The sequence below is a fragment of the Protobothrops mucrosquamatus genome, unplaced genomic scaffold (genome assembly GCF_001527695.2).
Source record: "Protobothrops mucrosquamatus isolate PMUCROS unplaced genomic scaffold, P.Mucros_1.0 scaffold10, whole genome shotgun sequence".
NCBI lineage: Eukaryota > Metazoa > Chordata > Lepidosauria > Squamata > Viperidae > Protobothrops > Protobothrops mucrosquamatus.
The window spans coordinates 3,515,613-3,625,416 of NW_015386397.1; the positions used below are offsets into that span (position 1 = coordinate 3,515,613).

Genomic DNA, 109,804 nt, shown 5'->3' on the forward strand with positions numbered 1-109,804 from the left:
GACCATTTGCAACAACTTTTGCATGCAAGTTTACCATTATCTTGGGGCATGCAATATATACTATACTATAATATTTTATTTTATCTGCATATTACTTTACATTTTTGCAATTAACCTTCACTTGCCATTACTATGCATTCCTCCAATTTTTTTTCTTGCAAACCTCATATATTTAAGTAAAGCATGGTTCAGGAGATGGGATGCATACAATCAATATATTTTCTTGCTGTGGAAACTTTGATTAAAGAGATTTTTTGTTAATTCATAACCTGGTGCACTGTGAGCTTAGCTTTGTATGCTGGCTCATAGAACTTAGGTACTGACCAGCTTTGATGAAGCCAAGATTGATACTAATTATTGGCATTCTCTGTAGCTTATTTTTCAGAGAAAGCAAAATATTATCTGCAATGTTTATAACTGTAAAAAAATAGACATCCATGTAATACACAATCCATAAATATCAACATGAATTGCAAAACATAGATGCTTTGGAAGTATTCCAAATTAAATTATTGGTATATGCTTCAGAAAGTGAACACATATAATTAAGATTCTAATAGCCAGAAAACTATACATAATTACAATATATAGATATATGTCTTTTAAATAATAGTGTAATACAGCTTCACCAGATAATAAACTTTTCAATTCTCTCTGCTAAAATAAACTTTTGAAAGCTGTGTGCTTTGGAGATACATGGAACAGTTTCAACAAGGATCAAGGCCTAATTTAAAAACGGATAGCTACTGTTTCTATTAAAAAGCAAGTTTAATTTGGGGATTTGCAGTGATAAAAGAATGTTAGTTTTTTAAAATTTACCTCTGTATTTTTCCTCCAACCTGACCCTCCTCCTGCCACTTCTATCTTACTCAAAATTTGGGTTATGTGTTGTGAAATGTTTTGTGTGGAAGGAATGCAGAAAACATCCAGTTATAAAAATTCTTATAGTTTGGAAAAAAGTCTCCTTAGTTTGATTTCAGTCAGGAAATTTATAGAGACCTGGTGGATCTTTAGGTTTAACTGATCATCCTAGAGATTAATTAAATCTAGAAATTCATTCTTGATCTTACATTCAAAATTAGAACTCAGTCCTAAAACTTAAAAGAGTAATAATAATAGTTCTCCTGACTTGTCCAAAAACCATCTGAGATGGTTTCAATGTGTTCTTTCATTTCCCACTAAAATATTTCAATGTGGATTAAACATACAATAGGCATTTCCTATTTCCATGTTTGGAGGCATATCGTAGGCCAAACTCTTTGAATGCCAAAATAGATGGTATCATTCTTATTTTTTAGTTATCATTTTAAATAGTTTTCTTTCCCTACAGTGTAATGCAAAATTTATTTGTTGACTGGAAGGTTGGCAGTTTGAGACCCAGGCATCACACAAAGGGGTAAGCTCTCACTCTTGCCAACCTAGCCAACCTAGCAGTTTCAAAGCATGTAAAGGAAAGTAAATAAATAGGTATCACTTTGGTGAGAAGGTTACAGCATTCCGTGCACCTTGGCGTATAATCATGCTGGTCATATACTGGTTCCCTTGGCTAGGAAACAAAGATGAGCACCATCCCCTAGAGTCAGACTCGACTGGAAAGCAAAAATCTTGACTTTGACCTTTTTATATGCATATTCTTTGTATGTGCAGGTAGTCCTCAACTTATGACCACAATTGAGCCCAAAATTTCAGTTGTTAAGAGATATTTGTTAAATGAGTTTTGCCCCATTTTACGACCTTTCTTGCCAAAGTTGTTAAGTGAATCACTGCAGTTGATAAATTAATGAATCTGGCTTCCCCATTGACTTTGCTTGTCAGAACGTTTTCTCATCTCATCCATTCCCCAGACTGCATTTTGGTACTTTTGGCGTAGGATATGAACCTTGAATTTTTAAATATAGTAAAAAAAAGTAATAGATCTGTCCACAGAAGGGATCTCAGTTCTCATACTGGCAAACCTGTATAAAGTTTATCCACAACACTCCAAATCAAATTCTAGATAGAAGATGAAACATCATTATTATAATTTTAAACAAAGTTGAATTCAATGCACATGGTATTTAGTACTTTTGTAGATCTACTTAGGCATTGAAGAGTGCACACAATATTCTTTTTATGACATAAGTACAGGAGTTGAAGTGTGTTCATGCTTCTTAATTGTAAATATAGTTGAACACAATTTTAATTTTATATCTTTTAAGGACCAATTGTCTTTACCTATCTAATTAAAAAATACTTGGGAGGTGGGTGCGGAATATATACATTAGAATAAACTTTTCAAAGTAATGCTGACTTCAATTGCTTTTATGACTGTGACTGTATTTTGCAATGCAGCTGTCCCAAGGTGCACTGGGGCATCTGTTGAGCAGTTAAGTATTGTTTAACAGAGAAATTTAGAGATCTTTAAGCAGCTGCACTGTATATGCTTAAGAAAGCAGAGACAAAGTAAATGTTACCAGGGGGGCAAGATGAGAGGCAATGGAAATAAACCATGATGAGAAGGAGGTGGAAGAGACAGTGGTGAGATTTGATTCCTGTAGTTCCAGAAGTACTGTAGCAATAGAGGCATTCCTGTGAGCTTTTTTTTTGCTAAATATGAGCAACTTTTTCTAAATAAGAAACTATAAATATATACAACTGGCAATTGTTAAATGTTGGAAATGCTTTTTATTCTTTTGCGCGCGTGCGCGCGCGCGCGCACACACACACACACACACATACTATATTTCCTGAATAGGAAACACAGACCAGATGAAGTCACCAGCCTTACCAGCATATGGTTTGTTATTATGGGAAAGAGGATCATTTAATCAAACTGCTTTTACTGCTGCAATCCAGAAATATAAAATGTGCATCTGTGCAGTACTATAGTTAGGAACAAGAAAACTAACAGGTGACTATCTAGGGAGTAGTTATTATTGGGAAGAGTGTCAAGCTAATCCAAACTATGCTCTTTGCCTGTTATAGACATAGCAGAAGCCATTGCTAACTTAGAAATATAACTAATTGGTTAGGTGAGAAATATACAGGTAGTCCTCAACTTACAACTACAATTGAGCCCCAAATTTATGTTGCTAAGTGAGATATTTGTTAAGTGAATTTTGCCCCATTTTACGACCTTTCTTGCCACAGTTGTTAAGTGAATCACTGCACTTGTTAAATTAATAACAGAGTTGTTAAGTGAATCTGTATTCCTCATTGACTTTGCTTGTCAGAAGGTTTCAAAAGATAATCACATGACTCCTGGACACTGCAACTGTCATAAATATGAGTTAGTTGCCAAGCATCTGAATTTTGATCACATGACCATCAGGATGCTGTAATGGTTGTAAGTATGAAAAATGATCAGTGATGTTGTAACTTCGAACAGTCACTAAATGAACTGTTGTAAGTCAAGGACTACTTGTACCATTATTTTATCTTGAAATATATTACTTTCTATAAGTTCTGTATTCATAAGTAAAATGTTTTATTCAAAAACACACTCACTTAGGATTGAGAACCCTTTGTTATGGAAAAATATATATTTAAAGTTAAACATGTATTTAGAATTTTACAGTACTGTAAAAACCAATTTGATTTTGGTACTATGAATAAACTGCATTTCAATTGAAAAATATTATGATTAACATACACACTCATACACACATACACACACACAATCTACACATATCTAATTTGGAAAGCAACTTGTATAATTTCTATTTAAATGTCTATTCTGTTAGGAAGTAGAAGAAAGAATGTAAGAGTGGATGGGGAAAAACATGTGCTTACAACCAAGAAATGTATGTGATATATAGAAAGGGAAGTCTGAATTGAGGGATAAGACTAGGATCTAGAAATGACAAAACACAGTCTGAATACTGGAAAAATCATAAGAGAAGCATGGGATTTTTACTTAAGGGTTCTTTGAATAACTAATCCCTTACTCTATGTCAATATAAGAGTAATATGCTGTCCTGATTCTATATGTTCTCCTGAAATATGTTGTCTTCCATAGTGAAGGGAATATTTTGAAGATTATTGGTAAATAAGTAACCCACTCCCCTGCATGATATACAGGCATCTCCCAAGAATCTGATGAACTAGATTGGTCTGGTCCTATGAATACATCTTTTTGTAAAGCAGGGTGGAGTGGAAGTATAATAAAATTTGCAGCCATGGTTCAATTAAGAGGAACAAATAGTTATTTTTATGCACCAAAAAGGACTGAGATAGGGGATAGACATGGAATAAAGCCAGTGCAACACAATCAGGTTTGCTAGTAGTTCTGGTATCAGTATCAAGTATGTTAAAGGAACGTGAAATAACATGCACTCGCCCTCTTTCTGAAATGTCATCAAGTTGGAAAATTGTCTAATTTAGCAGCTAGCATGCTCATAAATTTCATGTAAAAATTATACCTTTTTTAAAACCTTGAGGGGAAAATAGTCTTTGCTGATAATCTTTTTTTAAAAAAGTTTTTATTGATTTTTTAATACAATTCAAAAGTACTTATTCAACAAACATGTTGTCTGAGTTTATCATTCACTAATACAAATTGAATTCCTAATTCCTTATTCTTTTCTCCAGCCATTAATAAAATAAGTCCCAAGTTTGACAGTATTCTGATTCTTCTTTTTCTTTCAACCTCAGCGTAAGTCTGTATATTTCCGCACAGTCTGGTATTTTTTTTAATTATTTCTTGCTCTAGTGGTATTTCTTCATTTTTCCAATATTGTGCGAATATGATTCTTGCTGCTATTATCACATGTAAAATCAAGTATATACTTTGTCAAGCTTTTCTGGCATTATACCTAATAAAAAAAGTTTAGGTTTAAAATCTACATGTTTTCTCAACATCTTTTTTAGCCAAGTATGTATGTATTTTTGTCCAATATCGCTTTACTTTAACATATGTCCACCATACATGCTAATAAGTACCTGACTTGTGATTACATTTCCATCATCTATCTGATATATTTTTAAACATTTTTGCTAGCCTTGCTGGTGGCAAGTGCCATCTATAAAACATTTTATATAAGTTTTCTTTGCAAGAGGTTGACATTATCAATTTATAATTTCTTTCCCACAAGTTTTGCCATTTCTCTAAATCTATATTGTATCCAAAATTCTTTGCCCATCTTATCACTGTTTCTTTTTCCATTTTCAAATTCAATAAAAAGTTATACATTTTCTTAATTAGCTTCTCATCAGAGGTTAATAATATGTGATCAAACAAGGTCTGCTCTTTATAAAATCCATACAGTTTAACATCTTTGTCATATCACACTTGGTTTTGTAAATATGCCCACCATGATAGATCAATACCCTGATTTTCCATCTGTTGTTTAGATTTCAAATTCCCTTCAGAGTTTAGAATATCTTTATATGTCCATATTTTCTCAAGACTGACTAAATTTGGATGTACAAATGCTTCCACTGTTGAGAGCCATCCTGGAATTTTCAAGTATATTTTACATTTTATTTTTTCCCATGTTAGTAATAATGCATTTCTAATATAGTGGTTTTGAAAATATTTATGAATTTTATTTTACCATAAGAAAACGTGCCAACCGAATTGTAAGTCATGTCCCTCCAAATAAAACAGCCTTTTATTTCTAAGAGTTATCCATTCTTTTACCCATGTTAATACTCTGGCAGGCCAAAACCTCTATTTTCCTTAGCTTCTTGTAAAATTTTCAATTTAATTCTAGCTTTCTTTCCTTGCCAAATAAAATTTAAAATTAGAGAATTTTTTCTCCAGTTTTATAGGTATTGTTTGAAATAAAAACAATATTTTGGGTAATATATTCATTTTCACCGTAGCAATTCTTCCTAACGTTGACAGTTGCAAGTTTTTCCATCTTTCCAAGTCAAGTTTTATTTGATTCGGTAGTTTTATATCGTTATCTTCCTTTATCGTTGAACATCTTGCTGTCAGGTATATTCCCAAGTATTTAACCTTTTTGACTATTTGTAATTCTGTTTTTTCTGACATTTGTTTTTTGTTTTTTTGTTTATCTGTAAGATTTTTAACTATCACTTTGGGTTTTTTTCTGTTTATCTTCAGTCCTGCTATCTCTCCAAACTGTTCTATCGTTTCTAATAATTTAGGAATCATCTCTAAAGATTCCTCTAGGATGAATACAAGTCATCTGCAAATGCTTGCAATTTATAAGTTTCACCTTTTATTTCTAGTCCTTTAATTACTGGGTCTTGTCTAATATTTCTATTTAAAACTTCCAGAGTTAAAATAAATAACAATGGGGATAGTGGACATCCTTATCTTGTGCCTTTTCTTGAGATTCTCTGTATAATCTCCATTTACAATCACTTTTGCTGTTTATTTGTGATATATTGTTGTAATTATATTTATAAAATTTTGTCCAAAGTCCATTGTTTTTAACTGTTGAGTTATAAATTGCCAGGAAACATTATCAAATGCCTTTTGAGCATCTAGAAATACCAATGCCAATTGTTTCCCTAGATGCATTTCATAATATTCCAATATGTCCATTATAACTCTTAAATTATTTTTTATTTGTCTCTTTGGTAGAAATCCATTTTGATCCGGATGTATAATTCAGTTAGAAATCTTTTCAGTCTCTCCGCTATTATTGAAGTAAAGATTTTATAGTCCACATTTAGTAATGATATCGGTCTGTAATTTTTTATCTGTGTCATCTGAGTCCTCTTTTAGTATCAAAGTAATATTTGCTACTGTCCATGTGTTTGGGAGTTTAGCCTCCAATAAAAGTTCATTACACACATCTTTCAATGATACACTTAATGTATCTTGTAGACATTTGTACAACTCTTCCGGGAGCCCATCTGGTCCCGGTGTTTTTTCGTTTTCTTGTCTTCTTATAGTCTTTGTCAGTTCCATCATTGTTATTTTCTCATATAACATAGTTTTAAAGTTTTCTGGATTTTTTAGTAAATTATTTTTTTCCATATATTGAATCATTTCCTCCCATGAAATTTCTTCTATAGCATATAGTTTCTCATAATATTCTTTAATTATCTTTTTTATTGCTTCATTTTTAAATTGTAAACAGCCTTTTTCATCTACTAAGTTATTTATGAATTTTTTCTCCTGTTTTTTGAGTTTGTAAGCTAGCCATCTTCCTGGTTTATTTGCATTTTCAAAAAAGTTTCGTTTTGCTCTTTTAATTTGCTGTGCCAATTTTCCTGATTTTATTAAATTAAATTAAATATTTAATTTAATTTAAATTCTTCCCTTAACAGTATATATTGTTGTCTTTTTTCTTTGTTTTTTTCACCATGTATGTTATAGCTATACCTCTAAAGTATGCTTTGGCTATGTCCCATACATTTTGTAATGCTGTATCTTCTTTTTTATTTTCTTTTTTAAAAAAAGCTCCATTTCTTTTGTTGCTAATTCCATAAATTCTTTCTCTTTTAATATGGATTGGTTCAAGGTCCATCTTAGGGGTTTTTTTGTATTCCTTTCCACATCATTTTTAAAGGATTATGGTCTGCCCAAGTGCCTAATTTTATCTCAATCTCCTGCATATTGGTTATTAATACAGGCGTCATCCAAATCATGTCAATTCTGGACCAAGATTTATGGCTATTTGAGTAAAATGTATATTGTAGTTTTTCTGGATTAGTTTCTCTCCAAGTATCTTGTACACAAATTTCATCTATCGTTAAAAAAAGTCTTAGGTAATCTTTTTCTTTGTTTTCCTGTTTTGCTACTTTTATAGTCTAATGACCCATCTACTATTGCATTAAAATCCCCTACTAGGCAAAAGTTTTGATATTCCATTTCTGCTATTTTTCTATGAAGATTTTGATAGATTTCTTCTTGTTTATTACTATCATATATTACTACTGTTTTGATGTAAAAATATTTCTACCATCACAATTCTTCCTTCTTCATCTGAATAAATCATTCTAGAATCTATTGTCTCTTTAACATATACAGCTACTCCTCTTTTTTTTTGTGCTGATGTATAATAAGAGTTTTCTAATTCTTGGGTATTCCAAAAGTTTATAATATTGTTTTTTATATGTATCTCTTGCAGACAAATTATATCAATATTTATTCTGTAATTTTTTTAAAGATTCTGTTCCTTTTTGATGGGGAATTCGATCCATTTATATTCACTGAAAAAAATCCGTTTTCCTTCTCCATTTTATTTACTTATATTTGCTGATAATCTTGACAGGATACAACCAGAGGGTGCTAAATATTCTAAACAAAATTGAGAAAGAGAGAGAAAGAGAGAGAGAGAGAGAGAGAGAAAAGGAGAGAGAGAGAGAGAAGAAAGAAAGAAAGAAAGATGAATCTTTCACTCACCCATATAGGGGGGGGGGGAAGTAGATAGGAGTGGAACACTTAATTGAATACCCAGATGGCCAGATTGCAGTGGGACCCCAAGCCCATTGTGCTATGCTGGGTTTAGGCAACTAATTGTGTGAAATTGTTATCAGGAATGCAATTAGAGTATAGTGCATGTTCCTTGGCAGGTCTCAACCAAATGGAAGGCTCTTAATTGGTAATTTAATTGCTTCCAAGCAGGTGAAGTTTTCTTCTCCTCTGGGGCTAGCACTGTGTATAGCAGCCTATCTTACTGAGCAAAGCAAAGCATATCCCATTCTTGTTAGCACAGAAAGGAAGAAAAAGCAACTTACCATTTTTTTAAAAAAGGAATTTCAAAAGCCTTCCTATTCCTTATTGCCTGTCCAAGGATAAAGACAATCGTAAAATGTTAAAAGAAGTGGAGTTGATTTGATTGTGCTTCTGGTGTTCTGTAGACAAACATATGTTTTTCTCTCATGGGGAGAATTCTGTCAAAATTAGTTATGTGGGTTTTCACAATAGTTCAGCCGGAATGGGAAAGTAAGTGCAGCAGGGGAAAGCACCTATTGGCTGCTACTTGTGTATCATCAACACAGATATGTGTAAATCCGTAAAGGAGTTTTACAACTGTGTTATCAGTGCTTACTTTTTCTTAACTGAAAGTCAAAGAAAGAATATATAATGACTGTATGTACAGTGCATTTTTTTTTATAAAAAGCAGCCTGTTTAATGCATAATACCGGTAAGTACAAGGCTGGCAAGATTATGCATAATACCGGTAAGTACAAGGCTGGCAAGATTATACACAAATACATTATGTTTCTTTTGTTTCAGCAGTTTATTGCTGAAACTGTCTTTGCTTTGAGCAAGAAGGATGGCAAAGAATGAGGGAGGAGACACTTAAATTATCTTCCTTGTACTATTACAACCCTTCCCCCAAACAATACAATGGATAATGAGGTGATAGTTACATCATTATTTGTCAGAATGAAAATAATCTACTGTGCCACATATGCCCCAATCTCTGATATGACCTCAACATAAACAGTTGGTTAGATCCAAAGTTAGATATAAACTAAACAACTAAACTACAGCTTACAGCCTTTCAAAATTTTAGTTTTTAAAAACTTGTTATAACATTATTACAATTATAATTAAAAATTCATATATGAATATCTCCATAAAGTAAGCCCTCCTATTTTCCATTAGCTTTTAACAAATGGAGCCTCTACTGCTTCTCATAATTTAGGGTCTCACCATGTCTAAATCCAGCCCTGTGGCTGCTACTATGACTGTCTAGTACTGGATATCTAAAGTTGGCTAGTGACAATTTGATGTTAAATTACTATTTTAAAATTATGTATTATTATGCTTATATATAAGGTAACCTTTGAAAAATGGTTACAAAGCTTCAATTTATGCTGCAATGGCATCTGGAATTCTCAGCAGTTTATTTAGAGAAGCCAAATGACATAATTTTTTTTAGAAAGTATGTTGGTGTCCTCGACAAGGATGAATTCAAGAGGTGCTGATATTTTTTAAAAATTATATTACATTAAATTTAAATAAAAAGTAGTTCCATCTACCATATTCATTGTCATATAATTAACTCTGTCATGGAAGCCCAAAGTTAAATCTAACAATAGTCTGTGTTAATTTGATGCTTAAGAAATCACATTTGTAACAGTAATTACATTGATGATATTGAAGAGCAGCTATTCCAAAACAAAAACTCAGATTTAACCAATCAACAGAGGGTGAGTCCACCTTCAATAGCAAGATTTGAAAGTCTTGTATTGGCACTTCAGTAATACCTGCTTTATATGCACGATATTCTAATATGAATACCTGAGAAGATGCTGGGAGTCAGCGTAGATAATACTGAGCCAGAAAGACCAATAATCTGATTTAGAATAAGAAAGCTCCAAATGTTTTTGTATTGACTGCTTGAAGAAATGGCAAATATGCACTTCTTTTATCATAGATTTTTAAAATTTAAATTTGGTAACAATTATGGAGGGCTTTCATTTAGCTGTTGTTCAGTGCAAGGAACATGTTATTATTGTACATTCTATTTATAAAAGAGTATCAATATTTAAAGAATAGCTTAAGCAACAAATACGTAAAATGAGTGGGCAACCTTTTGCATCTCCAGAAAAATGCATTTCTAAAGTTGGCAATAAATGGAGAAAAACACATTCGTGACATTTTTGGGGGGAAAAAATAGAAAGAAGGATTTTAAAACTATGTGATTTCTAGCAGCCAAAAAATTCTCCATCTCAAATCCAACATATTTTGTAGAATTCATGATTAAATTCTTTCATCTTTAAATCTGTTCTATATAATCAGACCCTCTGTATAAATGGTGAGAAAATCTTTCCATATATTCACAGGCACTTCTTGTCTTTATTATATTATAGGTCTGAAGCCCAGCAACTTCTTTTAGAAACAAGTTCCAGAGCTGAAACATGAATCATGTTACACTAATATCTATGCATATGCAATGATCTGCCCACCTGTCCAAATTGGGACAGGGAATGACAATTTCCCAGCTACTATCAGCTGACTGACCTCTTTCAACCTTCTCATGCAGGACATTCTTCCCATCCATCATCTGTCATTCAGAACTGGATGTCCCAGAATCGATCAACCATTTGTCCCTGCTGCCTTTTAACAAGATTTTGTTCAAGAGGGTGGGTATTTTATTTTGGTTTATCAGAAAGTCACAGCAGTGCCTAGCTGATAACAGGCTGTTGTATACAACCACACAATTCAGCTTCTCTGTGACAAATAGAACAAGAAGCAGAAAAAGCAGACAATCTTGGAATGATGGAAGGAGAAAGAGCAGAGTACTTCTGTGTTGTATAGATCCTGTTCTGGGCTTATACAGAAGAAGTTGGTGGTTTGACATATGGACTCAGCTCTCTTATTCTATTGTTCCTTAATGGTACCCCAAATCCATTGCATTTTGCTTCTTAGAAAGAACATTCCTGCACAAATAGAATAATTAAATAATAGCTAAAGGGTGGGTTATCCAGTTATGATGTTAATAACAAGTCAAAGAGAATAAAAGGAATAAAATGTAAGTATTCTTGGGGCTATTTTATTTCCAATTGTCTATGAAATGGAAATGTGTTTTCTAGCCATTACAGCAGTTATGTAATTTTATTGCATTTATTATATATAAAATCTATTCCCTAATCCTGGTCAAGGAGATGATCAACAATTCTGACCTGAACAAAATTAAAATAATTTAGAAATAAAAATAATTACAAGAAAATATTATTTAGTGAAAACAAATAGACACCGAAAATAGGACATTACATCTGATGAAATTTACATTACATTCAAATTAAATGCTTTAACCAGATGGTAAAAAATACTGGAAAGATCAGCTATGGTTGCCATCATTCTGTTTCCGGAAACTGAACCCAGAAAAGAGTCTTTCCTTTAGAGCTGAATAATTTTATGCTGTCTCACTCTTATATAATTCAATATATCAACAGTTAGCCTGACTGTTTTGGGAAGTTTGTTCTTAATTCTGTTTAATGGTACCCTTATTTAATAGTATTTCATAGAACTGCTCCAAAGATCTGCTATGATATTACTTCTGCTTCAGGTATAGCTTAATACAGGTAGTCCTCAACTTACGAGCACCACTGAGCCCAAAATTTATGTTGCTAGGTGAGAAATTTGTTAAGTGAGTTTTGCCTCATTTTACAACTTTTCTTGCCACATTTGTTAAGTGAATCACTGCAGTTGTTAAATTAGTAATACGGTTGATAAGTGAATCTGATTTCCCCATTGACTTTGCTTGGCAAAAGGTTCCAAAAGGTGATCACATGACCCCAGGACACTGCAACTGTCATAAATGTGAGTCAGTTGTCAAGCATTCAAATATAAATTACGTGACCATGAGGATGCTGCAACGGTCATAAGTGTGAAAAATGGTCATAAGTCACTTTCTTCAGTGCAGTTGTAACTTCAAAAGGGTCATTAAGTGAACTGTTGTAAGTCAAGGACCACCTGTACTGTACAACTGTTAAAACTATGGTTTAGGCCAAGAGCAAATATCTCTTGGCCTGGAGTGGCAAGTTTTAGTCTCCAGTTTCATGAAATTGTGCTGCCAACATTTTGTAGGAAAATGCCCAATTTTGGGCAGCACATCTTTTTTTCAAAGGTGAAAACAAGAGCTGGAGACACAGGATTTAAACCAATTTAGGGATATGTTAAAGATAGAAATATGAATGATTTTCATATTTCAGAAACATCTGTTCCACTCTCACTTTAAAGACACTCAAAAATGCTAACATGGAGTTAGTTTCACAAATGGATCCAAAGAGCACTGTGTTCCCATCTTTGTCCTCACTCAGAGAATGTGTGTTGTATACAAAAAAGAGGGTAATAAATAAGTAAATAAATGATAATAAAACAATGGCTAATGTATAGAAGTGTTGGATGAATACATCATATGATGTATCTGATGTATGTTGATATTTCAGAGGGAAAAAACAGTTTATCTGAGGCCTTCCTTAGTTGTCATACTTTCTAACAATATTATTATTGGCAATACAAAGGTTTTATTATGAATTCAAGTGCTCCTGGCTGGGAAAGGGCTGCAGACAAAAACCTAATCAAGATGCTGACCAAGAGTGATTATCTTTCCAAAATAAGTGCTGGTCCTGAGTTCATGAAGTAGCTGATTTTGATGTTATTGAAGAGAAAAATTAAACCTATTTATTTAAGGTATTGTAATTATTACTGTAATTGTGATATTTGTGCTGATGTTTTGAGCATCAGCATGCCTTCTGCTGCTAAAAAAATGTTGCAAGGATAATATTGTAGTATTTTTCTTGGAACTGTAAAGCAGGCAGTTTCCCATGGCAGTAACCAGAGCTACCTGAAAGATATGATCAAAACAATCAAAATAGTGGCCACAATGATGCAATCTTGACTTTTATGTGCAATACACATAACAAACAGAGCTTCAATCAACAGTTTGAGCCACCATCTTAATTTTTTTTTTAACAATACCTATGGACATCCCTAGAAACAAGTCTCACTTCACAATGCCTCCGATGATACTTCAAGTCCAAGGTAAGGTGGATCATCAGCTAGAGTGGTGATTTTCATGCTCACACAGTGGCCAGCTGGAAGAATTAATGAGGTTCCTTGGCAGCCAATAGTGAGGATAACATAGGGTTGCACGAATTGATTCTGAGCATTGGGGATCCCACTGGAAATATAGTATCTTCCAGAAGTGCTTGGAATTCTGATGAAACAATTTCTAATTCACATTAGCCATAAATAACATATTTTGAGACATACTAATACTTTCCCAGCACTTGTAGTTAAAGGAAGATTCCTTTTAAAATGGTTTCATTATTGCCTCCTTTAGGCAAACTTGAGCTTTTTGAATAGAGAATGTCTTTAAACAGAGGACTGTTTTATCTGAAGACAGACAGATGGCTAGCCTAGAATAGAAATACAAAAAATACATAATTTCAAAGACAACATGATTCCTTAGATGCAGGAAGTAGGAAGGAAAGGGGCATAACTGTTTTTCCTGAAAGTATTTTGGCAAGATATTGAATTAAATTCTAGCATATGAAACATCCTGAATTCTAGCACATGAAACAGAAAGACTAAGAGTGTTCATGGTACCCTTTCAAGAGCATCAATGCAGAGTAAACCGTAGCAGTGTAAAATACAACCATCTGGCAAGTTGTGCTGAAGGCCCATGTTGCAGGAGGATTTGAATTGTTCATCATTCTGCTCTCAGGCATCAAGGGACCAAAACCCAACTCCCAGTTGGGGAAGGGGAGAGGGGAGACTACTCTCCTGAGGAAATACAAACAGCTCAACTTCTCCCAGGTCTTCTGAGGGGAGTTTTTGCTTTGCTGGGTGGCGATCTTCTCCATTAGCTCCTCAATCTTGCGAAGATAATGCATTGCCGGCATGAAGCTGTTCTGTTCATTTGGGGAAAGAAAGGGGGAGGGGTTGGAAGGAGCTGAAAAATGAGGATGGAATGCTAGGTGCTTAGGCAAATGCAAATTAGCACCAAGCCTGTAACAGTCATAGCTATAGGAAGTGAGTGACTTGGACCTGTTCACTCCAGGCACTCAGAGGTCTACTAAGGAAATCTGAGTGGAAAGGAGGCAGAACCAAAAAGCTCACTCCATACGGACCATTGAATCCCTCTCCCTTTAAATCCACAGCTTAAATACTGCACCTTAACCAGTTCTTGAATTCCTTTCTTTAAAAAACACACATGTACCTTCAGTCACGGAATGAACAGAACGGGGGCAAGTGGGAAATTAATGACGCCAATTTGTAAATTGGAAGGAAAAGAACAGACATATACAAGGGGAAAAATTGATTAGAAAGAGAATCTTCTGGGCATTTAGAGATCTGTTGGAAATATTGAAAAGAATATGGAAATAAATAGAAATGGAAAGCAGACGATTGAGATAATGTATTTACTCTCTGGTTTTCTCTGTTAATTGTTCTAACAGTATTTTCCTTAAGGGGATGAGTATACAGATGAAAAAAATGTCTAAATTGAGAAGGACCTTGAATCTGATTCTCCTTATGTATCACCAGGGCTTTTTTTCTCATAGAACGCCCAGAACAGAGTTCCGGCACCTTTTTTGGATGGAACATTGTAGGGTAGGCAAAGCGGGTTGTATGACGTGTGTGAGTTCCAGCACCTTTTTTTTTTTTTTTTACAAAAAAAGCACTGTGTATCATTCTCCTGGATCTACACTGTTCCATATCATTCTCTGTGCTTGTTCCATGAATTGTTAATCACATATATTTTTAGTTTGAAAGTAGCCATTGTCAGACTTATTTCCTGAAAGAATAATCCATTCCTTTTTTCTTTCTTTTAAAGTAAGCTATAACAAAAGAGTTTATTGATTGAGTAAATCCTGTACATAGGACCTGCTATACTATTTTCTTTTCTTTGCTATGAACAGTACACATCTCTGATGATGGCAAGTTTAATAATCATGATGATGATGATGATGATGATGATGATGATGATGATGATGATGATGATGCTGGAAGGGACCTTGGAGGTCTTCTAGTCCAACCCCCTGTTCAGGAAGGAAACCCTATACTATTTCAGACAAATGGTTGTTCAGTTTCTTCTTAAAAACTTCCAATGTTGGAGCATTCACCACTTCTGGAGACAGGTTGTTCCACTGATTAATTGTTCTAACTGTCAGGAAATTTCTCCTTAATTCCTGACAGTTAGAACAATTAATCAGTGGAACAATTTGCCTCCAGAAGTTATGAATGCTCCAACACTGGAAGTTTTATTATTTCTCATTAACAGCCAATACAATAGCATATTGATTGGCACTAGAGATCAATAGGTAAGAAATCTTCTGCAGGGAATTCATACATTTATATTAATAAAAGAACAAGATAGCTTTCTAATAAAAATACTGCTGGTTTTCTTTCACAAAAAAGAGTCTCTCCCTTTCCCAGTGACAGATTTGAATTAAAAAAGGATGCATAAATTATTAGAGGATTCTCTCTACTGTATATAATATATACACTGAGTAGCTGCTAATTGTCATTAACAATAATAAAGTGAGTTGGAGAGAAACAAAAATTTACCATCTCTATGGATGGAAACACACACAAACACACAGACATACAGACACACAGACATAGAGATAAGAAGATTTAGACAGAGAGGGGACAGAAAGAAAAACTACAGGCCAAAAATGAAGTGGATGGATGAAAAGTATAAGGAACTGACAAATCAGAAGGAAAATGAAGATGGTAGAGATTATATAGAAACATATTTAAGAAGAATAAGAATAAATAAGTAATTACTAATAGTAACTAGTAATTTCAGCATCACATCTCAGATAAGATAAGCACTTAAAATGAAGAAAGAATAATAAGAGGAAGGAAGGAAGGAAGGAAGGAAGGAAGGAAGGAAGGATTTTGCAAAATACAAGGAGAGAGAGAGAGAATAAGAGAATGAAGTGAATAGAACATAAGGCAAGATAAAAGGTCAGGCAGAAGCCCACAGCTTTTCAGCAACCTACACCGATGTACAAAGACTCTTTTATTTACCCATTACCACAACACACATCACTCTACCACCCCCTTCCTTTTGGACTCATTTTTCTCCTTGTCAGTCCCAGGGCTGACTGATCCTTGTCAGGGAAGTTCTGACCCTTGCTCCCCTGCTTCTCCGAGGTCACTGCTTGACCTCCTGACTCAAGGAAGAGGCCCAGGTGGAGCAGCTGCAGCACCTCAGGGGCCAGCAATGGTGGCGCTGGGTCACAGGAGGTGGCAAAAGGGGCTGTGTGAAACCTTCTTCTTTACTGTCCCTTTCACAAGCCCTGCAGCTGGGGTTACATTAGTTCCACTGCATGTGAGGAGAAAGGCCTATTATAGATAGGAATAAAATAGTCTTCAGGATTCAAATTTCTTGGGGTTGCTATGGAAACCAGGAGGCTCTCTGGCTCTGTGTGGGGATGAAGTCTGTCTTTTGCTATTTCCAGTGCCACCAACACAACCCAAATGAAACAAATACATTGGCTTTCTGGCACTTGACAAAGTATATCAGTTTCAAATTGAAGCAGGCAGGGATCCATAACACAGGCATCCATGAGGATCTTGCTATAAAATGGTTTTCTGTTGATTACACCAATTCATTCTTGCCACTACTTTTGGTGGTTAGATCATAATCAGTTATGTTTTATGATTAGAATACTATTTTTATGTGTATTTCCCAGGAAGGTTTAGAAGAGTCATATAGCCATTTTCTGGCTTTCTAGGAAAAAAATTCGAGCCAACTGTATCTTTGGGGCATGGTAACAAACTGCAAATATTGACGGAAAGCCTATGTGAAATAGTCACTGAATTAGATGACCAGCTTGGCACCAAGTAATCTAAAAGATGCTGCTTGATTGTCAATATTACCTGAAAAGCTTCTGCATGCAAAAGTGGAGCATCTTGTCCTTTATGTGAGAAAAGAAAAACTTTTTAGTCGCTCTACCAGAATTATCTACTCTTGTTCTTTTTATGGAACATAGAAAAGTGTAACATGGTTCTTTCCTTTTCCACTACTGCTTTACTCTTACATCATCTCTCTGAAGTAAGCAATAACCAGCCTCATGGTTGATTGTGGTCTGTGGTTCAAATCTCCCAGGTCCTTGATCTATCTTAATTTTAGCAATCCAGTGTTTGTCTCATTTTGCACAGAATAGTATATCTAATGTCTTTTCTGAAAGGAGGGTTGAAATAGAATTGAAGTATGGTCATTAATGCTTTGTTAATATATTGAGGTTAGTAATTTAAGAAGATTAGTGGGAGTGCAACTTGAATGTAGTACAAGTACAGCTATTCATTTTTATTATTCTCCCCCAGTACTAACATGTAAGACAATCTTATGCCTGCTAGCCGAAACAGTTTTAGTTGAAAAAGCAAAAGCTGGTAAATTTAAGAAATATTTTTCAAATATTATTTTAAAAATGAGAAAAAAAGACAACATTCAAATTATCTCATAATTACAGCACATCGTTTATTCCAGCCTAATAATATGAACTTTCTCCACTAAGGTTTTCTGAACTCTAAAGAAAGTATAGTGCAATATTATAAATAGCATACCTTACTCTGTTTATACAAATTTGCATAATTTATTTTATTAAATTATAAATTATTTTGTCAGAATTTATTATCTTTTTACTAATTGTGGAGAGGTAAACAAAGACCTTTTGCAAATGCAAGTACAATGTTAACTGATTCTCACCCTCATATCTCTATATTTCCAAGGTGCTACAGAATTTTTGTGGATCCCTGGAAGCTGTGTGAATTAACTAAATGTTCAGCCCCTGCTCCTGAAGAAACACTGTGAAGACAATTTTGCAATGTGTGATACAAACTTCCACCTTTCCACCATTACCTTCTGCCTGATGGCTGCTTGCCATCAAACTCCTATCCTCTGCAATTGTTCTGATGAACAACTTTGCCATTCCTCTCACAGCATCCAGCTGAGAGAGACCTTCATGTGGTGTGTGTGTGTGTGTGTGTGTGTGTGTGTGTGTGTGTGTGTGTGTGTGCAAAAAGCAAATAAAATAGTAGGGGAATGTGGGCCACCAGCTGATTGCCATATTTGATGACCTTCTTTGACCAATTTATGAATGAGCACTGGAAGCATGGGAAGACCAAGAAAAAATGTATCATATTAATATTATATTATGTGGCAGTTTGGACTTCAGACCCTTTCCACACTATTCAGTGCTATAAATTGCTATCCACCCAATTGCTAATCCCTAATTGCTTCTACTGTGGCTGTTCTGCCTCACTGCTAATTTGTGTGGGTGCTACTTGTTAAAGACAAACTGAATAGTTTTTGGCTCTGACTTTGCTGTTACCCTGTTTCAGCACATTACCAAACAGCAGGAAGGATACACATTAATCAAGGGACTATAGTAGTGAAGAGGAAGACCTAAATTCAGGATTCTGATTGAGCTTTCCTAAGTGGCTTTGTCTGTCCCTTTTGTCATGCCTAATTTGGACAACACGAAATAATGAGCAGAAATAACCTCAGAGAAGAAGGAGGCAAACCTTATCATGATTATCCTACTAGTTAGATTTAATAGAGTTGGAGAACTGGTCAGCTGCTGGGCAACTACATCTCCTGCTTCAGATAAAGAAAGAGGAACATGATTGCAGGGACAAATACAAAGAAATTGGCAAAGCATCAGTACGCACTACTCTTCCTCCTCAAATGATATAAGCCTGCTCCTCTCCCATTTATCTTGCCAGAAGTTTGTCAAAAGTAGGGAAGTGGGTATAAAACAAGTTTAGAAACAGAAGTGCTAATGAAGTAGGCAAACAGTGGGAAAGAAAGGGCTCAATGACCAAGGTTAACAGATTTGCATACCTTGAGGCTATTGTTGGGCAGGATTGGAATAAGAGAGAATAACTTGATGATGATGATGATGATGATGATGATGATGATGATGATGATGATGATGATGATGATGATGATAGTGTTATCCATTAAATTGTGTCTGACTCTTGGCAGTTTTATGGGCCAGGTATCTTGACATCTTCTGATCTTCCACTATTTCTTTGAGTTTTTCTATATTCTGGCTGGTGTCAGCTTTTATGGTGTCCAACCACCATGTTCTTTGATGGCTTGGTTTTCTTTTACTACTAACTCTTCCAAATATAATTGCTTTCTCCAGTGAATTCCCCTGCATGGCATGGTCAAAGTAAGTGAGACACAGTTTCGTGATTTTGCCTTGTAATGACATGTCTGGTGTTATGTGCTCCAGTACTTGCTTGTTAGTCACCTTTGCTAACCAAGGAATACATAGGAGCCTTCTCGAGCAATGTAGCTCAGATGAGCGGATTTTCTTTCTGTCTTGCTTTTTTAAGGTCCAGCTTTCACAATTATGGGTAGGTAGCAAAAACACAATAGAGTGGACTAACCTACATTTGTTTGCCAGGCTGATGTCCTTGCCTTTCCATATTTGGGTCAGGTTCATCATTGCTGTGTGACCCAGTGCAATCCCACATTTTATTTTTGGGCTGCATTCACCACTTTAGTAATCTGAGATCCTATTAATTTTCCCATACATTCTATCTGTTCACAGTCAATTTCAATGTTGATGTTTCCCTTCCTTGCAGTGGTCATGAGCTTAGTATTTTTGATGTTCAGAAAAAGACCAACATTCTCACTTTCTTCTTTGATTTTCTTGATCAGATGTTCCAGACCTTCTTTGGTTTATACCTGTTCAGATAATGATGCATTAGGGCTCTCTTACTCATGGGATGAAGGCAAGATAAGGGGAAAATCATGGAGCATAAAAACCATGTTGCAGTGTTAAGTACCAGTGGAAATAAGTCCCATGCTCACCCCCATTGCCAATTTTCTCTAAAAGAAAATAAGGACAATAGGGATATCACTATGTTCTATTCCATTTTTCTTGTTTAGTTTCTGTTACTCCCGATTGCTATGAAATGTAGTAGGATTGAGAAAATATAGGCTATGCATACTCAGAAATATTTCATTTATAACTACATCATAGTTCTGCTCACAGTGAATTAGAGCGCTGCTGATCTCTTGAATTTTGCATCTTATCTACCCTGAAAATTTTTAAAGGACAAGTAAAGCACTTACATGCATAATATACAGTCTCATTAAAGACTAATTACTGTACACTTTTAGCATACTTCATGGCAGTCCAACCTAGCCCTCAGAGAAGAAGACAGAAGCACCAAACCACTGTTCAAACCTGCCAACTGGGCATCAATACAAGTTTCTGTCATCAGGCAGAGATTGGCCAAGGCACCTGCAGCCCCACTCCCTCCCTCTGCTAAATCCAGTCAGCACCCAGTAGGTATTTATGATTGCTTTAAAGAGGAGTGACAAGGTCTTTTAATAACCCTGACAGGCCTCTATGTTTTAATAGATTGGGGAGATGGAGGAGAGCGAGTCAAGCTGAATTGTCAAAGCCCGCTTTTCTTTACAGTTCCCCCCATCGACAATATGACACAATAAAAGATGGGACACGATCCTTTCTTTTCTCCTTCACTTTAATGGACAGCCTGTCATCTTTCACTGCTAAACAAGCTCCTTGACCACTAAGTGTTACTTACCTCTTCTGGCTAAATGACAGATGCCCAAGGCTTAGACTGGGGAAATTCCTTCTGCATGCAAATGCATTTCCATCATATGGATTTTTCAAACTTTTGTCTAAACCTTGTAGGTAAGAGTTGGGTTGTACAACAAACAAATAGGACATTTGAGATAAATAGTTCTACCTGTATCTTTCATGTGTTTTACATAATGCTGTAGCAGTTCATTTCTGTCTTAGTGAAGCTATAATAGATTTTTCCAGTGGTTTTTCACTCCTGTTAGCAGTTTTGGCTTGTTTTAAAAGACCCACCAACCATTTCATAATGATATGGCTACACTCCCTAGCAATGTACAGTATTGGTTCTGACATGTAGCATATGTCAATAGACTGATAGAATTTGTGGAAGGAACACATGTTCCTTAGGAAAGTTTTCCTATACATACTCTACAAAAACAAAGGAAACATAGAAAAGTGGGGACCTTGAGGCAATTTCCTTGAATAAGAAAGACAATTTGTTCACAATGTGCTTATTTCTCATACAATTTAATAAACTTGTATCTGATTGACTATATCCCTTTATATTGCAAGCAGAACTTGTAGCTTTCTCCACTTAAAAAGAGCTTGTCAGAATTCTTATATGCTATTTTTTTGTTAAATCAGTGTTTTTCAAACTTGGCAATTGTGAAATGTATGGACTTCAACTCCCAGAATTCCCTAGCCTGTTAGAAGTTAAAGTCCACACATCTTAAAGTTGTCAAGTCTAAAAAACACTCCATTAAAACCATCCATGCTGTTGTGTGCTTCGGTTGCGAGCGAGTAATGAAGACACATGGCGATGTTAAACAAACGCTTTATTCTCTTCCACAACAACCGAGCAAAAGCAAAAGGCACGCAGGCCTTTTTATATGGCCAGAAACCCGTACAGTGTCAACCAATAGGAACAGAGCGTTTCGCGCCTTGTGCATGCGCACAAGGCCGGCGCCGCTCTGTCTGATCCTGGGCAGCTTTTGGAATGCCTGGGACCAATGCAACGTCCCGAGCCTGCTTTTGCAGGCTCAGGACACAACACCCCTCCCCCCTAGATGGAGCATATTTCACGTACACACGTGTATGTCATGCAATGGGAAGAGTGGCATACAGTTGCATTATTCAAATGCAAAGGGTGTGGAATACACGAGGCTGCCCACAGGCGAACCCCTTTCACTATTTATTATTGGGAATAAATGTATCCGAAATCAATAAACTAATACAGATAACCCACTCACGAGTTATTCCCTTTAATCAGAGGTCTCCTGAGCCTGGCCTCATGATTTGACAGCAACCTCACAAAATCTCTCAGATGTTTGGGCGGACACTTTGCCCGCTGCGACCTCCAAAAGGCCATAGAGATTGCCTGGCTCGCCTGCTCGCCCACCAGGCTAGGCAGGCCAGGATGTTGCTGCACTAAGTTCCCAGGTGACCCTGGTGAGGGTGCCTGGCCTACCTGCTTGCCTACCAGGCTAGGCAGGCCAGGACTTTGCTGCCCCAAATACCCGGTTGACCCTCCCAGCTGCTGACTGGCTGGACCCTCTAAGTCCAAGCCAGCATACCTTGGAGGGGTGAAAATCCCCGGGTCCACAATGGACCCCTCTTGGGAACACTGTCCCTCGAGCCCAAGGCCAGCAGATGGAGAATCCTGGGTAGCGGAAGTGCCCCAGTACTCAGTGGCCCTCAAGCACGCGTCAAAGGTGCCAGAGTCAGGAGTCACCTCCATAGCAACCCCCTTTGCTAGTGCCTTCCTTTTGGGAGCAATTGCGGAATTAGGCAAGTGCCCCTGATGGAATTCCTTTTCTCTTGCTGCTTGTGATTTGGGTGGATACCCCCGGTCAGTCTCCCCGTCTGGAGCACTATCTGTCAAATGTGAATACTGTGGATACCCCCAGTGTGACTCCCTGTCTGGAGTAATTATGGATGTGTGAGATGATTCCCTATCCAATGAATTCCTATTTGGAGCACTTGCAGAACCTTGGGATGAATCCCAAACAGCCTCTGTAGCAGCTAGTGAGGGCCTGTTAGGCCTGGAAAACTGCGACCCAGAATGCATATTATGGTCCTCCTCCCCCCCCCCAAAGCAGAGCCAGGAGCGGAAGGGTGAGAGTCCAGTCTCCAACGCAATTGGTCTATGTGCCTGCGAAGAACGCGGCCATCACCCAAGGCAACTTCATAGGACAACGGTCCAGAGACTTTGCAGACCATAGCCGTAACCCAAAGATGTCCAGGCCCATAGTTTCTTGCCCAAACCGGATCGCCCACCTGTAGTCTCCTAGGTGCCCGCAGCTGTGACACCTGTGAAGCCACCCGGTCAGGGTGCAGCCTGTCCAGTTTAGTAATGAGGCGGCGACCCCAGCGGAGTTCAGCAGGGCTCTTCCCTGTAGCTGTGCATGGTGTGGTGTGGTATGCAAGAAGGAAATCTACTAACCTGTGATGCCAGTTACTATAAGTCAGTTTCTTGAGAGCATCTTTGGTGGTGTGCACCATTCTCTCTGCCAGTCCGTTGAAGGATGGATGGAAGGGAGCCGATGTGGCATGCCAGATCAGATTGGCTTGAAGAAAAGCCTGGAACTCAGAAGATGTAAATTGAGGGCCATTATCAAAAACCAGAACATCTGGAAGACGGTGAAATGCAAAAATTCCTCTTAACACCTGGGTGGTCCTGGCAGTAGTGTTGGAGGAAACAGGAACAACCTCTAGCCACTTGGAATGGCTATCAACAACAACCAGGAAGAATTGCCCCTGAAAGGGCCCAGCATAATCTATATGCACTCTAGACCATGGGATTTGAATTTCCTCCCACCTATGTACTGGGGCCTGAGGCATGTCAGGCCGTGTCTGTTGGCACACTTGGCACCCTTGCACCTGGGCCTCGATGGCTTTATCAATCCCAGGCTACCAAAGATGGCTGCGCGCAAGCGCTTTCATCCTGACTATACCAGGATGTCCCTCATGCAGAAAGATCAAGATTCTAGATCTCAATGAGGCTGAGATCACTACCCTGCTACCCTGCTACCCCATAACAGGCAACCCTTGAAAGTGGAAAACTCATGCTTCTTGTGCCAGAAGCTTTGGAACTCAGTATCTGGGCACTTGTCAGGCCATCCTGACAACACCCATGTCAATACGGGTGTAAGCGTGTGACCAGTGGCAGTTTCTGCAGCCACATCTCTTGCATTGAGGGGGGACTCAGGCAACTCCTGAATGGAAAGAATATTAATGGCTGGAGCAGGATCTGGCTCTAATTGATTCAGGGGTAATCTGCTCAGGCCATCTGCATGACCCATTTCTTTTCCAGGTTTGTGAACTAATGTGTAGTCATATGCTGACAGGAAAATGGACCATCTCAACATACGAGGAGAAATGATATGTGGGGTCTGTTTGTTTGTGGTAAACAACCCTAGCAAAGGCTTATGGTCAGTATAGACCGTGAAATGGCGGCCATATAAGAAATCATGAAATTTCTTTATGCCAGCCACTATGGCCAAGGCTTCCCTGTCAATTTGAGCGTAATTTCACTCTGCAGAAGACAGAGTCCTTGAGTAATAGGCTACAGGGACCTGTGTCCCATCAGCCTTCAAATGGCTAAGTACAGCCCCCACCCCATAAGGAGATGCATCACATGCGATGCAAATAGGCATTTGCTCATTGAAATGCGCTAACACATCATTAGAAGTGAGCAAGGCCTTAACCTCATTGAAACTCTGTTCATGGACTTTAGTCCACTGCCACAGAGCCTGCTTGTCTAAGAGCCTATGTAATGGCTCTGCCACTGCAGCTTTATGTGGGAGAAATGCATGGTAAAATTTAATAGTCCCAAGAAGGCTTTCAGCTCACTCTTGGACTTGGGGCTTGGGGCCTATTGAATAGCTTGTAGTTTAGCTTTAGCAGGGTGAATGCCTTGGGCATCAATCCTGAAACCTAAGAAGTCAGTGGAAGTGACTCCTTAAGGCCTGCTTTTCGAAAACAAAGCAAGACAGCCCTTAACCTTTCTGCTAAATTTTGAAATGACTCCCCAGCAATGAGGACGTCATCAAAGTAGGGACAGACCCCAGGAATACCTTGAAGTGTGCTCTCCATGACACTTTGGAATATGCCAGGGGCTACATTTACCCCACATTGCAGTCTCTTGACCTTGAATGCCCCCCTGTGAGTTACAATAGTCTGGGCCTCTGCAGCTGCCTCATCAACAGGTAGCTGTTGATAGGCCTGTGCCAGGTCAAGCTTTGCAAAAATGCGCCCCCCCCCCTTGAGGGAGGCCAGGATGTGACTTACCACAAGCACTGGATAAGCGTGCTGTTGCAGCGCCTTATTCAGTGTGCACTTATAGTCTGCACAAATACGTATTTCCCCATTAGCCTTTAGAGGCGTTACTATGGGGGTTTCCCATGGACTAGAATCCACAGGTTCTAGAATGCCCCGCTGGAGCAATTTGTCCAGCTCAGCATCAATCTTACCCTTGAGGGCAAAAGGTACCCTCCTTGGCTTGACCCTGATAGGCGTGATGGTTGGGTCTAAGCTTAGCGAAATGGGAGGCCCCTTGTAGGATCCTAGCTCTGAACTAAACATATCTGCAAACTCTTTGCAGACTTCTGCAAGGCCCAGCATTTGCAGGCTGTGCAGCCCAGTTACCTGGATTCCCAGAGCCTTGAACCAATCGAGTCTAATAAGACTCGTACGTTCACCCCCAACAACCACCACATCTAGGGACCCTTCAAAATCCTTATACTGTACCTTAAGAGTGGCCTCCCCCTTAACACACATCATAGAATTTTGAAAATCAGTGAGTATTATATTTGATGGCCTGAGTTTAACTCGAAGGCCACTACAGCTACAAATCTTTTTAAAAGTAGTAATTGAAATAATGGAAAGAGCGGACCCTGTGTCCAACTCCATCTGTAAGGGAACCCCTTGCAACCTTACGTTAATGGAAAGTTTCTTCTTAAGGGGCTTGTGTGTCTCTGTTCTTAAAATGCTCCTGCGCGATGCGCAGAAACCCACCCTGTTTTGGCTGGGGACCCTGGTACCTTTTTGAAGCAATTCTTCCCGAGGTTGAACCTTCTGGCGACCCAAACAGATGGATGCAATGTGGCCTTGCCTGCCACACGCCCTGCAAATGGCAGAGCGAAACCTGCAGTCAGCTCGCTTGTGGCGTCCTCCGCACCCGAAGCATTGAAGCGATGCTGGGGTCTTGACCGGACATCCCTTCTGCCTTCTCTCCGCTGGCTGATGGAGTCTATCGACCTCCTCTTCAGGATCCTCCTCTGATCCTTCTTGATGGACGGTAGCTGTGTCAGGAGGATTCTTGGCGAGGCGCAAGGCCTTCACAGCCCTGCCTGCTGCTTCCTCAGCTGCCACCTCTCGCAACGCATCTTGGAATGAGACATCTTCTCTTGCAAAAATCTTTTGCTGTAAGTCTCTGCTCCTTAAGCCACAGACAAATCTATCTCGCAGCCTCTCTTCCAGATCCTTGAACTCACACGGTCTGGCTGCTTGCCTTAAGGCTGCAATAAAGTCCGCAGCAGATTCACCCGGACTCTGGTCTCTCTGCTCGAACGCGTGCCTCCAAGCAATGATGGATAACTTCGTCTGGAAATGCTCCCTCAACATTTTCTTCAAGTCAGCATACGTTACTGACTCCAGAGGTGCAGGGGCCACCAGATTTTCTGCGATGTCAAAAGCTTCTTGTCCACAGGCACACAAAAGAGTTGCTGCCTTCAGGCCGTCTTCTCTAATCTGATTTACTCTGAAGTAGTTCTCCACCCATGCTACGTAGGAATTCCATCTCTCTGGGTGGGAGACATCGAAATCAGTCAAACGGGCAATCTTCGACATCGTAATCTTTACGACCTTCACCACTCGCTTCCTCTTCAGGCTGTGAATTGGGGAAAGGGTTCTTTAGCCGAGCTCAACCTCCAGCGACGCTGTACTGGCAGGCTGGGACACTAATTCAAATGCCGTCTTCCCCTCTTCAGACTTCCTGGGTAAGTCTTAAATCTTTTCTTTAGCTTGCAAAGGGATCCCACCTTCGTCGCCAGTGTTGTGTGCTTCAGTCGCGAGTGAGTAATGAAGACACATGGCGATGTTAAACAAACGCTTTATTCTCTTCCACAACAACCGAGCAAAAGCAAAAGGCACGCAGGCCTTTTTATATGGCCAGAAACCCGTACAGTGTCAACCAATAGGAACAGAGCGTTTCGCGCCTTGCGCATGCGCACAAGGCCGGCGCCGCTCTGTCTGATCCTGGGCAGCTTTTGGAATGCCTGGGACCAATACAACGTCCTAAGCCTGCTTTTGCAGGCTCCGGACACAACACATGCAAAGTCAGAATTGGAGGAAAGCTCTCCATGTGGGTGCTAAGCAGCTGGATTAGAGGCACCACATGTTGTCTTTGTTGCCAGGACATGAACAATCCAGACTTCTCCTTTCCCAGTCAGTTGATTCTCCTTTTGTGTCAGCAGGAGATAATATACAATGGTTGGAGATACAGTTTTGTGGGACCATTTTTACAGTAAGCTGGCACTTCTTGGAGGACTTCTCTTTTTCTCTCTCTCTCTCCCCTAAAGGTACTTTTCAAAAGGCAACTGGACTCTCTTAGTTTTTTCTTGTAAATGTTTTGCTTCTCATTCTCATCGCTTCTTTAGTAGGATGAGAAGCAAAACATTTTCAGGAAAGCACCTTTGGGATAACCATGACCTGGATGATTGAGAATCTCCATAGACTGACTTTCTCTCTCCTTCTCTTTCTCCTTCTTCCTCTCCCTCTCTTTCCATTCTACAGTGAAAAGTAAACTCACAGAGACAGCATTATTGGGATCTACCCTGGGTAAGTACAAGGAAGAATGCCCCACCCGATCCTTTCTGATTTTCCCCACTACTCCCTCACGCGGCCATCAGAAGTGTACTGAAGAATGATGAAAAGGACTACACTCCTTAGTCTCCCTGATCCTCTCTAGGATGTTTTCTCAATCTCAGACAACAGTTAATTAATTCTCTGGGCAGCTGTTTGCCCAACATGGCTGATGGGGGAGTTATTTTAAAATTAAAGACCATATCTATTTGAAGATAAATTTAACTTCTACAGCAGCGGTTCTCAACCTATGGGTTGCGACCCCATTTGGGGTCGATCGACCATTTCACGGGGGTCGCCAAGCAAGGCTGTCCGCCATTTTTTTCCCTTTTCCGGCGGGTGCCTTACCTCCCTTGAGCTGGGCCAGCTGGTGGTCGGCCTGCTCCGTCTCTGCCGCTTGCCAGCTACGCCTCAGCCGGCGCAGGGGGCGGAACCACGCATGCGTGGCGCTCCCGGGCAGGGAAAGTCCTCAACTTACGACCGGTTGGGTAGTCCTCGACTTACGACCGGTTTAGTCCTCAACTTACGACCGGTTTAGTCCTCGATTTATGACCGGTTGGGGGTCGCGGCATTAAAAAGGTTGAGAACCACTGTTCTACAGGATTAAAAAGCTGGGTCAGTGAACTCTTGCTTTCCTATTTATATGATACATTAGCCATCTTTCCATGACCCAGTCAAACACTTTGATCTTACAGCACTTTTTTTGCACATTCATGCTTTTTCTTGATGCTTGATTTAAAAATGATCACTGAGTAGTTGAAAACACACATGCACGCACATCTTGCCCATAGGGTTTCCTAGCTTCTGAAATAACTTGCAGAAATATGCCATCAAATAACAGGTTACAGGTGGCAGAACTCAGGGACTGAACTGTACTTTGGATGATGTTGCTCTGCCCCAAAGGATCAAGATTGTAATCAAAGAATATTCCTTATTTATTCAGCTATCACTGGGTAGCTGTGACAAGAAGCACTTTTGCACAGTTATGTTTTTTATTTTATTTTATTTATTTTATTCAATTTTTATCCCGCCCTTCTCCTTACCGGACTCAGGGCGGCTGACAGCCTCATAAAACAGATACTACAATAAATACCTAATTTAAAACCAAATTAAAAAGAAATATTTACTATGGCCTATATAATTAAAATTTCTCTTAAAACCCCACTAAAAATTCCCTAGGCCAATCCCGCTTGTTGGAAGAGCCATGTCTTTAGGGCGCGGCGGAAGGAGGGGAGATCCGGGATCACCCGGATCTCTGGGGGTAGTTNTGGAGGTCGCCAGCCGGCACTGTCTGGCTGACGGCACCCTGAGGAGACCCACTCTGTGGGAGCGTACCGGCCGATGGGAGGTAATCTGCGGCAGAAGGCGGTCTCGGAGATATCCAGGTCCGATGCCATGGAGCGCTTTGAAGATGATGACCAACACCTTGAAGCGCACCCAGAAGGCTACCGGCAACCAGTGCAGCTCACGCAGCAGCGGTGTTACATGGGAGCGACGAGTCCCTCCCAACACCGCCCGCGCGGCCGCATTCTGGACCAGTTGGAGCCTCCGGGTGCTCCTCAAGGGAAGCCCCATGTAGAGAGCATTACAGTAGTCCAGGCGGGAGGTGACGAGGGCATGGGTGACTGTGCGCAAGGCGTCCCGGTCCAGAAAAGGTCGCAACTGGTGTATCAGGCGTACCTGATAAAACGCCCCCCTGGTCACGGCCGACAACTGTTCAGTATGCTAACCGAGGTTCTTTCAGAGATGGTCAAATTTTGTGACAATTCTCCAAATCCTGGTTATGTCCCATGAGAACCACTGCAACATGCTTAGTATGGACTACTTTTGAAAAATGTATGGGAGTTGCACATGCTGCAAAATGCAGGGGTTAGATTGCTACCAGGATCCAGTATAATACTGCACTGGATCCTTTATTGACTGCAGTGTAAGATCTGCTCTGATTGCCATTTCCTTGCCAGAGATATTTTAAGGGTTTGTACAGATCATTAAAGTCCTACATGGTTTAGGGTCAGGCTACCTAAGAGATTACTTCTTCCAGTTTAAACTTACCTCTCTGCTTGATAAAATCTGTAGGAGATTGGACATGCCTCCAGTATCAGATGCCATCTTTCTAAGCACAGTGATGGTTAGAAAGCCATTGATACCATGACATTTTGAGCAAGATGCCAGGATTCACCAACACCTGACAACTGTTATCAAAGGAACATCCTGTTCTTGCACAATTTTTGGACACTGTGGAGGTTGTATGAGAATAGAGTGTGCTCTCATGTGGCCTCCATAGCCTTCGCAAATTAGGCAAGAAAGGGTCATGCTTTCCTATAATTTTCAGAGGCTGCAGAGGCTGCAGAAGACCATTCTCTGAAACTACTTCAAGAATAAAGGCCTTATGTGACTTGGAGCTGCCTCAGTAAGCTTCATGGGCCTATCAACAGAAAGAGAACACCAGCTGAAGGTAAGTGGCATCTACAAGATTCAGGAATCACAAACATGGTTGGACTGTATTCTTTAAAATTAATTACTATGCAAATAATTGTCTGTCTTTTGTTCTCTAAGGAGAACATGCAACTGAGTCTAGTTAGGCATTTTCTGAGTTTTTGACATGCCAAGCTCCAAAGGTTTGCTATCATTGTTCTAGCATTTCTTATGTTGCTCCCAGTTTATAGAACATATGCTCTTAGTTATTTTAAAAATAATTTTATCATTTACTGTTCACTTTAAGTTGCTTTTTTTAACATGTCATGTTCCAATTTTGCTTTTTCATAGCTGCTTTGAACATCTGCCAATAAAATTTCAGCAATTACTTAGTGTCTTATTTTTCTTATACTTAAGCTTTAGCCATCATAGACTGTACTTTTTTTAAAAAAATTGGCCATTTTATTTCATTGTTCTTCTTTAAATTGTGTTTATAATTATATTCATGTATATCAAACATCTCCAAACTATTGTCTCAAGGACTCTGAATTTCAGCTCCAGTAATTCCCATCCAGAACATTAAGGCTGATTTATACTTGTATTTGTGAAATCTGAGATACACATCTTGCATCTAATGAAATTGGTCTACAAAAGGTTATTTGTAACAGACTTTAAGACTTCTTGTTATGGGTATGCATGATGTGACAATAAAAATGTGTGCTTTGCTATGCAGCCTTTAGCATGAATGCTAAACATTCATGATCATAAATTTTCCTCTCTGGCATGGTATCAACAAACAAAAACTGCCGCATCTAGCTACTGAATGAATTAATCTAGGTTCCCCCTTATTTAAATAGAAATAATTTTTCTGTTATTTCCAGGTTAGCATAAGGATTATGGAAATGGAATCAAACATTTCATGAGATCATCACATGGGAGAAAACTTGCATTCACCACCACAAAGGGGAAGTGAAGATTTTGGGGAAGAACTGAAACATGACAAGAAATATATATTTTAATTTTAACTGTTTTATTATGGCACTGATTTCTACAGTAGCTTTAAATGGATAAATGATTCTCTGAGAGATTGTAGCTAGCAAGCAATCTAGATACTAAATACTAGATATAATACTAGATAATAAATAGAGAAGAAAGAAAGAAAGAAGAAAGAAAGAAAAAAGATAGATGATTGGTAGGTAGATGAGATAGATAATGGCACATCATACAAGTCATACGGACTAGTACTATATAAACATTTCATCTAGATTAGTAAAATGATAGATAAACTAGATAATAGAACAGATGGATGATAGATGATAGATGATAGATAGATAGATAGATAGATAGATAGATAGATAGATAGATAGATAGATAGATAGATAGAAATGAGAGATAGATAGATAGAGAGAAATGAGAGATAGAGAGAAAGAAAACATTAAAGGAAAGAATAGGTGAAAATGTAAACTAAATGAAATTTGAAAAGCAAAGAGAAATTAGCAGTCACATAGCAGACATAAGTTATGGCACATTTCATAGTGTTTAATATGCCTAAAAACTGAACTTTTGTCTTCATGCTGCTAATGGAGATTTCACATAAGCACACCATGTATCTTACCTACAGACAATCATCTAGTTAAAGGCATTCTTTGAAAGTTGAAGTCTAAGTTCAAAGATGAACCATAAAAAAACAGAGCAGAGGTCTTTGAGTTGGCCATGAGTGTTTACTTGGACAACAAATTCAACAGCTAGATGCCCAGTTAGTCACTGATGAGGAAAAAATTGAATTTCTAATTAAATTATAACTGATTTTTGTATTAATATTTGTTCAGGTAGCCCTTGACTTACAAACACAATTGAGCCCAAAATTTCCATTGCAAAGCAAGACAGTTGTTAAGTGAGTTTTGTCCCATTTTACAACTTTCCTTTCTACAGTTTTTAAGTAAATCACTGCAGTTGTTAAGTTAATTTCATGTTAAGTTAATAACATGGTTATTAAGTGAATCTGGCTTCCCCATTGACTTTGCTTGTCAAAAGGTCGCAAAAGTGATCATATAACCCTGGGACATTGCAACCATCATAAATGCATGCCAGTTGCCAAGCATCTGAATTTTGATCACATGACCATGAGAATGCTACCACATCATAAGTATGAAAAACAATCATGTCACTTTTTTCAGTGCTGTTGTAACTTTAATCACTAAATGAATAGTTATAAGTTGAGGACTACCTGTACTTATTAATTAGATACAGGTAGTCCTTGATTTACAAATATTTGTTTAATGACACTGGGGAAACCAGATTCTCTTAAAATCATATTACTAACTTAACAATTGCAGTGATTCTCTTAATAATGTGGGAAGAAAGGTCATAAAATGGGTCAAAGCTCACTTAATAATTATCTTGCTTAGGAATTGAAATTTTGGACTCAGTTTTGACTGTAACTTGAGGACTATCTGTATGCATATTTTGTATACATATGTACCTTCCATCATTCCTTTCCCTCCATCATTCATGGATGGAAAGCCAGAGTGGCTAATCAGAGAGGGAACAGAAGCTTCTTTCTGAGCCCAATAAAAATTTCTTTACTGAAGTTAAAAAGGCAACGTTTTCCCCAATTTAGCTCCACAAGCAAACTGGCTTGAGCTTCTTCAGATTCTATTCTGAGGAGGTTTATGCCTATTCATAGCACAATTTTTAATTATTCAGTTGTCACTACATACTTGAGTGTTGTCACTGAACACTGAACGCTGGACCGGTGGGTATATTTTGGAATGTTGAGAAGATTTCATGGGCATTCTCACAAAATGACCAGTCACAAAACACACATTGACCAGGAGGCAAATTAGGAAGGTTGCTCCCTGCCACCCTTTTTAGCTTCTCTGAAAGTTTTCTTCCACCCATGCTTACTTTGGCCTTTTTGTTTTTTGCTCTGGTGGACACATTCCCAAACAAAGCACTGCAGCCACCCACCATTTTTATTTTTCAAGAATGCCTATGAGGCCTATGTGAATTGCAGAAGCATTGTTGTAAATAAAGATGATGCTTCAGCTTGGTGCTTTGCTTTGCACATACCAGCTTCCCATTGTTTTTTAAATTGAAATAATCTAAAAATAACTAAAGTCTGGCAGGGAGGCTGCAGGTACCAGAGAAGAAGGCTGTGGAATGTTAGTACTGGCTCCTCTTCTCAGTCAGGCACATCTTATCCTTAAAGGCATCGTGAATATAGAAAAGTTGGGCTTTTAACTCCATTCCTGAATTTGTATATATGTTCCTAGTTTCTCACATTTGTAGAAGTCACTTCTGCAATGGGAAAAGTTTTACATTTTTGGATACCCCTGCGTGATTAAATATGAAGGAAATTAGACTTTGTAAATTGCACAAGTAGAAAAAATCTTGCAGGGGCAAAGTTAGATGTTTAGCCATGTTACATCAGAGCTGACATTAAAGATAGCACCCCAACATATATCCATAATGTGGCATATCCTTACTTGAAGAGTAAGCCTATAATGTCCATTCATGCATATATAAAATCCATCATCTCCTCCTTTTTCAGTGGTTGGATCTAGATAACATGCTAAACCTTAAGCCACTAGTTCATGTAACATGCTGTTCTGAAATGAACTAACTGTATAATAGGACTTAACATGACAATCTAGGTCACATAACATGTCCCACAGCACACTGAAGCATAATCTGTCTAATTGAAACTAATCTTGTGCAGTGTATAAACCCTTGACAGACTTGATAAAAGCCGAATCCTCCTCGCAGACTGGAAAAAATGGTGCAACTCTTGCTTCATGTAGAATATTAAGCCTTCTCTAAATAGTTCTGGTGTCCAAGAGTTGTTAGAACAGGCCTTTCGTAAAGGATGCATAGTTCTATGTGGTGCATCTTTTTGCAAGTGAAGAAAGTGTTAAAGGTGCTGCTTAATTCATCCGTTAATCACAGTTAAGAGGAGTGATGAGTAGCTCTCTGGAGCCTGGGTGTTTCTCCACAGATTAAGCACCAATTTACATAGTGCTTTTATTCATGTTCACCTTCCCCTGCAGTGGCACAGTGTCCTTTCAGACACAGCCAAGCAGAGCTCACGGGAATGTTTGACAAATGGCTTTGCAGTGCTAAAGCATTTTCCTCCCTTTCTTTGCTTCTTTCCTCTTTTTTTTCAGTAAGCAGGGGGAAGTACTGAAGTGTAGATGGTGCATTTGCAAGAAATGGGATATTTCAGAGGTACTGGATATTAATGAATGACTGAGGGTGGTAAATTGGAATACCTTCTCATCTTTTTTTTAATGGCTAAATTTCCATCTCACAGTACAATATAAAGAATGGAGAGGAGAAAACCCATTGCCTTGTTTGTTAGTATGAATGTAGCAATGCTACACAACCACAGTGGGACTTAAAAGGAAGAATATGAAGAGAGAGAAAAGTATTTGAATAACGTTTTCTTGAGTTCAAATGACTTTAATATTGCATTATCTAGTTACAACAATCTTATGTCAGAGATGGTACCAATAAGCCATATGGACACACAAGGCACATTAATTTTTGTATGTTTTGTCTTGTTTTTTTTAAAAAAAGTATGAATTAAAACAAAAGGGCCCTAAATGGCAAATTTCTTCAATCTTCAATCTTTAAACTTCCCTCCAGAAACCTTGAAAAAGTTTGACATTATATCACCCAATTTGGAGATGGTTTAGAAATAAAAATGGGAACCAACATACTATTCCTCCTGGAGGATTTCCATACATATTCCCATACTTCCCATCCCATTTGTCTGAAGTTATGTAAAATTTGGCTCAGCTTCTTCAGATTACGCCACCACGTCACCAGAAAGATTCTAGTGGTCTCTGGAAAGTTAGAAGCTTCTAATTCTTTGCACATTTTCCTTCCTGCTTTTGGGGCAAAGGGATTGTTACAGATGCAAAGCCTGCAAAAATTGATCAGACACGTTTCATAAACAGGCAGAGTGACATTGGCATGCATTCACAGCTACTTGAAAAAAAAACCCTGAACTTTATTATTTTAGAATAGAATAGAGCTGGAAGGACCATGGAGGTCGTCTAGTCCAGCCCCCTGCTCAAGCAGGAGAACCTATACCATCTAAGACAAGTGACTGTCTAGTCTCTTCTTAAAAATCTCCAGTGATGGAGTGCCCACGATTTCTGGAGGCAAGCTGTTCCACTGGTTAATTGTCCTCACTGTCAGGAAGTTTCTCCTTAATTCTAGGTTGCTTCTCTCTTTGGTCAGGTTCCAACCATTGTTTCTCATCTTCCGTCTGGTGCTCTGGTGAACAATGTGACCCCCGCTTTTTTGTGGCAGCCTCTCAATTACCAGAATACTGCTATCATGTCTCCCCTATTTCTTCTTTTCTTTAGACTAGCCAAACCCAAGTCCCGCAGCCGTTCTTTGTATGTTTTAGTCTCCAGGCATTTGATCATTTTAGTTGCTCTTCTCTGAATTTTTTCCAAATTCTCAACATCTTTTTTGTGATATGGTGATCAAAATTGGCTGTGGTATTCCAGGTGTGGTATTACTAGGGTTTTATAAAGCGGTACTAATACTTCGTGTGATCTTGATTCTATGCCTCTGTTTATACAACCCACGATTGTATTAGCTTTTTTGGTTGCTGCTGCACACTGCTGGCTCATAGTCAAGTGACCGCCCACTAGGACTCCAAGGTCCATTATCATCTCAAACCCATATTTATCCTTCACATTTTAGGTCTCCATTTCAAATATATTAGAAGTCCATGTATGCTTACTTATAAGTCATTGTATGATATATTTTTTTAATTAAGAGCAATCAAAATAACACAAGAAAGCTGGTTCAGTGGAAGTTCTTGCTGCGCATTCTGGATTCTTCTGAGTTAAACAGTTATGTAAATAACAGAACTGCCCTTGGTCCTCCGACTAGTCTGCTGTCTTCAGATATCATACAGAATGTTACTTGACTGTCAAAGCAAAGCCAACGCTACATACAGATTGGGTACTACGTTGATGTTTGCTTGTGCTTGCAAGCTGATCATGATGTTATTGCCAAGTCTGGAGTTTATAATAGTTTGAAGTGCTAGAGAAGTTATAAAGACCTCACACATCCTCCAACTTTTCATCTTGTCAGAAAGCAACATGTCCAACGTGCCCTGTAAGATTTTATTTTATTTTAACAGTCCATTTCTTTTACTCCCTTCTCTATTTCTTCTGCCTTTTCCTGGTTTTCACTTGACATCCACTTTGATGACAAGTATTAGTGAAATCAAGCCCTTGCATATTGCTTTGGAATAGTAAATTGTATGTATTTTATCCTTTAAAGAAACTTTTTAAATTAAAGAAACTGCAAGAGCAATTTTGGGTGAAGATTGTATTGCTAAGGTGTGTCAAGATAATAAATAAGGCTATAATCCTGTATTCATTTACCTCAGAATAAGCCTCATTAAACTCAGTGGTTTTGCTGTATATAGAACTGCACTGCATATGGATAATAAGAAATATAACTCCATGGGAGACTTCTCATGCACAACCTCATTGAAATTAATGAATTAATAAAGTTAATAAGGGTGTATAAAATATAAGATGGGGCTAATATAGGTGAATGATAACTAATAATTGTCAGTTGTACAACAAAATAAAATATTAGAATATATAATTAATCTGGAAACAAATTGCTTTGAATGTACCTCAGGAAGAGTTTGCCAGTTTGAATTATACAAAGTATGAATTTTTTAAAATAAACTTTGTCTTTTTATTTTTGGTATTCTCTTCATCTCGAGTCATCAATGTGATAAGCCAATGAATGTTTTTTTTTAAATCATGCATGTTCTGTGCTTCCAGACAGCTTTTTTCAAGGCTGTTTTTAGCATTATTTTTAATTTCCAAAATGCCTATGGACTCTATAAACATTGTTAGAAAAATGAAGATTAATTTCAGTTCAGGCTTTTGTATGACATTATCCATTAAAAGAAAGAAAAAAGAAAAGAATGGTATGATGTGGTATGGTTGTGGTGATCATATGTTTGCCTTCTAGTAAAATGAATGCTTTTATGACTGAGTCTCTCATGGCAGCCATTTTGTGAAAGTGCCAGCAATATGCTCTTGAAGTTCTATCTGTGTCTATTTGCCAAGAAAGATCAGGTGACATCTTGGCATATGCTAATATAAAATAATAGAGCATGGTAACTTTGCCAGATAATGCGTTTCATAGAATAATTACTGTGGTGGATTTAACTAATTTTAAAATATCCTATCATTGAAACAGCACTGCTGAATTGTTGTGTACAATCTCCTCTCAACTCCCAGGACATTTTTTTTTACTTTCTGAACTTACCTTTATCTTTTTTTTTCTTTTTTTCAGGTGGGCAGAAAATTAAACCAAGCAACAGAGTGCAACCACATCACAATACTTTTTGAAATGCCTCTAAGTCTAAGAGAGATATTGGAAATATTATTATGTTTAAAGCGACCCTTATTTTTCAAATATATTTATTGTCCATTAAACAAACTAAAAGTATTGTTTACAAAAATCAGTGAAGGCAGAGTACCTATTCGACATCTGTAAAAATGGCTGTGGGGATATGAGTGCTCAAAGGTATCATCTGAAAACCCAACTGTGAATACACATATAGCTTTTGCAAAACATTGTTTGATTTAAAAAAAAAACAGTGGAAGAAAGTGCCTCTATCTTCTCTATATCAAAACACAGGAACATGTTTCTCCCACAAAACTTTTAAGAGCAAGGGAAAAAGAAACAAAATTACCATTACTAAAATGAAATGATACTTTCTAGGTTAAAAAAGTTAGATTAATTTACAGAAGATAAATTATATTTTATGCATATCTATATACAATTTGGCTAATCAGCATATGTGATTAGGAAGAAAATCTAGCGCAGTGATAGTCCAGATATTCTTATATGCAAAAATATTTTTTCAGCTCTTGACATTTTTGGTTAAAGCTTTGGCAAAGTAGATTATAATTTATCCTGGAATAATAAAATTATCTAATTGTGAGAACACTCTTCCTCACAAAAGTGTTTTGAGCTTAAATTGGGTGATGTCTGTGTTCTGTGGTTAATCTGTGATAATTCTTTCACACAAACATAGAAAATGGGACAATCTTACTATCTTTCTGAACGGTTGCACTTAGTTCAGTTCCCACATTTCCAATCAACAAGGCTACCAAGTTAATAGAGAAAGATGGAAGATACAGTTCAATGTATGTAGAGAGAACCAGGATTCAGAATGCTGAACTAGAGCATTGAAAGTTTTCAAATATTTTATCTGTAAAAATAAAAACACCTCATGTGTTATTTTATTTGAGATATAAAGTGAACGAATTCATGCTTTTGAAGTGAAAAACTAATAACACAGAAAATTCCTTATTTTGTATTTTTATTTCATTTTTGTTTTGTAATTAAAAGAATTTTTAAAATATACTTGGATGAATTTCCTATCATGCTTTATTAACAATTCTGGTATTAGTCCAGCGAGTGCTAATTAGTCTAGATTAATTAATTCTGAATAAAGGTATGGTAATTAATACATTTCCTCAGGTCACTGCTTTTGTTCAAGCAGGGCAATAGATGTCTCTCGAACATATGAATGTAAGAAAAAGGATAGATGTGTAACTGTGCTAGGTAAATGTTGACAGCTCCTGCTCATTTTTAGCACTTTCCATTTAGTAATATCAGGCCATGTGAAATCCTGCCAATAATTCTGTATAAAAGTATATTCACTTAATGCTCTATTTTGGGAAATACCCTTCCTATGAACACCTTAATGCAAAATAGTGTAGGGAAATCTTCCCAAAATTGTACTAGGCATATGCACAATCAATCAATCAATCAATCAAGGCACCATATGTCATGAAGAACAACTTCTAAAATGCAGCTATCATATGTCATTAAAAGAAGATCCTGAGAAAAAGTAAGTATAATATGTAACAATGAAACAAACAAAGCAAAATATAAAATATTTTTTGAATATTTGGACTATTTACAGTAGAATCTGTAAAAATAACTGCACTTTTTGATATCTAAAGTAAAATAAAACACTAAAATATTCATGAATGTTTCTTGGTAATAATATGATGTATAGTATAATGTATATTGTAGTTTAGTATAATAATAATATATTAAAATAATAAGAGGCTTTCTATTGTCTTTTTCAAAAATGTTTTCAGATTCACAGATTTGCTTGATACTCTGTCAATCTCCCATTCAACTATCAACCAGGCCTGGCAAGGCTTTTATTCTGAAGTTTAGAGAAAAATCAACCAGGTTTTGTCACTTGAATCAGGGAGAATATCTATATATGTGGTTGCTTAAAAAATGACATTGAATTGATGGCATGTAATCAATCAATGAATCAATCAATAAATCAATCAATCAATCAAAATACCTAAAATAAGGAAAAACAAATAGGCAAATTACAAACCTTTATGTACAAATGGGAGGAAGTGACAAAAATGTGGCATAGGTGTGGGATCTTTTTCAACCCATTCACTTGATTGGGCTTTCTGTTGATTCTGTAGTTTCTATTATTTGCATCAAATTATTCCCCACTTTTTTGTATGAAACATTCTCAAGTGGCACTTTAAGGAAAATAACCAAATGAAATCAAGTCAAGATTGAAATGGGATCCCACTCTGACATAATAGGTGAACTAAGAAATTAATTTAGAAACTTCAATGTTTTGCAGTAACAGCAAAAAACCTTGTTATTGGCACCTTTGTGGCATTTATTCTTGTTTATTAGAAACTTAGACATAGGTTTCCATGGATTAGGGAGGGAGGGAGGGAGGGAGGAAGGAAGGAAGGAAGGAAGGACCAAAATTTACTTTTATTGTAAGTCAACAGAAACTGTTAAGCTCTGTACAGAAATGTGGAAATTATAAATGCTAAATAGGCACTTAGCTCTTACTTTCTCCCACTAGTGTACTAGCTATTGCTCTAACTACCCACTTCATTCACCTCCAGTATCTCAGTAGATGTTAATGGTGACCCGGACAGATTCTATTCAGTGAAAAAGCATGCACATCTTTTCCATTTAGGATTCTGAAATATGAAAAGAGCCTTAGATAATGGCACCATCCATGCCACAAAAAAACCTTTCCATTTTTAGAAATCTAACAGGATTTTGGAGTCACTACTGTATGTGATCGACTATTTTAAATTGCTTTACTCCCTCTGCAGACGGACAAGTTACTCTAGAGCCCAGTAATTATGTCCTAATTTAAAAGTTATCAAAACAAATGTAAAACATTGAATGTGAAATAACCTGAAAGTGTGGTATAAAAATATACAAAACATTAAGCAATTATCACACTTTATCTGGTTTTTCAGCACAACCATTTATCAAAGTTTTCCCTTGACTTTTCTTTTCTTTCAGATCACTTTGCATTTGATTAGCAATATTAGCAATATTGGTTTATAGAATTACTGCTAATGTACTTCAGTGTCTGGGTTTACAGTTTAGTCAAAAGAAGGAGCAGCTAATGGTCCCTGATTATAGAAATATGTACAAAATATAGTAAGAGGATAAAAACCAGAGTATTATTATTTCCACATCCACTTAGATTTAAGCTCTAAGTAAGTTAACATTAGCTGGATCCATACAAGCTTGGATATTTGATGGCACAGCAAACATTTTTAGATTTACATTTATAAAACCTTCTTAAAACCGATAGTTATGCTGTTTTCTCAATGGTGGGAAAGCTTATCTCTTGCCATCTTCTGGCTCTATTTCACAAAACCTTTTTAATGCAGCATGGTCCTGGTGGATCATTAGTTCTGCTCTTGTAACTGCTCAGATATAACCAGGGAAATGCATAGGATATAAACAAAATGAGGAGAAAACAATGTACTATCTTTCACTTTTGTGTGAAACGTGCACAAGAGAAATTTCTTTACTTTGGAACTGGCAGTAGTTCATTAGCAAAGGACTAAGTGAAAGCTGTTTTTTGCATTTTCCTATTGATCAGCTGGAGGGAGCAGTGATTATCTCTTGAGGTTCTCAACATTTCAAGACTGGCACACATGAAGATGAACACAGATAAGTTTTTGAGAGATTTGGGCAATCCCATGGATTGCAACACAAAAGAAATTTTAATGATATAAATCCAACAATGTGCAATTGTACACTGTTGTTGCTATAGATTAGTTTTTTTTTCTATTACATTCCAGTTAATTTCAATGTACTCCACCAAATCTGTAATTATTGAATGATGCAATTTTAGTGTCTCTTCTTAATCTAATATTTTTGAGTGATGTATTTAATGTTATGTTAGGCTGTCTATATTATTAACCACTACCTTTTAAACAATTTTTACACTTTATATTATTCCTTGCATCTCTGCATCAAGACATCAAACCAATGACATATCTGACAAAATCTCAAAATATAGTCAAATCTCAAAATATTTCCAATAGCATAAAGTAAAACTATGGCAAGTTTTCTGCAGGAATGTAGGTAAAATAAGAACACCAGGCCTAGCCAACGCAAGCCAGCAAATCACATTGGGTTCAACTGTATTTCATCTTAAATACAGTATATACTCATAGCTTGATATAGGAATCATTCCACTTTATGCAAGAAATCCATTTGTAACTGGAAATTTTGGAACTTCTGCTAAACATATTTGAAAGTCACTAGATTGGGCACAGCTGAAATGCATCAACCAGGAAGTGAGCCATAAATGATCCTTACAATCATACAAGAGTTAGAATGTGTTTGCAGTGGGCAATGAATTTAGAGAGCTATGTCAACAAACAGAGGGCTTGGGGGTGGAAAATTAGATAGCAAAACAGAAACCTTTCCTTTTTGGTAGCCAGAGCAATGGCGATCCAATTACAAGGATTGGCTCTAAACAACCCAGAAGGCTACTGTACCGAGCTTTGATGAAAAAAGGTCATTGCTCAGTTTCCAGCTGATGGTCCAAAAGGGTAGAGCCCGTTTGTTTTTCTCCTCTCGCTCCTCCCCACCCCACCCGAAGACAACCACCTCTATAGCCACAAGAGGGTGAAAGCAAAGAATGAAGGAGGGGCCAGAGTCCCATTTGACGTTAATGGATTGTAGCGGCTGTTGGTGCCTTATCTCTCTCTCCTTCTCTGCCGGGTAGCGTGTGTCCACCAGAGTCCGCAGGGTCGGTGATTAATAGGGCCCATCACTCACTGTCCAGGATGGCTGAAAGGCTGCGTGGGGGGAGGGGGTAGCCCTCCCCCCACTGCTGAGATAACAAGCAGCAGGAATAATGAACGCTGTCATTCCACTTTTCATTTTGATGGGAAGTCATTACGAGAGTCAACACCACCGACAAAGAGCAATGAATCAACTGCTCTCCTATGAAATTAAAATCGAATCACCTCCCCCCACACCCCAAAATGATCTCACTCTCTTCACCCCCACCCCCAACAAATTAGAGGGAAAAAGGGGTGGTACTAGTATTCTTCTCTTATCATCTGCCAGGGGAAAAGACAATGGGCACAGACTTGAGGCCACTCACACAGTGACTTGCTGGCATCACTGTCTATCCACAGCTTAGGGATGACTTGATTTAGCCTCTTCCAAGGTGCCAACTTTGAACGGAAAGAAGGGAAGAGCTGATTCACTATGTGACTGGCTACTGTACCATTTAGTTATCATTCAAAAATGAATCACAGATGGACAACATGGACTTAACAAGAAAAACATCTGTTGATCTTACCTGATGCAAACATTTCAGAGAAACAGCAGGAATAGAAGGCATATACCTAGGGCTTTGTTTCACACATATAGGGCACACTCTATATTCCAGATGCATTGTGCATATGAACCGAAGCTATTTGGAGTTAGGTGTGCACCTGGAAACATGAAGTATAAATGTAGCAACACAAAATGCATTTGCTTCTCTTGAAAAGTGGAAGTAGCTTATATAACAGCTGGAATCTTTTCTACAATCAAAACTGGAACCGTAAAATTAGAATTTATAGTTGAAAGTAGTTGAATGCAAGTTCCTTCGTAATCCCTAAGGTGCTTTTTCAAAAAGACAATTGGATCTTCTTGGGCTTTGTTTATATAATGTTTTATCTCATCCAAGAAGCTTCTTCAGTTCTTAATAAGAACTGAGGAAGCTTCTTAGATGAGAAAGGAAATGGTTTAAAAAAAAAAAACCAAAAAAAAAAAACCAAGAAGATACAATTGTTTGAAAAAAGCACCTGTGAGAAAACCATGATCTGGATGATTGAGAATTTCCATAATTACAAGCTACTTCATACTTTATGTGAAGCCACTGAAATAAATGGCAGTTTAAAAGTGTAGAAGACAATGACAATGATATTACTCGTAGAAGTTTCTTCCTTAGGATAACTGAAAGTTGAATAAATATCACACAAATGGAGACAGGCAAACTTATTTGTTAAAGATATTAAGAGAAATAGCAGATGACTCAATAACCATGGGTACAGTATTTTCCTGGAATTCTTTGATCAAGCAAAAAACTAATCACTCACTGGCATTCACAGAATATTCCTGCTATCAAGTAGTGGGTACAGAGAATTTCCCCAGAAAGCAAGGAAAAATTAAAAATGCAATTAGTACTCCAGAGAAACAATAACAGTGAGATAGTTTTTACCTTCCTCAACCAGACGAACATAAGACAAACAAGAAATTTAATATGGAAACATCAGCTTTATTGACTCATTAAAAATTATTAAGAAGTGCTTATAGCTGATACAAAATGGGATCAGAGCATCTTTTCCACTACAGATCCCAAACTCCTGGAGCTTGGTCAGTGGCAACCCTTGTCCTCGATTCTTACACTTTTTTGATACTTGTCCTTTCCCCCAATTTTTCTTCTTCTGTTTGAGATGTTTAACACTTTGCTGCTTGAAAGGCTGTGTCTGGCATGTTTGAGGAGGAATAATCAAAGAGTGGTACCCATCAAGTTCACAGGTCGACCATTATACCGCTTAGAGATGTCAGCTTTTATCTGAAACACAGAATGTTTACCGTCAGGTGAATTCTGAGTCCAAACAACAAGGCTTTTATCAAGTATAAAATATCCTGGATTTTTAAAAATACAATTGTATACCTATTGTTCCTGAATTAAAAAGGCACAATTTTTCATAAAATTATGGCAGCCATAATGTGAAGTTTTCTTTAACCAATTACCACATCTCAGTCTCTAATTTGTATATCCCACCCCTCCTTTCAATCATGCAGCATTGTTCTAAATCAGAGTTCTCAAACTCAAATCATCATGAGGGACATATGAGGTTAGGTTTGGCAAGCAGAACTATGCATCACTTTGGATTCACTTTGGAAGATGAGCTTCTGAATTGGAACAACGCTTCTTGCAGTTGCACAAGCCTGGAAAATGACATGGTGTTTTTTTTTAATATATTTTATTGATTTTCTAATTTTTCAATTAAACATTTAAAAAGCAACGTGGTGACTGGGTAATCAATGATTCCATAACATATATAAATCTTTAGCAAAAATCTCAAGTTACAACATCAGATATTTCCTCTCTTTATCCCTTAATATCTACTATCTCATATTGAATTAATATAATTCTTATTGTTATCAACTAAGTAAAACCATCTTTGTTACATTTATCAATAATTTTGAACTTATACATATCTTAATTGTGTTTACATTCAATCTTATATACATCAGCGTCCTGCTGTAACTTTTCCCCCAGGCTTTAATTTCCCCTCAATATTCAACTTAACATTTGGTATGTTATAATTTCTAAGCTTTAGGTAACTAGAGTTTCCCTTATCTCAACTTCTACATTTTCTTTTTATAACAAAATCTAATATTCGAAATATACATCTTATCTATTTGCATATAATCTTATTCTATTTTAAAAATTCTTTCCCCCCACCATATTAAACCAAAAATCTATTAATCTTATTACACATCTTATCTATTCAGTTATAATATTACCGGTACTTTATTTTCTAAAAGGTTTTCTATATTTGACCATCTTCAACCTTCTAATCAATAGTATAAAATCCCCCCTAATAAATCAAAACCCCAGTTTCTTTCAGCCTTACTCTGGCTTTTTTTCCTTTGCCAACTAACCATCCATGTCAGTACTTTTAATTCATCAAACAGTTCTCCCTCTACTATTGTGTGTATTATTTGAGTTAAGAAAAACCATTTAATTACAATTTTTTGGAAGAACTAGCCCCATTATATTTCTTTGATCACCTCCCCATTATTTCAGTTTCCCACAGTTGTCCTAATAAGTTTATCTTCCATTCAGTCTGTTCTTCTTCCTTTTCCTCAAGTTTCTTCTGATTTATGAAAAAAATCTTTTTCATTTTCAGTGTTGTCACTCTCTTTTCTAATTTCCCCATTGGCTGGATCTGTTGGTCAGTTGGATCCTCTGTCTTAATATTTAGTTGTTCCATTTCTCCTGTTGCTTTCTGCATTGCTGGGTCTTTGATTGTAGTCAAAATCTGGGTCTGTATATTTAAGCTGGCATCTTGTTCCTTTATGATGCCTCTCATTTTGTTACATGCTAAAAGAATGGTTTCATGTATTGATTTCAACATAGAAAGGATTTTTTTTCCTGATCTTCATCCATATTCTCTTGATAATATATTAAATTAAGGATTTTAAAATCAAATGTTAGAAGTAGTTTTTGTAGCTAGATGTGTGACATCTATTTCACGTGTTGCGAATAATCTTATAGTGAAAACTGTTTGGCAAGTAAGAATTTATAATCCAAAATATTCCATCATCTCGTGTAGTAACAAAGACTTCTCATGTAAAGAAATAGGAAAACAGTTTCCCACATATAATTCTGAAAGTCAGTAAAGGTTTATCTTCACTGTTCAAACAGGCCAGATAAACCACCTTGCAGTTCCTTCTTTACAGCTGTGTTTCTCACAGGTGGTATGTCAAGGTTGAGAGGATTTTTTCTAATTTCTGGGCCTCCAGCCAAGTCTCTTTTAATCAATAACAAATTGTAATAGCATATTTCGCCACAAGATGTCACCAATGCCATTTAAAACTTTTTAAATCCCAAATTTTAATAATAATTTTTCAAGGTTTGTTTCTTTTCTTTTTAAATAAAAGTCAATATTTCCAGTAAGAATAGGAAAACTTTTAGTTTCCAAATTTCAAAGGTATATGCATCCAATTATATTAGAATTGTTCTTATAATTGCTCTTTTCCCCTAGGTAGTCAATTGCCGCTGTTCTTAGAGGGTGGTGTAAGAATTCTCTTCCCTCTCTCCTCACAGTTGGAGAAATATTTTGGGCAGCTTTTGCAGGAAAAATATTTAAAGTCTTAAAGAGAAGATCAGATCTCACCCAGTTTCATCCGCATTGCTTTAAAGGTGCTTGGTTGTAGTTTTGACTTCGGCTGTCAGCAGCTTAATGACGAGCCATATTGCTATGTCCGGTCTTTTCCTCGCCGGCTTGGAGAGCTGCCCTGGATCAAGCGGAAGGACTACCGCCCTTCCGCAATCAAGCAGGGGTCCTCTCCTTGGTTGTCGCCCCTACAGGTCGACTTTCAACCCTTTCCAGGGTCCCCCAGCGGGATAAAACCGGACGCTGAAGGCAGAGCTCGCCTCCATGCATTCGCCAGCATCGCGATGGCAAACCAGAAGCCCCCGACATGGTTATTTTTAATGGGTCTCAAAATGGTACTGCCTTAACATTCCCACATATTTTGATTCACCTCTTATGAATCAAATCCAAACACTACACAGCCCTAATGAGCAGCATACCATGAGCCTACATAAACAGGTAGTCCTCAACTTCTGACCACAATTGAGCCCAAAGTTTATTTTGCTAAGTGGAAAATTCATTAAGTCTTGCCCCATTTTAGAGCTTTTGTTGCCATATTTGTTAAGTGAATTACTGCAGTTGTTAAATTAGTAACCCGGTTGTTAAGTGAATCTGGTTTCCCCATTGATTTTGTTTGTCAGAAGGTTGCAAAAGGGGATCATATGACCCCAGGACATTGCAACTTTCATAAATATGAACCAGTTGTTAAGCATCTGAGTGTAAATCACATGATCATAGGGATGCTGCAATGGTTATGTGTGAAGTTCCTTTTTTTCAATGCCGCTGTAATTTTGAACGGTCCCTAAGTGAACTCTTGTAAGTTGATTATTAATGTATTAATAATGACCTTCAGCAATAACAGATGTTTATATTAGCAAAACCTATACAGAGAAGGAAAATACTAGCAGTCTTAGTAGAGTCTTGAGTATCACTATAATTAAAATTACTTACAAATTCAATAAAACTCAGGAAGGGGAAAAAAGCAACATAAGAATGAATATCCAAATTATAACTTACATACATTCTTATTTTTGTGGAAAATGGATTAGCACAAGTATGCATCAATAACTCTAAGACATGCTATTAATATGAACTTGTATCACATCAGGTTTCTATATTTAACAGGCTCAGAAGAAGCTGGACAGGTTAATGGTCTAAATTGTTCACTGCAGTACAAGCATTTAATTGTAGTTTCCAAAAAAGGTAATTCAGTTGGAGAACTGAATTCAAGCTAAGAATTTCCCCCCAAAATTTGTTCTTCCCCTTCTGAGAACTCTGCCAAATGGAAAACAAATATTTGTTACAAGCAAGGTTCATGAAAATATCTGGCAGAACTTGTGTGTGAAAGGACAGATCAAAGCAGTAAAGGAACATGTGGTCTTGCAGCCTGCCATCAATTCATTAATCATGATTAAATATATTTTCTCCAGAGGCAACAGCAGTTGCTCAGAGAGGACCAATTTTCAATAATAAACAAGTACATAAATAAACAAATAAATGATGAGGCAGGATTAATTGAAATTCTAATTCAAACTAACCCAATTATTTATTCAGAAAAAATAAACGAATTTTCATTTTTTTAAAAACTGTCATTTCAGTCCAAGTATTTCTTCTTTCATATTGAAGACAAAACTGCTCTCAGACTGGTATTTTATTTCCCATTCTCAACTTCCCATTTATACATTCATATTTAGTCACATACTAACATACTCACTTACTGCATTCCAAATTTCTGTTCTTCATGACCTAATAGAATGCCTTCTGTTTGCAAAGCTTTCCTGAAAATGTCAGGTGATGTTGATTTATATTTTCTTTCACATTTTTCAGGATATCATGGCACAGGAGGAAGATGCAATTTACGGCAGAAATGTAAGCTATACTGAATCAAGAAATAAGCTGTATGCTGAACTGCACAAAAACAGAAATGATCCAAAGACCTTATCACATGGAAAACTGTGCAAATGACTTCCTGGGTACTCACCAGTTTCTGCAAATCTCTGGTTTTCTCTACAAGTAAGTCAAGTTTTGGCTCCAGGTTAGCTTGCTCTTCCAGTGCCTCCTTCTGCTTCTTCACCATTAGCTCCTTCTTCAGGAGCAATAGATTTGCTTGTTTCAATTTTTGGTGGAGGAGCTCAGTCACCCGGTCTACATATCTGAATCATAATGGCATCCATGTAATACCTACAAACCAATTCTTATCTGCTATTTCTCTAACCAGTTAGGGAATGAAATCTCAATTTAATGGACTTTTATTTAGCAGACTTTGGATTCAATGAGCCAAATGTCTGTTCTGATGTCATCAAAATTACAGACAATTTTTTATTCAAAATAGCTTGAAGCAGTTATATTTGCATTAATTTTATTTTAACACACTATACACTTAATGACATTATATACATAATATAAAATAACGCATTGACCCAATGTGCAATTAAAGGACATCCTCTGCTGTGGCTCTTGCCTTATGGAACATTCTCCCCACCTCCCCAAAGTTCCATCCCCTTTAATGTTTCGGAAGTCCCTCAAGACCTGATTATGTCATCAGGCTTGGGAGCCCCAGGGAACCAACAACATTTTGAAGTGACTCCCCTATTGAAGATGATGTAGTTGATATACTTATTCTCTCCATTTATGATTTACATATTTTATTTTTAAATAATATGTTAATGTTCAGTAACAATTGTTCATATGTTTATATTGTTTTTACTTAATTATCTTATTGCACTTTTGTATGCTGCCCAGAGTCTTGTCTGTTTAGATATCTGATTATATACCTTTGATAAATAAGTAAATTCAGTGGCAGACAATTCCCACCCAATAAATCAAAGTTCCATTGTATCATTGTGATATCTCAGAATCAGAGTATTTGACAAGTCTGGCTGATCAATCTCACCATAAGACTATCAGTAGACATTAGAGCATTCAATTTAAGTGTGGGATCCATGTCATGTTTTTGTTTTGTTTCATAGAAGTGATAAAATAGCTGAAAAAAAGGCAGGGAATGATCTTAAAAGTAACCTATTCTGGAATAATTTCTTTTAAAGTAGCTATGAGAGCAAAGGAGAAGGAGAGGAAATGCATAAAATGTTGACTTTGTATTTGGAATGGAGTCACTCACACATTTTAGTCTATTGATTGAAATAATCCAATAAACTAATAACCTGACCTTAAAAATGTTTACACCAAGGTAAGATCTACTTGGTTCACCAGAATGAATTTCTAGCCAAGTATATTTTAATGCTGAATAATTAGCAGCACAGGTTGTTTCCAGTTCATGACTTGGCAGAAACTCAAGATGCTAGCAGCTCTTCCAAGAAAGCAGAGAGTACATATGATGAATGGATTGTTGCGCATGCATTGCGGTTTGTTATCCAAACAAAACAGACAGCAATCCACACAAATAAAAGATTGTGGCAGTATGTTTACCAATGCTTTATTTGCCTGAGGAGCATTTTGGTGTACAGGTAGTCTTTGACTTACAACTATTTGTTTAGCTACTGTTCAGTGTTATAACAGCACTGAAAAAAGTTACTTATTTATGATGACCTTAGCATCCTCATGGTCGCATGATCAAAATCCAGGTACTAGCAACTTGCATGTATTTATGAGTGTTGCCGCATCCTGGATCACATGATCTCCATTTACGACCTAAGCTTCTGGCAAGCAAAGCCAATGGAGAAGCCAGATTCACCTAATGACCATCTGATTCAGTTAATAACTGAGTGGTTTACTTAATAAGCATGGCAAAAAGGTCATTAAAATGACTGTGATTCGCTTAACAACTGCCTCACTTGGAAGTTCTAGTTCCTGTACCACTTCCGTCAGAAAAAAATCCCCTTGCCATAAAGAGGACTTTAAAAAATTTTTGAGTCTGAAACACAAAGCCATGTAAATCACAATTCAATTTCAGAACACAGGACTCTCCTAAGTAACCTTGTATTTTTTCCCAACAATATCAATGGATACAAGAAAGTTGTTTCCCCCCCCCCCCCATGGCACCAAAACATCTACAGAAATCTAAATTCCAGATTCTAGAAATATTTAATCTGCATTTGCTACTATCTCAACCAAACTTTAACTGTGAGAACATTAAGCACAGTTAATTTTACTAAAATTATTATCAGGATTGGAGTGAAAACAGTAGTTTATCTACCTTGGAGAAGCAAGGATCATAAAAAGATGTTGCATTCGCAGATTCGTTAGCTGTCCTATTAGATTCTGGATGACTGCCATCATGGTTGCTAACCTCTCTTTGGTCTGGTCTTGCAAGATAGGTGGTGCTCGCTGGAACTGACTTACAGATAGGATATCTGCCTCTTCACTCATCTCAGCAATGCGCTGGGAAAGGAAGATCTCCAGCTGGGAAAGCAAAAGAGAAGTAAAAAGACACTGCCATTATAAGAAGCTTTTTACATTTGATTCAATTCTTAGAAATAAAGCATACAATGTGACTGAGATGGATGGATGTGGAAGATGACACACTCTTTCGCTGCTGTACACATTTTTTTCTCTATGGTGGAGGGGAAAATGCTCTTTCTGGACATTTGAACAATGTCTGCATCTGATATTAAGAAAGCACATTGCTTGCCTTAAGTTGCCATTCCCAAATCTTGTTCTATGATCTTGAAAGTAGGCACTGAACTGAAACAGTGCATAAAACCTCACGAAGACTGATGGAAAAGGGGAAAGGTAACTTTTTATTAACCTATTAACCTTTAATTTTGACATTCCGCCTACCACCAGAAAACTGGAAATTCAACTAGAGATGTCAAGTACCTGACTGTTTTGGCATAAACCACAGTTGATCCAAAAACAAATGATCTAGATGAAACATAGGTTTTCATTTGAGTGAGAACTATGCTATGAGAACATTAAAATAAGAAAAAAAAGGGGGGGAGGGTTCAGAGGTTGATACAGGAGGAATTGAGAAGCAAGATGCCTGAATTTCCTTCAGAATAATGAACAGAAATGGACCTTTATGCTCCTTGCTTTACCCAAAGATTAACATTTTCAGATATCTTCAGCCATCGTGCAACATCACACAGTGCATCAAAATTTTTCGGTGGGTGAAATCCTACAAGAAAACAATAATCTAACTTTTCATAACTTTTTTTTAAAGAAATCATTATGTGATTTCTTTTTTAAAAATCCAGTGAGATATTGTATGAATACTATAGATTTCACAGGATTTGGCAATACTGTGAGATTGCAACTATTTTAAAAAAATAAATTTGAAACCCAGATATATTTATCTTAGGGCATCTTGGACATCACTTATCTTGAAAGGTAAGAAAATCTAAGAAACTAGGAAAATGAGACACAGATGACAAAGATAGACCCAGGATGGCTTTACAACACTAAAAGAATGGAGGCAAAAGGAATAAACTAAAAGTATCAACCATTACCTCCATGAGTTCATCAATGAACTGATTACGAGTCTCTGGTGTTTCCAGAAGGGTGAAAGCGTCAGGACCTCGTGCAACTCCCTCAAGGTCTGGATAGGAATAACAAGGGACATAGGTAAAAGAGAAAAATACCATTTATTGTTTTAGTTTCCTTCTCTTTCCATTTCCCACAATCAAACAAATTCAGAACGAATTCATTCTAAAAGATCCTGAGTAATTTCAGTATTCTACACAGCTCCATGCCCGGCTATATCGCCAGTGGAAGTTGCAGACAGCAAGTGCTGTACAAAGATGGGACTTAATATGAACACAGAATTATTCTATTTGAGCTTAATGTCTAATTCTCATGAGAATCACATACATCTGTTTCGAGGCTCTATTGAATATTAGAAACCAAATGAAGTGAATTATGGAGCTTTTTCCTTTCACATTAGCAAAAACAAATGCACAATACATAACATTTGCTTAATTCTGTATCATAAGGATTGTGGATTCCAGCTTTCTTGGTGTGGGGCCTGAATTAACAATTCCCAAATATAATATTATGTACTGTATAAGAACACAATTTCTTATTATCATAAAAAGAATGCATAAGAAATCCAATTTCTACGTAGTAACTGGGAAGGATTTTGTATAGATTTTAGATTTTTCTCTGCAAGCATTGTATGAAAGCTGGCTGGGTGACTTTGGGCCAATCACTCCCTCTCAATCCAACCCATCTCACAGGGTTGTTATTATAAAGAAAGAATATTATGCATGTTCGCCACCTTGACTTACTTATAAAGTAATAAAGGTGGGATAAAATTCTAATAAAATAAATAAAACCTGCTATTAATTCAGATAGAAACTTGTATAAATGCATGATGGATATCAGAGGTGAATACTAGCAAAAGAGAGTTGGTAGGGACCTTGGAGGTCTTCTAGTCCAACCCCCTAGACCAGCGGTAGTCAACCTTGGCTCTTTTATGACTCGTGGATTTCAACTCCCAGAATTCCTGAGCCAGCTTAGCTGGCTCAGGAATTCTGGGAGTTGAAATCCACGAGTCATAAAAGAGCCAAGGTTGACTACCCCTGCCCTAGACCATTCTAGTCCAAACCCTATACCATTTCAGATAAGTGGCTGTCCAGTTTTTTCTTAAAAGCCTCCAGTTTTGAGCACCCACAACCTCTGGACACAAGTCATTCCAGTGATTAATTGTTCTAAATGTCAGAAAATTTTTCCTTAGTTCTAGGTTGCTTCTCTCCTTGATTAGTTTTCATCTATTATTTCTTATCCTGACTTCAGGTGCTTTGGAGAATAGCTTGACCCCCTTTTCTTTGTGGCAATTCCTTAGATATTGGAATACTGCTATCATGTCACCCGTAGTCCTTCTTTTCATTAAACTAGACATATTCCATTCTTGCAATCGTTCTTCATATTTTTAGCCTTCAGTCCCCTAAATGATACCAGTAAGTTATCTGTGGTCATTTCCAACCTACAAAGCTTTTTTCCCTCCTTCCAACGTTGCTTATGTCAGCGGTCCATCTGCAAAATTCTGACCTAGAAAAGGTGTTCTATACTAAGATTGTGAGAAAACACAGATACCAAATGAACTCCGTTTCAAATAGTAGATTCAGGCCTATCTCCCACATTTATTTATTTGTTTGAGAAAACCAGTATCTCAGTATAAAGATTTGCATTTTTGGCAAGTCTTCTGTGATTGCAAAGTAGCTAGTATTAGGAACTTTGACCCCTATTTGATCTTGGTTTCAAATAATATTTTGAATTCATTTGAATTCAGATTTATTTCCCAGGCTGTTGTATGACTGGGAACCTACCCTGTTCTTAACCAATCAGCTACTGTATCTCCACCTGATGGCCTCCAGATGTGTTTGAATCTACCACCCCCAACCACCATAGTCAAAGACAAGTGGAACTATATCATAGCCTCATACTATGAATGATGGCTTCATGTAATAAATCCAGCACTGAAACAAGCAGCCTCCAAACAACTCAATTAGATGTTTCTAGTTCATATACTGGCAAGAGAAAACCCACTTTTGATGAGTCAAGATGCTAGCTAGCACCTGCAATTTCAAAACCACCAGCAAGAATCCTACATCCGTGTATCACCAATGGATAAAGCAAGGAACAACTGGCACAACTTGAAAACAAATAGAAGAAATCCAAAAAGGGATGAGTATGAACTAAAGCCTGATCTTTGGATAAGAATCCCACAACAGGAACAAGAATCACATATCCAATACTGCCCTCTTGTGTCTAGCCTCTCTACCTCTCTTTCACATCAGGCCCTCTTAAATTAGATCTGGGATAAAATTTTATGATATATTTGCAGGAACAGTTTTTCTATGAAAGCTGAAGTATCCCAAGAAAGAATAAATTGCTCAAGACAGTGGTTCTTAATCCCTCCATGTTTGTCTGTTCTCACCTTCAAATGGCCCTGGTGTTGAAGTAGTTTCCTCGTTTAGGCCAGTTTTGGAGGAGGAAGACTTTTTCAACTTATTCCCTGATGAGTTTTACTTTAGCTCATATAAATGCATATCACTCTGCTCCTAGCAGTGGCAAAACAGACACTTACCCTCACTTAAAATTTGAGCCATATCATCTTTCATATCTCCCCAGTCAATGCCTGAAAAGCTGCTCCCCTATGGGAAGGAAGGCATAGGCTATTTCAGTGGACCAGGTTCTGCAAAGATGGCACAAGCAGGTGATGGTGATGTGTGGCAACAATACACAAGGCTAACAGATCCAAAACGTTAGTTTGCATTTCTAACCCATTACTGTATGGATGAATATTATGTCTGCATGAAATATGGGCTGGTTCATATGTAGCATCAAGATCTCTATCAGAAATCATTTAACTAACTAAACAAAAAATGTGAATTCAGTTCAACAAAAAAAATTAAGCCTTCCATGACTGCAATTTAAATCTACTGTCCTTTAGCAGTTTACAAATCTTGATCCAATTTTAAGCATGGCTTATGTATATCACATTCTGGCTTGTTTTGTATTTTCACCGATAAATAACTTGATAATCACAATCCCTTGACTGTCCCAAAAGATATTTGCAGCTTGTTTTTATAAACATGGTTAAAATAAATCCCAGTCTAATGCTGTATCTGAATACATTTCCTCTCAATATTGTGTGGCTATGCACCAACAGCATCCACATATAATGGACAGTCAACATGTTTTGACACGGTACGTTTGAAACTCGCACGAATACAGACTTAATATACAAGCAGGCAAATATGGAAGACCACCCACTTGAGCTTCTGGTTCCAAAGAAATTCCCCAATCTATCTCCTCACTTGCTCCTTCAACTGAGATACCATAATCTGTTGCTTCAGAGACAGATACTGTTTCTTCTGTTCCAAAATCACCCCAGTCAACCTGCAATGAGAAAACAAAGCACAGGCTCTATCACTAAATAATTCTGGAGATATCTCATGATTTCAAGGTCTTTTTCCCCCCTTTCAAATCAACACCTATGCTTTAAATTCTTAGGTGTCTTCTTTTTGAACTCCTAAACACACTTACATGGTCATGAATTTCACGCTTCTTACCCTTGTTTATAGAACATGAAGGTACAAAATAAATTCCCTAACATTTGAAAGCCTGGGACTTTCTGTGCTGGCCACTTAGAATGAGGATTTTTTGGGTACCCATCTGGCCAATAAAATGAGACAAATTTCAGATATATGAGGACAACGTGGGACTATTTTGGATAATTATTTCTACAGATGCTGCATTTCTGTTACAGTAAGGATTCTTCTTTGTGAAATACCCTCCCTTTACAGATTAAACCCTGTACCATTTTTATTACAATTCTGGCACATATTTTTATTCATTTCCGCATCTGATACCTCGGATGGTATCAGATGGTAATCCTCTGTTAGTCATAACTACTGATTTATATTGTTTGCATATTTTAATATATTTTAATCTCTCTAATGCTGCATCAGTTTTATGACATTTTAAATTATGTAACAGTTAGTATAAATACCTTTTTCGTGCAAAATATATTTTAATATTTAATAGTTCCTGGAGTTGTATGGTTGGCCATAGCATATGTAAGCATAGCTTGCCGGAGGTCCTGCGTTCTGCTTCTTTTTTCTCATTAGCAGATGTATATAAATCAATAAAAACATGCAAAAGTTTCCGCTCACATTTCATGTAAGCACAGAGCTGAAACATGTAGTCATTGAAGGATGGGGAGACCAGGCAAAAGGGCAGGTCAATAGAGATGGCAGCTAAAGAGACAGAGGGAGAACTGGAAGATGAGGGTTGGGGTAGCCAATGGCGTATGCAACGTCCAACAGCAGCATGGTGAGTGCAGAAACAAGGGTCACGTGAAGGAGGGCTTGAGGGGCAAGATGTTTAAGCCTTCTTCTACTCACCTCTGGATTTATTATCACAAATGCCCAGAAAAACAAAGATGTTTCAGGTTTTAGTTTGACCAGACTGCAATCCCCCCTCAGAATGCTCTGGCCAAACTTCTGAGCCCTAATAAATTTATTTTGTCCATGGAACAAAACACATTTTGTATTGCAGGCACACCCCATCAAATCATACACTGTATTTAGTGAAAAGGAAGAAAATTCTGAATTTAAGACAGAACCTCAAAATGGACAGAAAAGAATTGTACAGTTCCATTACCATATTCTCAAAGAAGTTAAATAAAGCTTTTATATTAAAAATGTAATATTTGGAGGAGAGAAAAAAAAAGTCCTTTTTTCAGATAGATTCAGTACATTTTATCATGTCCCTTTGGCCCCCTTTAGACATACCGCCTCCTCCTCAGCCATTTCCTTCACTTCCTCTGTCTTTGGCCGTTCCACCAATGTTGGCTTGACTCCTCGCCTCCATTCGTACACGGTGGTGTTGCCTTGAGCCTGCACATGTCTCAGTAATGGGACTACTTGTTCTGTAGAACTAGAATGCACAAAAGAAGCCTCAATTTGTACTTTGTTACAGTTTGTGGAAACAAAGATGATCTGCACTCTTTTGGAAATACCTCTGACTTCACAAACTGAAAGTAACTGTAAAAAAGAACTGCTATGTGTGGGTTGTGGGGTGCTTGCAAACTTCATCCCAGGCTCAAATAAATGGAGCAGCTCCAACACTTTAAAGGAAAAAAACATTTCTAACTAATCCATATTTATCCGTATAGTTAGTAATACATCAACCATATCAACATTTCTCAGTGTTTCTGACAAAAGCTTTTCTAGCTCAGCTTGAAGATGCGTATATTCTTCTTCTGAAGTACAGCCTCTCTCTTCAACCATCTACATCACATCATACAACCTGATCTATCTGAATTGGACCACTGGGTTACCTAAATCCATGCAGTTTTTTCTTGCCAGCCTCTTCAAGCCTGAGATCTCTTGCAATCCTCTTAATTCAGATTTTTTTTTTTTAACATGGGAGACCCTAAAAGCAGTACTTCACACTTTTGGCACCTCGTGTTTTAGCATAGAGCAACTGTTCCTTTCCAGTTACATCAGCAGATTTTAAATAGTGAGGAAGATTGTATATCTCCCCCAAAGTTATTCTAGACCATTTTCAGCTTACAAGCACCTACCCATCGCAAACAAATTGTACACAGGCCTGGTATAGATTGATGGCTTCCAAAAAACCCTTGGCACCAGCTCCAATCTCTTCCAGTTGTGATGGCAAGTCTTTCACTAAAGCCAGAAGCTCTTGGCGTACATCATTCCCCTGGTAGAAATGGGACACATAAGAACAGACAATGTTAAAAAAAAAAAGATTTGCCAAGGTCTCATGGGTTTAGGAGTTTAATTTTGAAGCTGTGATAATTAATCCCTCTGAGCATTATTAATTATTCGTGAGAAATAAATGTAATTCATGAACTTTTTGCCTTAGCTCCAATTCTTTGGTAGGAAGGGACCTGAAGAAAGGTGACTGTGGCACTTGTGTCTGCAGGGAGTCCAGAGTTTCCAATCAGTCCTATATTCTAAATGTAATTTACTTATTTTTTAAAAAATATAATCTGTCCCACCCTCAACACACCCAGACATGTCACAAGAAGAGGATGCAATCAAATCTAAAAATCCATCAAGACCCATTTTTTCTCTACTGCAGAAAAATAACCATAAGTCAACAAATTAGGTGAACTGAGGATAAACTTTCAAGATCTCAAGCAGCCTCCACTTTCTGCCAAAAGGTTCAAGACAGACTAAAAGTCTGGGCTTGGGGGAAAGCAGGCCTATATACCGAAATTCCGTACTGCTTGCAGGAGCTGCAGAAGCGCTCCTTCATCTCAGCAGCTGCCAGCTGACACTCCTCCTCCTTCCGGCTGTATTCTTGTTGCAGTTGCTGACATTTGTTGATCTGTTTCTTGAGGGAGGGGATCTCATAGTTGACATTTCGTACCAGAAGGCTGGCCAGTTCCACTGCAGGAAAAAATAAAAATGAGTGAAGAAATGTTTCACGCTGCTTCTGCATATGAGCAAAACACCTGATAGTCAAACTATACACACCCATCAAAGCAATATAGAACAGGAACAGGCAACTTTTCATTGGCCAGGAAATATACCTGTAAAAAGCACCTTGTTTTTTAGCTGAAGGCCACAGCAGGTGGAGTGTAGATATATTGATTTACCAGAAAGGAAGACCATTCTGATGAAGAGTGTAGGAAAAAATGATAAACAGAAAAAAGCACAGGGAATGCCCAGCTTCTTTAATTTGTCAAAACTAGATTGTAAATGCTAAATGCAACTAATATTAGAGATTACTAATAAAGGGGAAAGTGTGTATTTGTATATAGATATCTATATATGCATGTGTGAACATTCCAGAAGCCATGCTCCAAAAAAGGGCAAAGCTGGACCAACATAGAAATACCCTCCTCCACACATGAATTAATAACTACCAATTAAAATTAATTGCCTATAAATAATACACTCCCTTTATAGAATTAATTGATCTCCATCTGTATATACCAACCTACTCTCATAGTCTACTCACATGGCTATGCACAAGCACCCTCCTTCTAGCATAAAGGAGCAATAAAAGGAATGGATAGTTGCATTGAGAAAAGAGAAAAGAAAAGAGATTGTGGGAATGGAGGTGAAGCAAGGGAAGCGTAACTGGACTGGGAGAAAAAACAGGAAGAAAAGCTCTGTCCATATGGTACACAAGAAATTCAGTTTTACAACATAATCATCCCCTGCCAAGCAAAGACTAATCTTCAAGGGAGTCATACTTTTCAGTACTGGTAATTTGAACCTCCTATCCATGACAGTTGGTTAATATAAACAACTGAATACGGAACTACCCATTTAAGTAAGAATAAAACAGATGCTGCTTTAACTTCCATGACAAGCATTCTAGAGAAAGAATTGAGCTGGATTAATTTAAGTCTGCCTATTTTTTTTCTTCTTTGAAGAAACAAACTTGTTAATGAGAATTTGGGGAGGGGGCAGCTAAGCTACGAAGCTTAGCTTCTGGATTTGGTGTCAAGAAACTCAAATTCTAAATTAACCCTTGCTGGTGAATTTAACATTGGAATTACCCTCTTCACTCCTGTAACAATGATTTGCACTTCTTAAACAATGTGCCCCTATTAGGACATGTAATGCAATGAAATTAATAAAGAAGAACAGAGATTGGCATTGATGATTGTGAAAGTTGATCTCCTTATCCTAAATAGGTAATTTCGGATGCTGAACGGGAACATGTAGAGCCAATCAGTGAGAAGCGAAAACAAAGGACTGACAAAGGGAAATGAGAATCATGTATATATTTTATGTTCCACCTCCATAACCTGACTGAAGTGTCAACTGCAACTTATCATATAGGGCTTATTATTTATACATCTTTCCATATTAATTAAAACATATGGTGCTGCTTAGAAAATCTCCAGCCTTTTGAATTGCTGTCCCGAGACAGCAGTAGTCATCGCTCTTGTTCAATATGGCTGACATCACATTCCAGATGATTCAACATATCTAGGGAGCACCACACTGGGGAAAGTTTTCTCAGAAATTAAAAGAATCCATGTGACAACGATTCAGCTACGCAACAGAATAGTTAATGCTATTCTAATACTATAGTTATTATTAGTTAAAATTGTACTTAATACTATTCTAATACGATAGTTAGTACTCCATAGGAAATACCTATGGTTGTCCAATCTCTTCTTAAAAACTTCTAGTATTGGAGCATTTCACAACTTCTGGAGGCAAGTTGTTCAATGAATTTAAATATGTATTCAGTAGAATGCCACAAAGAATGCCACAGAATTTCCCTACTCTTGATGCAGAACTTTAGTAACAAGTATCAGAGGCTTGAAGCTAATGAAAATATTCTGGAAATGTGCAGATTTGCAATATTATAGACATCTAGTTATCTCTAGTGAAGGTATATTCCTACTCTGGCTGGGAACCCAAGAAAGCCACTTGGGATTGGTCATTAACAAAAGATGTAAGACCTGCAAACAAATATTGAGCCTAGAAAATTTAGTGCAAGAGTTTTAAAGGCTGATATAAAACGACAGACAAGAAAAAACGTAAGCTCAAGCATGGTCTACGATCCGTGGTAACTTTCAGTTAGGGTTGAAGGGTTCTTGCCGCTGACTCTAGAACAGTCTTCTCTAGTCTGGGCTCCTACCAGATATGTAGATTCCCTATCCAGGATGGATGTAGGTGATAATTTAGAGAGCTGAAGTTTAATAAAGGTACCTAGATTGGGAAGGGCTGCTCTAAAACCCTTGTATCTTTTTGAAGCCTCAAACTCCTTTGTGCTTGGGGACTGCAGACATTAAGGAAACTGGTAAGGTACTGAGGAGAGAATACACTCTAGATTAAGAAAGGACAATATGAATGTGGAAAGCTTTTCTTAAGTTGGGGCGATCTAGCTTTTTCAAACGTTCAAAGGTGTTTCTGAGAGGAGGAAATTGCTGGTAGGCAAGCAGTGTAAACACTGAATTTATACAGCCTTAATTACTGGCTAAAAAAAGGAGTGGTCTTAGTCTCATTATGAGAATTGGTAAATTTCTGTGCAACACGTGGAGGCTGTCTTACCCAAGTAAGTGTTATCCTTTTCATATAGTGTTACAATTTCTTGCCAATCCTGTAAGAGGAGCAGAAAAAACAATGAAAAGAGGAGAATACTGCTGTGATATACAGTCTGCAACCCATTTTCCAATCATTCTAAGGGCCAGAATACCATCTCTCAGATATAAGAAAGTATAGATACTACAGCATCTCTTGCGCTTTGCCCTTATTTTTAAAACTGAAAAAAAATCCAGAAGATGATTAAATAGAAAATAAACCAGGAAGAAAAAGTTAATTTATTGAATGAATGAAAATCCATCAAAATTATAAGAGGTTGAGCTAGCCCTTTAAGGATTTCCCAAAGCACTATTACACCAAGCAATAATAGCTCACTGCTCCATCTAAGTAGACTAACTCATATAAACTAGTTTACTTACTCCTCTTTAAAGTTCATTCAAGTATTTTAAGCTTGTCTGTTATCTATGAGAGAACATTACACCAATCTGCTATCCATCTCAATATAATTTGATTCATACACAGCTTTAATTTATGATTTAATCTAACGATGGTTTGTTGAGCAATGATCTGATTCATATACAGTACTTAAGGTTAACCCATGGTTTACATATTATACGGAGTACATTTTCATAAAAAAAAACTATGTAAGTGCTGTGGGTTTTAGCCCTCCCCCCACTCCCCATATCTAATGGTATGCCATTTTTATGTTTGGCAAGGAGTTTATACTCTTCTGGGGTTCTCTTGGACTCAGAGCTCCTGGTCAAATGAGGAAATGGCAGTTGAGGTTAGAGGCCTTTGCACAAATACACCCTGAGTCCCAGTTGTCCCTTCTTGGTTGGGAGGTACTGTTTAGTTACTCATGCTTCAGTCACCTTTGGATTCATCTAACCCAACTTGCTGTTCAAATAATCTTTGACTTACAACCACAATTGAGCCCACAATTTCCACTATTAAACAAGGCAGTTGTTAAGTGAGTTTTGCCCCATTTTACAACCTTTCTTGCTACAGTTAAGTGAATCACTGCAGTTAAGTTAATAACACGGTTGTTAGGTGAATCTGCTTCCCACTGACTTGCTTTGCAGAAGGTTGCAAAAGTGAATCACATGAGCCCAGGATACTGCAACTATCATTAAGATATAATGTAACAGTATAATATAACATTACATGACCATGGGGATGCTGCAATGGTCCTAAGTATGAAAAATGGTCATAAGTAACTTTTTCCAGGGCTTTTGTAAATTCAGAATCGTTAAGTCAAGGACTATCTGTACATGGGACTGCCATTGAAGATCATTTGGAAGCTGCATATGGTCCAGAATGCAATAACATAGGCCAGCGGTCCCCAACCTTGTGGCTCCGTGGTCCAGCTGGGCAGAGGAACCATACTGTGCGAGCATGCACATATGCGCAGCTCCACTTATGCAAGAGAGAAGGCTTTGAGGCACTGTTTCGGGCTCCTTCACACTTCTCTGCACCAAAAGCTTTTGCAAAGGGACAGAAGGCCATGAAGTAGCGTGAGATCACTCCCCCGAAGCCTTTCATCCATTTGCAAAAGCTGTTGGCACGGAGAAGAGAAGCCTTTGGGAGCACTGTCTCATGCTTCTTCAGACTTACCGAGGCTGCTCGATGCTCCAAAAGCGGATTGGGTGTCCTATGCAGGTAGCTTTGATGGGTCAGCAAAGCTGAGCAGGGAATGCTCGTCCCACTCAGCCTCTGGTCTCATTGCTCTGCTTTTGGAGCATTGAGAGCAGCCAGCTTGGCAGTCCGGCTGGGCGGGGGCGGGGGCAGAAGAGGGGAACTGGGCTGCGCAAGTGGGCAGGCTGGAATGCACGCCTGTGCAGCTCCACTCATGCAAGAGAGAAGCCTTCGGGGTGTTGCTTGCAGGAGTGGAACTACACGCTCACACACGTGTGCACCAGTCCACCTCTTGTATAGCCCAGTTCAGCATAGGCCACGATCTGGTGATGGGCCGCAGCCCAGGGGTTGGAGACTCCTGATATAGGCAGTAGTGGGCACATTACAGTACAATCACGTAATACCACTGTTGCATGAGCTGCAATGGCTCCCTTTAAGCTTTAAATGCAATTCAAGGTATTGATCATCACCTCTAAAACCTTACATGATATGAGGCCAGGCTAGTTTTCTACCTGTCACACCAGATCTGTCAGGATTGGCATGCTCCCAGACCACTCAGTGTTACCTGGTGAAGCCTGGAAAGCATGTCTTCTTTGACATCACACATGCCTCATGAAAAAAAACCTCCTGCAAAGATACAGATGGTTCCAATCCCTTGGCCTTTAGGAAACCAAAGAAAACCTGGCTTTTTCCCAATACTGGGTCCAAGATTGGGTGGACCAAGCTACTGTGGTTAATGAATGCAAGTTTTATTTGTGCCTCAGTGTGGCGGGTTTTTTTTCCTAATTATATTGTGTTTCTTATTATTTTTATCAAAGTAGATAAATGAACTATATAAGTTTGCTTACATAGTTCTTTATAAATCCTGTATAAATAATATTTCAGATGCAAAAGTTCTCCACTTTGTGTTCTGAAAGACAGGAGTTTTCAGAACATGTTAAGGTTTAGTGCACTACTTCTTGGACAGTCTTCCACATTGTGTTTCTATCTAGATTTATTGGATTACTATGCCTTTCATCTCCTATTCAATTTACCTTTGTTGGAAGTGGGTAACAACATGAAAACTTGGCATTCTTGAGTCAACTGTTGAAAATCCAAGGATTAGTAAATTGCTCACTTATTGAAGGAACTTTAACCATCAATAGAGTTCATATGTCATGTTAAACTATATGAGATTGTTTTAGTTTAGCATAAAAAAGTGAAACTTAATTAATCAAACCTTAATATTTTGTAATCCATGGGTATAGGTTTGCATAAGTAATAAAAAGGGGAACAGCCAACCCTTGGAAAATGTGAGTTCATTGAGCAGTGTGGAATGCAAAATATGCTGTTCTCCTCCTCTGGTTCACTCACCTTCATTCGCTGTGAAGAATAGCGACCAAATATGTTTTTAGAAGAGACTTCTGTCCTTTTGAGGATCTCCACAATTCTGAGGCAATGAAAATAGTGAATATCTGGAATCAGAGACAGAAGAACTGTGAGATTTTGATTAAACATATTTTATTCTGTGAATCTCTTATTTTTCTTTAAAAAATAAACAGCAAAAATCCCAAGCTTATTATTTAAGGTTAATCATATATTCTAAATATAAGGTTAATTATACATTCAAGAACTTCCATAAATACTCACAGGAACCAGAAAGAAGACATTTGATCTCTTCATTTTCTGGCATGTCCTGGATAGCCAAAGCAATTTTTTCACGGATGATGCGGACCTGAGCCTGCCATTTCAGGTTGCAGTGTCGCCTATCCACCAGCCAATCTTCAAAAAGAATAAAAATACACATCAAAAGAAAAGTCAGAAAGATCACACAGCTATGTAGTACTTTTAAAGCCGCCACTTTCAACAGGGCCCGTAAAGAACACAAAAAGAGACTTACCGAGCAACTTGCTGGTCTGTATATCAATTGGCAACTTCTGATAGTCCTGTTGAAACAAAAACAAAGGGTGATTTAACAAGAGTCTCAAAGAGATTTAACTCAATGAAATTACTATGTCAATAATATGTTAAACTTCCAACATATGAACTCACTGAAGACCTAAAGGAAATAACATGTGCAATAATACTAGCAAATAAAACATCTATTGAAATACTAAAATATATTGAACTAAAGTGACCATTATACGCTTAATTCTTGCTCCAATTACAATACAATTATTGGTTTCACATACCACACTATACCAGGTTCTTAGCAATGTTCACTTCAGTAGGTAACAATTAGTTGGACTTACACATCACACAAACCTACACCCATGAGTTACAAAACATATCACGGTTCACCTCTTTGTGCTAAACCAAAACAAACTCACATAGTTTAATATGACATGTGAACTCTATTGATGATGAAAAATTTCACATTATGCATAGAAAATCTGAAATATTTTAAACAACACTTTGATGGAGTTAAGTCATTGCTATAGGATACAATAATAAAAGTGAATTTAGCAAAATCATGCCTAACTCTTCAGTTCTGGGCTTATTTTGTCAAACTCAACATCTTAAATTAAACCTTCAAAGTTTATATGACAGAAACATCTATAGTTAAATAGCTGTAGATATAGATTTTTAATATCTAGAAATTCATATGTGCTAAAGAAAGTTGTAGCTTATACCCACTAGATTATCTGTCTTTCCACCAAATGCCTTAGATTTCTGCGTGACCATGTTAATAACCCATATGCTTACACCAGTATTTCTCAACCTCAACAATTTTAAGTTGTGTGAATTTCAACTCTCAGAATTTCCTAGTCAGAATTCCCCAGCCAGCAATTCTGGGAGCTGAAGTTCACATTTAAAGATGCTTTGGTTGGCAAACCCTGCATGATATAAATGTGAACAAAACCTTTAAGAATCTGCAGCTTCCAGGGTACAATATTAATTTATTTAAAATATTAATTTAATATTTTAAATAAATAAAAGCAAGATGCCTCTTTCACAGACAATAAAATAGCAATTTTAAAAAGTGGCTTGGAACAGAAACAGGAAAGGCTTTGGAGCCTTGAAACGAAGGGCTCCACTCTATCTACAGATAGAACCCTGAATGAAATCAGAGGTAAGACTTCATTTGAACGAGAGCCTTCTTTAGACCTTCTGAAATATTTAAGAGTGTTTCCAAGTGTTATATTTACTCTTGCTAACTGCACCCAGGGTGATCACGAAACTAGGGTTAACGGAGAAAACTAGGTGGCATTCATTTTAGAATTAAACAAGAGGAGTTTAATGTAGGTGCAAAATAGGGTCTCCTGCTTGAGCAGAGTTGGACTAGATCTCCAAGGTCCTTTCCAACTCTGTTATTCTGAAACCTAGAAACAGTGATTTCGAAGCAATCTCAGGACGAGGTGATTACCCCACCCCCATAACCCAAGTGCTGTTTCCCACCAACTCCCCCTTAACGTTACATGATCTTTCCCACCTGCATGATTTCTATTGCGTCCGCCACCAAAAGAACTCCCTTCCCTTCGCGATGCTACTCTTCCGCCTCAACAACCAATCGACGCAGACGCAGGACAAAGTTCTTCCGACGTAACCAATAATGAACGGAAGTTCCAATATGCAGAGCCCGCCTTCTGAGGGAAGTGAAATGAAGGAGTTGTACAAGGCCACGCATCATTTCTGTGATTGGCCAGCAGAAATTCACGCCGTAAAAAAAACCTCACTTATAGCAGAAGCGGGGGTTGGGGAGGGGGAGAAGGGGAATGACTGAGGGCAGAAGAAAGGAGTTAGGAAATGATATTGGTCGGCAGGTGGTGCTCAAAATTTGCAGATTCTTTGACGAGGCTACTTTTGTATGAGTGAACTGTGCGCGTGTAAATGTGAACCCTAATATAGATGAAGCGGAAATGCTAAACCGTTTCAGTTAAGGACATGACCAGTGGTAAAAGGATTATCTGCAGACGAAAGGTTTAAGTCAATCCGCCAATTCTCTAGGGTTGAACAATTATATTTTTATTTTCTAGAAAGCTTGTCAGAGAATAGTATTCAGAAATTCGACAGCTCGAGATAAAACGGTAGTCTGATTCCTTCATATTGTATGTATAGTAATCCAAGTTAAGGCTGCCCACTACATCAGCTATTTACAACTTAAATGCTGAAAATGATTACACAACGAGACTGCCTTCAGGTAATTTAATGGATTACAGGAATGTAAGGTCACATTGGAAAATAACTTATAATATTTTGTTTTTCAAAATTAGCCATTTCCTCCAACCAGAAGTTAATGTTAAGAGTTGCATAACCTGGTAATAATAATAGTAATAGAAAAATATCTATTCCCCGAATTGTCCAGGAATTCTAATTTATGTATATGATAGAATATTTGGCACCACAGTGTAGAGCGTATTTCCAAACTGAATTATGAATATTTTCAGCTTTTGTTTTAGTAACACTATTTTAAAATGAAACTGCCTTTGATAAAAAAGTGAAATTACAGAGCTTGGCATTCAGTTCATATGTTTGCTTACAGCAAAGGTCATAAACCTTTCATAAATGGCTTATTAGACCACATAAAAGGTTTTATTATAAACTTATATTTCAGAGTCTGAATGGTCTGAATGAGAATTAAGTAAATTTTGATATTTTAGATAGACTCCTAATCTCACTTCTGGTTATAACTTCCAGGCAGGTGATGGGAAGATGGATTTCCCATATATGTTTTATGTGTCAGTTTTTTCCAGTCTTGCTCTCCTGTAGATATATTGGATTATAGAATCTCTGCCTCTTAAAAGCTCTAATCTTAACACATCTCTAGGGGCATCATATTGTGGAAAGCAAATTTACAGTAACAAAATCATTTTGCCACTTACTGTTTATATAATCCAGATTGTGTTGAGTTTGGACTTAGACATGTCTGGAAAATAGATCTTAAAATCAGTATAACTTCCACTTTATTTGAAAGGGCCTTCTCTAAAAAGTTTGGATTTAGCCCATTAAACATACTTAACTGTCCAGGGCTCAAGGAATTTTGATGATATTATATTTAACTTAAGCCCCATTATTTTGAATGGAACATAAATGAAGTTAAATTTTTCTGGAAGATAGATTCAAGTGGCACACAAATTTAAGAATTTTTAAATAAAATGTAAGCGGGAAATAAATTAGTATGTGGGGTATAGATAAGTGAAGGAAGCCCAACTTTTCTCACATTATGTTTGTCCTGTGTCTAGTTTTAGAAATTATAAGAGTCATAATTTTAGTATGACTTGGAATGGGTAATCAAGTAGGTTTAGAATTTCACTAAGACTCAGTCCAAAAATGGTGCACTGATATAAATTTGAATTATTGCAAATAGATTCAGTTCTGAACAATTCCTCTTACAGATTCTTTTCCACTCTAAATACTGTACAATGTTCATCTCTTGGAAAGATCTGCTGTTTTGGGATAATGGTTTGCCTGGGAAAACAACTGAATGGTCTCTAACCTGGATTACTGGAAGTGTTGGCAGCTGAACAGGAAAAGGAACAAATTATTCCCCCTCACCTTAACACAGAAAGAAAAAGAAAAGAAAGGCTAAACCGGTCTGATGAGTGCCTGAGCCAAAGTCTAGTCTGACTAATCCTCCAAAGAAAAGAATAGATGTAAAAGAACCAAACTAGTAAAAGCTAGAGATGTTAACCCTTTGATTTCAATGAAGGATAAAAAAATAGACATTAGAATATTGTTTGGCACTGGTAAGAACAGGGACCAGGAAGTTCCACCTGTTCATATCAAATTAAATGTCATTCTAAGAGTTATTTTGTTTTATTTTTAACAAGGAGTTCTTTGTTAGGTGGATTAAGCTGAGAATTAGTGGCTCTTAGTTTCCCAGTGGGTATACATTCTGCTGTCCCCATACTGCTCTGACATCTAGAAAATTACATTTTATATTCCCTAGAATTGGATTATGAAGATTACATAGATGAATAAATTGGTCCTTATTTACCAGGACCTCTTTGCTGGGTTTATCTGTCATGGGAATTTTAGTTAAGAAAGGATTGGGTTTTTTTTCTGTTGTCCGGTTTAGACTGGAAACACTTTGGAAACTCAAAATCTATATTTTTTTATTTGTTTATTTATACTGTTCCACAAAGAACCAAGTATCTTTGAGACACTGTATAAATAACAAATAGTCACAATTGTTGAAAGCTTTGCAAACATGGTAGTAGTAAGCAAGTCTATTTCCTTATTATTATTATTAAAAAAAAAAAACCAGTTAACCTTGCCCAGTGTTACAGAGGCCTAAGCCCCAGCATGATCTGAAGCAGAGCACTTGGCAGTCCAGATATGTCTCTGGAGGGAATTTTTTTTCTCCTTTTCTTAAAATCTGCAGGTGGAAAAATTATTTTAGGAAGAAGTTTTTCATGTGATCAAATCAGTTTAATATTCATTTATTTAAAAATGAATTAATTCAAAATTAGAGGTTATGGTTATGCCATTGCACCCTTCCCATCTACCTTGAAGCCTTTATTATAAAAACTTAAACTTCACTAAGACTTTTATATTACCCGGAATATTCAAGGCAAGTTTCCAAAGATATTTCTTACTCCAGTTTACCAATTCATGAATAGAACTATGTGATTCATCTCCAAATTTTGTCCTCAAACATTTTGTTTATTGTAATAAAATATGATCAACAGGAGGTTTACATGCTATGCTGCAACTATAAATACCTATCACATTATTTTTCATTCTTGCCTACCTATATTGCTGGGTGATTGGAAGGATAAAAGAAGTATCCAAAAATAAACATGTTAAATGGAACTAGAAGTCACAAAGCAAGTATTTATAAAACACTTGTTCACATGTGTCATTTATTATTTGATTACTGTAATGTAAAATTATATGTACAGTATATGTGACTGAAAATGAAAACTCATAGAAGAATTTTTGTGAATTTTCAATTCTTCATAGTTACCATGTTTTTCAGTGGTTGATTCCCACATTTGATTCCTGCAGAAAAAAATAAACTAGCCATTTTACCAAAAATTGACCTTGATCGGAAATTATCTTCAATAAGTTGAAACTGTATTATGAATGAAAATGGGTCTTACCTTCCTGCAGAATAATAGTGTCCCCATGTGAGAATGTGCACCCTGCAGGACCAGTCACTTATCGGTACAATTCTTTACAATGTTTGGTGTTTTAAATTTTGCCTTGTTAATTCAGTTTGGATTATAAAGTCTAAACCTCTCTCGGCATGTGCATTCAGTAATGCATTTATTGTCCATGGTTATCAACATTTATTGTCCATGGTTATCCACCTGAGGAAGTAAAGTGTTTACCTTTTTAAAACTTTGACTCAGTAAATAAGTCTCTAAAGCTTCATGGGATACATTTTCAACATCCAACAGGGCTCAAATTCTGGAATTTAACTCCCCCCCTTAAATACCACCTTTCCTTCTCTGCAGGTAAAGTCAAATGGAATTGCTCTAAGAGGTCTCAGCTTAGATTTCCCTCATCATGAATATTCAGATCTGTCCCTGCTCAGCCACTGTTTGCTCCTGTTTACTTTAGGCAGGAGTGGCTCAGTCCCTGGTTAACCTTGACATACAGAGGGAGGGAGAGAGAAGTGAAGCACAAATAGGTATGTGGCACTTCCACACACCTGAGATGTGAGAATCACATTTTTACTGGTTGCCAAAGCCAACTCTGTCAGTTTTGCACAAAAGTAACTCAACGTCCAGCTCAGTGTCTCATTCTAGCTCACGTCTTCTCCATATTGGCCTTTGCCCACAAGAGTTGAAGATACTGTTCAGTGACGGACAAATCAGACATCAGACGAAGCAGGTATGTTGTTAATGGCACTTTTAAGGGAAGAGGGGAAGGAAACTCACTCCACACCTGGGAACACTGTGTTTTGTAGCCTTCACAAATGTTTAATTGATCACTACCAACAGATGTAAAGATAAAACGAGTAGAACTTCAGCGGGCAGAGTTTTGAATCTAGATGGGACAAACACATGTTTTCATCCATGATTACTCCTAATCTCTGGATGATCTCAGACCGAAATACAATTTCTTGCTATAATCTTTTACAGATTGTTGTAAGCAGAAAATGAAGAAGGAACAAGTTTATTTGGCTTTCAAATAAGATAGGAAAAAAAAAAACATCTCAGATGACCCACTGAGTAGCTGTCTGTTTTGCATATTTCACTTTTGCAAATCTGAGTAACTGCTAAAATTACACTTAACAGAGAGATAGGGTCTGATTCTTTAGCTCAGACAAATTGATAAAGTTTTGAATTTCAGTTCTCATTCACCTCCAACCAAAATGGCAAATTACAAGGGATTGTAAGAACTGTAGCCCAAAACGTGAAGGACATTAGTTTGCTCAATTCTGTCCTAAGTATGTCTTGATACATTTATTTACTTCACTACCAATTTTAAAAGGTGTCCATTAATTTGTGAGTTTTAAAAATCCTCTTTCTGTTATTCATGTAAAACATTGGATTAGAGTTGAATATTACCATGCCATTCCAGCTCAGAGGTCAGACAAATTGATAAAGTTTTGAATTTCAGTTCTCATTCCCCTCCAACCAAAATGGCAAATTACAAGGGATTGTAAGAATTGTAGCCCAAAACGTGAAGGACATTAGTTTGCTCAATTCTGTCCTAAGTACGTCTTGATACATTTATTTACTTCACTACCTATTTCAAAGGTGTCCATTAATTTGTGAAAATTAAAAATCTTCTTTCTGTTATCCATGTAAAACATTGGATTAGAGTTGAATATTACCATGCCATTCCAGTAAAAAAAAATAAATCTGGCAAATGAATCCTTCCTGCTCTCTTTTATATAGAGAAAAGGAAGGAGAAAATGAAAAGATACATCTGTGCAGAATACTTCAGTTTCTCTTAAACTGCCTTGCTCCCAATCTGTTAGATTCCTCTCAAGGATGGATGAAATCAAATGCAAAATGCTATATTGGGTGCCCAAAGAAGGGCATATCTAACACCTCTGCTCCATGAATTGTATTGGGTTCCAGTTTGCTTCTGGGTTCAATTAAAGATGTTGTTTATGACCTATAAAGTCCTACATGGCCTAGAGCGAGGCTGCCTACAGACCCAGCTTCATTCCACTCAGTCAGGCAAGGAAGGTATGTTGCAGCCCCCCTCCTAATCAAAGAACTCTGACTGGCAGAGTTTAGGAAGAGAGCCTTCTTCATTCTATGGAAGTAGTTAACATTTGGTGTGAGGACATGGTAGATAATTTATCTAGTCATTTATGATTCCCAATAAAAGATGGGTTATGGACCCCACCTTCCTTCCTTTCCCCAACCTGCTACCCTCTATGTTGGAATAACTCCCATAATTCTGAGTTAGCATTGAAGTCTAATATATTGGGAGGCATTACTAGGTTGATGGACAAAGAGAACATGAGTCCAAAAGAAAGAAAGAGAGACAAAGAGAGAGAAAGAGAGGAAAGAAAGAAAATAGAGTAGATGATGTGCTTCAGAGAAACATTAAATGTCTTAAACATGGTTTTGGAGAAGTTGAAGATTTATAACAGCATATTTGAATCTGTAACTTAGTGACCAAGCTTAAAAATCCAACGCATCTGGAGGATACTTGGTTGGAGAACGCCAGTACTGTGTGGTATAATAGTTAAGGTGTTAGACTAGAGGTTACCATTCATCTATGTTTCTAATATCTCTTTCTGGTTCCACCTCTGAGATGGAGAATAAGGTTGGATTTTAACAACTCCCACAGAAATCTATGGACATAGTGAATGGGCTCCAATATAGGATATACATGGGATGGGAGAAAGACTGCCTTTCATCCTTTTTGCGTGGCTCACACGGAATAGACAGGCCTTCAAACAGGATTGAGTTCAGTCTATCTTTCAAGAAGGTGTTGTCTATTTGTAAACTATTATCATGGTATCTTAAGCTACAGAATCCTTAGATCATACACAGGAAACAAATGATGTTTTAATGTAGAATAAACAAATTCACTTATATATAGCTCCTGCCCTTGCTCTTGATCTGAGACAAGAAGTTACACCTGAGATGAGCAGAAGCTGAAAAATAATAATCAATGCATAATAATAATTTAAAGGCATGGACTCTTTAAGTTGAGTTCTCCTGCTGACTTAATAAGCATCACATGCAGTTTTCTTTCTTATTCCTTTTTAAGGATTTTTTTCAATATTCCACAGTCTAGTCTTAAAGTATCTTGGTGGCCTCCCATCCAAATGCTAATCAGTCACTTAGATGGAAAGAATAAAATTTTTTATAGTTCTTAATGGACATTTTTTTCTGTTCAGCAAGAAGATATAACTATAGCCTATTCTTCTATTATCTTTTCCTCTTATCCGAGGCTGGCCCATATAGATCATTTAAGAGGACTCATAAGACACACTGGTATTAGCACTTCAAGGTACACCAGATTAGGAAACCAAAGTCACGCATTTTTATTAGGTTATAGAAACAGAATATTGCATGTCTGAATCTCTCTTCCCCCCCCTATTATTGTGAGAACTAGGAAGAATCTTGTTGGAGATGGTTTCTCAATTCTGGCCCAGACTCAGACTTCTTTTATCTGACTGTTGTTTTGATTGTGGCTCTTCCTCCTATTCCTCAAGGTTATTCCTTTTTCCCATTACAATTGGCTTGAGTTATTTAGCTTAGCATAATGCATGAATTCAATCAACGTGGTTCTTGGGAACACTGTAGATTGATCAAAAATAAATGTGGCTTAGCAAAATGTATGGATCCAAGAACAGGAATCTGAGAAGCACATTCGCAAGTTCCTAAGCATCACAATGAGCTTTGCTCTACCTACAATGCGGCATTTATATAGTGCATTTGAATTTTTCAGAATGATAACAATAAGTTCATGAACAGATGGATGAATTTAGGCAGAGCTAAGACGTATACAAATAAGATGAGCTTCAACAAATATTTTCCTGCTTTAACACTGATACTTTAACAGTATGTATACTGTGTCTCTGCCACCATCAGTGGGGAATAAACAAAATTAGGATGTGAAGCAACTGAAAACAATTAAAGGAAAAAAAAGATAAGGTGCTCCATGTTTTGAAGGGAAAGTTTAAATACAGTATTTAGTTTCCCTAACATTTTTTTTTGGGGGGGAGGGAATTAGGAACATGCAAACCAAGTAGGCAGCATCTCATCATTTCAGGTACTCACTGCAAGGAATATATGTAAGCACTATGGTGGTTGTGGACTTCATAAAGTTGTCGTTAAAGCTGACTTTTAAACTTGCCCAGGAGTTGCCATTCTCTGCAGGTGGCCCTGGTAAAGAAACTATCCTCAGTTTAAGTCTCTCCCTTCAAACTGAAGCTTCAACATCTGCATCTAAAACATCAAAAATATCTGAATTTTTTCCCATGTACATGGAATTTGATTTTGTCCTCATCATCTGCATTACACATTTTCTTCTCTAAGGCACTAAAGCATAGGCACACATCAAGAAAGTTCATAGTTTCTTATGTTGTCCATCTAACTTGCATAATTTATTTTTGGAAGGGAAATAGGGATTTGGGGTGAGATGTTTATTATGTGTACATGAGGAATATGAAGCTCAGAATTCTAAATATGGTCTTATTGACCTTTTTTTTGGGGGGGGGGGAAACTAGCCAAAACACAAGATCATAACAGATCTGTACTTTTTTCTCCCTTTCCGAAGGGTGACTGATCCTTCCTGTTGGCTCCATGGCAGAAAATAATTATAGCTGGTGGAAGTTAACCTTCCTCCGAAAGAAAAAATCAACTCCAAAGGTATTGTATGAAAGTCCAGATATTTACGGAGTGTCCAGTGATGAGACTCTACAAGAGGGCATACCAGCAGATGGGAGCAGCGGAAGCCACAATGAGCAGGAATTCAATGCCCGGCTAGAGAAAATTGTGGACAAAAGCACCAAAGGGAAACATGTCAAAGTTTCCAATTCTGGACGCTTCAAAGAAAAGAAGAAAATCAGGGTTACTTTGCCAGAAAACCCCAATTTCTTTTCTGATGGGGAACGGGACGAAAAATAAGAGCCAAGTGAAGGAGATGCTTATGAAAAGCCCTTTTTTGATGACATTTCTCTGCTGAAGAGAAGCTGATGATGACACATCAGGTTCATTACATTTGCTAATGAAGTTAACGAGGGAGCCATCTGAAACTCTAGGATAGGGTCCTGATTTTCATGTGAAGTTTTCAAAAAGGATGAACTTTACCTATGTTTTATTTTGTTTTCCTCTTTTTTAATTTAAGAAATAGAGTGGTAATATTTGCATTAAACACAAGCTTATGAGGAACTTATAAATGAGAAAGGAAAATTGAGACGTAGAGCGCAGAACAGGGAACATACACAATATTGCTAAATTCAGATCAATTACCCCTCCTTAGCTACCTTGTTAACCTAATCAAAGTAAACAGAAAATGTTTGTTTTTGCCTCTCAGGTCTGCCCAGCTCCTGGCACACTTGGGCAGCTTCTCTGATAGGCCTCATTGGTACTGGCACCTGCTTTCCTCTTCCTACCCTCCTCCCTGCTGTCAGCTTTCTTGCAACAGCAGTTGAAACCGACCACTGAAAATTATCCAAACATTCACTCACCCCGATTCACCTTGATATAGTCTTGTTCTAAGTCACAATAGAAAATACTACAATGGGATTTTTTTTTTACAGATTTAGTTGCTTCTTCTAGGTAAGCTTTGGTGGCCTCTTAGATATCAATAAAGCCGGTCAATCTGATGTCAGCACATGGAAAGATTCTTATGGCAGTTCATACAAATCTTTATTTTTAAGAAACTTAAAAACAATTTGATAATTACCAGCAGTCAGCATGACCTATCAAAAAAATATATATCTTGCCACATGAACCCTTAGCAAAGGTTTTGTCTGGATAGAATCCTTAGATTGAGGGAATGCTGGAGATGTAGTTTAACTTAATTGCAGAAAAGCACTTTAAAAAACAGCCCATTATATTCTGCTTAGCAAGCTACTTGAATGTGAGCAGGATGGTGATTACATACCTGACTCAAAAATTATTCTCAGAGCGGTTCCTTATCGAATTGGAATAAGGTATCATGTGGGTGGGGAAAATATCCTAGGTCTTGTACTCTCAAACATTTTTTATTCCTTGGGTAAAGAGGCGAAGAGAATGCTTTCCTGAATTTGCTGATGATATAAAACTGGATAGGATATCTTTCAAAACAGAAATAAAATTTGGTAGTTTATATACAGTAAAAGAAATGAGATAAATAGATCAATAATATTTAATAGAGATGATTGCAAAATTATTTTCCAAGGAAGCAAAAATGTTATGGATAAATTGCAGTACTAATAAATTGTAAATTGAATGTGGGATTTGGGTCAACAATGTGATATGCCTATGGGAAAAAAACCAAAACCAAAAGGCAAGTATAATTTTAAGTAGCATATACAGAAATACAATTTTTAAATAAAAATTCTACTTGCACTTTGTTCTGCATTTGATATGCCCACTCTACCTTGAATACCGTGACTAGTTTTGGGTTCTGATTCAGGCAACACTTTAACACTTTAAAGTATAGCAATGAGGTGCTGGGAAGAGAGATATAATCAGATATAATCAGTGATTTTCAAACCATTGGACATGTGGACTTCAGCTCCCAGAATGGAGCTGAATTTGTGAATTCTGAGGGTTGAAGTCCATATATCATGAAGTTGCCAAGTTTGAAAAACACTGGATTAAATGAAGAGGGATGGTTATCTTCGAAAAGAAACCAACAAGAGCTATCATGTTTTTCAAATACTTGACAGGATATAACATAAAACAGAGCACTGAATAATGGATTTAAATTACAGAAACAGAGATTCTGACTGAATATGTATGAGGGGAAAAATAACTTCTGAATTGTAAGTGCTGTTTGACAGTGTTTGACATTACTCAGAGAAGACGTGCCTCCCCTTTGTTGGATGCATTCAGGTGAAGATTAGATAAATAATCTATCAGGTGAAGATTAGAGAAAATCATCTATAATTGGGATAATGAATTGGAACCTGTTGGTTTCCATTGTGTGGCTCTTGAACTTGATGGGTGTGGACAGCATAACTGTATCAGTTCACCAAAAAAGGAAGAGATTTTTTTTCTCTAGTAATTTTGAGTATAGACTTCAACTTATGATACACTACATAATGAAGCCTGTTCATAATGGTTGTAAGTCATGACAATCATTTAGTGAGTTGGCCATATAACCAATACAATTTTACAACTTTTTTTGTGGAAATCATTAAACAAACACCATGATCATTAAGTGAATCAATGGTTTACTATGGGTTCAGTTTTACAAAAATCCAGAAGTAAATGAGGGTGGAGGTCCGTTCTCTGAGTTTCTGGGTTGGTTTCCAAACATTTTATTACCAGGTTAGGTAACACCTTCAGCACAGTTTAAAGAATTCCCTAAATTCTGCTAAAGATGTTATTTAGCCTGGTAATGAAAGATTCAGAAATGGATGCACAAGCTCAAAAAGCGAACCTCCATCCTCATCATACATCCAACCTACAGATATTTGCCACCAGAAGTAAATGCCAGTTTTCAGCAAAATTGTCATAAAACATAATTATGTGACCCATGAGATGCTGGAAACAGCCATAAATGGGGCCGTGTTGTCGAGTACCTGAACTTTGATCCCATGACTGTTGGAACTTTGAATCCATGCCATACATAGCTCTAAGGTGTGTCCATATAACTTTAAATGATCACTAAGTAACTGATCATAAGTCAAGGGCTATCTGTATATTATTAAGCTTTCTGGTACATAAGCTGCTTAAGTGTGAAGTCCACAAACCCAGCTGCTTAGTCCGTACTGTGCACAGCAAAATATATACAATCCTGTTTATGTTTTGTATTCCTAGCAAAAAAAGGAATACTGATTTTAATGCATGCCACCAAATAAATAGGGTCATGGGGATACTGGCCTCCAAATATATAAACTTGCACTCAGATAAAATGGGTGAAATTATGGTCACACTTTTATGTACGCCACGGCCAGTGCTTTTGTAGGACACAATGACAGCATGTCTTAGACAATAATAGCCAGGTTTCATATAACCCCTAAGTGATGTGATTGTTGGTGTTGTTTAAGACAATGTGTGAACTGAAGCACAGTAATTTATAAACCATGCTTTATAGTTCAGCATACAATAGAAAATCAACCAATAGGGGTTTATTCAATAAACTATGGCTTAATACAATATATGAACCCAGTCACTATGTGACTGAGATTGGTAGTAGGATCTCGTAAGAAGGCAGATATATGCTTTCATTTTATTTATTAATCACATTTATAGTCATAGAAAATGAGACACTGCTATGGGATCCCACTAAATTTGTTTGCTGTCCTGTAGTATGATGAAATTTGCTATTCTTTCTCCAATTTTTGAAGTAAAAATTTAACTACAAAACCTGTTGGATCTAGTCTATAAACTGGGAAGAGAAGGCTCTTGTACTCTGCATCAGGTGGCAGAAATGCTGGATTTGTCCTGCAGAATTACATGGATCAGATAAAAAATCAATGTGCAATATCAATGTGCAAATAATATACATCTTCAAACTCATTAGCTTCTTATATTACTTTTTATTCAGACAATTATTTATATTGGACCACCTCCAAATGTGATTCAACAGATTATCAGGGATTTCTATCAATGGCACATAAAAAAGAGGGAACTGTAAGAGGTCAATTGGTGCCCCATTAAAATTCCCCTAACTTTGATTACAAAGTCACCTTTTATGACCTTCAGTTTCCTTTCTAATTCCTTCTAGTACAGCATTGTTTTAAGCTGTTAAAAGATTACATTGTTTTAACATCTCCTTTGATTTACTGGCTGGGGATATTCTGGGAGTTGAAGTCCACCAAAACTCTGGTTTATACCAAGGATTCTTGAAACAGAAGCTGTTTCTCTTCAGCTCAAACTGAACAGTAATAATAATAATAATAAAGTTGGAAGGGACCTTGGAGGTCATCTAGTCCAACCCCCTGCTCAGGCAGGAAACCTTATACCATTTCAGACAAATGGCTGTCCAGTCTCTTCTTAAAAACTTCCAGTGTTGGAGCATGCATAGCTTCTGGAGGCAGGTTGTTCCACTGATTAATTGTTCTACCTGTCAGGAAATTTCTCCTTAGTTCTAGGTTGCTTCTCTCTTTGATTAGTTTCCATCCGTTGCTTCTTGTCCTGCCTTCAGGTGCCTTGGAAAATAGCTTGACTCTCCATGTAAAAAGATTTTGTCCTCCTCTAAAGTATAATATATTTTATTAGCTTCCAATCATCAAAGACTACTTCTTCATTTTGTACCACAGTATGTCCAAGTTTGGATAGATTGTGGGTTTTTTTCCTGATGTGGGAGTGAAAATTCTGAGGTGAGGGGGTTGGTGCTGGACTGGCTGTTCCTTGTCATAAGAATTCTACAGAAAGTTAATTAAGAACTTTATATTGTAATTCATTTCCAGAAATATAAGGAATCAAGAGTAGTGTTGTTAAATATAAGGAATCAAGAGTAGCTTACTTCTTGTTTTTATCCCTCTCACTCTGTAACTCAGAACTCTTTAACACTACCTAGAATAACCTCTTCAGAATTTCCCCATTATCTCTTTTTAGGTATCAGCTGGGATAATATTTGAAAAGAAGATTTGAACATTTTCCTATGCATTTATAAATTCGGCCTCAAGTTTTATTTTTATTTCATATTCACATCTGAAATTCCATTCCCTATGAATCATTTCAATGACAAACATTAATTTACCTCTGATTGGGTAATTCTGATCCACCAAATCAGCAGAAATGCCTTTAAAATATTTGCTTGCTACATACATTCAGCTCAAGGTTGTTCTTTTCCCACATTTACTGCAATAGCCTTCAGACTATTTCCTTTTAAATTTATCTAGCAAGCCACATGAACTTTAGCTGTCAACAATATTAATAACTCATCCATCAACTGCATTTTGCACTTGTAAAAATTACAATTTTGATAAACTTTGAACAGCAGTTTTGTTGAACTCTGTAACAGTTTGCCTTATGATTTGGCAAAAATCGCCTGCTATGTAATTTGTTCCAATTGTCCTAAATGGATTTATGAAGCAAACAATTAAAAAGTGACCTATTTCATCAGAATTATTAGTGCAAACTCCAAAATCAGCTGTTTTTCCAATAAAGGAGAATGTTTGTATCTCAGGATTGAAATGAGAGATCCTTGATGCTCTCTGAGCTTGGTTGTTTTCTTGCAGACATCTCATTTACCAAACCACAACATCATCAGTGCTGGTATGGAGTGAGGTGTGCTCTCAATGTATATATCCAGGGCTTTTTTTTTGTCATTGAATGCCCAGAACAGAGTTCCGGCACCTTTTTTGGATGGAACCTTGTAGGGTAGGCAAGGCAAGTTGTATGACGTGTGAGTTCCGGCACCTTTTTTTTTTTTTTTAAACAAAAACACTGTATATATCTATTGACTTGTCCCACCAAATTTTGGTGGGAGTGGTCTTGGTGGGGTTTTTGAGGGGTGGGTGGATTGTTTACTGTTGACTGGTCTGACGGCTCTTTGATTGGGATATTGTTCTCTTCTTGACAGTTGATCTGATGTTACTCTTGATGTTGATCTATGCTCATCTAGCTCTCGGTTGCTTTTGGAAGGTATTTTGGTCTTTTTGCTCCCTTTTTTGGCCTGTTGATTATGTCTTTTGCACAGCATGTAAATGTTGTTGGTCTATGTGCTTATTGATGGTTGAATTGTGAGAATGCCAGGCTTCCAGGAATTCCCTAGTGTTTTTGGACTTGGTTTGGTTAGAATGGTCACGATTTCTGTAAAGAACTACTGTACTTTAAGATTTAAGAAAATTATATGGAGAGAGTCAGTATGGGAGCCCCTTGATGTGATGGTTAAGGTGCTGGATTAGAAGTGGAGAAACCCAGTTTTAATTCTCTCTTAAGCTGAAAGTCAGCTTGGTGACCTTGGGCCAGTCACTTCTCTCAGCCCAAAACAAGGGCTGGCTATGACAAGCTGGCTGAAAAACAAAACACCTGCAGTATTCATCAGGTATTGATGACTTTGCTGTACAAACTGAGCAAGTTTGGTACAAACAAGTAGACCCTGCACTGAGTGGGACAAATGTAAGAGGAGAGGAGGAGGAAGAGAAACATAGTCAAGGATGGCTGCACTTAATTTCAAGTCCTGCCTTAAATTATACCCCACACTGGAGATGCTCAACACATCAATATTGCAATTATCTACAGGTGGCAATACGTAACCAATCTTACCCGATTTCAAAAACAGAAGCCAGGTTGAGCGTGGTTGGGATTTCAACAAGATACTGCCAGGAAATCCTAGACTGCAGGGAAATTGAAGTGTGACGTAATTCCTGGAAGAAGGCAAGGGAATCACATCCTATGATAGCTATACAACTGGTTTAATTCTTATAACAATGAAAGGGAAGAAAATGTCAGTCTAATGAAGCATGTATAGAGTGTTTTTCTGTGAACAGGTCTCACATTTCTGTCTGCAATTTTCAGAATTTCTCCACTGAGAAATAGCAAGAGCTGTATGTTTCTTACTGATTTGGCAGGGGATGGTATGGCATGGCATGGAGGGACAGTGCTGATGCTAAAAAAAATGGAATGGATTGCATTCCTATGGATATATTTGTATGGCAAGCAGATGTCAGTCCTGAGTCCTACGGGAGAAGGGCGGGGTATAAATATAATAAAATGAAATGAAATGAAATGAAGATGATGTTCTGTAGACTTTGCTACATTCTGATGGTTGTTTGGATTTTGGCAGCCCAGTTGTAGTTGCCCGTAAGTGTAATTATAATCTAAGTTTCGCAAATCTGCCAAAAGTTGGTGCAACATATTAAGCCAAGTGTTTTTTAGGAGCATGGTTTATAGCTTAGCACAATCTAGGAACCTTCCCCCCTAAACAATCATCTGCTGGTACTAATTCTGTGTCACCATAATACAGGAGACACTGGGCACCCAAGCTCCAGTCATTTCTTATACTTTGTAAAATATGTTTTAATTTGCTCACTCACCCTACTCTAATCAAAAGAGGCTACATTTCCAGGCAGTAAAGAATGCGGATGGACTCATTCTAGGACAAAGCAATCTCTTATTTTAGTAACAGATAACAAGGAGAATGGGAAATAAAGGAAATACATTTTCCTTGGGGCAAACTTGGATACAATTTATGTCTGTGTTAGAATGTCATACAAAACACAAGTACATACAATGTAGTCTTTCTTCATACTGAAATATCCCTGCTTTATTGCTTGTTCATTTGAGAAATGAATGCACCGAAGTGTTTAAAAATAGGCTCTTTATGTAGCTATTCCTTTTTTGGATAAGCACTTATAAAAGAACTTATTTACTTGCATCTGAAATTATCTTCCTACTTATTTCCCTTCTCTGTTTTGATCAAAAAGCATCTAGGCTGGGGTATCAAACTGCCGGTCCACAGGCCGGTTGCATCATATGGAAGCCACGCTCAACCCAGCTCCAGCAATGAAAAAAAGTCACGATACGTCACGACACGTCACATGACACGGCGAGTTTGGCAATATGGTTCTCAATATGGTGCTCTTCCGTGGTCACATTGGGTGAAGATAATGACATTATTTCCTGTTCATTTACAGAAGGCAGTGGTTTAGGCAAGTTTATTTCACAGCCATTTCTCATCCTGCTAAGAGAAGACAACTATTAAGCTTCTGGAAGGTTTTCTTAGAAATTAAATCAAAAGCCACCACGCCCTCAGCTAGAATCAAGCTATTACCCCAAGGTCTGACAACTATGTTCAACCTTGTGTTTACTTGAAAGGAAATGCATAGGGTCCCCACCCTACCCACTCTTGTCTGGCTACTTACTCCTAAAATTCTTATATTTTCTAATAATCTAATATTACACACGGATTCGCTTTTTTTCTTTTCCTTTTCAAGGAGTGGGAAGGACTGACTTCAATTGAATTTAGAGTAATCTTTCTTTCAATTCATAACAACACATAGATGGGAATCCTTTACAAATCTAAAGTCTATTCTTGTTCTTTTCAATGGATTCAGTCACATGTTCTTTTTTTAAAAGTTTTTATTGATTTTTTCATACAGTTCAAAAGTACTTATTCAACAAACGTGTTGTCTGAGTTTATCATTCACTAATACAAATTGGATTCCTAATCCCTTATTCTTTTCTCCAGCCATTGATAAAATAAGTCCTAAGTTTAAAAGTATTCTGTTTCTTCTTTTTCTTTCAATCTCAAAATAAGTCTGTCCATTTCCGCACAGTCTAGTATTTTTTTAACAATTTCTTCCTCTAGTGGTATTTCTTCATTTTTCCAATATTGTGCGAATATGATTCTTGCTGCTGTTATCACTTATCAAGCTTTTCTGGCACTATACCTAATAAAAAAAGTTCAGGTTTAAAATCTACATGTTTTCTCAACATCTTTTCTAGCCAAGTATGTATTTTTGTCCAATATCTCTTTGCTCTAACACATGTCCACCATACGTGGTAATAAGTACCTGACTTATGTTTACATTTCCAACATCTATCTGACATATTTTTAAACATTTTTGCTAATCTTGCTAGTGGCAAGTGCTATCTATAAAACATTTTATATAAGTTTTCTTTGTAAGAGATTGACATTGTCAATTTATAATTTCTTTCCCACAAGTTTTGCCATTTTTCTAAATCTATATTATATCCCAAAAAATTTGTCCATGTTACCATTGTATCTTTAACTTGTTCATTTTTTATTTTCAAATTCAGTAAAAAATTATATTTTCTTAATAAATTTCTCATCAGAGGTTAATAATATCTGGTCAAACAAGGTCTGCTCTTTGTAAAATCCATACAGTTTAACATCTTTATCATATCTCACTTGCATTTGTAAATATACCCACCATGATAAATCAATACCCTGATTTTCCATCTCTTGTTTAGATTTTAAATTTCCTTCAGAATTTAGAATAACTTTATATGTCCATATTTTTTCAAAACTAACTAAATTTGGATGTACAAATGCTTCCATTGTTGAAAGCCATCCTGGAATTTTCAAGTATATTTTACATTTTATTTTTCCCCGTTAGTAATAGTGCATTTCTAATATAGTGGTTTTGAAAATATTTATGAATTTTATTTTTCCCACACCATTAGAAAGCATGCCAACCGAGTTGCAAGCCATGTCCCTCCAAATACAACAACCTTTTATTTCTAGGAGTTATCCATTTTTTTACCCATGTTAATACTGATGCTTGATAATATAAAACCCACTCTGGCAGGCCAAAACCTCCATTTTCCTTAGCTTCTTGTAACATTTTCAATTTAATTATAGCTTTCTTTCCTTGCTAAATAAATTTCAAAATTAGGGAATTTAAGTCTTCAAAAAAATGTCTCTCGTTTTATAGGTATCATTTGGAATAAAAACAATATTTTTGGTAATATATTCATTTTCACCGTAGCAATTCTTCTTAGCATCAACAGTTGCAAGTTTTTCCATCTTTCCAAGTCAAGTTTTATTTGATTCATTACTTTTATATAGTTATCTTTTTTATCATTGAACATCTTGCTGTCAGGTATATTCTCAGGTATTTAACTGTTCTATCTTTTCCAATAATTTAGGAATCATCTCTAAAGGTTCCTCTAGGATGAATACCAAGTCATCTGCAAATGCTTGCAATTTATAAGTTTCACCTTTTATTTCTAGGTCTTGTCTAATATTTCTATTTAAAACTTCCAAAGTTAAAATAAATAACAATGGAGATAGTGGACATCCTTGACTTGTGCCTTTTCTTATATCGAAGTTCTCTGTATAATCTCCATTTACAATCACTTTTGCTGTTTGTTTGTGATATATTGTTTCAATCATATTTATAAAATTTTGTCTAAAGTCCATTGTTTTTAATTGTTGAGTCTAAATTGCCAGGAAACATTATCAAATGTCTTTTGAGCATCTAGAAATACTAGTGCCACTTGTTTCTCTGGATGCATTTCATAATATTCCAATATGTCCGTTATAACACTTAAATTATTTTTTATTTGTCCCTTTGGTAGAAATCCATTTTAATCTGGATATATAAATTCAGTTAGAAATCTTCTCAGTCTCTCTGCTATTATTAAAGTAAAGATTTTATAGTCTGCATTTTTTTATCTGTGTCAGATCTCAGTCCTCTTTTGGTATCAAAGTAATATTTGCTTCTATCCATGTATTTGGGAGTTTAGCCTCCAACAAAAGTTCATTACACTTAATGTATCTTGTAGACATTTGTACAACTCTGGTCCCGGTGGTTTTTTTTATTTTTTTGTCTTCTCATAGCCTCTGTCAATTCCATCATTGTTATTTTTTCATTTAACATAGTTTTGAAGTTTTCTGAGATTTTTGGTAAATTATTTTTTCCATATATTGAATCATTTTCTCCCATGAAATTTCTTCTATATCATACAGTTTTTCGTTAATATTCTTTAATTATCTTTTTTATTTCTTCATTTTTGAATTGTGAACAGCCTTTCAGTCACTTATATTCAAGGCACCTGACCTGATTACAAATCTCCCACTCAGATATAAAATGCCACCTGTGTTTCTGCTTCACAGATCCAATTACACAGGGACACAATAACTCAAGGGCAAATGTGATCTTTATAGCACATGTCACTGTTTTTTAATTGTGATTTTACAATTTAAACCTAATCTTGCAAAGATTAGTTTTGCTCCAAAGTTCTCTTGTTAAGTAGAAGTTGGTGATGAAGAATCCTATGGTCAGATCCAAGAGACTGAATTTCCAGCTAGCATAAATTAGAAAAAGATTTTCCCCCATTAAAATGAGATTTTTTAAAAAATCTGTCAAATTTCATGACAATAGGGCTGAAAGTCATTAGTTGGGCCTTTAAAGATTGCTTTTTTTTTCTGAATTGCATCTAATCCCATCAAACTATCAAGAAGAGGGGGTGGGAAGCATTAAATTCCCCAAGTTACAGAATCCGATGTCAACACTACTAACTTCGAAAGTTTTTGCCTTGACAACCGTTAGACATCCAGTTTAAAGAGCCATTCAATTAATCTACATTCCTACCTAAAATATGGTACCATCTCCCAACCCCATAATTGAAATCTTTCTTTCCAAAGTAGCACTCCCTTGGTATAGAGCAGAGGTATGGACTTCATCTCCTTGTTAGCCATTCTGGGAGTTGAAGTCCACACATCTAAGGACTCTGAGATTTGGGTGGATAAGTGATAAATAGGTCTTTTTAAGCCTTAAATTTAAGGGGTTTGAAAGAGAGCAGAGAAACCTATTACATTTAAGTGGGGGGAAAAATCTCATCTGGGTTTTTTTGGGGAAGACATATTGGCTTTATTGTATTTAATCAATCAGCAATTAATAAGAGATAGCATTAAGAAATATGAGTATTTGATCCAGGACCAATTGGGTTTAATTTTGGAGGGATGATTTTGGATTGAAGACATGGTAAATTTTCTATGAGTTGATTATATTGGCAGTTTGTTAACAGAGAGTTTTGGAATTATAATTTTGTCTTTTTTCATTATTATTGATAATTTTTATTACTTTTATATTTCTATATATTATTCTTATTACTATTGCTTTTACTGTTAACTATTTTGTTATTGATATATAGATGACAGGCTAACAATTTTTAAACAGATTTAGTAGTTGAGTAGTTTAAAATTCTTTTGGCCTGTTTTGTAATGGATGGATTAACATCGTTGTATTATATTAATCAGCATTCAGTTAGGGAGGATGTTATGTGCATATATTGATCTTTTTTAAGGCCCTTTTTAAATGTTTGTTGTGTTTTTTCTTTGTCTTTTTTAATGCTTTGGTCTTCTGTATTTCAACTTTTCTTGAATAAACTAAATATTATTCTATTCTTAAAGTCTCTGAGATTGAGAAACATGATATATTATCCACCCTGGTTGGAAGGGACCTTGGAGGTCATCTAGTCCAACCTCCTGCTCAGGCAGGAAACCCTATATCATTTCAGACAAATGGCTGTCCAGTCTCTTCTTAAAAACTTCCTGCCAAGGTTCTGATAGACAAGACAATTCCAGTGTTGGAGCATTCACAACTTCTGGAGGCAGGTTGTTCCACTGATTGAGGAACCAGTTCTCAAAATTTTCAAGATGAAGATAGGGGGAGGCAGTTTGTCTGGGGAATTCTGGGAGTTGAAGTCCACATCTCATAAAGGCTGTGAGACAGAAATACTGATATGGAAGAACTACAACTTTCAAAATGTGAAGTTGAAGGTCACCAGATTGGGGAAGGCAATATCTCTTCCCACTATGACAATCCCCTAATTGCTTGGCAGTGCTGGGCAAAGACAAAAAAAAATGTTGTAGCCCAATTTTGGGGAACTCAAAGCCTGAAAAAGATTCCCCACTGAGCTTAGTTCAAGAAAAAATGTTGACCTATGGAAAAGCTGGCATCACAGCAAATGACTCAAGGTTCACACCCCTCTGTAAAACACAAACCAATTCCACAGGCAGCATTTGCACAGCTAGACTAACAAGTGATTGGCTTGTTTGTGTTCCTACCTGTCAGAGTACAGCCAATATGTTCCTTTCTAAAATCAATAGCACTTGGAAGCCATGCAGTTACTTCCCAAATTGGAGCCTCTTTTGCAAACCCCAATATATAATGAAGTGAGAACTGCTTCCAATTGCTCAGCTGCTTAGTTGTTCTGCACATGGGCAGAGGCAGAGGTTCCATCATTACTATGAATACACGACTGACTTGCAAGTTTCAGGCATGGTAATGAGTCAAGACGCCAGAGGCTAAATGAGGAAAGTGGGTATCCAGGGAACATTCCACAAAGCAGGGGACTCACCTGAGCTTTAGGGAATCCCACCATTCACTTAACTGCAGGAGATCCTGATTCATGATTAGAAAACAAAAGAGCAGTGACTGAGAAGGCAAATACATTCCAGAAGCTTAGCAAGGGCAAAAGGTTATCACAGCTACAGTTTCACTGGGATGCAACCCAAGAGAACCGATACTTGAACTGTAGGCTAGAAATCTCCTTCTAGCACCTCCTGGTGGAAAACAAATTTAAAGCACTCTTTTACTCTTTTTCTCTAAGGAAGATGTTATCAAAATAACCATTTTCTGTATTTTTCTTTTCGGATCTCGCTTTCAGAACATTCTGTGAAAACACAAAAAGCATTGCAGTTGTTCCATCCTTTTGCCTTTCTCAGGTTCCAAATTCCAAATTCTATGTGTATTTTAGAAGACAGTTTAAAGAGCTGGAAGTAACAACTTGATTTTTGCCCTTCATACTGAACTTCGCCAAATGGGTTTCTATAATTGTGGGAGAGGTGGCTGCATCCTCCAGGAGTTGGAACTGGTAACTTCTACCAGCTGCCTGACATTTTGGAACTATTATGCTGCCGAGATTCTGAGACCGCTCCTTAGTAGATAGATGAATAGATAGGTCTCTTTAGAATATAAATAGCTTGCTTATATCAGGTAAAACCATTTATCCTTCTGTTCCAATATTGTCTTATTCTTACTGGCAGCATTTCTCCAGAATTCTGCATCAGAAGCATTAGTATCACCAGCCTCTATGTTTTATTTTCTTGGAAGAAACCTGGGATTGGATTTCACCCAAAATTTGGGGCATTCTACAGATATGGGACCCCCCCACACCTTACCTCTGAGCCTTTCTCTGGAGAAAGTTATGTGAAAATGATACTAGTTAAAAATGTAAGAAAGGCAAATGTTTTTAGAATATCCAAAAGTATGTATCTTATGCTCTTTTATGCTGGATGGAGAATTCTGGAAGCTGAAGTCCACACATCTTTAAGATTCCAAGGTTTAGAAACCTTGCTCTATTATAAGGGGTGAAACAAACAAACAAAAAAAGATTGTTAATAGCAGCTGATCCAGCTGAGTTTTATTTTGGAGTCTGGTTGATATAACGTCCTAGAGCAGAGGTAGGCAATTAATTTTCCCAAGGGACCACATGAGAAATGGGTTGTGGAAAGCTGCTGCTGCCTCCCCTGCTTCACTCAAAGGGCCGGATGTGACCCATGGGCCATAAAATGCCCAGATCTGTCTTAGAGCATATGAAATACAGAAGATTCATCCTTCTGTACTGAGAAAATTAAGAAAGCAATAAAACAGGACAAAGTTAATATTAAACTATGCTCACCTTCAACTATCATTCACTAACTTTTATTGTCCAAATGTACATAGTCACAGAATCAACTAAGTACATAAGAGCACAAAGATAGGTCAGTCAGACAGAACAACAATTATTAAGGTAATAACACCACTTAAATATTTTTTTACAAATAACATTAACACAAAGTGCACACAACCCCCTGTGTCCGATCCACAATAACTGCTTGCTGATGTAGAACTTGCACATCCAGTTCTAGCATAAAAGAATCACATTTCTGAAAACAAAAGCATACATGGTGCTTATCATAGTGGACAATGCATCAGGAGACAAAAGCAGGTTTCCTTTTTAACTATTAGTGCAAGCTAGACTCAGTAATTGTGATTCTAACTCTTCCTATGCAATTGAACACAACTGTTCAGAAAATGAAGCTTTCCAGCCCCCGCCTTTCTTGTTGTAATTTCCAACATTACTGAAAAACTCTTGGGCCTGGAAAGCATTCTGAGTAAGGCAACACAAGTAATCCTCAACGTACAACCACACTTGGGGCAGGAATTTTTATTATAAGTCATTGTGGAGGTAGGTCAAGTAGGATCCAATTTTACAATAATTTTTACAGCAGTCACTAAGAGAATCCAGCTTCTCCAATGGGTGTTTTTGCCAGAAATTGGGGGGGGGGGAGCACAAATTGCAATCATGTGACCACAGGATGCTGCAACCAGTCTTAAATATGAGTTGGTTGCTAAGATTCTGAATTGCGATTATTTGACTTGGGGGTGGTGTGATGGTAGTTAAATGCAAGTATAGATCATGAGTCATTTTTTTCCTAAGGCTCATAACTTTGAAACATTGTTAAACAGTTGTAAGTCGAGGACTATCTGTATGGTATCTACAGATGGAGAGAGATGGGACAGATTTCCTCTCCCACAATGCAAGCAGAGATGCAAGATCTATCCTTGCATATTCTTTGTTTTCGAGGAACAATTAGAAATTATAGAATTGGATATCCATCAATGCCTCTATTTTTTAAGCAAGCATCTCTCTTCTAAAGCAGGGGTTTCCAACCTTTCTGGATTGGGGCCTGGTGGGAGAGGGAGGGGGAGGCACCTTACACGCACATGTCCAAATGTGAATGTGGCCATACATGCATGCACACGCACAAACAGGCCGTGAGCATGCGCACCATTCAAACAGGGCTACGAGCATGCGCGCGAGGCTCTCAGCAAAGCCGGCGCCTGTGTAAGGATTGTGGTGGTGCTACCACCAGCATGAGTATCACGCTGCCGCCCTGTGTGAGGCTTGCGCCACGTCCCGCTGCAATGCCGCCACCGGCAAAAAGATCATGTCGCCACCCTGCGCAAGGCTCATGCTGCAGGCCACCTGCCTCTTGCAGTGCTGCTGCCGCCCACGCAAGGTTCGTGGCAATGTCACCACCTGCGTATGCTGCACCGCTGCCTATCTGCCACTCGTAGTACTCCTGCCGCCTGTGCAAGGTTCATGGCAACACCATTTATTTATTTATTATTTAAATTTATATACCGCCCTATCTCCCTTATGGGACCATTGCCCGTGTGATACTAGCGGAGGTGCCGTCACCTGCACAACACTCACAGAAACGGTGGCACGGGTGTGTGTGTGTGAAACACGCACACATGCACTGCCTAGCTACTCACGTGGCTTGGTGGCCAAGAGGTCACGGCCCAGTAGTGAGCCACGGCCCATAGGTTGGGGACCTCTGTTCTAAAGCAGAGTTGGGTGAATAAACTGTCAGTGGCCAACAGCTACATCCAACAGAGCTGAAGACTACAGATGGCAGGCTGATGATGCAAAACACACAGAAACATGCCACATATGTTGCCAAAGTTGGAAATTCCTGCTTTTTCTGGGTTTGAGAAGACTTGCTTTTTAAAAACTATGCTATATTTATTTTAAGGTTTACATTACTCTGTGTGTGTGTGTTGTATTTCTTAATTCAGAGTGGTACGAAACTGTGATCAATCTTCAGCAATTCTAGTGAGAAAGATTAAAAAGTTTTACAGGTTGAAAAGTTTAAAAGTTTAAAAACATAGGCAGTGAAAGTTCAGCAGCAAAAAGACTGACCTTTCAGTTGTTATTCCCACCCCGGATATTCTTATATCTTATTGTACTACAGTTTATTGTAGTCTGGTTTATTTTATGAATGCCAATTGTTGCATTTGACACCAATAATCTGATCTTGTTTTTCCATTAGTTCTAATCATGGCCCAGAGTCCATATTGCTTGCAATGCATCTTAATTGCTGGGTTGAGTCAAAGGCATATTATGTGCAGGTGCTTTAGAATTGATTTTTTTTCTTTTAACACCTTCCAGTCAGTCCTGACTTCCAGGGATTGCCTGGACAAGTCTATGAATTTTTATTGGCAACATTTTCAAATATGGTTTTCCATTGCTTTCTTCCTATGATTGAGTGTGACTAGCACCAAGTCACCCACTGGTTTTTCCTAGTTTCTGGCTCAGAAACCACTTTAACCACTGCATCAAACTGCCTCTCTAGTACAGAAGGCTTTTAATATCCTAGATCAGGGGTCCCAAACCCCCAATCCATGGACCGGTAGCGGCCACAGCATGCCAGCAACCAATCCACACAAACAAACAAAGCCCCATCCATGGGATACAGGCAACACACAAAATCACGAACCCTCCAGTCCGTGGAAAAACCTTCCTTCACGGAACTGGTCCCTGGTGCCCAAAAGGTTGGGGACTTCTGTCCTAGATAATGTAATGATGTTTTTGAAAACCAAATTTATCCAATTTATCTATTACAACTGAATGCAGATTTATATAGATTTAACTGCAAAACATAAACTACAAAACTAGGCTATTCTGTTATGTTCACCCACCAGTGCTACTACCCATTTCTGGAAAGTATTTTTTTTTTCAGGGGGGAGGGGGTTTATGGTTGTTGAGAGTTCAATCCTTTTCATTAAAATTCCTCCATTCTTACATGACCTCAGGAGAGTCTGCACTGAAGAAACTCTAAATTTGTCCTCACAAAAACTGTGACATGAAATAGGTGGATAGTTAAGGACTAGCCCAAAGTTACTTATGGTTGGCAGAAATCTGAATCCAGGTCTTCTTACTGCAGATCCAGGATTTTATCCTCTTGGTTCTTCATCTGCTCTATCTCAGGGGAGGGTTGGGATCAGAGATGTTGCCGTGTATATTTAAAGACAAATCCTGCAAGCTGTTTTAAGGAGAGAGTCTCTCATATATCCAGTTGCCCTCCCCTCTGTGAGTCATAGGGTCCAAGGATGTGCCGCTTTCCTGGAGATGTCGGAAGACGATGCGGTCATGCAAACGGTTGGTCTGGCCCTGCCAGAACTCTATGACTTCTGGCTTTAAGATATAGCCTCCCCTGGAAGAAAGAGGACCACAGCAAGTTGTTTGACAATAAAAGTTAGACTGATCTGCAAGCTACAAGTCCAGAATAGGTTGAACTATTCAGACCAGAAGATCACATCCAATAAGACAATGACTTAAGGGCCAAATGAAGATGCCCACAAAGGCTTCCTCTGTTCAAATAGGGAAGACCTATCTCCTTTTAACAGAGATGGACCAAGGGATGGGACATAAACAGGGAGAAAATGGCCATCTTACTCAGGATTTCTGGACAAGCATAGATACTTCAGCATTACTCCTCTTGGCAATCCTAAGAAAAATATTTTGTAGTCTCTTACTCAGTGTAATTATAATAGCAAGAGTAGCAAGGAAAAGAATGAAGAGGGAGGGAGAAGCATAACAAAAGTCCAAAGGCTGCATGCAGTCAACAGATTGTTCATTTGTCATAAAGGGACAAGCCTGATAAGATAGTCAGTCATAATTTAATAAAAGCAAGCCATGACAATTTGATGTTCTTACTCACTATTAACCCAGAAATAGAGGCATGGCTCACAAAAACACTTGTCAATGAAAACAATGAACCCGAGAGAAAATTTTTCTATCTATCCAAGAATAACTGTGCTGTTGAACACAGAATATTGCATTAAGCCTAGAACTCAGTCATCTATTAGCCTCAAGTTCCTATTTTGAAATAAAACAGTTTTCTGATCCCTGTGGTGAAAAAAAATACTTGAAAGATATGAGAGTGAGTGCTGTGCTTAAATATGAATTAGAATAAATTGGAATTTGTTTTTATAGTCCTCTTATGGCTAGCAAAAAATTATGAAAAAAGAAATGACAGTTATATAAATAAACTATGTTCATCTGACATAATTATAAAAGATTGTAGCTTCCCCTGAAGTGGAACCTAGATTGCAAAAATATGGAGTTGAGGACTCTATCTGGGAAGTATACATATACCCAAATGAGAACCCAAGACAATGGCTATAGCAAAATTTTTCATATTATCTTAAAAACAAAAGATATATCAGAGTGGCATTATGAATGGAAAACCATTTCAGTTTCTTCCACTCCACACTGTCTTGTCACAAGCTGAAGTAGCCAGCTATCCATTACTATAATTCAGTCCTTGACTTTTGACCACAGTTGGGACCAGAATTTCTGTTGCTAAGCAAGGAGATTGAGTCATGTCCAATCTTATGACCTTTTCTGCCAAGGTTATTAAGCGAATCACTGCAGCTCTTAAGTGAATCACGCACACATTAAGAGAATCAGGCTTCCCTCACTGACTTGTTGGAAGTGAAGGCTGTCAATAGAAATTGCATAACACTGCAATCATTAAAAATACATGACAGTTGCCAAGCACCCAAATTTTTATCATTTGACTATGGGAAATGGTTGTAAGTATGAAAACGTTAAGTCGTAACTCACTTTTTTCAGTGAAGTTGTAGTTAGTGAAGTTAGTGAAAAGTCACTAAACAAACAGCTGTAACTACTGTAATCATTCAGGTTTCAGAGACCACAATGAATTCTTGCTGACAGTGAATTAATGATGAATTCAGAGTAGAAACAACCATTGCCAAAATGCACACGAAGGTCCAACTCACCAGTATGCAGGCTTAGGCACTTTGGCATCTCGATATATCTCATCTAGTTCTGCATTCTTCTTCCTTAAATACTAAGAGAAGGGACAGTACTAATGAAGGCCTCAAACAGATCATCACAACAAGCAAAGAAGAAGAAGCTTAATATTATCTTTCAATTGCTAACGGAGCCTTCCACACATACTCTCATAGATTACTGGGGTGTAGATTTACTTTTCAAGACTATCATCCATCAGAGAGGAGCTTTCACCTACTCTGCAAAAGCATACATGTGCTCATTTTTTTACATGGGTTTCCTGGCCACTCATGGTGAACAAGGACATTATGCTATCAACAGGTCTTGGCATATTTTAACTTTTGAGAGGCTAACTAACATACATAAAATTTGTTTACATTAAAGTCAACATTCTGAGCTTTCTAATTTTAGGGAAAGTCATATGCATGAAAAACTGTATCTCTCAGTGGTTTGTGGGAGGTTTCATGGTTAGTCTGTCTTTCTAATGTTCCACACATTATCTATAACAGAGTTACAGTGGTTATCTACACAAGCACAGGTAGGCAACCTATCATACATGCTTTGTACATAACTCCCATCAGATCCAACCAACAAAGGACTATTTAGGTTATAACTTCTGAAGGCTATCAGATTACCAAAGGTATCGCAAAGTGATTCAGATTTCATCATTTTCCCATAGACTGATGTTTAAAATGTTATTCAATGATTCAGATGAAGAATATTCAATCTGAATAACTCAGCATTTATATCCATTTGATGTACATCCAGTTTGATTTTGGGATTATCTTTCAAGCTTATTATAATTAGTTTTTATCCCATTTTTAAAAAATATATCCTTCTCACAGCCTCAACTCTCTGAGAGGGGTTAGGCCAAGAGGAAGAATGACCTGCCCAAAGTCACTCAGCTGGCTTTCAATGCCTAAGGGAGAACTAGAATTCAGAATCTCCTGGTTTGTAGGCCAACAGCTTCCCCACTACACCAAACTGTCTCTCTTATTATAAAAGTTTATAATGAAAAGAAGCATGGCAAACAAATTTAAGGAGACTGACTGTGTGATTGGGGAAAATGTACTGTAATCCTACATGTAAAGGCACAAATATTTCAGTATTGGTTGCCCCGTATTTCCCCCCCTCAAAAATGTGTAGTTGAAAAATATAGCACTACCATTCCTCACCTCTCTGTCTGCAATCACTGTACTTTGACGGCTCACAACAGCCCCAATTTGACTACTTTTTGGACGCGAATGAAAGTATTTCTCTGATTCCTGCTCTGGAAGCCTTTCTACAGAGCCTTCAATCCGTACCTGTAAGAAGTGCAGTTTGAGGGGTGAAAGAGAGGCAAAGTAAGGATATGTGTCTATTACAGCAGGGCTTGTCAACTGGTGGTACGCGTACCACTTGTGGTACGCGACCACCTGGCTGGTGGTACACGGCGTCGCCTTCCTTCCCCCCCGCGGCGTCGCCTTCCTCCCCCCCTCCGCTCCTTCCCACCTCACTTGTTTGTGGAAAATATGGTGCTTGGCAGCAGCCTGCACAAACTTTACCGAATGTGCCCTGCAGGAGGCGTGTGAAGAGTGCAGGCGCAGAGCAAGGCCCCACCCTCCCCAGGGACTCATTTCAGATTTACGCCGCAAAAGTTTTTCTCGCGCAGAGAGAGGAAAAACAATTGCGGAACACTCAGGAATCCTTTGCAAGGCACCATGTACCTTGGTGCTTATTTCCTAACGCCTTCCCCCCCCCCATATTTTCTGCTCCACCCCGAATTCGCCTCCCTTCCACTCTCCTTACACATCCATCTATGGTCTTAATACAGCCCTCAGTCTGTCTCGCTTTCAACACCCCCTAAAATTCTTCATTCAGGCAGGGTTCCAGAGTTCGGCTGGCAGGATGCAGGTAACCCCTCTCCCCTGTCCTGCCGCCTCCCATGGCACTGCGCCGCTCTGCGTCCCCCACCTCCGTGTCTCAAGCCTCCATGGCACAGAACTGCTGGCGTTATGCTTGGGCAGAAGACTTTTTATTTTACAGATGGGGTGGGTGGGCCTGATATTCGCAGGCAGTCAGGACCCCGCCCGCTGAGCCACCACCTCCCCATCGCCCTCCACACCAGCCAGCTCCGTTGCTAGACCTCCCAGCTGACGGGCGCAGGTACGGGGGTCGCCAGCTGACGGGCACAGGATTCGGCGCTGCGGGACCTCCCCTTCGCCCTCCGCACCGGCCAAAACGTTGCCTGACGTTCCAGCTGACGGGCGCAGGAGGTAGGCGCCGCGGCGGCCTCCCAGCCACTTGCTTCTTCGGCTGGAGCAGTTGCAAGGGCTTGCATGGTCCCCAAGGGCCACTGACACGCTCCCCGCAAGCCCTTGCAACTGCTCCAGCCGAAGAAGTAGGCGGCTGGGAGGCCGCCACGGCGCCTACCTCCTGCGCCTATCAGCTGGCAACTCCCGGACCTGCGCCCGTCAGCTGGAACATCAGGCAATGCTTTGGCCGGTGCGGAGGGTGAAGGGGAGGCCGCCGCAGCGCCGAACTCCTGCGCCCGTCAGCTGGCGACCCCCGGACCTGCGCCCGTCACCTGGGAGGTCTAGCGACTGAGCCGGCTGGCGTGGAGGGCGATGGGGAGGTGGTGGCTCGGCGGGCGGGGTCCTGCCTGCCCGTGAATGTCGGGCCCACCCGCCCCATCTGTAAAAGAAAAAGTCTTCTGTCCAAGCATAACCTTTAAGGATCTTTGAGAGGGAGAGAGAAATAGAGAGAGGGAGAGAAAGAGGGAAAGAGTAATAGAGAGAGGGAGAGAGAGAAAGAGGAGAGGGAGAAAGGAAGAGAGAAAGAGGGAGACAGAGGGAGAGAGAGAGAGAAAGAAGGAGGGAGAGGGAGAGAGAAAGAGGGAGAGAGAAAGGGAGACAAGGAGAGAGAAAAAGAAAGGGTGACAGGGAGAGAAAGGGAGAGAAAGAGAGAGGGAGGGAGAAAAAAGAGAGAGAGGGAAAGAGAAAGGGAGAGAGAAAGAAAGAGAGGGAGAGAGAGAGAGAAAGAAGGAGAGAGATTAAATTAGTAACATGGCTGTTCAGTGAGTGAATCTGGTTTCCCCACTAACTTTGCTTCTCACAAGGTTGCAAAAGGTGATCACATGACCTGGAACAATGTGACTATCATAAATATGAATCGGTTGCCAAGCATCCGAATGTAAATCACATGACCCTGGGGATGCTGCAGTGGTCATAAGTGTGAAAAATGGTCATAAGTCACTTTTTCCAGTGCCGTTGTAACTTTGAACAGTCACCAAGCAAACTGTTGTAAGTTGAGGACTACCTGTACTTTATCACTTTTTTCCTTTTTTTTTGTCATCAAGCTTTTGACACCTTGCTGGGTGACTGGTGGTACTTGAATGTTGCCATATTCTAAAAGTGGTACAATCGGTGAAACGGTTGAAAAGCCCTGTATTACAGGACAGGGAGATTTCTGTATGGTTAAAATTATAGTTCTCCTCAAGTTTTCTCAGTATTGCGAATTAAAAGAGAAGGTAATGAAGCCCTCCCCCACACCGGACCTTAAGTAATTAAGTAGGGAAAGCCACTGAGATCAAGCTTTAATTTTTATAGATACTTCTCTAGTTACAATGGTAATGGAACTAGAATTTCCATCAATAAAGCTTGATGTCACATGACCACATCATTTAACAACAATAATCTTGCCACTGTTAACTGAATCCCACTGGTCAATCCTCTCTTCTTCCTAAGTAAGGGACTACATCCCTTACTTCAACCCCTGTAAACTGCCTATTCCCCCCAGCCATCTCTGGCCTTCTGGCCATCCTACATCCTGTTTTGCAGGGCGGCAAGCAGCTCCAGAAACCCGTGGCTCTGGGGCATCTTGCCACACTGCAGTTCAGGGGATTCTTGGTCCACCTGGGCTTTGGGGCTGCAAGAAGCTCTTGAGCCAAAGCTGCCCCAAGAAGCTGCAGCCCCCCTCTCAGCTCATCTCATCCCAGCTGTTAGTATGAACCCTTAGCTGCCCTAGCCCAACAGTGTGGCGCAAAACCCCAGTCCTAGCATCCCTTTGCTCTGACTTTTATTATTTATTTATTTTATTTATTATTTATATTTTTACCCCGCCCTTCTCCCTGCGGACTCAGGGCGGCTTACAGCCTTTTAAAAACAAATACATAAATACAAAAAATACTAAAGTTAAAATGTTAATTAAGATGAAATATTATTAGGCCTTTGTTATTTTAAAAATTATTATAAAAACCCAGCTAAAAAATAACCCTTAGGCCAGTCCTGCCNCCATAGGGTGGGAGCTCCAACCGAGAAGGCCCTCCCCCTGGGGGTCGCCAGCCGGCACTGTCTGGCTGACGGCACCCTGAGGAGACCCACTCTGTGGGAGCGTATCGGCCGATGAGAGGTAATCTGAGGCAGAAGGCGGTCTCGGAGATAGCCAGGTCCGGTGCCATGGAGCGCTTTGAAGATGATAATCAACACCTTGTAGTCTTCCTTCTCTCGCTGCTGATGAGGAATGCCCAGCCAGGCCCTTGGCCGAGGAAGCTGCTGGCCATGTGAAGCCTTCTTCTCCAGGCATTGCGAGGAAACTGCCATATAGGATGAAGGGGCCCAGCAGTTGCTTCACAAAAGGCCAAGCCAGGTACACTATGTCAGATGGGAAGGTCAGTTGGGAATGCTGGAGTGGAAGATGGCAGAGGCTGCACAGTGCAGGGGGACCAAAAGAGCAGAGATGGGGGAGAGATAGGCTTCATTTCATAAGTGAAGCAGGTGCCCAAAGTTTGATCACATGACCACTGCTGTGGCCCTAATTTCAAGAACTAGAGTAAGTACCATACATTCAGCACCACCATAACTTTGAACTGTTGCTGAACAAATGGTTGTAACTCAAGGACTACCCATTTTGCCACCGAAAAATATCTCTTGTTTCTAAACTGATTCCCTAAACGAACTAACAAAATATTCATACTCCAAAGCTCCAGTCTATCAATTATGGATATGATCTCTTGATTTGTTATATTTTCAGGCCAAAGGAAGATAGAATAAAAAATCCTTTAGTCCCATACACTTTCTGAAGAGCTAACATTAGATTCAATCAACAGAATCATTACTCTATTTTCAGATTCGCCCGGTCAGATCAAGAAGAATAAAAAAAAGCTTCTTCTCACATTTCTCTTAAATGATGGTTTCATTGGCACCAGGTTGAGAAATTCTGAAGCAATCTCAAATATCAACACCTCAGTCTCATCACTATCTCCACATTTACTATCTCCAGCTCTAGAAACACAAATGCAATTTCCTAATAAGATTGGGATATCAACCTTCCACATTGAATAAATCAGAGGGAACAAATCTTGGCTGCAGCAAGATTTAACCATCTGCTCAAGTCTTCACTTTATACAGTGAAACTACAAACAAAGGTAAGATTGAAAGGACAATCTGTGATAACCTTTACTGAAGTCTGAGCCTCCAAAAAGTTCAAGTGTGACTACCAGATTCTTTTCTCTCCTCTGCCAGTTATATTCAAATAAAATACACATTTTACCTGGCGATTAAGAGGCTCCCAATAGAAGACCATTGAAGCAAATGGGTTGGAATCCTGTAAACAATGGGAGAAAGAGCAATACAAAACAATTGGGAGAGGAAATTATTATTGTCCTTTGAATAAAAGACACCTCTGAAATCTGTAAAAGTGAGACTGAGATGATAATTTATTTATTTATTTTGCTTGTTTTGCTGGAGGGCTTGTGCTAATAAACGTAAGAAGGAACATAGAATATACTCTTCAGTATTTGCCTTTCTTCAGTTATTGTTCCTTGTTGTCTGCCTTGTTTGTTCTGCACTAATAGGAAAATCCTAGCTGTTAAAAAACAATATTCTCCTGGGTCAGCTCTTTTAACTTAAGGATACTTAGAACAGCAGCTGTTATAAAGTGCAAGGATTCAAAAGACAAGAAATGGTTTCTGTGATACCTCCAACAGTGCTGCAACCCTTTTGTATCTAGTGTTTACAACCCAGAAAGAGACAGGAGATGCTGGGCCTGGACTCAGCACTTGTCTGGGCTTGTCATTTCACTGAAGCCTCCTTCCTTTCAGCATTGTTTAGTTAAAGGCCACTGGTTAGCCAGACATCCATGCTCATTTTATTATGTTTAAATGTTTCTCTCACACAACTTAAGTTTAGCATCAGTGAAACTAGACCAAACATCTATAGAAGTGATTGAAATTCTTAATACTGTAAGCACCTACTCAACGCACAACTCCCCATTGTGTGTTTTCCAAGTACATTTGGACAACTCCCATTACCACTAGCCAAGATGGAAATTACAAAATTGTGGTCCAAAATTGTGGTCCAATTGTAGCCCAGCAGGCCACAGAAAGGCTGCTGTGACATATGTGGGGTATAAAACTATGGAAATAATAGAAATAAATCTCACAATTTCAATAATAAATGGGGGAAGCTCTGGTAAGACCATTACATCCAACGATCTAGAACAGGCATATCCAACCCATGGCCTCTGGACCTCATGAGGCCCTGGATGGCTAGTAAAGCAGCCCCACAAGATTATAAACTTCTAACATTATCATGTGATTTATACACATTAAAACGTCCTTTTTATGCTCCTGTAGTCCAGTGTTTCTCAACCTTGACAATTTTAAGGCATGTGGACTTCAACTCCCAGAATTCTGGCTGTGGAATTCTGGGAGTTGAAGTCCACATGACTTAAAATTGTCAAGGTTGAGAAACACTGCTGTAGTCCATATTTAGGGTAGAGTCAAGGCAACTGGATGGAGCTCAGTATTTAGTGGCTGGATGCCCTTCCTGATGCCTACATGGAGTCTGCAGCATTTTTTCTTTGGGCCCTAGGAGAGAAACATCTGCCCCTACTAGGATTGAACTCTCAGCCTTCCAATTGGGAGCCACTAGGCCACCATGCCACTCTTGTGATTTATATACATTAATTATATATTGTATATATGCCCAAGGTAATTCCTCTTCATCTAATGCAGCCCAAGCAAGCCAAAAGGTTGGACATGCATGTTCTATAGTGCCTTCATGGAATCATGACTAACAAAAGCAGAAATATCAAAATAAGCAAAGTTCTCACCTTTCCTTAAACTGCACACAATAATTGGAGCAAAATTCTGTCTAAATTGTTGCTTCCCTTCCTCATTCCTGTCCCCCTGCCCCCAAAGCATAGATCATTTTCATACACAACTAAGACCTTCAGCAAATAAGCTTCAGTCTTTCTCCAATAATTATTCTTCATAAGGCAACACTCACCAGTTCCCTTCCTTTTCGGCTCTCATGGTTGGTAAAGAAATGAAAGCCTTCCTGGTTAAATCCTTTTAAAAGCAGCATCCGAGCAGAAGGTCTCCCCTCCCTGAGAAGAGGTAAAATCAGAAAACAGAAAGAAATATAAAACACAGATAGATAATAAAGCAGCAGAAAGACAAGCCATGAGGATGCAAACCTTACCTGGTACAAGTGGCTAAACACATAGCATTGACTTCTCCAATAGAGGGACACTTCATGGCCTCTTCAAACCATGCAGAGAATTGTTTAATGGGATTAAGGGAGGTGAGATGTTTCTCCTCAAAGGCCTAGAGGGGTGGAAGTAAAAAGCATATGTGTGTTTAGCAATCCCTTTCAATCTCAAGTACCGATTTCCTTTTCCTTGAAATGAGGCTGGTCTATCTTCTTTCATCCATTCCCACTGCTTCTTCTATTTTGATACAGTACATGCTTTCCAGTGATGTCAAGATATCCAAAATCTAAACAGCACCCCCCTGCCCCCGCCAGGTTACAACTGACAAGTTCCTATAATTTTCTATAATCTCATCTTCTACAAGAAAATGAAACTTTGCTGAAGTGGTTAAGGTGTTAGCCTAGAATCTAAGAGACTAACTATTCTTGCTTTAGGCATAAAAAACAGGCTGGGTAACTTTGGGTAAGTCATTCTCTCTCAGTAAAATTCATCTCATAGAGTTGTTGTGGCGAAAATAAGAGGAAAACGGAGTATTAGCAATTTTGTCACTTTGAGTTGTATATGAAAAAAGGCATGATAAAAATCTAAGCAACATATTTTTTTTGTTGTTGACAAGGAAATATAGAAGCAATTGTAAAGTGACAAGGAAAGTGGTTCAAAAGAAAAGGGGAACTGAGTCTTTCATAACAGAAAAAAATGCACAAAGCGGTTTAAAGATTTTTCTCCCATTAAGTTATTCAGTCCCAAACCTAAAATTATCTAGCAGCACCACTGCTCCCTCTTTAGCTTTTCTTATCACAACCTGAGTTATTGCTATCTCTTTCAGTTATAACTGTGCTCAAACATTTCCACTTATACATCCTTGTTCAATCTCTACACATTTGACACCCAACCTTCTCATTCTTATTTTAAGAAAAAAGCAATCTTTCAGGAGTTAGCTTCTATCCAAACATTTGAAAGATACATATCTCCTCAGCCATTTTAATTTGACCCACAGTATTTGCTTTAATTACTTCATCTCTTTGTTTATTTTACTACTGCAAAGGTATGACATGGTTGTATGCGATCCTTGATATCCTGTGCCCAAGACCCATTTATCCGGCAGAACCATTTCTGAGATCAGATCTCCTACTAAAGAAAATGTCATCTTTAGTATCTCGTTATTATATTTTGCAGAACAAAACATCGGTCCTGAAAGCAGATCCCAAGATTACTACTGCAAATAACACCACGCATTCTGCACAAATTCAGAGGCTATCGCCAATCCCTTGCTAACATTTTCTCTATGCGGAATCCTTGGAATACATTGATATCTCACCTCTTCATCCCCCCTGTAGTTTTTCCGAAGAGATCCTAAATCCATGGCATGAGAAGATTTTTGAACTTGACCCGAACTACGAGGGCTGATTGGACTCGGAGCACGAAGACACAGAAGACCCCTGAACCTAAACATTAAGGTCACATTTCACTCACAGAGCGCATGCGCGAAAAGAAGCGAAGCGGCCAGACTCTAAAATTCAAAGCTGTCTTTACCTTCTCTCGTCAGAAATTGAGGGGCGGGGAAAATGTCTTAACTCCAATCAGAAATATTGCCGCAGTACTCAATCCTTTTTTCTCTGATCACGGCACTTTGATCACAACATTGCCAATAGGAAGATAGAAGGCGGGGTCGTAAACCCAATGAAAAGCGAGCATTATCGTTGTTGTTGTTGTTGTTGTTGTTGTTGTTGTTATTGCAATCGAACGATGGAAGAAGACGCGCTATCTGGAATATTGACTCTCAACCAATAGGAATACAACCCGAAATTTCTAAAAAGAGAATTAGAGGAATTTAGAAACAGCAAAAGGGCAGGGTAAAACTATCTTCTGGAACGTTTGCAGTCAATTTATACCAAAGTCTGGCAAAGAGAAGAGGTGAAATCCAAATTGTTCAAGGAGTTAATAAATTAAAGTATTGGATTAGGATTGGCAACATAAAACTCTAAACTGCCATCTAGCGGTCTAGACTCTAGACCTTTGCATCGCCCCGTAATGTTAGCAACCTATTCGGGTTCCTGCGTCCATATTAGGCGAACGGAAGATTTACTGCTTTCAGATTTTAAGAAGTCTTATTTAAGAAGTCTCCAATCAATAGCATGATGAAAAGAAGAGGGGGAAAATTGTGGCGCCTATTGAAGCCACGTATGCATTTAAATACCGGAATCATGAAAATTATCTGCAGATGTATATAGTGGCCCCATGAAGTAGAGAACTGGTATTGGGTTATACTAAAGACTTTGCCAAAATTTTGCTGACTAAAAATAAAAGTAAAGCGTACTTACTTTTAGTACTCTTACATCCACATGTTTAAAAATAAAATAAAATTGGATTGTTAAGACAAAGCTTTCAAGTGAAAAAAGGCTAACTGGGCAGAATTTTATTGGTGTTTCTCAACCTTCCAGCATGCAGGAAATTCTGAGAGTTGAAGGTGAGACATCTTGTCAAGGCTGAGAAGTACTGCTTTATATTAAAGCATTCTGTAAAAGTTTGCATATTCTGGAGACAGACAGTTTATATAAAGTGTTCCTTTGTACAATGTACACTTTTTATTTAAATTCTCACATTTGCTGTATGTTCTGTGCCATGCAGCCTACAACTGGACGCTTTTGAGAATATATATGGACTGAAGGAGTACTAATTCCTGCATTTTGCTGTGGCAACACAAATGGGTTAACTGTGGAGATGACAGTGTTTAGTTATATTTTCGCTTTCACAATTTGTTTTGCCAAATCTGAAGCTGATACTATTATCAAGGATGGAGGACAAGGGAGTCTTCTATGTGGAATTAGATTGTTCCTAATGAAGCTCTTTGAAACTAATGCAGGGAGACAGGACCAACAGAAGAAAATAAGAACCTAAACTGGAATTCATTGTCAGCAACAGTGGGATGATGAATAGCTATTAGCTATTTTCTTTATTATAGGCAGTGTGCTTTAAATGCTGATTGATAGAAACAACAGTGGAAGGGGGCTATCATTTTCCAACCCATCCCCAAACACGCATTGTGTTGGATGCTGTGTGATATACCAATATCAAATTATGAGGTTCTTGTATAATGTCTGACAGAGCAGGGTCTCCAAATCAGTAATAACTAGAGCAGTATAGTACGAGAGTAAAATTTCCCAACTTTTATCCATACATGTTGTTATCACATATCAAAAGAGCTTTATGATACAAAAGCAGCACTGTTTTTTCTTGGTGCAACTGAATCCTTATTGGCACTGTCATACATTATTTTATGGAGCCTTCCCCATTATATGGCATGACCTTCCAGTTCTATAAACTGAACACTGAGCAGCCAAGCAATTCTAGCCCAGCTCAGAAGCAAGAAGGTAAATAAAACAGGCTGAAAGACTTAAAGCCATAAAAAATGCTTATGGCTGAGACAGGTTGCTAAGGTAACAGTGACATGGCCTCCATTGTGATAATTTTCCCTGCTGATTCATAAGTCAGATAGCCAGAGCTCCTTTCAGGAAGTATTTGATGTTTTTTTCTTCTGTGTTACCGATTTACAGAAATGGTATTCTTGCAGCCTAGCTTCATTATGTACTAATTGGTCTGGAAGTAATTTTGGTCTGTGATTTCATAATGCAAGACTAAGAAGCATAACTTACATAGAAATACTGATCACTGCCAAATTATCAGACCTTAGATAATTGCTTGGAGAAGGCATGGAAACTTTGTATCTATTCCATATTCTCATTATGGTATGTCTAACATAATATAGGTTTTGAATATCTATATTAACCTTAACTTAATTATACCAATAAATAGAACCCAAATCTGAGGTTCTTCTAACTCCAAAAGTCTATTTCTCAGCAAAATCCATTCTTTCATCTAAACCAAGCAACAAGCTGCAGAGTACAATTTCATATCAGGTAAACCCAATGATCTCTCCTTCATATCTTGTAATATTTTATATTTAAGATGGTGTTTCCCCTCTCTATCATACAAATTTAGATGCAGTATATCTTTCTGCCATTGTTTAAATGTGCATCATTTCAGACAAAACAGGAATTGTCTGAAATCAAAATAACATTCTAGGCAAAACATTAATTTTAATCACAGAAATTCTTGTCAACAAAGGCAGTTGTAATTTTTCCTGTCTTAATATATTTTTGTAAATTTATTCAGTGTCTTAAAATAATTTCAAATAACATACAGTTCATATTTGACATAGTGATACACACGTATTTTAATCTTAAAACCTGTTTTATTACAATTTTATTTCATCTTGTATTTTCAATTTCTTGTTAACATCCTCATCTTCTGTCTATTACTCTTAAACCCTGCTGATGTATTACATGTTTTTAATTTACCTAGATTGTACCTCAAAACACTTTTGTTGCTCTCAGTACAAGAGGCATTTTATACTCATGAAATAATAAGGAAACATAAATGGCTAAGTTATCATGAGATACTAGATTTTTGTCAAGGGAAATGTAAGATAAAATCAAGAGATGATCTGGTAACAGATGGATATGCTTGTCAATAGCAATAGCACTTAGACTTATATACCGCTTCATAGTGCTTTACAGCCCTTTCTAAGCAGTTTACAGAGTCAGCATGTTGCCCTCAACAATCTGGGTCCTCATTTTACTGATCTTGGAAGGATGGAAGGCTGAGTCAACCTTGAGCCAGTGAGAATTGAACTGCCGAACTGCTGGCAGCCTGCAGTCAGTATAATTAGCCTGCAGTACTGCATTCTAACCGGTGGGCCACCACGGCTCTTATGGTTTTCTTATTTACAATTATTAGAAAGACTTAAAGTAGATAAAAGAATTAATGGTTTTGAGCATGCAAGACTGAGTTTGAAATAGAATTGTATACAATTATGAAAATGTTATTGAAATTTGAAACAGAACAAATGAAAAAATGGAGGAATGGTTGGTGAAGATGCTAAAACTTGCTGAGATGGCTAAATTGACTTCTTTGGTTAGAGAAAAGAAACCTTTTATAGACATTTGTAAGAAACAGAAAAAAATGAACTTATGATTTATGGTTTCAAGGATTGTACAGGATAGATGATAGAAAAAATTGAGTTACTTTATAATTGTACTTGTAACTGCTATAAAGAAAATCAGAAACTACTTCGTATTTTCTTTCTTTACCTTTGCACTTTTTTTTAATCTCCTTTCCCCCCCTCTTTTTCTTACTTTATATAGTTTTTAACTATTTCTTAAAAGCTTTAATAAACATTTGCAACCAGGCAGTGAACTTATATTTAAAAAGAGAGGCAGCATAGCAATTGAGACTTGGAGTAACAGACATTCTTTGCACATGCTTAGAATTGTGCTCAACAGATATACTTCAGTGTAAGAAGGGGTAATGTAATCTTTATATCACACATTTGGACTGGGAGTGGAAGCAGAACTGCTAAATTTGAAAATATCACTTTATCCAGATACCAGTGAAGATATCAGCAGACTCTTTCTTGAAGAAAGGAAGAAAACAAATGAGAACACGGGAAAGAAAGAAGCAACATTACAAATTTGGGTGTGTAAGCTGGATTTTATATTAGTGTTTGAATTCTAGTTCTTTATTTACTCTCTGTGATAACTGAGAGCAGTCCACCCTTGAGCCAAACTACTCAGTAATATTTAAAATTTTGGACTTGGATAGGGGAGATTCAGGTTTGCATTTCCCACTTAATAATGTTCATAAGTTTGTTCCATCTCAGCTCAGCCTACTTCGGAAGAAGTTGTGGGGATAAAATGGAATAGTAAATAATACGGCCAGAGGGCTACTGTATCATTTCTCCCCCTCATCACCACCCTTTTTTTTTTTTAGTTTCAACAATCTTCATAGTTTTCTTAAACCAATACTTTCTTTAAGTATAGAACCTCGCCCCTTTGCCCTGCAGCTGAGAAAGATTTTGGCTGTGTTTGTGTAATATTTATACACTGTGTGTTAAATTTTTCTCCTTTTTGGGTTTTGCATGACACTTTTAATTCTAAAGTAATCATGCAGGCTAAGTGAGCTAAAATATGGTTGCCTAGTTTGTGGCTCAGTGTGTTGGATGAACAGAGCCTGAATCAGTATTTCTCAACTTTAATGTCTTTAAGATCTGTGGACTTCATGTGACTGGGGAATTCTAAGAGTTGAAGTCCACAGAACTTAAAGGTACCAAATTTGAGAAATACTGGTCTAAATAAAGCAGCTGTTTAGTTTAGGGGCTCACGATATAGGCAGGAGACATTGATCTCTAAGAAAGCGATATATTCTTTGGTTTTGGAGGAAGAATTGAGCTTTCCAGCACTTGCTTTCTCAAGCAACATTTGCTTCATGGCAGGCTTAAGGGGAATGCACTGCCTAGAGCTGGGAGGCATTAGCTGCCCTATTTCTCACTTTTCTATACTCTGTTCTAGGCTGGAAAAGCTGCAGATCCCCATTCAAAGTAAGAATGCCAAAGCTATCCAGAAGAAGTGTGAAGCAATAGTCTCCAGGAACCCTCCCCTGGGGTTGGGAGTTAGTGACTTTCTGTAGATGACCATAGCTCCTGTATCAAAGGACCAAAGGGGTTCTTTTCTGCTCAGAAAATAAGGACTTATCTGTGAAGGACTAGGAACATACGGATATGTCCTGGACTTGCTGCAAAGATGAACTCTCGGAACCTCAACGTCCAAAAGTGGAAGAAAGAAGGCCACTTCCCAAAGAAAATCGTTTAGAAGTCCCAGGTACAAACATCATTTCCCTCCCTGCTCTTGAAGTAGAATGCTGGCTAAACCATGATATGTTTGAACGTGGCTTATAGAACATGCCATAGTTAGCTACTTTAACTCCAGTGAATGGTTTACATTATACTCTAAGCCACAAGCAAGTAAACTACATTATATCTGGGCTTGTTATGTGAACCCAGTCACTATACTTACTGGATTTTCAATTGAGTCACTTCCCTTCTTAAAATAATCCTGAAAGATTATTATTACTTGAAAATTTTCATGGAATTCCAGATATTTGCTAGGGTATCTATTATTTGCTCAATTGTAGGATTTTTTCTTTATTGACACCAAATGCTGTGATACAAGGATGTATGGATTTTTTGCATCCTTGTACTATAATCTTGATATATCCCACCTGAAGGCATTTCATGAGCTTGAATTATACCATAGGATTCCTCACATAATGTTTTGTAAATAAAAGTATGTTTTTTCATAATTTTCATAATTTTTTTATATGTCATGTCCCCCTCAAAATGGAATCCAAAAGATAGTTTTTTTCTTAATGCTGGGAAGAGATGATGAATAAACTTTCTGGCCTATCCAGTGGGAAAATGTCAGACGACCACCTGTCCAAAGAAGGGTTTATGGTTGAGGCCAAATCTAAATAAATAGGAATCACATTGCAATTTTTGTTTTGCACCTATATTTGTCCACATGATTCAGCTAGGGGAAAAACTGGGCGACATCAAATAAGTATAATGCAGTAGAAAAGTTGGATAGTACATTGCTTAGAAAGCTCACTATTTTTGCCTATATATACAATATAAAGCTTTAATTCACATATCTACTAGTGTACTGATATATCACAGAGATCCACTATAGTCCACTGAAGGCACATACCAACTGTGGGCAGGATGAGAATAAAAGCTGGGTAAAATCAGTCCTATTTTCCCAATCCTTTTCTTTCTCTTTTCTTTCCACTTTATGGGATGCAAGGAAGGGTCCCTTTTGCCAGAGGCCTGAATTTATCATTGTTTCAGGCTACGTTTTATAGTTTATAAGACTTATTTACTTATTTCACAAATGCTATCTCTGTATGCACAATGGCTTGGTCATATATAGTTTCATATGGTTAGTAGAAAGTAGGACAGGTGACGTATTCAACTATCCTTGCTATTTTGGACAGTTGCCTACATATTTCGACATGAGGAAGACGATGACCAAGAACAGCCAGGATCATCAGGTCAAGGTTTGTGCCCCAAATCAACAAAACACTGTTTAAAATTTTGTATATTAAAATATCCTATCTCTACCAATGAAATACCTATTCCAGCACCATAGATAATAATACAACAATAAGAATTTTCCTTGGAACTATTCTGAAAGCAAAGGTCTATAGGCAGTGTTCCATTCTGTCATGCAACAAAGAAGCTCCAGACTGGTGGCATTGCATCCGTGAATTTCATTTACCATGAAGATAGGTCTATGGTTGAATGAACACATACTTTTCATTGAATAAAACCGGGATGCAAACCCTGATATCTGCAGGTTGAAAAGGGATTAAATCAAAGGTAATGAAAAAAATCCTGGTTATTGGTTTATGCAGCTAATATACAGGTGAAACTCGAAAAATTAGAATATCGTGCAAAAGTTCATTTATTTCAGTAATGCAACTTAAAAGGTGAACCTAATATATGAGATAGACTCATTACATGCAAAGCAAGATAGTTCAAGCCGTGATGTGTCATAACTGTGATGATTATGGCTTACAACTCAAGAAAACCCCAAATCCACAATCTCAGAAAATTAGAATATTACATGCAATCAATAAAACAAGGATTGTACATAGAACAATATCGGACCTCTGAAAAGTATAAGCATGCATATGTACTCAGTACTTGGTTTGGGCTCCTTTTGCAGCAATTACTGCCTCAATGCGGCATGGCATGGAAGCTATCAGCCTGTGGCACTGCTGA

General features: G+C 37.8%; 3 protein-coding genes across 3 annotated transcripts; 1 reads left to right on the plus strand and 2 right to left on the minus strand.

Annotated features, from left to right (window-relative positions):
- Positions 1–43,858: 43,858 nt before the first annotated feature.
- Positions 43,859–66,054, minus strand: CDK5RAP3 (CDK5 regulatory subunit associated protein 3). Its single transcript, XM_015810439.1, has 14 exons — positions 65,988–66,054; positions 64,455–64,500; positions 64,205–64,336; positions 63,929–64,029; positions 60,950–60,998; positions 58,140–58,318; positions 57,487–57,623; positions 56,693–56,837; positions 55,170–55,295; positions 54,481–54,547; positions 51,902–51,990; positions 50,650–50,855; positions 48,478–48,649; positions 43,859–44,179 (listed from the first exon to the last, which is right to left on the minus strand). Exons 1-14 carry the CDS (start codon positions 65,991–65,993, stop codon positions 44,114–44,116), a joined length of 1,521 nt encoding a protein of 506 aa, XP_015665925.1. The 5' UTR covers positions 65,994–66,054; the 3' UTR covers positions 43,859–44,113.
- Positions 66,055–70,107: 4,053 nt separating this feature from the next.
- On the plus strand, positions 70,108–75,974 carry PRR15L (proline rich 15 like). The gene is made up of 2 exons (XM_015810440.1): positions 70,108–70,336; positions 74,201–75,974. Exon 2 carries the CDS (start codon positions 74,227–74,229, stop codon positions 74,548–74,550), a length of 324 nt encoding a protein of 107 aa, XP_015665926.1. The 5' UTR covers positions 70,108–70,336; positions 74,201–74,226; the 3' UTR covers positions 74,551–75,974.
- Positions 75,975–91,608: 15,634 nt separating this feature from the next.
- On the minus strand, positions 91,609–102,592 carry PNPO (pyridoxamine 5'-phosphate oxidase). The gene is made up of 7 exons (XM_015810487.1): positions 102,446–102,592; positions 101,118–101,242; positions 100,923–101,022; positions 99,184–99,237; positions 94,830–94,958; positions 93,642–93,712; positions 91,609–92,050 (listed from the first exon to the last, which is right to left on the minus strand). The coding sequence occupies exons 1-7, from the start codon at positions 102,578–102,580 to the stop codon at positions 91,885–91,887; spliced, it is 780 nt and encodes a 259-aa protein (XP_015665973.1). The 5' UTR covers positions 102,581–102,592; the 3' UTR covers positions 91,609–91,884.
- Positions 102,593–109,804: the final 7,212 nt, after the last annotated feature.

Bases quoted from the DNA above. Each gene is read 5' to 3' on its own strand.
- CDK5RAP3 (XM_015810439.1), bottom strand. The intron at 57,624-58,139 runs GTATATAGGCCT...CATTTCTACCAG, and splicing joins GCAAGCAGTACGGAATTTCG to GGGAATGATGTACGCCAAGA. The intron at 55,296-56,692 runs GTATGTCTAAAG...TTCTCATTGCAG, and splicing joins AAATGGCTGAGGAGGAGGCG to GTTGACTGGGGTGATTTTGG.
- PRR15L (XM_015810440.1), top strand. From the start codon at position 74,227: ATGGCAGAAAATAATTATAGCTGGTGGAAGTTAACCTTCCTCCGAAAG.
- PNPO (XM_015810487.1), bottom strand. From the start codon at position 102,580: ATGTTTAGGTTCAGGGGTCTTCTGTGTCTTCGTGCTCCGAGTCCAATC. The intron at 99,238-100,922 runs GTGAGTGTTGCC...CATTGTTTACAG, and splicing joins GCCGAAAAGGAAGGGAACTG to GATTCCAACCCATTTGCTTC. The intron at 93,713-94,829 runs GTGAGGAATGGT...CCCTTCTCTTAG, and splicing joins CAGTGATTGCAGACAGAGAG to TATTTAAGGAAGAAGAATGC.